Source organism: Typha angustifolia, chromosome 9 (genome assembly GCF_048772165.1).
Source record: "Typha angustifolia cultivar Huaian chromosome 9, ASM4877216v1, whole genome shotgun sequence".
In the NCBI taxonomy this organism is placed as follows: Eukaryota; Viridiplantae; Streptophyta; class Magnoliopsida; order Poales; family Typhaceae; genus Typha; species Typha angustifolia.
Window position 1 is genome coordinate 1,209,258 of NC_133247.1, and position 112,567 is coordinate 1,321,824.

Below are 112,567 nucleotides of genomic sequence, written 5' to 3' on the forward strand. Positions count from 1 at the left end.
GGAGAGACGAAGACCTCGGGTTCCTAATAATCTCTTAACCACGTGGAAAAGATCACACTTTGTTTCGGATAGATGGGAATCCAAGGCATCCTTCCTTCCCTTGTCGTCTGCCTCGCACGTTGGTCGTACTGCTACTAAATTCCCTTAAGATCACAGTGGAAATAATTAAACCACTTTCTTAGAGTTTGACCTCATCGAAATCCGTGCGCTTAGGTCTAATTTTAGTCTTAAATTCGTTTTACTCCCTTATAATTTTATACTCAAATTAAGATAATTATTATTTTTTCTCTCATATTTAATCAAATTATATATAGTTCGAATTTATTATCATTTGAAATTTAATAATATATATATATATATATATATATATATATATGTATTAAAAAGATTTATTAAATTATATATATATCAAAACAATAATCTATATTGTCCAAGTACCTATTTTCTCTTCCAGTGACCCTGATTGGATCCAATGCTATTAGTTAATTGATCATGAAATAACAACCACTTTAAACTTTGGATTTTAGCTAAAACCTAGCATATTTAGTATGAGAAGAGCCAATTCAGGTGGTGTACAGTGTACTCCCCCTATGAGTCATTGGCCTCTTAAACTTAGGAAATTAATATGAATATTTTTCCACATAGAATAACTTGCTGGTGATGTGATGGTTAATTTATGTGAAACGTGGATGTTGGTTTTTTTTTTTTAAAGCCTATGATTAGTGATCAATATTATAATAATTGGAACAGTAGTCCCATGTTTGAACTATTATTCAAATGTAGGCCAATCTGTCCCTTAATTACGTGATTAATATAATAATGAGATGTTTAAGTCTCTCTTGCTGGTAATCTAAACAATTATTTTGGATTCTTGCACGTGCTCTTGTCTGTACCATTTCCTTCTTTCATTATTACACTTAATTTAATTTTCTTTTTCTTATTTGAGAGAACGAAGCTTGACCCATTGATGCAAAGGATGTGCTACTTTTCTATGAATTAAGCCATTTCCTTTTCACAAATTAAAAACACATGAGAAAGGAGTGGTGTTGAGTGTTTTTGAATCCTTTTTGCAGTCACTTTCCGAAAAGAAATTTACTGTTTGCATATATATATTCACTCGTTTGTTTTTTGACCATACTTTTTAATATCTCCTGCGTAAGTTTTCACTTTTATCCCCTATTTTTAGAATACAAAAGGGAAGAAAAGTAATAAAGGAGGTATTTGAGTGATTGGATGAAGGTGTCATACAAAAGAAATAATTTTTGAAAGGTATACACAAAGAAACACACAAACCTAAATTTGCAAAGAAAACTGGAAGTATTTAGTTAATATTTAAGTAATCCTTTTGCATTAATAGGTCGGACATCAACAGTTGATGATACCACTAGATCGTCAACTGCAATTTGGTAGAAGTATTTAGTAACAACCCTGAATGAGATATTTCAACATAGACAACAACGAGAAGCTACAGCTTCTCTTTGGTGGTTAGGATTTATTCGGTGTGGGTGTGTTTGTTTGGTTTTGCTATTGTTCTTTGGCTTCGTTTCAAATCTTTTCTTTAATTTATTTTTATATTCTAACTTTATGTTACACAACTACAATGTTACAGAATATCGACTCTCTTCTATTTGTGTTCTTTCTTCAAGTCTCATCGACGCTCTTCTGTGTGTTTTTTCTTCAAGTCTCTTACTATATGTTTATGTTGTTATCCGCTTAATATTTGCATTAAAAAGAAAAAAAAAGTGCATGTCCATCAAGTAGGAAAGACGAGAGGAAATTGCACATACACCATGCTTTTAGTGTTGGGCAGATAAAATTATTTGCAGGCCAGAAACAGGTCCTTTCTGCATGCAAAATGTTTCAGTCTCTCCAGCAACTGGGAGAACCTGGTCATTACGGCCCGGGTCTGTCCTTGTTCCTCAATTCCAAGCAACTTAGTCGAAAAATGAGCCAATTCCTGGGTTTGTTCTGCAGGCCAGTTCCAGTTCCAGTTCCAGTTCTCTGCTTGGTGGTCCAAAAAGTCCTCTTAAGTTAGGCATCCTTCACAGCTCTTTCGACAATACTGGAGTGGGGGCATGCTGTCCGTCCTATGGGTGGTTTTGCATGTCAGCAACTGCAGGATCACCAATCCTGAAGCATAAGTATCAAGACTTTTTGTGAAACCAAACCTCTCCTCTGGTACTGAGCAGGATCCATGTAGAAGAATATATGTACTAACTGGAGCAGTAAGTGATGCTGAAAGGCCTCCTACATCACCAATCTCGCTCGCCTAAATTGCTGTCCAGCAGAATGCTTGCAGGTTGGAGGTCCTGATGAATGACAGGTTCTGGCTTGGAATCATGTAGGAAAGCAAGCGCAGATGCAACTTCCCAGGCGATTCTGTAGCAGTAGAAACATGGAGGAACTGGAGGTGTACTATCTATTTTTGCACTGTAAACTGTCATCCAGTTAATTCAAAGCCTAATTCGACCTCGGGCCTTAAATAAGCCCAATTCAAGCTTTAAACAAGCCCAATTCAAGCTTTATCTAGATAAGGATAGTGGAAGGATAGTGAATTTATCACGACATTTGAGAAATATAATATGGATTCAAAAGTATAAAAGATCTTTTATATCACTATTTTTTAATATTTTAAACTTAATAATATGTGAATATTGTTCTTGAGCTGATCGAAGAAATAGTACTATTAATGGTAGGTAGCTTAATGCGGACCAACAAATTGAACAACATAGATGCACAAACAATCAAGTAGAGAATAAAGGAAGCAAGGATTAGAACAACATACCTCTTGAATGTTTTGAGACTGCATAACTTACCTGGTCAGCAGCAGAAATAGATTCATCCTGAACAAATTTTTACACATTCCCTCAAGATGCCTCAATTCATTCTTCACTCAGTCATGCTCACTATCCACATCAAACCTGAGTAGAATAACTTCTTTAGAGAAATTAACTACTGCTAGAGATACACATGACAAGGTCTGGAGCAGTGGTTAATACCTCATTCTCAGAAGCACTTGTCAAATAACCTGTTGGAAAGCCTTCCTCTCTGTAGCAATAGTGCTGCTAATGCATTGCATCTCTCTGATCCATTGGAACTGGAACAGAGAACTTCTTGGTCGCTTCTTAAGAGTTACCAGATTAGTATCAAGAGAAGCTAAGCTAACTAGCTGACTTTTATGTTAGTACCCACAAAATTTCTAGCAAGAGTTCTTACAGTGATAGGTATGGAATGACAGTGTATGGTGACTAACTAAAACCACATCAAATAGTTCAGAGGTTTAATTAACAGGCCATCTTATTACATAAAAGATTTAGGATTTGCAACATGATCCCAAACAATTGAAGTATAACATTTGCATGAGACATGCAAATGACTTCAGACCAACAAAGAGACTCAGAGAAACTAAAAACTAAAATCTACCTTATGAATTAGATAATCTTCTCTAAAGGAATAAAAACATGAAAACATAATAGATGATAGTAACTCATCTTTCCAAGCATACAAGTGGAACGCATCAAGGCAGTAAGTTTGCAGCAACTTACTTGGTGTTGGAACAAGAGTAGCATTCAGACGAACATGTAGAAGCTTAAATAAAACTTTCCACTCATTAATTAAAAAAATAAAGTTGCTTACTAATTTCACTCGCATTCACCAGCAATCCAACAACCAAAGATGATGAAGAAGACAGACAACGCACATCAATCCTCTACTACTTTAATCAATATCCCCCAAAAACTCAGATGCTCATGAGTTTTGGTCTTCTATTGCATCAAAAAAGGATAAAGGGAAAAGAATTTGTAAGTAAAGTACTAAAAAATGTTCTTCAAGCAACGGAGAGGTAAGATTCCAATCCAAAAGCACGGAGAATTACAACAATTAAAAGAGAATCCAATCCGAACTCACCAAGATAAAATCCAAAATAAACCAAACCCCTCAACTTTTACTCTCCAAAGAGTCAAGATTCGTAAATAGGACTCTCTTTTCTAAGAATAATAGCTCGGCGGTATGTTTGATTAGGACAAAATTGGATAAAAGTTTGGTGAAACTTAAGTACATTTATATCATGAGAGTGTTGACTCTATGTCCGGCTAAGTGCCGGTGATATCTTTGTATAAAAGAGGATTAATCATTTTATCTCATTCAAATGTAATCTTTGAGATATAAAAATAATAATATAAGAAAAATAATGATAGAATTCGACATGATTCACTGGAATAATGGTGAACCGCAGTTAAGGAAACTGGACACTTCATCAAAACTTTTCTATTAAATGTTCCACAGTGACGTGGAAACAAGGGTTGATGATGTAAAATTTTTGATCATTTATAATGTTTGATGTAACTGTCTAACCTAATTATCATAAGCTTTTGAGTCGATTCCAACGATAAGCATCCAAGCGAGATCAATATCAAGTAACGATAATGTAAAAATATATTATTACTCTATTATTTAATGGACAATCATTTTCTTAATGATTGCTATTACGTGATCCTTCCTGTTAATGACATCAGTTATACCAAAAAACAAGAGATGATATTGTTAACAAATGAAGGACTGGTGCCATTAATTCCGCCTGTCTGTGCTGTTGTACTCAGAGATTAATTAGAGTTAATATTCAAATTGTAACGCTGTAAGTACTGCCGTATGTATATAGATTGAATTAAATGTTGTCCTTTCTTGAGAGAGTTAAGATCAATTAAAAGTGCAATTTTCTGCAGATGATTACAGTCTCAAAGGAAAACAAGAGGAATTTGTACAGTAGTTCAGTACGATGCTGAAACTCTAAAAAATAGATGTGGGCGAACGATATAAATCATAAATCCCAACTTCCCAAGGATAAAATTATACCACCTGTGGCTTGACTGGAATGATGGAATCTGAGAAGAGACAGAGACTAAGTATGATTACTACCATGTTTCCAGAACCAAACGCAGCAGCAAAAGGAGAATAATGGAAATGAACTACAAATTATACAAAAGTTAAAAACAAAAAAGTTTTAAAAGAAGAAGAAGAAGAAGAAGAAGACAGCTAGCTCTTCAAGGACTTTCACATCAGCCATGGTCTGAAGCTGGGATACCTTCAAAGTATGAAAGTCATGGAATTGAGAGTCGCCAAACGGCTCCAAACTGGTGGAGAAGTTATCCGAGGACGCATAAAACTCTCATGGATTTCTTGAAGCTTAGAGACTAGAAGAACAAATCTCCTGCAAGGTGCAAGAACAAGGGTGAGGGGAATAACCCAGATGCCAAACGCCACTATCAGCATTGCTCTTTCTCTCTCTCTCCAAACTATGCCTTCATTCCTCTCAATATCTTGGTATTCTTATTCCTCCTCTCTATTACCTTCCAAGTTTTCATTCGCGCTCATGGGTCCCTTTTTTTTTTATTTAATCTCATCATTTTGTCGCCTAGGATTCTTATCCTGAGTGGGCTCCATTGATTCAGATCAGTGGATTCGTGACGTACATACAGTGCCCTTTCTCTAAAGTTAAAAGTATTAGCCAGTATGCTCTTGGGTTAAAATCCAAATGGCCCTTTAGTGCATTGACACTCAAAGATATTATTTTCCTTGCATTGCACTCGTAAACAGCAAAAAGGAGTTGAAACGACCTTAGCTTGCTTAAGTCCTTGGCATATCTATTCTTCCACGCCTTAGTTGGCTTACATTGGCACGCAACGAAGGATGGCAGATGATGTGACTCCCTTGTTTCCTGTAGCATAACTTTGCTGTTCCAATTGTAACAACTATACGTTATTGCAGCCTAGTTTAAACCAACAACACTTAATCCGAAACGAATGAATCCTGTCAAATTTTTAGTGCCAAAGAAGAGTTTCTACCTTTTGATTTGGATTGGCAAAATAAGATCCCATGCCAGATTGAGAGACAAGCAAGTGGGTTCTGAAGAATCTGTGGATCTCTCTTCATCAAGGGTCGGGACCTTCGAATAACTTACTCCAATGATGAGAATCTATTCATGTGGAGAAATGATAGCGCATGAGCTTGTAGATAATGTTATGGGGTATCTAGGACCACATTTGTCTTTTTGAAACGAGATAGACTGTCTTTTCAATATAATTAATACGGTGGAGCATCAGATATAGCATCAGTTTTAATCTTAGAGATCAAATCTGATCCAACTTTAACTTTTTCTTAAAAATATCCTAACTTCATGATATAAAAGATAATATATTAATTTAAGATAATTTATCAACGCATTTATCATTTAATCCTACATTTTACTCTCAAAGTGCCTAGAAAATACCTTGCTATTAACAACATTTCTTAATGATTAGTTATATCATTCATTTTGTCTATTTTCTTCTTCTAAAAAAAATGATCTTGAGTAAGTTTTTTAAGACTAAATTAAAAAAACAAGAGAGAAATCAGATTTTAATGTCAGATATGAGTTAGTTTAATTTTTTTTATAATAAAATTAATGTAATAGTTCTCTAATTTTTTAGCTATTATTAGATTAAAGTTAAACTCAGGAGTGTGTTTGAGGAAAGTGAAGAGAAAAATATTATATGTGTAGATGATAATAAAGACAAAATGTAAGGTTGTTTTGACAAATTTCCCTTTTAAGTTTATGGGTCCTCTGAAAGCCGCTACTCCTCGGCCCTTGCCCGGTCCGGCGGCCCGCACAAAATGTAAGGTTGGTTTGGTCGACGGTTTCACTCGGGGAAGCCAAGAAGAGCAGGATGTCACCAAATCTAGAACTCCCTCTCGTCGATCTCTCCTCCACGGATCGCGCCGCCGCCGCCAAATTGGTCCGACAGGTGAATCGATTGAACCGTAATCCCTAATTCGAATCCTCTCACTTCGCCGGCTATTTAGCCCTAAGTATATATATACGTCTCTTGCCGCGATTTCTTGTTCGTGGTCACAAACTTTTCGGTCTCTCCAGGCTTGCTTGGATTACGGTTTCTTTTACGCGATCAATCATGGAATCGAGGACTCTCTCCTGCGAAAAGTGTTTCAAGAAAGCAAGGGGTTCTTCGCGTTGCCGTTGGAAGATAAAATGGAGCTCGAGCGCAACGAGGAGCACAGAGGCTATACTCCCCTTTACGCCGAGATCCTTGATCCTTCCTCAAAATCTAGAGGTCTTTCTTGCAATTTGTGAAATACTAGGTTTCCCTTTAATTTGTCGTTTATTTGTTGATAATTATGAGCTGCTAGGTAAAAGTTGATACATATTTCTACCATTTTCTTTTTATACCGATAAGAAAAGACCTATTGAAAGTAATATCTCTCCGAGATCAATCAAGGCGAGCTCTCTGTACTTTTGACGTTTTGCCTATTATTCTTTTGTTTTACTGATCTTTCGTTTGAAATTAGATGTGTTTGATGGATAGTTGGGGTCATTTCTCGGCATGGCTTTCAGATTCTCGCAGAGCAAATATGCATCTCGCCTGACTATATTAGTGATGTAACAGGGGATCTAAAGGAAAGTTTCTACATTGGGCCAAAGGGAAGCAAAGAGAACGACTTTAATCAGTGGCCTTCAGAAGGTGCCATTTAGTTTTTAACAGTTTCCCAAATTACTTGTTACGCCATCACGTGTGCCTATTAAGCTAGTAAGCTAGCGATACATCTCTTCAATGCATCGTGCTCTATATTTATTATTTAATTAATATAATATATTTATTTATATATTATAATACAAACTATTTAATAAGTTTATTATTTTTTAATAAAAATATATGATTAGAAAACACTTATCGATATCTTTATAATAAGAGTAATATTCAATAGTTTTAGAAATAATTTTAAATTACTATTTTTTAAGTTAAACTCATCGAAATTATATTACACAAAATAAAAATAAAAAATAACTTAAATAATTTAATATTAGACTCATTTTAAAGATTTCGATCAGATCTTTCGGATAGTACTATTTTTGTTAAAAATTGATTAGTAAAACTAGTTATATATTCAGTTTAACTAACTAGATTATTTAATAAACGATACATACGGAATTTAAATTTTGGGATTAAATTTTTATAGAGTAAACTTGACTTTTTAAAAGTAAAATAGTATTAGAGCTGGGCTCCAAATTTGGAGCTTCATTTGAAGTTTGGTTGGAGTTTCACTGGGCTCCAAATTTAGTGATGTTTTAGAGCCTGGTTGGATATGCTTTTGGAGATTTTACCATAAAATGTTATTAGAGATGATTCATGTGACATCAATCCACCCTTTCTGATTATGCCCTAAGTTGGATAGTTGTAATTGTTATACTTTCTGAGTGTTAACCCCTGAAAGGCTAATTGTGCATTTTCTGGCTTGGAGTTCTCAGAAAGTCTGCCTTTCTGGAGGGAGACAATGGAAACATATTATGAGAAAGCCTTGTAAGTTGTCCTGACTTTGTTTCTTGTTGCAAGAGTTTAGTTCTTTTACCAAAAGGAAGAATATTAATAGATTGATGGCAATGATTTGTCTGAATGTTAATACATCATAATCTCATTTTCATGACATGGAGAGCTCCTTTTTACTTCCCCACATTGCCACACGAAAATGAGGGACATGGTGATTGAAAAGGGGATCCTGTCAACTATCTTGTTTCCATATATTAGTACCATGAACCAAATGATTGGGAGCACAAAATAGTCATTATTTTGTATATCAAACTTATTATCCGCTTTGAGTTTATTCTTATATTTGCTGACAAGTTAATATTGTTTGTTATCGGTGTTTCTTCCCCTAAGGGCTGTGGGAAGAAGAGTACTCTCTCTGATTGCTTTGGCTTTAGACCTTGATGATCACTTTTTTGAGATTGCGATGCTGCCTTCTCCAATGGCATTTATCCGCTTATTGCATTATCCAGGTATACTGTTGCATATTGACATTCAATATTTTCTGTGTTTCAAGTAAGATGTTGAAGCAAAGCTAGACTGGTAGGATTCCCTTTTTGTCATATGTGATGATTCTTTGTCTTTTAGTCTTGAAAAGATTATTCTACGTCATTCATGCTGGTAAATTAGTATGTTTCCCAAAAAGCTTTCCTGATGAAGTTTGCAAGGTTTTTCTATTTTGTACTCTCTCTTTGTTTTTTTTCCAGATTTCTGATTGACACACAAGATTTGGTTAGAAGTATCCAATAGTTCTTATTATGACACAATTTATAAACTTATCATTCAGGTGAAGTGCCCGAATCTGATATTGGTATATATGGTGCATCGGCCCATTCAGATTATGGATTGGTCACTCTTCTCACAACAGATGGTGTACCTGGTCTTCAGGCATGTCGTAGAGTTACCTTTCTTTTTATAACAGAAAGTTACATTTTTGAACTCTCCAAATTCTCACAGGACTTTCGTTAAACTAATATTGGAATTTCCAGATATGTAGGGAAAAGGATAAAAATCCACAAGTCTGGGAAGATGTTCATCATATTGACGGGTAAGAAGTATACAAGACGTTCATTGTCAATACCTGCAGAGCCAATATAATTGATTTGCTGATTATGAACTTTAATAAATTCAAAGGTTCGCTGTATCTGTAAAAGTTCGTTGTAGAATTCGTACCTCGGAAATACCTTATGTCAAACTTAACTTGGAGATGTCTGCTGACAGGGCTCTCATCGTCAACATTGGGGATATGACGGAAAGGTGGACAAATTGTCTATTCAGGTACTTCTCTTAATTTCTTGTTTTGGATTCTTTAATTTTTGGTACATGTATCTTCTCTAGAACCTCCCTCATCTTTCTCTTTGAACCTACAGATCAACGCTACATCGCGTCCTGGCAATTGGGCAAGAACGTTATTCTGTAATTTCTGACTTGCTGGTTTAATTTTAGACTCTCTATTTGTTATACCGTAGCTGTTCCTAGTGTGATTGAATAATTGATGCATTTTGATCATTTGGCAACTTCACTTATAAAGCAAAGAGCTATATCTAGTGTTTATATCTAGAGAAATATATCCACTTCTGCTGACAAATGTAGAAACACGTCAGGTTGCTTTCTTTCTTGATCCAAACTATGATTGCATGGTAGAATGCTTGGAAAGTTGTTGCAGTGAGACAGCGCCTGCAAGGTCTCTCTCTCTCTCTCTCTCTCTCTCTCTCTCTCTCTCTCTCTCTCTCTCTCCTCCTCTTCCTCCTACTGTGTATGTGGGCATGTGCATTCCATTCCGGCATATATCAGTATTTTTAAAAACTATAAACTGTTTTGCAGGTTCCCTCCTATTAAGAGCGGTGACTACCTAAAGGAGCGATTCAGAGTTACATACTCTTCAAAATGATAGTTTGCAGAAGTAGAATGCCAAACAAGCATAAGTTATTCTTCTTCACTTTTGCCTGTTGCGGAAGCATGTCCGTGTTCTAGTCTGATGTCGCAAACATGCAACCATCTGCATAAGTTGAAGAACTAGGAATTACAATAAAACACATCTTTGTTTGGCCATATATTGTAGCTCATGTATATGCTACTTTTATAAGATCTATTGCCTGACAGTTCCAGATATATCTTGCGTTTATATCCTCGGCAGTTCTATGAGCTGTGTCAATACGTACTGTTATTCTTGATAAACTATTCAAGTATCTCATACTATTTTACGTTGTTGATTTGATTTGATTTCATTCCTGAGGAGAATTTATATTCCGGTATGTCCAGATTTCTCGCAAAATTTTATACTGCCTGTTCTTTTTAAATATAAGAAATCCTAGTCGTCAGTAGGATATCGTCGGGTATATCCAGAGACGCTTAAAATTGGCAATAAATATATTTAGAGAGAGACGTTATCGTTAGGGCATAAGCCCGATAGAATCGGGTCCGACCAAATCCAGGCACGGCGGCTCTTCCTTCCTATAGACCCAAAATTAAAAAAAAAAATGGAAGAGAGATTAAAGACAAGATAATTGATTATTGAGTATTAAAAGTATAAAATCGTATCCTATGTTTTTTGTTATAAAATCCGACATCAGATGAGGATAAATCCCGTCATCCACATACTATTTCAAGTCGTATCCCCCCGCCACGTGGACGGTCCGACTTGTTCTAAAGTACAGCCGTAGGCCTCCTTCCCCCCTTGCTTCTCTCTTCTCCACCAACTTTTATTATCCCCTTCTTCTCCTCCTATCCCCCGTTTCCTCTCCTCCCGTCCCTTTCCAAATCTCCAAACCCTAACCCTAATCCCTCCCCATCTCGGGGCATGGCCACATCGCCCTCGAGATCGGGAGTGATCGGAGCTTGATCGGTGGTGTCGTCATCGGAGGAGGAGGTAGAAATGACGAGGAGGTGCTCTCACTGCAGCCACAACGGCCATAACTCGAGGACTTGCCCTAACCGCGGGGTGAAGCTCTTCGGTGTGCGGCTCACCGATGGCTCCATCAGGAAGAGCGCGAGCATGGGGAATCTCTCCCACCTCGCCGGATCGGGCGGCGGAGCGTCGCCGGCAGACGGACTAGAAGGCGGCTCCGCCGCGGCGGATGGGTATGCCTCTGAGGATTTCGCCCAGGGGTCGTCATCGAGCTGCCGTGATCGGAAGAAGGGTGAGCCCTTTTTGGTATCTTTTATCGTTGCTTTTGTGAGATTTGATGTTGGTAGGATTTTTCTCGTATAAAGTTAGGATCCTTTCTTCTTGTTTGGTCGTTTCCTGTCCATTTGGTTCACTGAAATGGTGGATTTGTGTTTTGCTACGAGATAGATAGCGTATAATTTAAATTTGGATCTTGGTAAGTATTCATAGAAAAAGTAATTGGAGTTTGTCAACATGTATACCCACAATAAGCAATAATTGAGATCTCTTTTGTCTGCTATGGTTTGTCGGTTAGACAGTTAGGTGTGGTCTTGTGAGCGATAAGTTGGGCATTAGTGCATAGCTGGTCCATTCGGTACCAATATTGCTTGTTCAAAGAGACTAAAGATTTACTTATATAACTATATAAAGCGACTAAGAGTACTTTTTTATTTACATCAATCAAGCCTCAAGAGGCAAATAAGCTTTATAAAGGTATTATCTAAAGTATGCTTACCAATAGAGCTGGAAGGTGAATTAGTGCAGTAGAGGAGCTCAAAAGGCCTGTCTACTATGCTAAATTTTGCATGCTCCCTACTGCAGTAGATGCTAGAGTGACCAAACTATATGCCCCATCTATAAGATGGAAATCAACAGGTTATACTGTGTCAACTATGTTGAGCCTTGGCATTTCCGGACATAGATTAATTTCGGAGTTAGTGCAGATGCTTAAAATTTTTTCAGAAAGAATGGTAGTCTCTATTGATAAAATCTATATGGCAATATATTCTGTATGAACGTGATTTTTATATGGAACTTCATTGAGTTTTGATCATCATACTGATGTAGCAGCATGGTTTTGACACTTCATACTAATTATGGCAGTGGAGTTCTGGATCATCTCAAATAATAATAATAATAATAATAATGCTTTTATTATCTCATGTAGTTTATATTAGGCCACAGGAAATATGCACATGCAGGAGAATACTGTACAAAAGAAAGTAATAGTTTTGTTGCCCAAAGTTTAGCTTTCATGGCACTGATATGTTGACTCTATACTGGTCTATATGCTAGGCATGTTATGCAGATAGCCAATAGTAACAACTAACAAGAACACTTTCATTTTTTTGCTTAACTATCAGAACACCTTTTCATAAATTTGCTTCTTACTGCTCTCTTTGTTATAAAGTAACAGATTGTATACATGGATTGCTTGACTAGAACAAAAGATGAATTTCTTAAGCATTTTGTTGATGTTTGATTAGGAAAATGTGGAACAAGACCTGAATGGAACCATTATTTCATTGTCTTTTTTTTTCCTTTTCTGCAGTAGCTCACGTCTGCCTTTCAATAAAAATCATTCTAAAAAGTATAAATACTTACCTGCAGGGTGCCTTATGGGTCCTGAGAACTTCGATGATGAATTAATGTAGGTTTGAACTAGTTGCCCTTTTCATAGCACCAGAATTTTACTCTTGAGTGATCCAAAGTTTTTCTTTTTTGTCACATAAACATCTGATTAAATACAGGTAAGTGGCCTCACAGGTTCATGGCAACAGCATGGTACACGTGGAATTATTTAAAAACCATTATGAGATATTTGATGGTGCTGCATGCTTATATGGTCTTGAGATTAGATATTGGCTCTTGTTATATCGCTATATCCATCACCTAATTCTCATGAAAGTCTAACTCCTTGATCAATCAACTCTTCTTGCATTTTTTGAAATGATGGTACATTTGCTGCAGCATGACATGACATTCTTGGTCTGATGATTGAGTGTAGGTGTGCCCTGGACTGAAGAAGAGCACAAAATGTTTTTACTTGGTCTGCAAAAACTTGGTAAAGGTGACTGGCGAGGGATATCTCGTAATTTTGTGGTATCGCGGACACCTACCCAAGTAGCAAGCCATGCTCAAAAGTATTTCATCCGCCAAACCAATATGACCAGAAGGAAGAGAAGATCTAGCCTCTTTGATATGGTACCTGATGAGGTTACTCTCTATCTTATATTTGTCCCTTTTTCCAAATATGACCCGATTGCTTGTCCATATTATTGTACCTAAACTTCTCATATTTATCTTTGGATATAGAAATTGGGAAGGTCTTGTTGAGAATGTATGTATGCTCTACTTTTGACACAAACATATGAATTATTTCCTTTGCTTCTTTTCAGCCCATTGACCATCAGCCTATTCCTGCAAGTCAAGAACCCGAAACACAAGGAAACAATCAACTGCCAGTACCTGAAACCCTGGATGAGGAATGTGAATCAATGGAATCTAGTAGTTCAATTGCAGCCCAGGCAACAGAACCGAAGCCGCCGGAGACTTCAGACTGCAGTTACTCAGTGATATTTCCAGCTTACTTCTCACCATTTATGCAATACTCACACCCTTTCTGGCCGGGTTATCGAGCAGATGCTGTCGAACAAGAGACACACGAAATTGTTAAGCCAACTGCAGTGCATTCAAAGACTCCAATAAATGTTGATGAGCTGGTGGGCATGTCAAAACTAAGCATAGAAGAATCCAATCGGGAGACAGTGTCTTCATCACTCTCATTAAGTTTGGTTGGAAGTTCAAATAGGAATTCTGCTTTCCATGCTAAGCCACCAACGAGGACTCAAGCATGATCCCCCATATCCCCGGGGAAGATAGGCTTTGCCGCATGTTGTACACATGATATTTAACTGTCTCTGAACAATGCCTCCTAGTTTATATATCTGTGATCTTTTCTGTACCAAATTTGTTGTAACATACTAAACTATTAAAGTGACTAACACCGTTGCCACCTTCACTGACGAGTACGAGTACTTGGTATTATACCTTGTCTGCCTTATACCATATTATAGACTGAGAAGGTGTTGAAGTGTTGTTACTTGCTGCATATATGTGTTCTTGATTATTTTTGACGATAAATTTTTTTTCTATGGCTTGAACAGCATTTTTGGTTGTGATTAACCAACCCAAATTTATGGGCCGACACTAGTTGGGACATTCTGCTATGATTGCCAATATCTGGATACGTATTTTAAGAAAGGCCAATAGATGAGGTTTTGGGAAGAACTAAGTCAGCCACAATAGAGGCATATAACAGACAGATGCTTATTTTAGTCACCTTCATACGATACGATATGCTAACATACCAGGCAACATTATCTCTTCTATAGCCACACTAAGTTGGATCCCCACTCAAAAGTCGATTATAATTATTAGTGCCACAATATTAGTGCCACAACATAGTCAGATTACCTTTTTCCTTTTCAAGATCACTTGGGCTTACGAAGCACAATTGTCACAGGACAACAATAGTAAGCATACTGAGATCATACATACCCTACTCGAAGCATCAACCAACAGGTCAAACCTACAGAGATCCTTATGGCTAGTTATCAGGAATTAATACTACAGAACCAGAAGTTTTTCGCATCTCCAGATCGGCATGAGCACGAGCTGCCTCAGACAACGGGTAGGTATGGTTGATGCGAACACGCAGCACTCCAGATGCAACATTAGCAAATACCTCCCCAGCAGATTCCAGCAGCTCATCACGAGTGGTGGTGTAATGCATGAGACTAGGCCTCGTCAGGAACAAAGATTTTGCAGCAAGATCACTCAGTGGAATCGGGTCCGGTTTACCTGATGCCTGCCCAAAGCTGACCATATGACCTCGGGATGTTAAGCATGCCAAAGATCCCTGAATGACAATAGATGGGAGTGACTTTAGTAAATGCTTCAAAATGGTTTTCTAGTTTAGATTTAAGAAACAGATTTCGGTAAATATTTCAAACAGGACCTCATCAGAGGATTGCATCTATGATAGTTGAACCTCCACGGAAAGAGTACAAATTACAAAACCTTGGTATCCTATTTATCATAGAACTTGTGAAGGGAATAAATTATTCAAGATGATGCAAATGATGCAAATAGAAAAAGTGAGAATTAACTACACGCTATACTTAGAACTTAAGAAAATGACTGTCTGCTATACCTGGAATGTGTCTTTTCCAACGGAATCATAGACAACATTGACACCTTTCCCTGATGTAATCTCACCAACTCTGGTTACAAAGTCCTCCTTTGTGTATATTATCACATGGTGGCATCCATCTTGAGCTGCTTGAACAGCTTTCTCTTCAGTAGAAACAGTCCCGATGACAGTGGCACCAAGGGCATTTGCCCATTGACATAGTAGTGAGCCAACCCCACCAGCAGCAGCATGGACAAGAACAGTGTGGCCTGACTCGACCTGCATTTCTACTAAAAAAATACTTAGCCGCACATAATATAAACAAATGAACGTGCATCAAAATATGCAAACAAATTGCTCAAAATTATTGATAATTGTATCAATTCCTAGTTATTCCAAAATCCTCTATTTTGATTGACAATAAGGTAAATCAAATGAGCTCTAGGTGGACGGATGAGCATCGCAGCAGAAGTACTAAGTTCTGGGCTTTGATGTACACACAATCCAGTAGATCTCAATCTAATTGGATAGATAAAACAACATTTGATACACCTGGATATTGTAAATCTTTTGCAGAGTAAAGAGAAAGCAAAACAAAGAAATTATCATGTTTTGCATGAATGTGTTGCATTACTCGTGAACCATGGATCCACAAAGGGATGCATAAACTTGCTGACATTCTATAGTCCTTAGAATTGTTAATGGATCAAGTGTAAATCCCACTATGAAAGCATTCAAAAGGGTACATAAAGACTAAAAACACAGAGGGAAAGAAAAGTAACCTTAAAGACCCGTCGCAATAGAACTTGAGCAGTCATGCCCTTCAGCATAACAGATGCTGCAATACTAAAATCAACTGACGGTGGAACAGGAACTGCAACCTGTGCCGGAAGAATTTGCTCTTCAGCATAAGATCCCATCGGGTTACCAGCATAAGCAACAACATCCCCTACTTTTCTGCCGGTCAGCCCAGGGCCGACAGCAGTCACCACACCAACTGCTTCCATCCCTGTGTATATAGCAATTAACCAGGGCCAACTTGCACGAATTTATCATCTATTTGAGTAAGCCAAAACAATACCATAATGTTCCAGATACAAATGCTTGCATAATTTGACTAAAAAGGCTACAAGGGGTTTCATTTCCAAAGACCCAACCAAAAGAATACCATAATGTTCCAGATACAAATGCTTGCATAATTTGACTAAAAAGGCTACAAGGGGGTCAATCTCTAAAGACTATGTACTTCCATTTTCTGGCAACTATCTAAAACAATCGGGTAAATAATTTATACTCGAGGAAAAGAACAAGACACGAGTGTAATCCAACAAAATGGAGATGAAATTACCTCGTTATCGTAAAAAAAAAAAAAAAATTCTAATGGTTAATGTGAGACTGCAAATGTAATTCTAATTAGATCAAAATTCTCACCAGGAGTAAAGGGGAGAGCAGAATTATACACTCCTTTGCGGAAATAAACATCGATGAAATTAACACCGATGGCTTTGTTCTTAACCCTAATCTCTCCCTCTTTGGGCTCTCCGATCTCCACATCCTCCCACTTCAACACCTAACTCAAGAAAAACGAAGAGATAATTGAATAAATTGGACAAGCGGAAAAAAAAGGGAGGAAAAAAATAGGGTGACGAGGGTTTTCCTCGGGGCCGCCGAGCTCGTGGATTCTGATCGCCTTCACCATTTCCGATGCCGACAAAGCTCGAATAGCTCTGGAGATGGATCGGCTTAATGGAGGCGATGATCTCAGAGATTTTATTGCATCCGGTGGTAAAGAGTTGCGATTAAGTACCCACCATCGGCTTATAACGGAAAAGACTACGCTGGCCGAACCCGAGCTCATCTTTGAACCCAGACGTGATTACGGTCTGTTGACATTTAGACCCTTTTTATTTTCCTTTTCCTTCAAGGCTTTTTGCAAATTAACACCTGAATTTCTAACCTTCACATACTTACAAATGTTCCATCCCATTGTTGAATGATTTGCAAGATAAATCCACTTAATGATCATGTTAGCAAATAGGAACCAAAACACTAAAGACCAAATGAGATTCAAACATCAATCTAATAAATCTAACACTAAAAAAAACCTAAGTAAATTAACAACAAAAGTCTAGAATATTAAATTTCGCAGCTGCTTCCATCCTTATTGATTCTCGGGACATACTTGCGAGCCCACAATTGCCTTCCATTGATCACAAACTTAACGAGCCTTTCTCCATTAAGCACCAGACCGATAAAAGACTCGCTCGTGAACACGATCCTTCCGTACATCGGCGTAATCCCGGTTGCCGTCCTCTCCATCATCACCCTCTCGATGCAGTTTCCCCATTTCCTACGTATTAAGAAATTGGTTAGATAACTAATAAATCTAAATATTTAAGCTGTTAAGTAACGGATAGTTTTAAGCTGCCTGCGGGCATAAGTTTAGTTAAAAAAGGTGAAGATATATAATTCTACATACTCAGTGAAGTATTCAACTATCTCTTCCCTCCCTACCGGAAACCCCTTGGAGAAGGTGATGAACATCGACCGGCAATCCTCGGACGCCGACACTAGTCTAGGATTGTACGTCTTCGCCAACTCGGGCGGCAACCGGGGAAGATTAGCCCTTGAACCTCGCTTCCTCGCCTCCTCCTCCGCCGCCCTTACCGTAGCCTCATGCGATCTAAACAACTTCTGCAATTTATCGTCGAAGATAAGAGCGCCGACGCCGTCTAAGACCTGGGCGAGGCCTCGAACGACGACATCCTTATGGAAGTCGAAGAAGCAAAGGTCGATGTTCTCGGAAACGAGAGAGGACAGGATAGGGATCTCGACGCGTAATTCTGACGCCGGAATCCCGTCGTGCCGGATACAGTTGAGGATCTTTTCGGCTTCCGCGACGAGCATGACGATGGTGGAATGGTTGCGTAGTCCTCCGACGTAGTTGACGACGTCGATGCCGATGAGGTCGAGCCACATGAACAGTGCCACTACGTTGCGAGCCATTTGAGGGTTTGCTCCATGGGCGAGAAGCTTGTCAAAGACGGCTCGGTCGATCTTGTGAAAGGCTAAGATGTCTCTGACGCATAGAGGAGTCATGATGTGGTAGTTTTGGTTCCGGCGGCGGCAACGGAATCGATGGTCTGCTATTTGAAGTGCATGGTCGGACGCGACCGATGTCCCTTGGGATGGAGGGAATCATAAGGAACAGACGCTTCGAGGTCTCGGATTGCATCAAAAAATTCGCGCTTCCGACTCCTGCCAGTCGTTTGTGAACACGTGGAACGTCGTATGCTTCGTTGTAGAGACTAAGAGACGCCAACGTTTTTGGAGCAACGCATCTGCTCGTAAGATTCACTTCACTTCCACTTCCCAAAAATGAATATCTTGAGATACATGAGACCTCTCTCTCTCTCTCTCTCTCTCTCTCTCTCTCTCTCTCTCTCTCACACACACACACACACAGAGACGCACATTAGGAGTTAGGCATGGATGGACCTCATCTCAGTGCCCTCGATCTCATGCTCTTCCACAAGCTCGAGAGAGACTTCTTCCACAGACTAGTTACCGAACTAGGGCAGAACCAAGAAAGGATGAAGTGGGTCATGGCTCTATGGCTCTGGTTTGAATCCATCGGCCATCATGAGTTCATTCGCCACGTCTCCGCCTACCAAAAAACGGCCATCCTCCGCTTCGTCGCCGAGGCCATCGCCTGCCTCGACTGCCTCTCCGGTCATTTAAAAGCCGCCGTCGACCCCCAAGTCGACGAGCGACTCCCCTTCACCAACTCCCTCATCGCCGAGCCGATGGACCTGCGCTTCTTCGACTACCACCGAAGTAAGGCCGTCGTCGGGATTAGCTATTTTTTCGACAACGTGTGCCGGATAATATTTAACGACGTTGTAGAGCACGGCGAGGGAACGAGCCAGATGAGTGCGGTTGCTACGTTACCGCAACGATCGGGGTTGAATCCGATGGCTGTGCCGTGGTCGCCGGCAAGAAATCATTCGCCGGAGGATCACAGATCTATGTTCATTACCTTCTCAAGGGGGTATCCTATTAGTAGAGAGGATATAATGGAGTACTTTACATCGTAAGTATATACACATGTATGCATATACAAGTAACGGAGGTATAGTATATGAAGTTGATGCATGTATTTGGTATGTATGTGGCAGGAGATATGGGCCGTGCGTAGATGTCGTGATGATCGAGAGAGCGCCGCCAGGGCAGCCGCCGATGTATGGTCGGTTGGTGTTTAAGAGCGCTTCGATGATCGCGGCGGTGCTCAACGGACAGCGGACGGCGAAGTTTGTGATTAAAGGGAAGCACCTCTGGGCCAGGGTGTATGTTCCACGCCATTGCTAGGGTGGTTCAGTGAGGTTGACGTTCTCTGTTTTGGCTTTGGCGCCTGTTGTAAAACTTGGGGTTGACTCTCTTGTCTGTGTATCTTGTAGGAGTGGATTCCCCCACTGCCGGTTTGCAGGAAAGTCTCACTTCTAGGATACACGGCAGATTTGATTAAATTATTCGCAGAAGTTTAAAATCCTGAATAGTTCTGACAATCAACTATGGTGACATAATCCGACAGCTGAAGCTTTTTCAGGTTTGTGTCCGAGAGAGAAGTGGTTAAGATTTGATTACGAGAATACTCATACAACATCAGCTATTCTAACGGTCGAAAACTTCTATAACATTGATGGTAATATTTATGTATCCGTGGAGTTACTTTTTATTTTTTGAAAAAAAAAATACTAATCAGTTCCATGGTTTTATTTTCCATGAAGGAAATACTGCATATTGCAGTATCATATAACCAGTCTACATGAGTTACATGTATTTTGTCAAAGTAATTGTCTTCCTAAGATATGGGAATCAAGAGGAGGAAATTTCTGTTCCAGAACTGAGGACCTCTTTTCCCCATAATAGTTTACAGCATTAGGATTACTTCTTCAAGACTCCAGATGCTTCATATATTAGTTTAAAGCTTTGAAGCTCTGTGATAGTTCTGGTCAGCAACTGGAAATGGAATCCAGGGAGACAATGCACAAACAAGCTTCTCTATATCCTCTGAAGAGTGAGCTGAACTAAGGGTAATTCGCAACCTACAAAGAGAAAATAAGACAAGAGTTGGCACTTGAATGTCCATAGAGAGGTAAGATAGAAGAAACAATTCATGGCTCTACCTGCATGAGTTCGGAGGAACTGTGGGTGGTCTGATTGCGGTCACATGAAAACCAGATTTAAGCATATGTCTGATTCACATTGAAATCAAGATTAGAGATTGCTGAAGGATTACTCTTGCAGAGAAGAAAAGTCAAAAGAGGGAAATGGAAACCTGCTTGCACTTAATGCTGCTTCTTCACTCCCAATGACTAAAGAAATTATAGGACTGGTTACTTGAAGCTGGGTCAAAGAGGCAAATTCCTGTACACGACTCCATACTGCTAGTCTACGCCATTTCTCTTTTCTTGCCACAACGAGAGCAGCTGCAATCTTACAGTACTACTTGTGACTGTCCGTGTAAAAGTATACAAGCAAACAATATCACCAGAAATATGGACAACATAGAAATAGTTTTCAAGGTGACATTGCTAATAAACTGTGAATTTCTTAAGCAGTAAATACCATGTGAAGCAGCAGCAATTGGTACTGGCACAGAAGTTGAAAATATGAATGAGCGACCCCTTGATTGTATCAGCTGCTTCCATTTATTACTGGTTGACAAATATAACTTGTTAAGTAATGGCCATACAGGCAGAACCTCACCCTCTCATACAAGTCCTCTGATCATGTAGCATCATACAAGAGCCTCCAGCTCTTTTATAGATTATACATCTATTCCTAATCTCTATTTTCCTTTTCACTAATTTAAGCATCGTATAGTATATTAAAGACCATGCACCACTTATGGGCACCGTACTTCAAAGTTTAGTAGTAAATCTGGTAATAAAAAATTCAAGAGCATTAAACAGAGGAAGGATGGGTGAATAACTTTGATCTTCTTCCAATATTTCAAATAGAGGCCCTTCCATAATGTGCTTGCAACTAAGCATGAAAACCTAGTAAAATTAATTATGGATGTCACACAGTTTCCAGTTATACCGAATTTTCAAGAGCTGTGAAAATATGAAATCAAATCCCTTGTCTAGTATTAATATTTTGTCAGGATTAATTCAGATCTTGATTACCTGCAGGCTATGAATCCACCCTGGCAAGCAGCAGCCTTGCTTAGAGTACCAATACAAATGTCAATTTCCTTTTCACATTCATAGAGCTCAGGAACCCCACCACCATTCTCACCACAGACAAGTGTTGCATGCGCCTGAAAAAAACTTGCAAGTAAATAAAATCACTTTTGCTTAATTGCAACTACAGAGACCTTGGCAAAAATAAAGGGTATACTTACATCATCGATTGCCAATAAAAATCCATGCTTCTTACGAAGGGAGACAAGTTCGTCCAGTGGAGCAAAATCACCATCCATGCTGAACAGGCTGAACAGTAGCAATGAAAAAGTCTGTCATAAAGTTTCTACAAACATCAGATGCCTTCTAGTTAGGCACTTTAAACCACAGACAATAAAAAGTTGTCATCACATACATATTGGAGAAACATTTCAAGAAACTCAGCTTATCTAGATAAAAAATAATATTACAGCATGACCATTATAGAGTAGTGTAAGCAGAACTTACCTATCGGTGATAACAACCTTCTTTTTCATTGTACAGTGTGATCTGTTTTGTATCATAGTAATCAGATGCGTAGTGATAAGTACTGAAAATTTGATTAATTGTTAAAATACATACAGCAGGGAATCAAGATGGATCATGTCACAGTGCCGATAAACAAATGCTTGTGCTTCTTGTAGACGCTCAGCAAGACGAATGCCATCAATTATTGATGCATGATTCAAAGCATCTGAAAAGATTGCAACTCTCTCATCCTCAGATGGTTTTATACCAGCAGCCAATAGAGAGCTGACATTTCCCAATGCAGTCATAAAAGCCATGTTGGCAGCAAATCCAGTAGGGCAAAGAAGACAATCCTGATGAACAAAGATAAAGTACGAAAGCAAATATCAAAATGAAAAGAAAGTAACATAATAGTACAGCTTTCTGCAAAAACAGAAAAATAAAGAAAAGTTTTTATGTAACTTGGGTTCTTACTTCAGGCCAGCAATTGAAGAGTTCTGCTAGAATCTATTGTAGCTAATAGACTACTTTATTCAGCCAGGCAACAAAAAGGATAGCGAAAAGGGTCTAATTACCATAGTAAGGCATAGATAATGGAACCTTATGCTCAAATTATCAGTTTGGCTTATGAAACTCCTTTCTGGTGTTTGACTCATAAACTCCTTTCTGCAATTTAGCTCTATCAAGGGACAATTTTTGTCTACCTGCTACTATCTTATATCCGATGTATATAATGTCTTGCTGCTAGTCTCTAGTCTCTACTTGCCACTAAAAGAACCAGACATTATTTTCTTCAAAATAGAAAAGATACAGATATTTATTCATCAATCCCTCATCATCAACGAGTTAGCAGCTCTCTGTCAACAAAGAAGAGGAAAGGAATTATTCATCTTTATCCATTGCCAAAAATTGTGTAACACCTCCAATGCTCTTTAAAATCAACATCTAAATCGCTTCAGATGACTTAGAAGTTAGCTATTCTATATATTGCCATTCTCTGCTATCCATGGGTAGCTGACAATCTTATAGCTTATCATTCCAAAGCAGGTGGCTATTCTTCAATTATTCCCTGCTTCAATGCTATAAGTCGGACCTTTGGAAACACAAGCGGAATCCATTATGAGTGGCAATAATATGATATATATATATATAAGGCAAAGGAGAAATACTTTAGGTACTTTCTAGCCCCCACAACATTTGTATGACCAAATCTTCTTCAGATATCCGATTCCAAACTTCATTTGCATGCAAATATCACACTGCAACCTCATTCCATATGAGATTACTGTTTAATCCCAAGTTGATACCGTAATTGTACTCCAAGACGAACATATTTTTCATAATTGCACTTGCCTAAGAATATCATACTATATAAAAATAAATATGACAGAAAGATACCTCTTTCTTCTTCAAATCTGCCAACGACACCTCAAGCACCTCGTGATAACTAGTGTAGCCACAGATCAATGCAGAGCCTCTCGGACCCATACCATGTTCTTGTGCTGCCTACAAATATAATAGATATAATCAAAGTCAAAGTAGATTACACAACACCACTCAATCGTCAAAGCTATCAACCTTTGCAGCAGCCTTACGGACAGCGGGGTGAGAGCTCAAACCCAAATAATCATTCCCCGAGAAAAGCAGCAGCTTCCCACCAACCTTCTCATCCTTATCAATTATCTCACCTCCTAACCAAATGGGTCATACCAAAATCAAATTTTAAACAGAAAATTGCATAGTATAGTGAAAGATGACATCTGGGTGGGAGTGTTTGAAATGAAAACTTCGAGACGAGAAGGCTTACTGCTACTGGGGAGATCGGAGAGCCATTTCCTCAAGGTGGGTTCCTCGATTTCGACCTCCACAGACGACCGATCCCACGGGCCAGGGCCATCGAACGTCTCAAAATCCGCCGTTGGATCGTCAGCAAGCATCGCGGTGGGAAGCGAGATGGGGCGAGTGGATCGAAGCAGCTGCTTGGAAGCCAGCTTCGAGATAGCCGCCTCGACCCAGTAATCCCATTGCGACATTTCCTCAAACAAGTGAGGAACGACCGAACGAGAGAGGAAGTAGTTGATAGTTTATGTGAACCAGAAAAAATAATTGATATCTCTCCTTGGAACTTGGAAGCGAGTGAGATTAGAATCTCAAAGTACCACCGAAGAATCTTTTAGGTTCCCCCAATCTTGGTTGAAAGAGATATCACCTTTGCTGTCAAACAAACGCCGCGACTTTTCTAAGATAATTCCAATTAAGACTAGTAGTAGGAATACTAAACCAGCGAGACTTCCTATTGTCTCGGGACGAGGATTATATTCTTTAATTTAGAGAGTTCACAAAAGACACCCTAAGCTTTTTTTTATTATTAAAACCCTACTACAGATTTATTTACCATTCAATCCTTGCACAAAATGCAGGGTGCAAGGTGAACAATTCCCTTTAAAAAAAAAAGGAAAAAGAAGAGACAAAAAAATACCCTTACGCTTTCATGTATGAAGAGCCAAGAGGGCTCCCCGGCCTTCGTCGACATCCGCCGCCTCCGTCGCTTCAAATTTTCTCCGTGATTTCATCAGGGTTTTGTTTGTCTCGATCTCCTTTGAGGTAAGTTGTCATCGATTTAATGATCTCGTTATCACTTCCAAGATTTTGGACTTATTTCTAATTGATTCTTCCGAATGTATCCTTTTCGTGAATCTTGTCGATCAAACTGATCTGGGAAGAGGAGCTAGGATTTTGATTTAGTTTTTTGCTTCTTGATTTCTTGATCAGGCGATTCTTCTTGTGTTTCAATGAGGTTTTCTCCTCTCTTTTTTCTTCCGCATTCTAGAGCTATTTCTCATCGTGAGTTTGATCTCAGACCACCATCTTATCCATCAAAGACAGATTTGATGGTAAGATTGGTCGGTTTTTGGAAGACAGAATTAGTCATTATGTATGTTGATTGAGTATTTCTTCTTTGCCATTTTGTTGATGTGATCGAGCTCGATTAAGCCCATGATATGGATCAAAACAATGTGATACGCTGTAGCTGTCAACGTCAAGAAAAGTTATGTTCCAAAAGTGCAAAGAGCACGCCCTTTTTTTCGAGTCAAAAGACTCCTTCTTCCTTTGGTTTAAAAATATAATCTTTGTAGATTTTTAAGTTTGGCGTATGTCATAGTTATTGTGTCACTTCTCTTACGTACTCTTTTTTATGTTCAGCAAATGCAACTTCTTATGAGGACGTAATGTAGAGCAGGTATTATCCATGCAAATAAAAGATTATGCATTTGGTAGCATGAGGGCTATATAGTGAAACTTTTTCAATATGGCAAGAAGATTACACCATGATAACAGTACTAACATCAACCACCACCAAGCATTTGGTGCCGCACTATTTGGGGCTAATCTATGTGTGGATCCTTTTCCACTACTCATCTCTATCTAATGGAGAGGTTTGTGTCAAATAAGTACTATCATGTTCTAGAGTCCAGGAAATTTGCTTGCTTCCACTATTCTACATGTTGTCACATTAACATCATCCATAAGCTTTGTGCTGTGCTTGTTAACAACTTATAATGGTCTTTGTAAGATATAAAACTTAACAAGGTGAGACAAGTTACATGTTTAATTCCAGAAAGTTGCAGATTGGACAAAGATGGTAGATGAGGTTGGAGGTGGATACTGAGAACGGAAAGCACCACAGTGAGAAATTGTATCCCAAGGAGAAGTCGAGAGGCTGTGAGTGAATTTGTTGACATTTCTTTGCCTCTGGTTCATTTTAGATATCTTGAGACCTGAGTGCAATTTGACTGCTTAAACCTATATCCCATGTTCTTATTTGTCTTGTTATTTTGCTCTTTGTGGTAAATTTCTTGCCTATTGATTTGTTAGGGTCTTTTGTTGTTTGTTTGCAGAACATCTTATTTTTTTCTTTTCCTGACTCTGATATACTAACATTGCCACACACGACACAGTAACAGGAACATCATAAAGACTAAGGATCATTCACCGTAAGAGGAATTATGATAATCTTTTTGTAGAACATACTCTCACGACTTTCAGTGACTGCAAAACTGACCAGTCTTCTGTGCATCTTCCTGTCTGCTTTGACACATCTTGATGGCAGACAGCTTTTAATGAAGCCATCCTGGGGAGGTCACTTATTCTGGTACGGTTCCTCTTGTCCGAATCCTGAGTACATTCACTATGCTGATTATAGTTTGGATGCAGTATAATAGAACTAACCTTATTTGCCAATTTAAAATAGTTGGCATTCTCCAATTAGGTCAATATAAGGCAATTAATGATGAGACATTCGCCAAGATGAACAATCCTGGACGAGCTGTATATACATCAATGCGGCACCAAGTCCCTGAATCAAGAGTGCTCTCTCTTGTCATTTTGCCCTCTTGGTCAGGGGATAAGATAAAAGCAGAAATAGAGGCACTAGCAGAAGTGTATGCTGATTATGTGGACGAGCTGCTGCTTTGAGAGTACAGTGTGCCAGGGATAAGTACAACATTGCCTTGAGGTATGAGGTCTAGTTAAGCACAAGGTCAACTTATTTCATTCTCACCATAGATGCCTAAGTTTTCGGTGCTCTTCTTGTTTATCATAGGCCTGCTGATTTTATCCAACTTCTGAATTCTTTTAAATGTTATGTTTGAAAAATGAAAATAGTATTTTACATGGCCCTCGTGAGCATCACTATATAAATCTTCTTCTGCTGTAACATTCGAACACGCGTGTTACAGATAGATAGACAGATCCAATGCACAAGATTTCAGAGAGGAAGTGTGAGCACTTCACAATGTATTATTTTTGTGCGTAAAATATGAGTAGCATAGAAATAAACATAGAAAGGAATAAATGCTTTTATAGATTTTGATGAATATGTTTCACTCACTACAAGATGCAGACAAGTTTTGGGCTGGGTACCGAAGTAAAGTCATGACTAAAGATAAATTCATTTTCATCAAGTTTCTTAATACTATCATTTTTATTAGAAAATAAAAAAGTCTTTAGTACTATTATTGATGAAAATTACTCACTACTATCATATTGGGCTGGATATTGAAGTTTTATCTACGATAAAGAAACGAAAGGGAGAAAGCAAGTCTCACATGAAGTATATAGTTATACAGGCATGAAGGTCCCAGGCTGCGGGTTTGGTGAAGCCCTTCTATATACCTTGGTCTTGGCATGAGATGGCCTGTCCATACAAAAATTAATGGGCCAAAAGTAAGCTTGGTTTCTGTAATGCATTGTCATTGCCACAAATGTGTAGAATATGTGGCCAGATGTAGGCCACATTGTAGGCACACTTGCACCAATGATTCTGCTGTGAAATCACTAGGACACATACATCTTCACCAATCTGTAAAGTCTCCTTGTAACAATTATAAATGACTTTTCTTCGTAAGGCACTAGGGGGAGTGGAACCAGGGCATTCCCCATATAGAAGGCAAATCACATCGATCTTGAGAGTGATCACTATGTCAACACATCTTTAACTATAATGCTCTTTTCTGCATTATCTTATCAGTGAGACTGATTTAGAAAGCTCAATCTCAACTTTCGAATTATTTTACATTCTTTTGTCATTGTTAAGAACAACATAGTCATCTCAGAGCTGTCATTGCCAATTGTTACTTGAGGACTGCAACTTTATTTAGACTTGATCAAAAAGTTATTAGCCGAATCTAGCAGTTGGTTTATGTACATTGGATCAGATTTATACTGAGAAATTAAACCTCTCATTGCCTTGTTCAGCGATGAGTGCAATCTCTTTTCAACTTAATCTGACTTGCATATGCATTTAGAAATCAGCAATGAGAACTGCATCTTCATCAATCCCTAAAGTCAGCTCTGGGTGCCAAACCTGCAACTCAAAAACCATATTTTCAGTGTAACAGTTACAAATGACTTTTCTTTGTAAGGCACTAGGGGGAGTTGAACCAGGGCATGCCCTTTGTAGAAGGCAAATCACATCAATCTCAAGAACGACCACTATGTCAACACGTCTTTAACTATATTGCTCTTTTCTGCATTATCTTATAAGCGAGACTGATATAGAAATCTCAACTTTAGAATTAGTTTACACTCTTTTGTCATTATTGAGAACAATTACATGTCATCTCAAGCCTGTCATTGCCAAAAGTTACTTGAGGACTGCAACTTTATTTGGACTTGATTGAAAAGTTATTAGCCGAATGTAGCAGTTGCTTTGTCTACAATATTGGATCAGATTTTGACTGAGAGATTAAAACTATCATTGCCTTGTTCAGTGATGAGCACAACCTCTTTTCAACTCAATCTGATTTGTACATGCATGTAGAAATTAGTCTGCATAACAGTTTAGTTCTGTTGAAGTTTTCTACTTTGATAAGTTTGCAACCCAGGGAAGAGCCCTGGTGGCAATTTATTTGGTGGGCTTGGCATTGACATCATCAGTGGTTGTACATTTGTGTGACTGCCAAATGTGGAATCTGATGCCTCCCCTAATAATTCAGGCTCAGACTACAAATAAGATTACATTGTCAGAAGCAAAGATGATTGTAAGCCATCAAACTGCTGTTTCAGATACCTACCTGTCCAAGTTGTTAATTCTCACGGTATGTTGGACCTTCCAACTAAAACTGATTGCCTATTGGCGAAGAGATGCATCAAGGCTGCCATCTTGGATATTGCAATTTCCATGGATACTTATTTATTATTTTTCCTAGCTTTTGCTGACATGACCATTTCTCCAATTTATTCAGGGAATAATCCATGCAAAGTAGCGTACCTGATGGAAGTGTAGATTGCCCTCCTTTTGCAGATACAGCTAAGCAACTACTTGGTAACTTGGGGAGTACTCCTTTTGTGTCAACTTGTAAGGTTAGCAATGTGCTTTACAAACTCCTCATACTGTATTCCTTTTTCATACATGTGAGGTTTTCAGAGCATCTTTCTCCTCCGGTTATCTGCAAGACAGCGTTGGTGGATACGGAGGTGCACTTAAATATGCCACATTGGATCCAGGACGCGTTTTGTTTTTAAAGAACACTAAATAAGACAGATTCAACAGTCTCCTCCCCTCATTTAAAACTGCCTCGCCTTCCACTGGACTACACTTAGAATCTAACCACCATGGCATCACGTTGGCTGCATTCGTATTAAAGAATTCAACAGCACACAAGTTAGTTGCTCGAGCGATCTTATGGGCCGAGCGAGCTGCGATTTCTTAGACTCGTTGTTCACGAGATTCATTCAATCAATGGTGGGCAGAGTAGACACATGCGAGAGGTACTCAGAGTCTTTGTCTGATCTCAACTTCCCGTTGCTTTTTCCTAATAAAAACACAAGACATGATGCAAATTGAAGAAATGTTGGATATTAAAGATTAGCCAATTGAATTCGCTTGTTTGACTTAGAAATTACTAATTGAGCTCTAGGCAAGCTAGGGTAAGCCAGGGATAACTATTTTTTAAGCTCAGATTTGTGTATCTTATACTAAAATTAATTATTTTTAAGAAAAAAACTAAGTAAATTTATCTCATGTTGGTGGTTTTTTTGGTCTAAAGCAGCACTGGTTTGAATAAAATCACTCTACCTCACGAACTTTTCTCTCCATCCATATTTAAGTTATAATGTTATCAGGTTTGTTTGTGTCACAGATAAAAAGTTTACATGGTAAAATATTTTTTGTCCAAACTATAGTACAGTAAAATGTATTTGACTCAGTAATAAATTACAACACGTAACAGTATAGCATGTACGATTCATATTATTATAAAGGGTTAAATATATTTCCTCAAGCCCAAATATATATATATATATATATATGTTTAATTATTGTTAATATTTTAGCCTAAGCTTGATGACAAAGGACAAGTCTAGTTATAGGAAGAGGCCAGCAGAGGGGAAAAGAAAAGGAAAAGAGAAAAAGAAGAAGAAGCTTATGGTTGTGTCACTGAGAAGCCTTCTAGGACAGCCTTGAGTAATAGCTCCACTGTGCCTTCCCTTTCCGCATGGGCCCATCCCTTTTATACCTTCCTCCTTTTCCTTTCTACTCTCTCATTGGGCATTCATAAAAACCCACCACATCACCATTTCTTCAACCACTTCACATTCTCCTCTCCTCGCAAAATCCACCACCACCCAATGGAAGAAGAACCAACCACCTCTTCCTCCTCCTCCTCCTCCTCCTCCTCCTCCTCTTCTTCTTCCTCCCCCTCCAAGAAGACCTTGACCAAGAGAGAATCCGGATCCGATGACGGGGAGACTAAGAAGCGGAGCAAGGATGGGAAGCACCCGGTCTTCCGTGGCGTCCGGATGCGGAGCTGGGGGAAGTGGGTATCCGAGATCCGCGAGCCCAGGAAGAAATCGCGGATTTGGCTGGGGACGTTCCCTACGGCGGAAATGGCTGCGCGAGCACACGACGTGGCGGCGCTGGCCATCAAGGGACCGAATGCTTATCTCAATTTCCCGGAATTAGCCCCCAGTCTACCCCGCCCCGCCACCGACTCCCCGAAGGACGTCCAAGCTGCCGCCGCCCTCGCCGCTGCGGCGAATTTCGGCGAATGCGCGCCATCTGTTCATAAAAATGCCGAGCCGACCACGTCCAACTCCCCGACGACGCCGTCGAGCAGTGACGACGACGCGCTCTTCGATCTGCCGGATTTGTTACTCGATTTGAGAGATGGGTTCTGTTACTCGTCGCCGCTGTGGGTGCCTGCGGCGGCAGAGGACTGCGTCGAATTGTTCCGGCTGGAGGAGCCGTTCTTATGGGAGTAGTTCATTAGCGCACGAGGTCTTTGGGCCTCCCTGGCATCAAAGTGAGTAATTGGAGTTTGGAATTTCGAGGTGGGAGGTTGCAGTGCAGAAACTTCCAACGCTTTTGTTATGTTTTCTCTATCACGGGGCTCTTTGCAAACAAAGACCTCGTAACCTCCCTCTCCAATACTCCCTTCACACACACATGATGTCTACTGTCATATATGTTGTATTACATATTAGCGTGTGATAGTTTTGGTTGCAAGCTTTGTTTTATATGGAAATTAAATCAAGGGACATTGGTTTTTCTTTTTCCTTTTTACTCCTTAATTACTCCAAAGTAAGATGATTGTCACTTTTATTTGCATACATCATCTTCTGGACTTGATTAGATGAAGAAATTTGTCTTATTCTCATAGAATTTGCATGTATAATAAACTATTCCATGCATTGTATTATAGAGTTACTCTGGTTCCAACTCTATTTTTGGACTTTGTGATAAACAAACAGTGTCTACAAATAGTCTAAACATGCTCATTAAGTCAGTATACTCTGAAGCTGAATGATAGGAAAACAATATTAATTATATTTGTATGATTAACGAAAAAACGAAGTGAAAGATTTTCTTTTTTCCTTCTAAAAGGGCGAGTGGAGCATAACATCAAACACGTTGACCTCTCCCTACACAGACTGGCTCTTGTGATCTTCTTACACTCATAGTGCAAATTGGGACAGAGCTGACCGAAAGAAAACTCCCAGATTGCAATTTTGGTTGAGTGGAGTAATGACGTACGTAGATACGTCGTACAATTTTCGTAGGGGGGGCCACTCCAGAGAATTCAATGCCATTAAAAGATTTATGGGACCACAAATCTGCCCCTCTTGTTAATTTCACAATAGGAAATAGATTTAGCTCATAAATTCTAAGACAGAAACTATCAAATGCTTCACAAGTTGCCACGTAATTATGTTTTTAAATATAGTCTTACTCAACTATAACCCATTTTCCACAAAATTACTGCCAAATAATAATAGGAAATGAAGGTTGGTGAAGCTTAGTTATGACATGTCCCTATCTAGTACTGAACCCAAAATTTGTGTGACAAAATAAGAGAATATATTTTTGGTAATTGATGATGGCCTGTAAAACTGTAATCGTCCTGCACTATTCTATTTTAAATGGAGGAGTGAAGCAGAGGTAGGTGCAAGAAGTATGACATTACTATTGGCATTTGAATATAACCAAAGACTAAGCACAGTCAAGTCTTCCCTAAATATGTGATGCCTTTGCCTAGTAAAAAAAAAAGATATTTCAATGCCTAAGAATCTTAAACATAATATATTTAACTAGCAATAAATACTTAGCATTGCCATCTTGCATAGGAGAGCATTCAATATAGAAAAGGGAGAAGTTACGATGCTTTTAATAAACTAATTAACCTAGTCATTTGGTTTAACAATGAGGCAAACTAATTAACCTAGAGTTCTATTTGTTTATAACAAAAAGGTATTTTGATGCCCATCATCTCCCAACAACCAAAAAGAAAGGTAGAAGTACAGGATATAGAGCTAAGTTTGATGCCCAAATTAAAAGATATGAATGTGAAGCAGTGGGCAGCCACTTGATAAAGTGATATAGTATATATACAAGATTTGTAGAGTAAATTCTGATGATAATAATGATGGGCTCATGATATAGTATATAAAATTTCCTTGAATATTTTGGTATCAAGGAAGAGAAGTTTTGACTACTTTTCTCTTCTTTGTTCCTCTTTCTTTTTCCTTGACATGAGTAAATTTACCAATATGTAGGCCTTAGGAATATATTGTCATATTGAAAGGGACAACTGACAATGAGTTCGATTAAGAGGGCCTTAGTGAAAAAAAAAAGTGATGATGGGATAATAAGAGAAAGATGCAATAATTTTGCTTGACTTAGACCTAATAGCATCAAAAGGGAGTTGGATGAAGGTCATCACAAGCAAAGGATAAAGTTTCACATCCATTCTTATTACCATGACCAGCCTTAACTTTTCTTTTTTGTTGTAAAGAAGCTCATCATATGCCTCTTTTACTCACTCTCATGAGATACCTGTATGCTTTTGATGCATATTTCTCACATTTACTTAGTCTTATTCTTATCTTTCAGGCCCCAAAGAGAAAAAAAAAAAACAAAGGAAAAGTATCATCTTTTACATATGGGTGATTTGCACCAAAAACCCTTTTTATTTTTACCCATCGAACTCTTTTTATATTTTCCTTATTATTAACTTATTTTATTTTTATTTTTCTAAATTAGTATCCGCACTTATGAAAAGAAACGAAATGTACGAATCATTAATAGCCGTATTAAATACAATGTTATTTTATAATAAATATAAAATTATCCTCTTCTTCTACCTCTACCTCCATCAAATGTATCCGGACATGTAACCACTATGCATTAATATTTTAAAATAAAAATCTTCTTCCTCGTGACAAAGAAAAAATTACAGTTATAGTAACTATTTTTTATAGTTTATAATTATTATTCTTATAGTTTTTAGTTATTACTCTTATAATTCATAATAATTATTAGACATAATTTCTAATTATTTTATATATATTTTTTATAAAATGTATTAATATATAACGGACTTCTTCCTTCTTATCTCAACAATTAAAAAATAATCACAATTAAGTGTTGTATTCACCACTCAATAAAGAAACAATTAAAAGAAGAAAACCCCAAAATACAAAGAAAGTATAAAATGAGATTAATCCACAAAATCGAGATTGTGAATATTCTCCTCCATTTTTAAATGTATCTAACTAAAGCCACAGGTTTAAGAGATACGAGTGTTCCAAGATTTTAATACTAATGGCACCAAAGTTAAGTGTGACACCATTTAGTTTTCGATTTATAGCATAAAAGGAATCCCTAATAGTCAATGTCAAATACATAAAATATGTAGATCAACCTAATTATTGCTCAGGGTGGTCCTTTTTACTACCAAGTCACCATCTCATAATTTATAGTACCCTTTCTTTGAGGATCGCAATTAATGCGTCGAACGAGACTCAACAACTTGGGAGTTGGATACTATCACCTTTTTTATATTTTTGGGTTTATAATTCCAAGCATTACAATGCATCCTGCTTACATTATTGCTATAATATATATATATATATATAAACTTATATACGACCATAACAACTTATAATGATATGAATATGAATCACATGTACTCTGATTTCGGCCGCCAAGCTCGGTGAATTATCTTCATTAAAAAATAATAAATATTAGCTCGAGTCAAGGAGACCATTCTTGACAAAGTGATACACGACAAATGAGACTTACCACCCTTAAGTTATGTCAATGGCTATCATGTGGACAAAAGATAATTATAATGCAGGGAGAGAGCTTTTGACTATACTAACCCTCCTTATTTTACATGGCAAGAGAGACTCGATTTAGAAGCAGAAAACAACTTCACCCACCTAGGGGGAGAGGTGATGGGGGAGAACTACATGCTCAGTTAGGCCTCCACGTTATTTATTTATTTTTTTCTTCCTTTAATCTAGTCACAATTGATGGATAGATGCATGATTTATATATAAAAACAAAATGAGAGAATAAAAGGCGGGGGTGGGGAGAGAGAAAGCGACTCCAACGGTGAAAAAATTAACATGGCATTGCTCGTGAGAAAGTTAATTAAATAGTGATACGTATGTGGAGGATTTCCGCTCTCCTTAATAGGTTTGTTAAACTTTTGAGGCCACTAATTATTTAACATAGTATCGAATATATATTTACACGGATGTTGTATAAGTAGGATTTAACTTTAAGCTTAATGTTGATTTAGAAGAGCAGCTCGACAGTGCAACTACTTATTTAATTTAGAATAATAGCTCATTGTCATATATAACTTTAAAATATTGGTTAGAATTTAAAGAAACATAAATATCTAAAGAGAGTTAGTTGTTTATTTAGCTTATATTTAGTTTTGGCTCTTTAGCAATAAAAGAAATAATAACTCATAACTATTTTATGACTGCGGAACCGGAATAGGAATTATTGAGAAAGTGAAAGATATTGCTATTGGTGTCTGGGACTAGCTTCCTTTATGTCAATTATCAATACTCCTTGTCGGTTCCCATGTTAATTAGGCTAATCAAAGGCCTAGTTCCTTTGTTATTAGACTGTACCAATCTCGAAGCTGCACCATAACTTAGCCATGGAAAGCTAAGGTTTTTTTTAAAAAAAATAAATAAATATATATATATATATATTAAAATGTTATGTCACTTGTCCTCGTGATGTACCTTTTTATTCCTGGAGCTCGTCCTAGCTACCAAGAGAATCCCACCACAGTCCAGGGGTGAAGAAGACTCTCTCTGTCTCATTGTGTACTCCAGGGTCCCAGATATAGTAAAGAATCCAGGAGGAAATCCATTAAGAAGAAGGAAGGAAAAAGTTATATCTCTCTCTCTCTCATCCTGAATTATTGGCTTTGTAAGGACTAGTCCTCCAGAAGAAACTTCTTTCCTTTTGGTTGCTCATAGTCCTCACTCTATCTCCCTCTGTAACTTTTAATCTCATTCAGATAAAAGGAAAGTGAATCATTGATTAATTCTCCTCGTGTTTTAAGCAACTATTCCACTGATAGAACTTGCCAATAGTGGCAACAATCATTCTGCTTCTAAAATTTACATGTAAAAAATCTAGTTTATGATTAGCCTATGAACTCATAATCTATTTATTTTTTTTTAAAAAATTACATTTTATTCGGCAATTTTTATGCTGGTAACTCTCGGGTGTAATTAGAAGGTTAATCAGCAAGAGTTAACATCAAAACTTGCAACTAAGTACAGTTTATGAAATTGGATGCGTGGCTTTATTAAGTGCTCCGCAGGTCTCTTGGTCAGTGTAGAGAAATGCAATCAGAATTTGCCTGCAGAGAAGTAGTTGGACTTCATTTAATTCCTTGCAAATTATTATTATTATTATTATTATTATTATTATTTTCTGTGATCGATACTTGCTAGGGAATAAAAGAAAGGAAAAGAAAAGAATGTTTTACCTACCCCTCCCCATCTCAAATCATTGTTAACATACAAGCATGCAGTCATCAACATCAAGGGACAGTAGTGCTGAAGTAGGTTTTATTATCTCTTTTTGCTATGAGCAAGCAAGTGCTACGTACTTAATTATTAATATCCCCACACAGTTTTCTCTGGAGGAAAAAGAGAATGTATCCATGAAAGCTTCCAGTAAAGTAGCTTATCCGAGCAAAACACTTCACCTAACGCTCGATGTGATCGTTTTCCTAGTAATTAGTTTCATGCATGTTGATCATGTGCTGCTAGCCTGCTACCTCCAAGGAGATGCCTCAGCTCGTACAGTCACCTTCATGCTGAAGTGCTAACAGCCAGACATTACAAAGAGGAGCACTCGGTATGTGCATATAATTGTACCTTAAGACATCCAGCTAATTAACATTGGCATTTTGTAGTGCTTGGTGTCAGAATGTGACCTTAACTGTTGTCTAATGTGTATATATAAATCCAAAAGGCAAGCTGATTGGGAATAATATGATAGCGAGTCATCCTCACCTAAGTAAACTTCACTCAAACAGATATATTTTCTATATCCAATTTAAGATCACACCGTCATACTTTAGCTGTAGTTTCTGAATATATAATATCATGTAGGTGCAAGGAAATTTCTATTTGATACAACTCAAAGAAGTACTTAAACATTATTCACATCTCATCTCATTTTGTTTGAATTAGCCAAAGTTCTCATTTAACTCTTCTTGTGTGTGCTCAAGGAACAAGGATTTGTGCCTCAAAATTGTACCTCGAGACTTTAAAAGGATCGAAGCAAACAATGGAAAGATATAGCTGAACATGATTTATCTATTACTTCTTCAGTATAAAATTTTTAATCTCCAAGTTGACTTCGTACAAATTTCTGCTAGCTGTAATTGAAGCGGGAAAGAGACAATAAAGAGCTCTCCAATTAGTGGAGTTTCCCATCTAGCTAGGGGGGAAGAACAAGTCCGAATTTTGTTGGATATGAATTGTTATTTTATCCGTCTTAATATTCAAATTTTTATCAGAGTCTACAGAGATATGAATATTTGTTGAAGAGTAATATCCAAATCAGTATACACATATCATTAGTTTAACATATACTAAATATTTTTTAAAAAAAATTAATGGTTATATCACAAGAAGCTTATATAGATTCAGAAATTAAATATGGATACATTTGATATCTGATATCCAATCTATATTAAAATATAATACATAATATAATTTTACCACTATCTAATTCTTCTCCTATCCAGTTTCACTCTCATACACATGAGCACTTACTTAAACGTGGGGATTTCGTTTAAAAAGTAATAACTACATTCAGAAGTACAAAGTACTATTTGTTTGCTTTAATTTGTCGACAGGATTACTTTACCGCATGGCCCTTGGCTGCCTCAATGAGACAAGTTAGTGTTCAGCAATAGTTTGGCAAGATTTAAGTCATTCTCCGTTGATACATTTACATCTTTTATCTCCAATGCACAGCCAAAAAGAAGAAAAACAAAACGTCTTCTGGAAAGTAAAAGAAAATTAAGCTTCTGTAGCTTAACTTGGTCAAAGTAAATTCTCAGGAAGTACAGCAAGACACAGTTTTGTCATATCTGACTACACTTTGCATCTTCTCATTTAATTCAGAACAAGAATGGATGGACTCAATAGTCACAATGTCAGATGCAGTGAGATCACCCTTTCTTTTTTTCTTGTTCTCTTTTGTTAAATAATTATCTATAAACTTATAGATTAATTATAGACTAGATTAAAAAAAAAAATACCTATACACTATGATACATAGGTTAGAAGACAAATGAGCATGCACATGTAGTAGTAGTTCAGTAGAAAATAGACTAAATATCATTCAAAGGTATAGACCAGAGGAACAGAACTTATAATAACTATCTTAGACTAATAGGACTCAAAACATTAAAATCTTTAAGCTACTGGTGAGAGAGAAGAGAACGATAGTACTGATCTTCTGTAGTGTGACATTTATGAACGGTGGTATCTAAAAGGCAATAATGACTCTAATGACAAGGCTTTCTCTCCCGTACCATTCTCTTTTGTCCCTCAGAAGGATCTCATGGCTATACTTTCGACAACACAGCAAGCATGCAGCAAACAAATGCAGCTGGAAAAGGAAGTGCAGTACACTGCCATAAAGAACTTCCCACAAGAAACAATTGTTACTTAGTGATGAGCTTGTCCCGGATATGGATGGACTTGAAGAAAGCAAGTTCCATTTTTTCTTAGTGGTTTTCTCAATCAAAATAGCCTCCTTCAAAATTTATTTGCCTTTTTGAGTTCATCCATCAAATTTATCATCAAAATGGGGAAAAAGAATTGCTGGCAACTACTTTTCAGCAGCTTTTTCTATATGTAAAGCGCTGAAATTTTTAATATTTTTTTTTACTAAACTAATAATATAGTAATTGATGTAGTCAAAAGAGATCTATTTTGGTGTTTAAGTTTGATGGGAAAACTAAAACTATAAATAAGCTTCTAAGCAGGCCCATTTTTGTCAAAAATTCATGATTCTCTTGTATGTATATTTCCACTGTGGGTTACTTGGGTAAATGGATTTAAATGGATTGCCATTTCTTTGACTGTAGCAATGTGAAGTCCTTTGAGGGGACAGCCCTTTTGGGAAGAGTGGCATGCTCATGAGTCATGAGAGGCTTCAATTGCCTTTTTTTTTGGGTTTCTCTGTTGTTAGCGTTAGTTTGGACAAGCTTTAGGAATACAAAATCTGGGCCCAAATTTATTGTATATTGGAAAGCACTAAACTCCAATTCACGAATGGATATCATTCAGTAAGGCGTGGAGAACTATGAAAATGTTGAGTCGTAACACATAGGAAATTGGAGGATATCAACTAAGTCATAGTAATAGGCTCAAGTACCCTGTGTCTCTTCCTTCTTAATTTTTTTTCCCCTCTTTCTTGTGTGCATTTAATAGTACAAACTACAGAGCCTAGCCTAAAATATAATATGGCACCAGAAAGTACAACTGAAATATGCATGGGTATGAAACAAACATCACAAACACCATTTGCGATTTGATCAAACGTCATTAAATCCGAGAGGTATAAGTATTAACATTTCATTGAAACTTTAAAGTTAGTGCAATTCAGATACTATGAGGATGTTGGGAAACAAATTTAATCCTCTTACATCTTTGTATGAGCTGCTGTACACATGTATAATTTGCCTGTCACAAAACTGAAGATACCGTGATTGTGCTAGGTATTCGATAATTTATACAGAACCGGAGATTGCAAAGGCTCTAGAGAAAACCTTCCAGAATGCGGCAAAGGCGGAATACAACACAAGAGCAACAACAATTTTCTTTGATGCCAGTACCCTTAAATTAACCTTCATCTTGTGTGCCCTCATAAACCTTAGCATTGCATTGCCCAACAAGAGTAACCATGAACGAATGAGGGCCAATGCCATGCAAAAGGCCTCCTTTGGCCCTCCCACAGTGCTCACCTCATCACGACTGACATCAACATAGGTCAGTCCTGCGCCGACAGTGTCATCAACACGGTCAAGTCCAAGAACCTCATTCAGCCAATCTGATAATCTGATCAAGATTCTTGCAAGCCATGCTACTTCAGTATCTGAGATTGGCCTCCGCATCCAGTCACCTTTATATCTTACGTCATGCCATTTTATTCTTCCAACCCCAGGATGCTTGGGTGTGAACACCTCACTGCGTCCATGATGTTGATCATGTGCTTTGTCAGATGAGACTATCGAGTGAGATTTCTTGATGTGGCCCGCAAAAATCCTCTTCATCTGGGATCTGATTAAATCCAATATCCGGAGGTTTTGTGAGACATCCCCAGAAAGAAGTTGAATCTCGTGCTCCGCACGCAGCAAAAGAAGCTTAAGAACAAGCACAATTAACATGCTTCAGAAATGCAGTGTGAACCACCGATAAAGCAATCACAATAAAATTAATATGCAGGTTTGTTAGTAGATAAGCTCTCACATGATATAGTCCAAAAGCAGCATACTATGAAATTTAATGCAATCTGAATGTGGTTGACATAGGATAAATCTTACAGCGATAAAGAACAGCATAACTAGATGTGGAGTATAGTGGACATCCATACAGTGGTTGATCTCTCGACAAGTTTGGTCATAAGTCATAGCCAATACCGCCAAGCATGTAAATGATTTTCATCTATATAACCAATAACTCCCAAAACATGTCTACATAGTTGATCAAATTTCAGTACTTTGATGGTCTACGGTCCCTCTTTCGGAAAAAAAAATTCAGTACTTTGATGTGATTTAAAGTTAGCAGGCTAAATAAGTAGTGCAGTGGAATGAGATTAAACACTGATGGAAACTTCAACTGGAAAAGAATGTACCTGAAGTAAGTTATGGGCCCCATCCTCTCCATCACTGAACAATCTTAGATCACAGTTCCAGTGCTCATGCAAGAAAGATCCATCTGCATCACTTTCACACAAACCATCTTCCCAATCCTGACATATAGGAAACAAGCTTAAGACATCATTCAAGTTGGCCTACATCACAGCCTTATATTTTAAAGGCAAAAAGATTCTGTTATTACTTGCAATTGTTCCCGGATTGAGGGTATATACTTGTGCACATCATCAGATGAATATGAGGAGGGCCCAGGTGGTTTAGAATGATAAGCAGCATCAACTCTGTGAAGATGATCCAGCAGCTCGGAAGATGAAGTCAGAACGTTTAAGACCTAGAATGGGGAACCAAAGAATATCGAAGGATCAGTACCTGGATCACATAATGCAACAGTGCCTTACAAAATGAGCTGCAGCACATGCAACTACACCTCAAAGTAACTATTTTAGATTACAGACTTTAGCACAAAAGACAGCTCTTTCATTGGAAAGAACAGAGCACTCCAATTCAGCCAGTAGGAAACACTCATCCCCAACATAATCAAGTTATTATCAGAGACCTAGATAGACATTAGACATTCAGCATGAGCTTCTGAATCTGACAATCACTTTGTGTGCAAATTTGACATATTTATAAGTGATCACTTTTCAGACATTATTATCTAAAACCAAACTTTGGCAGCATTCAGGGATGCAGCTATTTAGAGAATACAATCTTCGCCAACACTGAAATAAGACCTATCATCTGATAAAACATATGATGTAGGAAGGATGTCAGTAGCCTTAAAAGCATGCAGTATACATCATATTTTGGGCAATTACGAGATAAATAAACTAGCCAATTAGCTCACCGTCAGAGGTAAACAAGCTGCGCTGAATCAAATTAATGCACATTTTGCTTAACAAGTAATACTTGAGACCTCCCCAGTCACCATATTAAATAAACACGAATTGACTTGTGGAGAACAGAACTTTATAAAGGCCTTAGATTCATCTATCTAGATTTTCTTATAGTGGCCATTTTCCTGCAGACCATCTTTATCTCGAGTTAAATTAACATACTAACTTTCCTTACCAGGAATTTCTCTCACATCATTTCTGGTATTTCATTTCCCTTAAAGGTTCCTTCCAATTGAATGAAGCCTTAGCTAGACATTTCCAAATTTATCTCAAATGAACTTATCCTGGACATTAACATGCTACTTCTAGCCCCTGTCACGTGCATTTGCTACTTTAAAATCAATGTCATATAAAAACACAAGAAATATCTCCCAATCAATTTCCAAGATAATAAATGGTTGCCAAGAAAAGGAAAGGAAAGTAGGAAACAGTTAATCCAGACTCAACCAAAGCTAACACCTCATGCTTGAACTTCTAATCTCACGATACATTTAACATCTTAACAACCAATTACGGATAAGTTTAAACTTCCCTGGTCTCTATAGTAGATAATACAAATACATGTTCTTCTCACCATCATAGACATGAACAGGTAGAAGGTTATATTCTGTTCTAGCTAAGGGCTACAAGATGAAGATGAATAATTTGTGCATTGGAGGCGTAGAATGATTTTACACCAGAAGTTGTCATTTTTCTCTTCTGTTTAGATATTTTCAAGAAAGTGTCCCTGTAGAGTTACACCAGAAAGTGTCCTTGTAGAGTTAACTATTTCTTTGGCAATTAAGCAGCAAAGACTACACCTCGTGAATTCTCAATTTCCATGCTTACTTTAAGAAACAGAACAAGAGATTCAACCAATCGACAAGTACATGAAAGGAAAGAAGATATTGTCATCAGAGTTGTAATAAGAGAAAATCTACAAGACTAACCTTTGATACCATCTGAATGACAGATCCCACATTGGTATGTAGGAACTTATGAGCAAACCCAAGAAAATGCACAACCAACGAGCTGTAGAAGAGATAATTAGACAACACATAGCTCTGCCAGGCCAGCGTGTACACTGATTCTATTTGGCAGCCCTCCTTCCCTGTGTCTTTATTCTCTTGATTCTGGACTCCCGATGGTGCATCAAACTCAACAAAATCTTCCTTACTAGTCTTCCATGGAGCCATGTACATTATCCAGACGGAGAAAACTTGCGCAGCATTTTTGAAAGATGCGCCCATTGGACAAAACAAGAAAGTCCTCAATATATACCTATACAACGGCCTCTGGATCACCGAATTCCATGAACCAACAGAATTCTCACAGGAAAACATTGCAGCTCTCGACCTAACAATATCCTTCATCACAGGACTTTTAGCGAACATCTTCTGTTCATTCACTTCATCCGGGGAATTCTTGTTACAGTTCAAGTACATTACCAGCAACTTCACCACATCCCCCAATCCAGGAGTCGGTGGGATCTCCCCGAAAACCGCCTTAAACGGAAATGACACACCAAATGACCGACAAAACGCAACAGGCAATGGCGAGAAGTCGTTATCTACCATCCAGAAATGCACAAAAGTGTGCACCAAGAACTCTGCTTGAAAGAACGCAGCACCATCGCCGCTCCCCGAGTAATGAAGCAGCGAGCTACGGTACGGCTGGCACGACTGCAGCAGCCCGCCGCCCTTCGGCACAAAAGCCTGGAGATATGCATAAAGCAATCGGAGATATAAGCTGCACTGCGGCTTCTGCCCAGGCTGCCGCCCGGTGGTCGACAGCACCGGGAGCGACGACGTCCAATTCTCAAGACGAAATCTTCGTTTCTTGCGGATTACTCCAGATTCTGGGCCCTCGGAATCACCTCGGGATACAGGGTAGTACGTGAACCAGAATATATAGTACTCGAAGACGCCGAGCTGGAGCTGGTAGGAACCCTGGATGTTGTCTTCTTTAACTCTACCGGCGAAAAGAGGAGAGATGTCCACGTGGCCTGCTTGGAGGGCAAAACGCATCCACTCGGGGAGGCGCTCCCGGGGGAAGACGTACTTGACGAGGCCGTGGCGATCGACAGCGGAGATGGAGGAGAGGAGGACGCCGGAGGGGGAGAGGAGGGAGAAGAGGCGGGAGGAGAGGTCGGGGTCGGACACGGCAAGGTCGAGCCAAGAGGAAGAGGAGGGCGAGGAGGAATCGAAGCCGAAGAGACGGCAGAGGAGGGAGGGGAAGGCGAGGGAGAAGAAAGGGCGGCACTGGTCGGAGGCGTGGCGACGGAGGAAGGAGTCGGCAGCGGAAAGGGCGGAGGAGATCTGGGGACGAGAGTCGGCGGCAAGGATGGAGGCGGCGAGGTCTTGGGCGCGGTTTTGGGCGTCCATGTGGAAAAAGCGAGAGGACATCGATAGCTAGGGTTTCTCGTATTTATATTATATAAGAGAAGAGAGAGAGAGAGAAGGAAAGAGGGATTTGAAGTTTCAAATGGGGATGGCAAGATGGATCGAATGGCGCTCTCTCCTCTCGGTGGTGACGGCAACGGGAGGGGGGGAGGTGAAGCGTAACGTCTCCGTGCCTCGACACGTGTACGACGCTAGCCGTCGGATCGCGGAGTCTCGTCTTTCGTGGCGTCTTCGGGATGTCACGCTCGCGCCGCTTCGTGTTTCGGGTTACCGGGTCGGGCTTGGGATAGTTAATGGGCTGGTATGGGCTAATAACTAATATTAGATGGGCCTTTTATTATGGCCCTCTAATTATGTGATACATTGACAAATTTTACTCCTAATTGGCCACGTAGAATTGGATGTAAATGGACTGGGTCGGAGCTGGTTCAATTCCGGGTTATCGGGTACTAGTCTCCATGTACGACTCTAACCCGAAAAAGAAAAGAGAAGGTCGAACAGTAGATGCTCTTCTAAATATTCCTTTATCTTACGCTTTCTTTCTTCCTTCGCCAATCTCCCGATCTCTCGTTGTTTACAGAGAGAAGAGGAAGAAAGGAGTTGAAGCAAAGAAACCGAGAAAAAGGAGACGATGGTACTGTCGCAGAAGATCCACGAAGCATTTAAAGGGACGGTGGAGCGCATCACTGGGCCCCGCACCGTCTCCGCCTTCAAGGAGAAGGGCGTCCTTAGCGTCTCGGAGTTCGTCCTCGCCGGCGATAATCTCGTCTCGAAGTGCCCCACCTGGTCTTGGTTAGATACCTTTAACCCAACTCCGTGATTTACCCGATTTTTTCTCAAGTTGCCTCTAATTTGTCTATGGATTGGTCAACTCGTGGATTTGGGTAGGGAGGCGGGCGAGCCGAGCAAGAGGAAATCTTATCTCCCCGCTGACAAGCAGTATTTGATCACAAGAAACGGTATGGGGCTATCTGATCTCGAATTCCTTTCCTGGACTGTTCTTAGAACTGGAGAAAAATTCCCTCTTGGTTGGCGAGATTGCTTCTTGCGTGATTTTGATGGGTATACGGTTGAAAGGATAGAATTTTGGAATGATTCATGTCTGGTTATTTATTTATTTTTTATTTTTTTCTCCCCTGTTTGTAATTGGATCTTCATCGTTAGTGCCATGTCTAAGGCGGGCTATTTCGGTGGAGGAAGAATACGAGGCTGCAGGCGGGGAGGTTCTTCTTGAAAATGATGATAATGAGGGCTGGCTTGCTACACATGGGAAACCTAAAGGTTTTCTCTGCCTCTTTTGATGGAATTTGATGGATCAGGTTGTGTTTCTTAAGCTTAAATTTGGTGGTTTTGATCTTTAGAAGCAAAAGATGAAGAGGAGGAGAATCTTCCCTCCATGGATTCGCTGGAAATAAGCAAAGGAAAGGGTATTCGATCCATCCCCTCTTACTTTGGTGTCGAGGAGGAGGAAGATATACCTGACATGGAGGATTATAACGATACTGAGAATCTTGTCGAAACAGATCCGGTATCATCATTTCCAGCCCTCAATTTGAGAAGCCTAAGTTTCAGCTGTTAAACTCATTCTTTGTCCATGTTTTCTCTTCTTGCAAGCGTATAGTGGATTGATATTAACATCATGAGCTGTCCCATAAGAAAAAAATTTCTTATACCTACTGCAAATCTCATTTGCATTTTCCATAACCTGAGCTCATAAAAGGAAGAGATAAGAGGGCCCTGTAGAAAAGGTGGTCAAAAATGCAAAATAGAGGCTGACCGGAATGGTTATATACTTATATGAATTACATAGTAAGAAACGTCTCAAGGTCATCCAAACCATCTGTATTTCTTTCTGTCATGATCCCTCAAGCTATGGATGTCATAGCTGTATCTTTGCCAACACTGACATCTTAGCTGTATCCTTTTTATTTGCATCTTTCTAGAAAAGTTTCAAATCTCCTCCTGATATTACGTGTGTCATGATTTTGAGATATTTGAGATATAAGAAATAAATCAACACTATTGGTATCATTGATAACTGAATGTACCTTCTAATGCAGGCTACCCTCCAGCCTACTTATTTTGTTGCGCATGAACCTGAGGATGACAACATCCTTCGCACCCGAACATATGATGTTAGCATCACGTGAGTATTTCTATGAGGATCTTTAGCTTTGTTCAGATAGTTCAAACTTATTGTCTAGCTATTATGATATAGATCATGCATATAGAATAACTGCACTTAATAACAATTGTCTTGGTACTTGCAATGGCAAATCTAACCATTTCTAGCAAGGTAAAGGAAATGTCCGAGACTATGGCAGCTAGTCCTGCGTGTGGTTCCCTATGGGAATGAATAGCTGAAAGTGCTTTGTATTGGTGCTGACTAGTCTGTCTTACCCGAAGGGAGATGCTAGCTGTTTCTTGATTAGGAGCTTACAAACTATCTGATTAGAATGGATTATTTCAAATTTCTCATCTCTACTTTAATCCAGTTTCTAGTTTCAAGACAAAGTCTTGTTCTGATTATTTTGCAGTAAAGTAACTTAGTATTTCTCATTGCAGGTATGACAAATATTACCAAACTCCGCGTGTCTGGCTTACTGGATATGATGAGGTTTTGTCATTAGAAATATTTTTTGTCTTTCTTTAGTACATGCAAAGTGGCAAATAACTTTCACAATTAATTCTTGGGTGGTACACTTTACTCAGCTTTCTCTTTGAATGTGGACGGGTGGCTTTATTAGTCATTATTGACAAACATTTAGAGGTACAATAATAGATGCATGAAGAACTTGCTATGTGTTTTGCATGTTCTTCTGAAAAAATGAATATGTTAGTTACTAATCTATTTTGAGTTATAATTTTTCCCTGAGGTACAAACGAATAACAATGGTATACGTTTTCCTTTCTGATAATGTCATGTTCATAGGCTGATCATGACCTAGACAGGGGCCCTAGCTCTCGTTGATGCATAAGGCACTTAAGCCCACAATATTCCGGATAATAGAAAATTCATAAAACAATGCAAACCTTAACCACGTTGATACTTGAAATATTGTTTACTAAGTTGTCATTCTTTGTAGCTTGAGAATGAAGTTTTAAACTTTGGATTTCCAAATTCAAACAAGAATTATAATTAATATTCCTCCTACATGGTAATTTTTGGAGGTCATTGTGTATCTTAGATTGTTGGAAACTTTGAATCATTTATTAAGTTTCCACTGACAGTGCACCATTTGTTTCTTAATTCTTAGAGATGGATGGTGGCGTTTTTGCTATAAGTGCTGGAGAACAGAACAAGTTGAATTTTGTAGCATTTATGAATTTTTACTGAACCTGTGGTTTTCCTATGTTATTTGCGATAGTTGCTGATTGAATTGGTTTTGTAATTTTGACCCTATATACTGTTGCAGTCAAGGATGCCTCTACACCCTGAACTTGTTCTTGAAGATGTCAGCCAAGACCATGCACACAAAACGGTGATGTCTTGTAACTGATTTGCTTTCTAATGTGTGATGTAGAAAAGTAGTACTTAGCAAGCTAGTATCAGACTGCACAAGTGCGAATATACTCTTATCTAAGTTGAATCGTGTTAACGTTTTAATGTTTTCTATCAGTTATAGTTGGCAGGTAATTTCTTTTAATGAATGTCTCTTCGCTGATCTTTTGTCTTGCAAAAGTATTTTTCTTGTTCTCTTGGTCAAAAATTTGTCACTGGCTTTTTCTGATTTCAGAATTCTGTTTTTGGAGGATTTGGGTTTGTTCAGAGGATAAAGCAACTGTTGCATTTATATTAAGGGCCTTACTAAAAGCATGTGGCTTGGTGTTTAAGAATTGAATTTTTGGCTGTTATCTCAGTGGTTATAAAATTTCTATTGTACTTAGTATTTTGGATCTCATCATTCGTTGGTAATACAGGTGACAATTGAAGACCATCCTCACTTGCCTGGGAAGCATGCTTCTGTACATCCATGTCGACATGGGGCTGTAATGAAAAAGATCATTGATGTTCTAATGTCTCGTGGTGTTGAACCGGAAGTTGACAAGTAATGCTGTCTTTTAATGGCATAATTCTTAAACTGTTTTTTGCCCTTATCAGAGTCCCAAACAATCTTAGCAACCTCTTTAGTTCTCTTGCTTGTTGATCTTTTACAAAATTAACTACCTATGCATGGGGCTCTATTTGTGAGTTTTTATCACATATGATAATATATGCCTTGTATGATTGTGCCCACCTATCATTATTGTTTTGCGGTTATAATGGTCTGGCTACCCACACCCTTTGTTTTAACGGTTAAACAGTTATCTATCGATTATTTTATTTTCTGACAACCTTCTGCTTTATATTTGTAATTTTGTCCCTTAATTATCTATCCTCTTTTGTGCAGGTACCTTTTCTTATTCTTAAAATTTATGGCATCTGTTATCCCAACCATTGAATACGACTATACCATGGACTTCGATCTTGGTAGCACAAGTCACTGAGTCTAGGTATAACACCTCATCTCTCACTGAAACACTAGTTTGCTTACCTACTCTCACAAATTGGCAGTACAGTTTTAACATAGCATTGTTATAAATTTTTAAGATTTGCAAGAATAGTAAATGTCAGCATGTGGATATTTCTCAAATTTAGTAAGGGCTATCATTGTCCATGGAAAGTTTAATATGTTTTGAGGAAAATAGAACACATTCAGGCTTGTGAATGTTGTTGAGAAAATAGTTGTAGCTTCTATGTGAGGGATGTTTACATTCTACAGATTGCTTACACTGCTTGTAATATTATTAATGCAGGTAATGAATTTGGAGGCAAGGCATCGAGTACCTGCAGATCTTGAGTACAGTGTGTGTACATAATGTATATCTCTGCATATGTGATTGACCTGTTATACTGACAACTTGTTCTTGGATGATAAAAATTATCCTTGGTGTACATTTTGTAATTTTATAGATTATAAACTCGTAGGTTAATCATAGACTAAGGAAAAAAAGCTGGATAATTAAGGCTGAAATTATAAGCATGCAACACTTCATTTAAAATTTACTCAGTATCACTCTTTTAACTTTTATGAGGAAAATAAAAGTGATGATTTTCCGCGTAGTACCAACTTGCCCCCCCCAATCCATGTCGTTCCTCGGTCTTAAAGACTTAAACAAATCAAAGTTAGGAGTACACTAAAACTTCTCGGGTCGCGGGATATGGATTAGGAAAACCAGAAAGCTCTCGCTACTAAACTAAGTAGGATCATCGAGATGACTCGCCGATTCTACTCCTTCCTCTTCCTCCCACGCCTCTTTTTTATTTCCCATTGAAATAAAAACTACAATAAATGGTCATTTGGTGATCTGATCGCAGGATAACTCCGAATGCGTGTACACGGTGTACGTCCGAACCGGCTCCATCATCAAAGCCGGCACCATCGTCTCCAACATCGGCCTCTTCCTCACCGACTCCTGGGGTCGCGGGATCTCGGTGCCGGATCTGGTATCCTGGGGCGGGCTTATGGGCCCCAGCCACGGTATATGAGATGGGATCCGTGGGCCGTGCTGGCTGGGCCCTCTCTGCCGTCTCAATCTGACGTCAGACGGGTATGGCCCCACATGCCCTGCGCCGAGGCCCTATTCCACGTCCGCCGATGGCTGGCCACGGACACCTCGCCCTACGAGCTCTATGCCACCGTGGAAGGCTGGCTCGGCGAAGAGGCCCTGGCCCACGTGGCCCAAGAGCACAGATTGGGCCGGAGGCCCAAGATCGTAACTGGAGACGGGTCGGAGTCTTAGCCTGGAAAAGTTTTGGTTAATGGGTATGGATTTCCTTGGGAAGGACCGAAGGAGGGGCTTCTGTGTCCTTTTCTGCTTTTGTCATGGGGGAAAGGTTTTTCCCATTAGGAATAATTGAGTGGTGATGGAGTTGCATTTTAGTTATGTTTAATCTTTGATAAGCTTGTCGGGAGGGGTGGATATATTCTGAGTTTCAGCTGTCTCATAAGTAATCATTTGACTAAAAAAACCTGAGCTGTTAGATAGTAGAAAAGAAACAGGAATATATATGAAAAAACACCCTAAGGATGATAAAATTCCTAAGCGGATTCATAGATTATGTGAGGATAGCAAACATGAAACATGCTAAGGGACCAAGTTCAAGTCGAGCCATATTAATTGCCGACGCGCAGTGCCTGGCCCTTGATTCCATGTGCTGACGTGCAGATCGATCTGAAGATCCACGTGAATGAAGTCAGATCTACTCCGCCTTATCATAATCATTATGCATATAAGTATATAATCCACCACCACTAGAGAGGATCAGATCTACACATAGAACTCAGAGTCAGAGATCGATGTTCCGCCACTCTGCTCTTCTCCTCTTCGCCCTTCTACCCTTCCTCACCGCACGCGCTGTAAGTCTTCATCCCTCTTCAAAATTAATACATTTTATCCGTCTCCTTACCTACGTACTGATGGTGGGGGTGATCTCGATCTTAACATTAATGGATGAAGGATGACAAGAACCAGTGCGTGTACACGGTTTACATCCAAACCGGGTCGGGCATCAAAGCCGGCACGGACGCCAATATCGGGCTCAGCTTAGGAGACCCGTCTGGCCGAGAGATCGCGGCGCCGGATCTCGTCTCCTGGGGCGGGCTCATGGGACCCGGCCACGACTACTTCGAGAGGGGCAATTTGGACCTCTTCAGCGCTCGTGGGCCCTGCGGAGTGGGCCCGCTCTGCCACCTCAATCTGACGTCGGACGGGACGGGGGCCCACCACGGATGGTATTGCGATTACGTGGAGGTGACGGCCACGGGGCCCCACGTGCCCTGCGCCACCACCCGGTTCGACGTGAGGAGGTGGCTCGCCGCCGACGCGTGGCCGTATCAGCTTTTCGCTACAGTCGATGGGTGCGGAGAAGACCAGGCGCGAGGCTCCGGAGATCGGACGGTCACCGTTTGATTTGTTGTTTTGGATCTATCTTGATCAACTTTGCAGCATTTACTGTTTCTTAAATTTGTTTGTGTTGGTTGTAAGTTGTAACGAGATGGGAATTTGAGTAGTTTGACATGAATAAAATAAGTTGTTCTACTTGGATAATAATATATACAGTCTATGTGATTATTATTTTTCCCCTTTCTTTCTGATCGCCAATTCTATCAGTGAAGAAACGAGTAGAACGTTTAGGTGATAAGTTGTAACTAATTGTAGAAGAGGAAGAGGAGAAAGCAAGGAGCTGGTTTAGTACAATTAGAGTTGCCGTTGCTACTGCTTTAGTTTGGAGTGAAGAAAGAAGGAAATGGGAAATTAAGGCATTGATGGTTCTTCGAAGGTGAAATAGATCAGTAGCTTGCTTATATAGATAGTTAGGCTTTGGCTGGACAAGGCGATGGAATTGAAGAAGAATTCAGGAACGTGCCATTTGGGATTGAGGGGATGTCTTTGTCCATGCAATTAAGGAAACACCATTAGGATTGTTAACTAAATACTATATCATTCGCGTTGCTCTGCTCCGGGGTGGCTACGAAACGGAACGGAGTGCATACTTTTCAGGATCCTTGTTAACTTAATCTTCTCTAAGATTGTTATTCATAAAGAATTAGAGGGAAGACGTGTATATATTCCATCTCCCGTTGTCCAGGCATGCACGCCAGGTACGTACTTAATAATTATAGAGTCGTGGCGACTCTGTTATCGACAATTAAATTAATTGTTTTGGTAATCGTATCTCCTCCTCGTTCGGACAACGACACCTCCCCATTCCCCATTCCCCATTCCCCATTCTCAAAGGCACGTACTTAATTGCATTCCGTTCCATCTTGCTTTACACAGCCAAATCCAGAGACTCTATATAAGCTACTGAGCTAGAGGGAATGCCATCCAAATTATAACCATCAAAGCCTTTCTTTTTTCTTTCCCTAAAAGCACCTAAAACTCGAAACCAATGGCAAGTCTAAACCTTCCTACTAAACCTCTTTGCTTGTTGTTCCTCTGCTTCTTCGTTTGCTCTTTAATCCACTATTCCCACGCCGGACGCATCTCCATCTACTGGGGCCAAAATGGCAACGAGGACACTCTCGCCTCCACCTGCGCCACCGGAAATTACGCCTTCGTCAACTTAGCTTTCCTCTCCAGCTTCGGCTCGGGCCGAACTCCGCAGCTCAATCTCGCCGGCCACTGCGACCCTTACTCCGACGGCTGCACCAATCTAACCAGAGACATAAACTCCTGCCAAGCCGCAGGCGTTAAAGTCATCCTCTCCATCGGCGGCGGGGCCGGAGCCTACTCCTTATCCTCCAAGGACGACGCCAGACAAGTAGCCAAGTACATTTGGAATAACTACTTAGGCGGTCACTCCTCGTCCAGACCCTTAGGCGATGCCGTCCTCGACGGCGTTGACTTCGACATAGAGGGAGGAAGCCCAAATTACTATAACGACCTCGCGAGGTATCTGTCCGCTTATAGTGCCAAGGGCAAGAAGGTTTATTTGACGGCAGCGCCGCAGTGCCCGTACCCGGACGCGTGGGTCGGAGGAGCACTTGAGACCGGCCTGTTCGACTACGTTTGGGTGCAGTTTTATAACAACCCTCTGTGCCAGTACTCGGATGGGGCGATCACCAACTTGAAGGACTCGTGGGAGCAGTGGACGGCGGGGATTAAGGCCACGTACATCTTTCTCGGCTTGCCGGCTGCCCCGGTAGCTGCGGGGAGTGGGTTTATCCCAGTGGGGAGCCTGAAGTCGGAGGTGCTTCCGGTGCTGAAGGAGTCGAGCAAGTATGGAGGGGTGATGCTGTGGTCCAAGTATTATGATGACCAGAGTGGGTATAGCTCTGCCATCAAGCATGATGTGTGATACTGATACGTGAAATGGCTATGGTATTTATTCATGATGATATCTGTACGTGTGTTGTGAGTTGACTCGGTATGTATAGTTTGCCGCTTGTGTTTATGTTACCTCTATATGATGAAGGGAATACTGTTCTTCCTGCAGTTAAAAAATAAAAAGGTATCCTGCCAGATAACATTTGAAGAACTGCCACTAACATAAATTGCAAGTAAATGGATTGGATTTGGAGGTAATTATAATCAGCATTACGTAAATATATATGAGGAAGACGATTGTTATAGTCGAATGTTAATATTGTTTATAGCAGCATTCTACTGCACACCAAGGAAGACAAATTGCACACTTTTCGCGTGATCTAAAAGAGTTTAAAAGAAATTGCTTCCTTCTTGAAGTGAAGTGAACCGAGAAGTAACTGTGCTGTGCACTACTAAATACCTGATCCTCTCGACCTACAAGGACTATATTTTAATATTTCAGAAAATATTTACATCGCTTTCACTCTAAGTTAGGGAGAAGAATCAGCATATCATCGCGGCTAGCTATATGGAGGAGTCTATGATACATCGTTGAAGCTTCAAACGGAACTTTCATAGTTATTGCTCCCTAGATGGACGACGGAAATAATACCTAAAAGAGATTAGCAGAATAGAATTAAAAGTTTAAGCTAACTACATCAACCAGCAAAAACAATGTGAGTAGTGAGCAAAGAACAGCAGGTTAATCACATACACGAAAATTGTGATGCCATGGAGTGAAGCATATTTTCTGAGGAGGCGTTCTATGGTATACCACTCTGATCGTTGGGAACCATCTTGGTACCCAATGCGCGGCATATGGATAGATGCTTCAGCAAAAAGAAAAAGGAAGTTAGAAGAGAACAGGTTTAAAAGCAACTGAGATCACTCTTATGGAGTTGATCAACACACAAAGTACAATAGTATAATACTGACATGATAATCAGAGTGCAAGCATAAATAATCTGTCATGCCTTCTGTGCTACGAAGTAAACTTTTTTAGATAATTGATAATTCGGATCTTGCATTTTGAAAAGCTTATGATTAGTTACCAACAAGGTCTAACAACTAATACCCTTAAAATTCAAAATTAAAAAGAAACCGTGCACTTAAATGTTTAAACAGAATAAAAGAGAATTTTATGTTGAAACATACATTTTAACACGGTTAACAGTTTAAATGCAAGAAGAACTTAACTCAGCTACAATTCTAATTGGTCATTTCTGTAAGCTGACAAAAGGATGCTGATAATAAAATGAAATGTCTAAACTAAGTGTAGCAAAGTTTCAAGTAAAAGATAAAGAAACTACGTTAAAGGTCTACCAGTAAAGAATGAATACCTGAATTTTGAGCAGCTGAAAAGGATGCCTTTGACAAACATTGTTCCAGATCAGCAATGGAGATAGCACCCCTTGGAACTTTACGTCTTGGATTATAAGACTGTACAATAGCCAGGGCCACCCACAGAGGAGCATCTATTGAAGTACTTTTGCTGCAGTGGGCCGCTGAAACAGTAGGGCATCTAAGAGATTAGTGAAAGATGGTATCTGAACTTAACTACAGAACTACAGCACAATTTTTGTGCAAGATACGTTACCAGGCCAGGATGATTAAAGCAAGGGAAAAAATAATCAACAATTAATGCACATCTATAATTCCATAGAAAAATACACTTTTTTGGCGTTAAATTCTGCTGATTCATAAGTAACTTTCATACATTTCACAACAGTTGGCAATTTCAATTTAGTTAGACATGGCACCTTAACATAGAGAGTAAGTGCTCAGAAGTTTCTAACTGGCTTCTCCTTTTTATGGATCACCTTTCCCACCATAACCTCCTGAGTAGCTTCAGTTGGCTGACTTCACAGTTCTGTCTGTGCAAGTCATCTAGAAAAAATAACTCAAAATTCTCTACATGAGCTTGCACCAACTGTATTACAGTGGTCAAATTAAAGTTTCAGTGAATAAAGCTTCTAAAGGTTAGCATATGGAAATGCTTGGTTTTCTTAACTGAAAACATTATATTCAGTTCTCCAATATTTGTGTTCACTAATTATTTGCACCAACTTTAATCTGAATCAAGAGATAGTTACTGGTATTTGATTGCTATATGGTGAAAAGGCCTTGATAGAGGACTACCTGTAAAGTATTGCAAATCTAGTATGTTTCCCCTATCCACATTAAATACTTAGTTTAAAGTTCTCATTAGTATTTGGACAGATGCAATCAACAAAGTTTACTCATTTTATATTCATGTTTGATGTGATTTGTGTCTCCATGAGACAGCTACCTTTTTGAATGTTTTCTTATACTTTGTGAAGATGTATAAATAGTACAAGCACACAAGATAATGTGACAATAGTGAACATGCGACTGACCATCCAACTTGATTAAGTGAAGATCTCCCATGTGAAGGTCACCGTAATCAGACGCACGATGATAGGCATCCGGAATGCATGCTGAGAGATTGGCCAGAGTATCAAACATTCCTCCATGTCCCCATATCCCAGAAGTATCAATGCAACTGCAACAACATTTCGTAAATGAGTATTTCTTCAATGATATAGATTAAAATATACGCTTGGAACTGTACAGGAACATCGCAACTCATACAGAAAATAAAGTTCAAGGAATACCAACAGAATTGCAATGGCCACGAAATTCGTTGGCAATGCTCTTAAAAAGATATAGAATATCCAGCAAGAACTAGAATACATTTTTTTTTTCAAAATTCCATTGACATTTGCTGCTTCAAAATTTCAAATAACAGGTCTTCATGTCTTGTACGACCTTAGACACAGTAAGAGCACTGCCAGCCTTATCTTAAGTGATCTTATTGTGTAGGATAGTTCTAAGTTGTTAAATACATACTCCTCTGCCCATTCATATATATTTTCTTAATTCCTTATTCAACTCTTTGCTTTCTACCAAAGAAAACAAAAAATCTCACTTGCTTTACTATTATCTATTCATCTTACTCTTCTTTAAGCTTCAATTGAAATAATGTCCGCTTAGTCCTACCAAGAATTGTCATACCAATGGGGCAGAGTGGTATAAGGTAGGGATTGGGAGAGGGCAGCATTGAGATAATACTCAGTAACGGTGCGAGACTTGCATTGATACGGTAAATATCAAGTGGCACCCCTTGTGCCGCTCGGTAAAAAATCCATTGCCTGGAACAGTTAAAGATGAGTGACTTATGTACATGGAAAAGAAAAGGAATAAGTAGATAGAAGACAAAGTTGCATGTAGATACCTTCTGCATAATTATTGGCTGGAAGTAAAAGTTAATAGCATGTATATGAAGAACATAACATTTGAGATCATTTAATCATGAATAAGTAGAAAGAAGATAAAGTTGCATGTAGATACCTTCCCTAGCCCAACAAAAAGGTAGATGGCTTTCCAAAAAATGTCAAAAAAAAAAGAACATTCTTTGAATTAAGATAGCTAGTTGAATTCTACATCTGCCCAAAGTTCTAAGCAGAAGAGAGAACAAACATATAAGATTTCTTGGAAATACTAAGAAATGCAACAAGTGAGCAGTCAATTGACTTATCTCTTTTCTTCCTTTTGGATGTAAATATTACCTAAATATTATAGCAGGTTCTGATGGGCAAACTTTTGATGGATTGGTACAATCTCCATAAACAAATTGAACAGAGCCCGAATCAGACATAATGTTCTGGTCCAGTGTAATATCAGGCTCTTTGACGGCAAATGACTGGTAACCAAGAGCTTCCCACTTGGCCAACTTCTTTTCCTCCGCTCTTCTCTTATCAACTTCACGTTTTTGTTTCTTCTCTTCCAGTGCAGATCTTCTTGTTTCCAGTTCAACAGTGGCATTTTGAGTAGACTGTGATGCCTCTTTAAACTTCTCAATCCAAGATCGATAGCCAGACTCATCAACTCCAGGATCAAAACTCATGGAATCAGAAGTTCTTTTAATTAGTGCCTCACCGGTATCCATCATATCAGTTGGATTGATCTCATATGTGTGGTCATCCTTGTCCAAGGGTTCATGATTGCGCATGTTGACCACCCTGTCAGTCATTACTTTCAGCTTCATCATACTCTCCTCATTCAAGCTGTCTGTGTCTATATCTGTGGGATCAAATATATGTAAGCCAAAGATGAGTGATCGCATGTCACCAGCTTCAAGTCCCATATCCTTCCTTGTTCCATCTAGTGCACCCGCTTGGCCAATGACATTATGACTGAGCTTAAGTTTTCTCTCTGCTCGTCGCATAATTACCTGATAATTTACCAAAAGACAACAAGCTTTGTCAAAATGCAAGATATTAATTCAGTACATTACGGATTGCATATGTCTTCAGTCTCACCTCTTCTATTGTATGTTCTGACACTAGATTTATAGATAATACATGATTAAATTGCCCAATGCGGTGAGCACGCTGCAAAGCTTGCTTGTCAACTTGGGGATTCCAGTCCTGCTCATAAAATATGACCTAAGAAAGGCTCATTCTGTCAGAACGATGACCAGAAGAAAACCTTGATTTAAAAAAGAGAAAAAAAAGACCAGAAGAAACCTAACAGCAATATGTTGTTATAAACTATAAAATAGCGGGAACTAACAAGAAGAAAAGAGGCTGAAGAACATTTCTACATTCATGATTAAAATTAACCCATCAAGATTTGATGCATCTGTTCCTTCAACAATGGTACAAACAATTGACAAATGCATAACCTAGTAAACAATAGCTGCGATTTTACTCTTTAACATATATAATGACTCATCATAAAATAACAAAATGAACATGCAGACATAAATCATTAAGTAAAATGAAATATGTCAGTCGTAATACCATTTAAATTCTATGTAGACACGAATATTGGAATGTGTACTAAGTCATATTAACGAAACAGAAAAGACCACCAATGCTACAACTCACAGTATCAGCACCAACTAGATTAAGTCCGACTCCTCCAGCTCTAGTTGAGATCATAAAAACAAAAGCACCTCTTTTACTATCATGATGTTCCATTGATCCTTCAACTGGTTGCTTGCTGAAGTTTCTAATTGCAGCAAAACGTTCCTCAGCACGTACAGAACCATCTAGGCGTTCATATGTGTATTTACGTAATTCTAGGAAGTCCTGTAATAGGTGGTTATCACTGTAAGAAAATGTGCTACAGATGCTGGATAGTGGATACAAAAGAGAAAGGTAAAGAATGAGTTTGCTGATTTATGTTGACTCAAGAAATGGCCAACCTGAAGAATGTCAAGTGTATGAGTCATCTGAGCAAACAATAAAACACGATGTCCTGACACATGGAATTTCTGAAGTAGCAGGTCTAACACAATGAGCTTCCCACTAGCCTGATCAAGTCAATATTCAAAAATAATATAAACTTGAGCATGTGTAAGTACACAACAGGAACCTCTAAGTCTATTTGAAATGAAGCATTTGTTGAATACTTAAATATATTCTTCTCTATTCCTTCTATCATCGTATGTATTATGAACTGTACTGCATTTGCATGTGTACAATATTCCCACTTACCTGAACCAGATGCTCCCCTTCCACATAAGGTTCGGGTTCAATGCCATTAAACAGGTAAGGATGACTGCATGCTTTTCGCAGCTGCATTACCTGAGAAATATCAAATATGAAGAAGAAATCTCAAAACAAGTCTAAAAGAGGAAAAACTAAAATTGCATCATACATGTGATATTATTGTATTATACATGTAATTAACAAGACAAACTAATTTGATAGTGAAGCAACTAGACTTTGTAAATGTAGAACTATAGGTTAACAAGATTTGACAGGTTATGCTTATCTATGTTATAATAGATAAAATAAAAGAAGAATGCATTACAATATTTTGCAATGATTGATGACTGGAAATTCCTGTAAATGATAGAAGTGTCTGAAGCTCCCCCCTCAACACTGACATGTAAAGGTTCTTTTGCAAATGTACCAAAGGAACCATCCTGTACGTCACATTTTTCTCAATTAAAAGGAAGTTATAACAAAATCTGTGAGGATAAAGAAAAACATATATATCTCAAGAAGAGAAAACAGACACAGTGATCTCAGTTAGTGGAGGCAGATTCAGAGTTCCACTCTCAACAAGCAATGCTTTTGTTCTCCGAAGCATAAATGCTCTCAGTATATATCTCAGAATTTTGAATTGTCTTTTTGCTTTAGCAGCTTCACCACCTGTCAACAACATTGCATAGTATAAAAAGAATACTTTTTTGCTGCATGTTCTTCCAAAATGACCAATGCTTACGACGAGTGTAGAAGTCATGCTAAAAGAGATATCAAGATATACTCAGAGGAAAGAAATAAGAAAATATCACTCCACAGCATAAGTTCTTATACGAGTAGTGTAGCTTCTACTAAGAAATTTGACACAACCTAAAAAAGCCTATTACCATATAGTATGTTGACAAAAAGGTGGAACTTTACATGTTAAAGAATAATATAAGATGATGAAAGTCATAGATTGTTTACTTGTTAAAGAATTTACAGGTAAAATTATTAATGTGAAATTTTTGGTATATTGGCATAAAGAATAAGATAAGAATGCCGAAAGTTCTAAATAAGACTGCAGTCAAAGAATAAATAATTAAACATACCTAAGAAATCTTTTAACTAGTTTTGGTAAAATAATTGTCCTATCTAACCCTAAGGAATCCACAGATGTCAGTAGTGAATCTACTGTACCTGCAAATGAATTCCCGGCATCCTTGAATGTGAAAACAAACTCTTCCAATGTTCCAAATATACAAGGCATACAGAAGTGCATTAAAGCCCACAGCTCAGAAAGACTGTTTTGAATGGGGGTGCCTGTCAATAATAAGCGTCTAGGCATGACAAAACATTGTTCAAGTACATTATACAAGACCTGCAATTCAAGAAGCAAATATAAATACGACCTCCATGTCCTACTTAAAATGCACAACAAGACTAGCTTGACAAATAGCTGACTTCATAAGATATATAAGTAGAAAATTTTGGTACTTCTCCATCATTTCATCTACAACTACTCAGAAACTAATAGCCATGTGAAACCCCACACTAAGTTAAAGTGAGGATCCTGCCAATACTCAACACAGTCCAGAAATTTTAGGAGAGAAAATAAGAATAGTTGCTTAAATTTCTGGAACATATGCGACAAGAAAATCATATGTTCTGTTCAAGTCACAACTATATCTTTTTCCTTTTTTAGTTGCACCAAAATACTCCGTAAAGCATTCAATAACAGCACGAAGAGTTCTAGTGACTGCTGAACAGGTTCCATGTCCAGTAAATATATTCATGAACCAGAAACTTGTAATCTACTATAACAAATACATAACTGAAAGTTTAGACATACGCTGGATGGGTTTTTAAGCCTTTGCGCCTCATCAATAACGGAATAATGCCAGGGTATTTGACAAAGAAAATCTTGATCCATTAAGGCAATGTCATAGGTTGTCAACAACACATCGAATGATAGCTCCTGTTTTTTCCATATAATATAACAAAAATTTACCAGTGAGAAATGGTAAAGAAAATATGCTGGTCACTGAAAGCTAGAGAAAATGATTGGATTTATATTCAATAGCAAAGAGGCAACGACTATGATATGACAAACATACGTCGTTAAAATCCATTTCAACTACTGGACCAAAGTGTATACAGAATAAAAACAGGAAAAAATTATGACAGTGCTATACATCAGAAACAGACGATGTGGACAAACTCTGAAGATGCTTATACATCACTCTTCGAAGATCAAGTCGATGTCCCTTATCACCAACATAGGAAAGAACTCTTAAGGTTGGACAGAATTTACTAAACTCTGATAGCCAGCCATCTGTGACACTTAGAGGACACAGTATCACTGCAAGGACAAACTTAAGAAAATAAGAAACCATAGATGCCAACAAAGTGAAAACTAAACTCTGTGATAATATAAGAAAATGAGATTAGCAAAATCTATACGCACAAAATGGCCCAGAAGACATGGATTGAATCTTCAAATAGCTCATGAGAGAAATAGCTTGTAGAGTCTTTCCAAGCCCCATCTGGGAGATCAGAATGCAGCTTCATCAAATAAGAAGAATTGAATTTTTAATGCTAATAATCCTCCGAATAGTTCCCTCAGTTTCATATATCAATGACATAAGAAGCAAATGTCGGAATGGCACGGTTGAAAAAGAGAAAAAGTTCAGAAAGCGCAAAATACTATCGCAGAAGATGAAGGAGAGGAGAGTCTCAACGTTGTCCCTTACATGTATAAATGCATAGTCTAAACGCAATGCCTCAGCTAGTCGACAGACCTTCAATAGATAAACAAACGTGGAATTCGTAATAAATATTAGACCGACCCCTATTTTAAGCCTCAACATAATCCTCAATTAAGCTGGAAAAGCAAATTCTCGCACTAAAGAATCTCCCTGCTGAGACGTAATTAACAATTGCCGTCAAAACATAAAACCCTAACCATCTTTTCCCACCAAATTCCTCTTCCAAGAAATATTAAGCGCATCGACTCAAGAAAAAGAGCCATTAGCTTTGTTTAGGCTGTTGAAATTCCAAGGAAGTAATCTGACCTCATCCCCTGCAACCAATCCAAGAAAACATAAGTAAGTAACCAAAGAGATCGAGAACGAAGGAAGTCGTAAGTGTTTCTTACCGAGGACGACGTTGACGCCGAGATCGTACCTCCGAAGAAGCCACGAGATCCCTTCGATCTGGTGGGGTTTCAAGGTCGCCGTGATGCCGAGTTGTGAAGAGTCGAGAGGAGTGCGACCCTCGCCGCGGCGATCGCTTGAGAGGACAATCTCGGCAGCCGCGAGAAGTCGGCGCTCGTAGTCCATACCTCCCGGGTTCCTGAGAGGGTTTTGCCACCTTGAGGGATGAGAAGGTTCGGAGGAGGGAGAGGGAGAGTGGGCGGGGGGAGGTTTTTAAATAAAGATTAAAATGACAATATCGGATCCACGTGGTCGCTTGCGGAGCTGATCGGTAGGCACCTTTAAAACTTGGCGAAAATAAATGGTTAAATAAGCAAATCTGATTCCTAATTTAGGAAATAGCTTTTTGTGTCTTGTACAAGCAGGCTTGGCTCAACTCGTCGAGCTCGAGCTAAACCTAATCGAGCCTGAGCTGAGTCCGAGCTTGATTAGAGGATGAGGTGACGACGACGTGGGCAATGTCAGCATGGAGACAAATGGAGGAGGAGGAAAATGGTGAATGAAAGAGGAGGAAGCCGACGGAAAGTGAGGGTGAAGGTAGGGTGGGTTGACGTGGGTGAGGATGGGACACGTGGCAATATTTCACGTGTCTTATAAGGAGTCAAGCTATCGAGTCTCGCTCGAGCAAGCCGAGGTTCGGTTAATATTAATTTTGAGCCCGTTACGACGGCTCGAGCTCGACTCAGCTCTAACTGAACCAAGTCGGACTCAAGCTTCACTTGAGCCGAGCCAAACTCGAACCGCTCGTCAAACCCGACAGCCCTAGGCTAAAGTTGATATAATAGTAACCCTGTCGAAAAAATTTCTTGTGCATGAGTTTTTGACACTTAAAATATATGTCGGAGGTGCCAAAGTTTGAGAGGACGCAGGCAGCACTGGCCTCAGTGCATCCTCCTCGACTTTTCCTCAAGGGATCCGTGGGTACTCAGAAATCAGAAACATCGGAATGTACTACATTTCATATTACACTAGAAAAATATCAAAAGCATGCGACCATGCGATCCAGGATAACCGAGAGCTTGGGCCAACGACGACGGTACAGAGCCTATACACTTAGAGGAGATGTACCTTATTCATTGCCAAGAGACATTAAAATCAGCCTAAGAATAATTAGTACTTCTGCCTACGCACAAGCTCCTGCCTATGGCATTTCAATACTCAATCTGAAGTGAAGTATCACTGGATGTACAGGAACATGGATGAACTTTTTCAAAACAAACATTTTAGGATCACAAAGCGAAGCAATCCCAATAGAGCAATACAATAGCGAGTGCGAGAAATCTGACTAACAATTCCATTACAGAGAAAGATCGCCAAAGTTCATGAAATATTCAGAGGCAAAGCAAACATTTTTTGGAGTTCAACAGCTGCTTGAAACAATGGTAACAAAATCGATGCTGAATAACTATCAGAGTCTGAATTAAGCAAAATCTAGAGAAACAATCCTCCAAGCAAAGAAGCTTAGCGGTATCGGCGAAGGGATAGTGTCTGGTTCCTCTTCCAAGTTGCCCTTCGGGACGGCCTTGCCTTGTGGTTCCGGTGGCCTTTGCCTCGCAGACCTCGGTACTTCTTACCAGCTGAAGTGAGTCCACGAAGCTCACGGTGTTTGTGAACACCCTTGCAGATCCAGTTGATGCGAGGATCGTTGCGGATAGCATTGTGAGCAGCATCAACAAGAATAACCTCATAGTACTTGTAAGTTGAATCCTGCCATGGAGATAAAGAAAAACAAACAATTGATTGAATGCCTGGCAGTAAACAAACTAAATAACAAAATAAACAGAAGAATCCAAAGCAATTAGTACATAAGAGCTACAATTGAAGGAAATTAGGTGTTTTCTAAGAATCTTCTCCTTTCAAAAAAATTACTTTCTCAGAAGTAATTGGTAATGCAAATCTACTAACCTCATTGAGCCAGTATGAGTTGAGGACCTTCAGACCACCCAACCTCCTACCAGCTCTTTCCTCGGCAACTGACCTCTTGTTTCTTTGGAACTTTAGCTGTGTGATACCCTGATTCTTGGGCTTCCCATAAACAATACCCTTCGGGACAGGCCTCTTCCTGCCTCCACGCCTAACTCGAACACGATAGATCACATATCCCTGCATGCATAAACAAAACATCTCTTAAAGCTCTAGTCTTGAAGCATCAAAAGCAAGGTATAACATACATCCACACACACAAAAAATTAACCTCAAAAACGGGAAAATTACAAGAAAGTCATAATTTGTGAACTAAAAAGATATGGAAATGATAGATCTTCCTTGGCATCAAAGCTCACCATGCAAAGTACGTGGACATTACACATAAATATTCATTCATGGAATATTTACATAAACTTACTGACAGGCCCTTTAACAAAATGGCTGACAGACTTCTCAAAGCAAATTGAAGAAAACAATAAACTGCTGGATTTTCTCGCTTGAACTAGAGTTCACAGAAGAAAATTGAGGTGATCAGACTATGAGTTAGACGGGATAGAATAACAAAGGCTTCCAACATAAAGAATCAATCGAACAAAGATGCAGCACAGGTTCTACAGATGCAAGGATAACGTTAACAGTCCAGTTGCAAAATTACTGTCATCATCCTAATATACATATGCTAACGACGACTACGCTGGAAAGCATTCGACAGTAGAAGCTCAATAAAGGTAGCACAAATTGTTTCTTGAATTATTTCCAGATAATCTAGCTTCGAGATGCATAAAAGTCCTCGAGTTGTAGTAGAGAGTTAATGCAGTTCGAAAATCTAAACCTCAAGAAGCTTCTTTCATTAACTAGAGAATGGATCTCAGCATCAATTCCATAGGCATCACATTTTCAAGGTAACATATATCAAAAAATTACAAATCTCAATCCAAACAGAGGAGGAACACTAAAACCAATCTATGCATCAAATATACTACGAGTGGTACGAGATTAACCAATATATATATGTATATACCAAGATCCATGCGCATAAGATAACATTAGTACCTGCTTCGCCTTGTATCCCAATCGCCGCGCCTTATCGGGGCGAGTCGGCCTCGTGACTCGCACGATCGAGGGGTGCTGCCGGTACTCCCAGCACCTCACGCGCTGCAGAAACCTCATCACGTCCGATTGCTTCTTCCTCCATAGCTCCGACACGTACTTGTACGCCCCTTCAAAAGCAACCAAACGATCGATAGATCGACCAAGAATCGTGCGAGAGATGGATCGAACAGCGAAATGGCATCGTAAGAGGAAAAGGGATTGAAAACCTACCCATTGATCCGAAGAACCTCTCCGCCGAGTTCCTCTTTAGGGTCTGGGTGCGCGGCTCTTGTGCGGTGGGAAGAGGAGGTTATAAGAGCGCGAGGTCTTAGATGCGATATATCAGGACCGTTCGATTAGATCGGACCGATCCTGGCCGTTGGTTTTACTGCGTCGCGTGCGCCTAGGGTTTTTAGCAACCACAGTCGGAGGTTTTGGTGCTCTTTAGATCTCGTGCAAAAGATCATACTTCATTAGATGAACGGTGATGACGTCGGATCCACCAAATCAAAAGGTTCCCGCAACATTTGGCTTAATCTTAATGATTAAGCCATGTTATAAGTTATTAATTTGACATAATTAACTATGTAAAAATATATTAATAAAGAATATAAAGTATTTTCGTATTAGAAATTATAATCCCATCACATATGGCATTCTAGTTAAGCATTTCTTTTAGCTGTTACGACAGCAAAATTGTATTCAGATTAAGCCATAATTTTAAGGTGAGTTGAAGGTTTTACCTTGATGCATTGGATTATTTTGAATCATAAATTATAAAGAACGGCTAAAATACAATACCAACCTCTTGAAACTGATTTATTAGTGACCAAATGAGAATAAGTGAATCCAATTCGATGGGGATTAGATACAGGAATTATCTCATAGTAAATTAGAATAAGTGAAAACGTAAATAAAAGTTAAGGCCTCAGCTAATAACTCAAACCTCTATATTTTGCATTTTAAGCCAATAATTAGTTAATATATGTACAATCATATCGGAAGGTGAGCGATATCAATTAGGTCATAATTATATTTTAAACCCTTCGGTAAAACAACGCCACGTACTTCGGTTATACAAAATTCATGCAACCTGCTCTTTTAAGAACCTATGCCAATTACAATGCGAAAGTTCTTTTTTTTTAGAAGGGTAAGAAAAGAAAATAATCACTTAAAAGTAAAGTATTTGGATGAAAAAAAAATGGAGTGTAAATTTAGTTATCTACTTCCCTAAACTTATTTAACTTTTCTCACTTTTTACTTCCTATCTAAAAAGAGACAATGCTATGCCTCGTATTTTATATATTGCATCATTAATCAAAATCATTACTCATTTTTATCAAATGCTAATATATTATAAGTATTTATTAGAAGTGATTTTATTATATTTTTTTCTCACTTCTCATCGACCAACACACAATTATAAACACCTAACTCGCAACAAGTTCACACTCCTGGAACTCTCTTACTCTATCAATTATTCTAAAACCACCTCATTTAGTACTAGGGAGGCAGGTAAGAACAACTAACAGCCAACTAATTAACTATCATATACTTATTACGTTGACGTTAGAGTCTCCATAGTTTAATTACTAACGCCTACCAGTAATTGCACCATCCAAGATTAAGCTTATTTGAGTCATAACGAGGAGACTCAGGCGTAGGTGTAGGCTCACTTGTCTCTGGAATCTTAACAAAACGCCCTCTTATCCTTGGTCTCACCTCGGCGTAAGCTTTTCTCGCAGCGTATCGAATTTGCTTCTCGTACTTTCTCCTCTTCCTCTTTTCTTTATACCTCATCACCTTGGCCTCGCGCTCAGTAGTTGGGTCCGCTTGGGTTGTAGCCATGGTATCACTCCCACTCGGAGCATCAATGTTGGACAATGGTATCTACAATGACATTTAGGAAAGACAAAGTAATGTTAACTTAAAAGCTTAATAACAATATATATATATATAATATTTTTTTTAAAAATAGTCTAAAAATTGGATATAATCCAAATGAATCTAGTTTTATATTTTTCAAACAAAAATAAGTATAAGAAGATTTGAACTCATGAGTTTTAATTTAATTTTGTATTAATTTACTAACTATCCTAAAAGTTTAAGCAGGTGATATTTATAATTTGACAAAGAACGAGGAATAAGGTGACATTTGTATGTTTGAAGCACAAGGAAAAGCCTGGAAAATCTCGGTAAAAAAATCCAAGTAAAATCCCTATAAAATAGCATATGGATATATGAGAGAGAAATGACTAAACAAAACTTCTTGCTACTAGTTCACTAACCGAGGACTGTGGCAGTAGAATTAGCACAAATTGTATATGTCGCAATCCAATTTCTCATTCTATCTATCAGCTATTTCTCTCCCATTCACACTCCACTCACAAAAGTTTTACGGCTTAAGTAGACAAATCGATCTCTCTCATTCCCATCCAAATTCTGTCAAGACTAAAATCAAATCACTCGTCAATTTCCTCACCCAAAAAATTAGAGCATCTATCAGAAACTCCTCAAATAGATTTATGAAAGAAAAACTACAAATGCGTACAAAAGTACGTATCGCCAAACAGATCAAGACCGAACCACTCACGCTGGTGGCACTTGGCGCAGCCAGTGCGATGCCAAAACTCTCAGCTGACGCCGGGAAGGTCGGCGGCGGCGCAAAACTTCTTTTACTCGAAGAAGCATCGTCGTTCGTCGTTCCATGATTCAGATGAGCAGATTCACCCAAGCTGCTCATATACAGCTTTGACACAGGCAGAGGAGGAGGCTGCTGCGGGTCCACTGCCCAGGGTTCGTCGAGGAACCAAGTGGCCATGTCATGGCCGTAGAATTGCAAGTTTTGAGGCATACGGTGGTTTAAATCGGATGATGACATGGCGGCAGTCAATGTGGTTCGGGAGGGGAGGGAAGGGGAGATAGGCAGGAGTCGAAATGGATTGTGTGGCTTGATACTTATTAGGGAAGGGAGGGAGTGGGAGGCCAATGAGAGGCAAGGAAGAGATATGAGCGATTCTTAGCTTTTCTTACGTGGAGGATTTCTTGCCACCTTTTTATTTGGGGGCTGGCCATTGGAGGTTGGGGTGGTGAGGGAAAACACCATAAGCTTGGAAAGTTGGGGTATGTGGACTAGGAGTTCCTGCGTTCTAAGATGGGAAAGCAACTGCAGGCTATTGGAGGTCACAGATATGGAAATTAAAGTTGCGCCTGAAAGATATTATATTTAGAGCGCAAAAAGGAGAAGGAAAAAAAAAAAAGTTTTGACAGAGTATATTTTTTTTAATAGGAAAACAAAGTAAAGTGTGACAGAGTTGTAGTCATGTAGGTGTATTTTACTCTTGTTTCATATACGTTTCTTTGTCAATACCTCTTTTTTTCTTCTTTCTATTATGTAAGTATAAATTTTGTTTCAGAAACTTTCCTACAACTGTGACGAGTAAGCAACAATTACATACCAGCCTTTAGTTTTCGCCCATCAGCTCCTGACAGTTGAGACGCAGGGTGGCCACCATAAATGCGGAAAGTTTGCAAGACTTGCGGGGGTAATGAATAAAGTGGGACCCAAAGAAACTATTGCGTGGCAAAAGAGGCATCCGGAATAAGGATAGCGGTGGACACGTCGAACAATAGGGCCCAGGGCCAGGGCCCAGAGCCCAGAGGGTGGTCACCTAAAGAGGAAATGAATTGATTCCAAGATAGCTGTGCCGATTAGAGAAGATGCGGGATCAAGATGGCACGGTTATGGTAATTGATAGGTTGACGGCAGCCTACTTTCTTCTTCTACAACCGTAGATAAATCACTGACATACGACCTCTACACTATTTTGCCTAGAGATTATGTAACTTGAAAATTCATTAAGTTTTCACTTTCACTTCCACCTCTTCTTTTTAAAAATAAAAATAAAAATAAAAATTTCGAGAGTGCACAAGCACAATAGATAAGATTGATGACGTGACAGCTAGCTAAGGGTGGAGAAAATTAAAAGATCATCTGCACCTCATAATAAAGGAGGTTAAAGGAAGGTTGCCTCAATGTTATTTTCCACTTGGGGCCTCTTTTAAAGTATGAAAGGAGGGGTGGCATGGCCGTGTTTAACGGATCGACACCTATTAGAGTTTTGAGCAGTAATTTTGGATCACTTCATCCCGTGCGTTCGAACGGACTCGGAGTCGAGCACACCGCGAGTTTCTTCCCTCCCTTCGGGTCAGGCCTATAAATAATTTATATTGGGTTCTCGGACATAAAGGGAAGATTTTGAAAGAGAGGAAAAAGTGGAGAAGGTGGTGGTGGTAGGAGGAAGAGGAGAAAGTGGTGGGAGAAAGAGGAAGCGGAGAAGGTGGTGGCTATGGTGGTGACGGGAGGAAGAGGAGGTGGTGGTAGGTGGAGGAGAAGAATGGTGGTAGAAAAGGGAGAGAGGGACCGGGAAAGGAGTGAATGATAAAAAATTGAGGTGGGAGTGGAATTTATTCTTTAAAAGAAATAAAATATTATTTTTTTAAATTTTGATCCAAAACACTCGTCTAGGTAAAATGTTCTATGATTATAAAATTAGCTCTTATTCCTTATCTTTCATATCTATCTTTCTTCGAGTAAAAGAAAATCGAACAATTGATATAATAGAAACACTAAAGACTTAAATACTATATCCAATTCAACATGTGATTAATTATTTTTAAATTATGATTTCAGTTTTAAAAAATGACTGCCGCAACAGTTCCTATAGCATGATTTAGTTTTTCTTTACATGTATATTCTTCCAAAAATATCTTATCTGTATATATAACACTCTAAAATTAATATTTGTATATATATACTTCTAAAATATCTTATTTAACGCTGAAAAGATTCTTTATGTGTACTTTTTAAATTTCATATCTGTATATATCTTTCATGTTATTTTTGAAAAATTATCTTAGTATTTAATCAACAAAAGATATATATACCCTTAACAAATAGTAATATATACACACACACTAGCATAAGAGTATTTATATCTTTTCATTATTATCTTGATAAAAGTTTAATTAAATTATATCACCAAAAAATATTTTTAATTACTTCTATATATTATTAGTTACGATTAATTTAAACTAAAATTAAAAAATGGATAAAGGTAGATAATCAATTTAAATTAAATTCTATCTCATATAGAGATAAAGAATCAAATTTAAACTTAATATATCGTATAATCAAAGCCTAGTTATATTATATCTATCCTGTTTAAAGTCTAAAAAAAAGATAAGAACGTGCAATCAGATAGTTAGGAGCACATAATCTTAAACCGGGTATGAAAACTCTTATAGCAGTTTGTGCTATGATTGTAACTTTTAGAATATAACTTTTAGAAAGATATTTAACTTAATTATTTGCCAATAAATTTTCCCGAGAAAATTCAAATTCCTATAGATTCATCTAGGCTATCAAAACCGTGCGTTACTGTAGATATCCCAAATCTCCAATCGATCTAAGAAAAAAACCAAGTAACTACTTGGAAAGAAAAACACAAAACTTATGATACGTGCCGAATGATTCAATAGAAACCAACTATCTACAATTACCTTTTGAGGTGCGGGTTCGGTCACCGGTGATTTTGGATTACCACTAATTTTGGGGAATTTGGGTAGAGGGTGAAAATAGGGAAGCATATAAGAGGTACAAGTTAGTGAAAGGAATAGCAAATGAGCAATGCCAATTCTTAAAAGTCATAAAGTGTAAATAGTGGATGCTTTCACTTATCATACAATAAATAGTTACACTAGAAAATGAAAATTATTTATCTCTCAATTTAATTCAAATTATCCTGAAAGATTTTAAATTATTCTTTTTTTTAAAGAAGAATTTTAATTTAGATGATCATCTCGATAGTTATATCATGAAATCTACGATTACTAATTTTAGGCAATCTTACGATCGATTTCACATTTGGAAAACATGACTTCATCACTCCATGGAAACCGTCTAACCCTTTATAATAATAATAAGTATATCGTATGATTAATTCTATATAGCAAAGGACCTAAATCAACTTCAACCTGACCTAATATATATATATATATATATATATATATATATGCCGGATTGGTTTGCCATACCTAATCTACTTATTACCCATTGGCTTAAATAAACTACATGGATTCACTTATCGATTACAAACTTCTAGATTAGGGGCTAAATAAAGAGACTAGTCGTTCTCATATTTAGTTTAAACAATTGGCCAATTCTTGAAAAACGAAACATAATAAGTTCAAACATGCATATATTAAGTGATATGATAAAAGATTTACCAAACATCAATTTCAATTTCCATCAAAGGAATCAAGCTTACCTATTTCATAGATTGATAAAACCCAAAAACTAAACTACAGTGACAGCTTAACATTACACTCTAGTGCTTTCAAACTAGCTTGTTATCGGTTCAAACTCTAAACAAGTTGAGCCGAGCCAGACTTAGCTCACTTAAACTCGACTTGAATTAGCTTGAAGTATATTGTTAATATAATATAATATAATATATATTTACATGTAGTAAAGTTAGTTGTGTTTTACCCTCACATAGAATGATCTAAATCTAAATCATAGGATTTACAATGTATATTTTTTTATAAAAAAATAGTTGGATCACATTTAGTGGCACATAAATATTGTAGTAATGGAGTATATATAATGTAACTAGTAATTTTTAATACTAGTATAAAAGATCTTATTCAAGTATAAGCTATTTTATATTTCTTTGTAAACCAATATAGTGGGTAATAATTATACTTAAAGTTACATAAAATTTAAATAAATAATTAAAATATTATTTATAATGGACAGATGATATAAAAAAGAAAAAGGAAAGAGATAGACATTAAAATAATAATTGATTGAAGTGTTATTTTTTCAATAATATTAGTTAAAAGAAGAGAGAAGAAAAAAATATGTATTACTTTACTACTATTGACAAAATATTTCACAACGGAACGAAAGCTTAGATAAAGCAATTTGTTCGATGTATATTGAAGAAAAGAGTAAGTTGGAGAACGAGGTTCACAGTAAAAAGGCCCAAAAGCCGAAATAATTACCTTTCGAGGTGATGACTCTTTTCCCAGCCTCTCAAATAAATGTTCTATTCTTTGTGACACCACACCCTTTTTAGCTTTTTAAGACTGTCATCCCTTTCTAGCCACATGGTCTACCCTTTTTCTTTTTCTTTTTGTTGTTTGTTATTTTTATTTTTTTATTTAGGGAAGGCCCGTAGGCATTCTAGCCACATGATCAAGATGAGAAAAAGCAACCCACTTTTTGTGCGTGAAACAGAGTGGATCACAACCATATATTCTGGATAAATGGCATCAAAAGGGTCGTATCTAAACCATTTTATACTGTTCTCTTGGACCTAGACGTAGTATAGAGACATTGGCAATTTCTGGTCGTTGAGATGGGTGGCCTACTTGTTAGACAATTTTGGACTAAAGCAACATGGGCCCCCTCCACGGACACTTTTATGACCTGGCAGCATCTCAGCCCTTGGGGATAATCTTTTTATTCTCATCTATCACCAACGAATGAGATACTGCCGCACCACCTATCATTAAAAGAAAAGCTCAAAAATGCCTCATGTTATCCAGGCTGAAGAAAAGCCTTGATCTCTTCCAATATTAGCTAACCAATCCTCAGGTTAGTTAGCTTTCTTGAAATAATAAAAATAAAGAAGATGAAAGATCCCCGAAGATGTGTTTTAGCTGCCACGTAACAATGGCGCATAATTTTGATAAGAATTTCATGAGCAGCTTCAATAGCAACCTGCTCATGGTGTTTGGCGTTAATAAGGGCCAGCTTGAGGGCTTCAATGTCAGCTTGTAACAGTTCATTTACACTAATGCATGTGGTTCCCAAGAAAATGGGGCGACCATCTTAGTTTCTAGCTAAGTAACTAACACTAACTTATTAGCATCTTTATTGCAAAAAGAGCCATCAAGGTTTAACGAAATGATGCAACTGCAGAAAGGAACCGAGAGATCCACGCAACAGTGATTGTCACCACTGGACTTGGGGCCTAAGTTTAAGAATCATTAGCATGGAACATAGATAAGGGGCACGACGCAGACAAGCCCCTCACACAATACGACCAAAACAAACCTTAATTTTGTAATAATCCCAGGCCTAATTGATGATAAATCAAAACACTTTCCTATGACAAAGAACATGAATAGCTTTAACAAAAATAGGCATATGAGATATAGGAAAAATCCAAGGATCATTTATCATACTAGTAGATTGTCTATCTCAACATGTGGATGCTTGATCTAGTAACAAAGTTTGCAATAGATAGACACACGAGATCATATAGCGCCTAGGCGCTAGGCAGGTGTCTAGACAGGCACCCATAATTCAAGATGGTTAAACAATAATCAAACAAAAAAAATAATAGTTAGAGAAGAAGTTTATATTAATACTTACAATCTAAATAATATACTAATGTATTTTTGTTAAGATATATAGCAAGCTAATTGAATCCTAGTAATTCATCATGTATAATAATTTTGAATTTCAAAGTCAATGTAAATATAAAAATATGACATGAGATGCAAACCCTAACCTCTTAATTATATTCTATCTAAAGCGAAAGCCTACCATTAAGAGGCGAATGTTTTTTAAAACAATGTCCGATAATAGCTACAAAGTCAAATAGGTGTTTAAAATCTCACAGAAAGCGACCGATCATACTTTGGCCGAATAACATATTATGAGAGAGAGCTTTTATATTTTATCTGCTAGGCACTTTGAACTTTTCTAATAGAAATATTTTAGTATATATTTTTTTAATTTTTGCGTAAATAAAAGCTTGTAAAACTATGTTAAAGAGTAATAAATGATTATTATTTTGAGACCTCTATATTTTCTCATGTTGGTAGATTCTCATACCTCTTAGTGAATTCCGTGGGTTTGGTTACTGAAGAACAGGATTCTCTAGTTTAGTTACTATTGTTCATCGTCCAAGACATTTTACATCAAATTGGTATCAAAGTTAATTTTATCTCCACAATAAGTATTAAATTGTTATTTCTAAAAAAGAATTAATAATATTTAAAGATTAGGCAAATTCTTCAATATCCTCTAAAATTTATAATCTTAATGTCACCAATTTTCATATCTAATACCGTTTTCAAAACCACGTTATATAAAAAAAAATCAATAAAATTTAATTAAATAGGCCTAACTTTATGAATTACAAGTTTCTTCTGTTAAGATTTCTTTTTTAGATATGATTATGATTGATATAATTATATCTTAATTATAAGAGATATCATTTAATACTAAATAAATTAAGTTTGATTTTTTGGAGATAAGAGTTTAATTTAAATATAATTCTCTATATCTTTGTTATTAAATTTAATTTAAATCAATCTTAAACTAATAAGAGATATATATAAATAATAAAAAATAATTAAAGAGATAAAATTTAATTAAACTTTCACGAAATTAATTATTAAAAGACATCAATACTCCTATTCAGATATATATATATATATATATATTAGTTTCGGTAAAGAATATATATGTCTTATACTTGATAAATTATTAAAATAATATAATTATCATAGATAATATATTTAAATAATAATAATAATTAACTATTGAATCAATAATAAAATTTAAAATTTTAGCATTTCTGTTATATCCTTGAGGATCTAAATTACTAGGTTTTCGTCAAACTTATTAACAAGAATCGCTCCAAAAATTATATTGTACTCCTTTTTATTTCCATTTCGTTCGTTATAATTTTTCTTAATAAATTACTCCCTTTCCTTTTGAGTTCCCGCATCCATTTGGCGAAGATTCTGCCACTGAATCATCCTATTTTGTAGTGAAAATGTTAAATATGAGATAAGGCATATCAAAGGATTAAACGATGTAAACATCAGTCCAAAAGCATAAAAAATTATCATCCCCTCTAAGTAATGTGAACGAAGTGACATTTAACAATGATATTGCTACTGATCTTGAGTCCTGGTATCAAGTCCTTATGTTATGTGATTATCAACGAAGATTTGATATCGTCTATTACCTATTTCAAGTAACATAAATCAAGTCGAAAACTTGAATGCATTAAGTTACAGAAATTTTCTCTCCTGAAATGGCCTATAGAAATGATAGATGAAAGAGGGATAAACATATGAATAATAATATGAAATAGCATTCGCTGCCATGTTGAACAAAGATTGCACAATGTCTTAAGGTGCAGAAAAATGGAGCTTCAGTATATTAAGCGATAAAAGAAAACTTAAGTCAAGCTATGCAAGAACCAATAAAAATCAAACATTGATGAAATCTCTATAGGTGTCCTCCCCTTCACACTATCATCCAGGCCACCATTGTGGCTTCCACTAGGTCTGATATACCCAAGGTTTTTTCAACGGAGATTCCGTCTCCGGAGTATGATGAATGGGCCCTGCATGACATGGAGGTTTATACTTACCTCATCTTGTAAGTTGATCAATCGTTTCAACCTCAGTTTTAGGTCTTATTTTTTGCTCAAACCATATGGGCCCATCTCAATCGCCGATTTGTTCGGTTGAGTCTGATGCGTCACTTTCAGCTTCATCGCGAAGCTCAGAAGGTCAGACATGGTCAATTCTCTATTGAAGACTTTTACGCCCGCATGGCTAACATATGGCGTCGCTTTCAACTCCACCGGCCTGTTTGGAGAAAGTTTCTCCTATAACTATTAGCTTTTTATTTAGAGAATGTGGATAATGAAGCGAGCTTTGAATATCACACTAGCAATAGCTTTGGGTATATAAGGTGTATGATATGAGAAGAAATTCAATAACCAAAAGAAAATGAACTCATGATCAATTTACATTATCAATTTCGAGGTATAATTAAACTGGGAAAATATGTGAAATAAAAACTCAGCAAGCTAAAGAGAAAAAATAAGCAAGAAAATATCAACAACCTAGTGAAACAAATAAGTCTAGCATCTAAATCACTATTATATAATATAGCAGGAAATTGGTTCACATAGGAAAAAACAATAGAGTAAAAATTGAAAAAAAAAAACATAGATGAACTACTGAAATAATGGAAAAAAAGAACATATCAAAAATTGAATAAGAGAAAAATCAGGATATATATAACGTATCAAAAATGAATAAAAGAAATTTTTATATACATATATAATATATCAAAAGTTCAATAACATAAAATTAAAAAATATATATGGAAACACGAATAAGAGAATGTTAATATATATAGCATATCAAAAATTGAACAAGAGTAAATTAAAACATAGAATATATCAAAAAATGGATTAGTAAAAAAGAAAAATACATCTAAGGTATCAAAAATTGAATAAAAGAATGTCAATATATATATATACATACATATAAGATATCAAAAATTGAATAAGATTAAATTAAAACATAGAATATATCAAAAAATGGATTACGAAAAATAAAAATACATCTAAGATATCAAAACTTGAATAAAAGAATGTCAATATATATGTACATACATATAAGATATCAAAAATTGAATAAGAGAATTAAAACATAGAATATATCAAAAAAATGGATTAGGAAAAATAAAAATACATTTAAGATATCAAAAATTGAATAAAAGAATGTCATATATATATATATATATATATATATATAAGAATAGGACTGGTCTATAAATAAGGAAACTCAGATTAAAATAAAACATAAAGTGAAAAAGAAAATAAAAGACGGGTAAATGTCAAAAATAAAGATAATAATATACTAAGGAGTAACGAGAAGACTTAAAATCAATGAAAAAATAAAATAAAAATAAAATAAATAATAAATAAAAATTAATATATAAAAAAGAATGAACTGGCAAACAAGTAAGATTCAATTTTAAATTATTACACAACTTTATTAAATAAAAGAATCGTATAATACTAATTTGACTGAAGAAAAAACATATGGAACTCCATAAGAAAAAATATCTATTCATGGAAAAAAAAAGGTAAAAGAGATTAAAAAAACACTAAAAAGAAAAAAATATAAGATATGAAGAGATAATGGAACATCATAAAAACATTATAAATATAAGGAAAAATAAAATTAAAAGTCTAGAAAGAGAAAAGTAAAGAATATGTATTACAACAGATATAGAAAAAAAAATATGCATATGTAATAGGGGTACTTGCCATTTTCTACTAGCATATAAGTTATAGAAATCTCAATAAATACGGTGGCGTTTGAATTGAGTTCAAGAATATTTTAAAAGTAGTTCAGTGCAGTTTAAACTAGTGTAGTAACAAAATATTAGATAAAGGTGAAAGATAGGTTTAGTGCCAACCTATTCAAACACATTTTTCAATCTTCTCTCCCTTTCATTTCTCTCTTCTCTCATCTCTTTATCCATTAATTATAATTCATAAGTGATATTTGATAATTTGGATCATTTGATATTAAAATATCTTTCAAACTTATTACTTTATTATATTGCATCAAAAGTAATAATAACAACACTATTTTCAAGTCTACAACTAAATAACCAAAATTTCCAAACCCATTAAGATACCCTATGTAGTTTAACAAATGAGAATAACTTTAGTTCTGGAGCTAGACTCAATCCAAATGAACCTAGAATACTTAGATATCCTATCATAACCAAAACAAGCAAATCCAAACACAAAGTTCTAATAAACATGCACCAATTGTGCACAACTAAGCAACTAGAAAGTAAAACAACTTTCCACTGCAGTCCTGTCACTAAACTTCAGTAGCTACAATTTTAAGCAATATGAGATTGAGGAAATATTATCACAATACCTAGTTGATATTAACTACACGAGAAAGAATCACTAATATGAAAATATAACCGACTTAGCAATTTCAACCAGATTAGGCACAAACTAAGTCGCACAGGCCCCAAGTCATCCTTTTCTCATTTGAAAGTCCAATAAAAATACCTCAACAGAAAGAGAGAAGTTTTTTGTCATCTCTGAGTTTCATAAGAAGTTGTAAAACAGAGATGCGTGAATGTCCGTTCTTCACTTGGAAAATATTTGAATATAGAAACGAACGAAATTAGACAGATAGATTATGACGCCAGGAAAAGCAATTCTCCATCCTTCTCTCAGTAACTATTTAGAGATCCTAAAAGGAATTGCCGTAATTTCAACTCATGGGAATAGCAAAAGTAGCAACAATTTCAATTTCACTAACTCATGCGAGTTCTTGCATTTTTCTGACTATAGGAGTAAAGACGATATTGCTAACGAGTGCTATGTTGTAAAGTGAAGCAGAGAAAATAATACTTACTTCTTTCGCTTCGTTTCGGATGAAGCTATTCAACCGACAAACCTATACAACAAGAAGAGACAATAATTTTTCCACGTATTATGAGTTATTGGAAGATCCAAGATCAAAATCGTCAGTTCAGCATATAAATCTCCTGGAAAGGGAAACTAAACAGCTGATGCACATTAAGAACCCTGTCCGATCCAAAATAGAGATTGACCTATGTTCTGTGCTCATATACTCAACTATGAGATAGAGCGACAGAGATGTATAACAGTCTCACAGATGGATCGGAAGGCAAAGAAACTCGATTTCACTTTCTTCGTTACTCAATCCCAAACCTCAACAACAAGAAAGGGACGATCATCATATACGACAATTTATCGAAAGATCAAAGATCAAAAGAATCAGTTCAATGTACAACCCTCCACGAGAAGATATCTAAATAAGCCGCTGCGAAACACAATATCTAAGTTCGACCGAAATTGACAAGAAATCGTGGTTTCTGCGCTCATATACTCGAATTTGAGATAGATCAAGTAAAATATTGCTACCAGACGAGATTGAAAGATCGGAAGGTAAATAACAGAAATCCGATTTCCTTCGTTTTGTCTCAAATCAAGTTACTCAATCTGAAAACATAAACAACAGGAAAGGGATCAAGATTTCGTCACGAACAACGCATTATAAAAGGATCGAAAATCGAGACAAATATAAACCTCCGTAGAAGAAAGAGATATAAGCTAATAAGAGACGAAAAGCATCGAAGAAACCCTATATCGTACCAAAACTGACGAAAAATCTCAATCCTGCTGCTCGGATTTGAGATGGAACGCGTGAAAGATCGCTGTTGTATGAGAAACAAAGATCGCGAAGTGAGTAAGAAGAACGTAGAGATGAAACATTTTTCTCCGACCTCGATCGATCGGATGGCGAAGCTTATCGACCTCACCTCCGCTGTCGTCTGCCCCAACTCGGAGGGGAGAAGGCTCGCTTGCGACTGCAAAACATACAAAACGTCTGCCTACCGCCTACGTGAGTGGGTACTTAACTACTTATATAGAGCGTCGGCGTGTGGACCTTTCATGTGACAGCGTGCCGCGCTGATGTCGGTGGCCCTTGGTGCCGTGTTAAAGTAACCCGCACGTGCCAGTGGAGGAGCTAGCGCCAGCTGTACGTCATAGATATAGCAATCGTGGCATTGATTAATTCGGAGGAAAAATTGATGTTTGGCTGTTGGCTTTACTTTTATTAAGGAATATTTTCAGTTTATTGCTTTCCATTTTACCAATTTTTCTTTGACTAAAATGTTAAGAGACAGGATTCAAATATTCAATTATAGAATATGTATTTTTTTTATTTTTAGTCCCATTTTTTTTAAAAATAACTTTTTTTTTAATTTTAGATTCTAATTTTTATTTTAAAATAATAACTAAACATCGTAATAAAATAATTCCACAATATAAATACTATTTATTAAAATTACATATCTACCATACACTAATCAAATTATTAATTTACATTTAATATCTACTATCAATCTCCCTTATATCAAATCAAAGAGTATTTATAATTATATAGTAAAAAAATATTTTCATATTTATTTTTTTTCACTTTATATCATAACAAATATAATTATTATATAATTATTTCAGAATTCAGAATACAAGTAAATATACGAATATTTTATTTTTGAAATAAAATATTATTATACGCGAGAAATAAAATATTTTCTTCACTTTGATTGTTTTAGAGAAGGTGTTTAATGCTGCGATAGTTCACTTAGTAAAGATTTGATTATCAAAGTTGCATGGCCGAGTGTATAAACCGGTGTTATTTAAATATTTTTCAGAGGAATAGACATCTAAATTGACAAGACCATATTTCTCTTTCTAAAAAAATAAAAAGATATATTTTACATAATTATCAATATAAATTTTAAATAGTACTATTACCATCAAAATTTTTATAACTTTTTCTACCATTTGTTAGAAGGAGTTGTTTTAATATATAAATTATTTAAAATAGTTTTAAAAGTTATCCAATATTTTGTATAAATGCTATAATATAAGAAAAAAATTATTTTATATAGAATAAAGATCTTTATTTAACACTCTAAACTTTAAGTAAATGTTCTAATTATTTAGATGTATTTGTTAATTTTAATATTTTTTAAAGTACTTTTTGAAAACTAATATAGTGACAATTCTAAAAGAGTCAGTATATTTTGGTGATAATTATAATATTTTTTGGGTAATGGGTAATTATGATATTTTTAAAGTTTCAGTGGCCATTATGTTAAACAAATAAATGATATAGAAAATTGTCAATGGCAATTATGTAAAGAAACAAAAATTGACAAGTTTAACAAATGGTGATTACATAGTTAGTCACGTCCATTTTACGGGCCGGAACGGATTAATTATCTAGCGAACTCCTTTAAAGCCGAAAACAGTCGCGTTCGGTGTTTCTCTGCCTCAGGAAACAAAATCCGTCGATCTCGGCAGGCCACTCCTGTCCAAAACCCACACCTTTCTCTCCCCTCTTCTCCGCTTCTTCAAGAAGCCGCCATTTGCCAGAGAAGGAGGCTTAATGAGGTTTAGGGTTTCTCCTAGATGGCCTCTATTCCCGCCCCACCACTTCCGGCACCATCGCTTCCCTTACCCCGCCCTTCTCCGCCCTACCACTCTTTCGAGAAGCCTCCACGCGACTCCTTCCTCATTCAACGCCGGAAATTCCGGAGGCGGTGCAGGCGGAAGACAAAGTTCGATCCTGTGACTTCTTAGTACACTCTATGATATTCCTTTTGTTGCTTGTTCACCCTATGATATTCTTGTAGGCAACTTTCTCCTTGTACCGGGTGCAACAATGGCTACGATTCTTATGCTTGGAATCCTCCATGCTCGGCGCCTGTATGATGACAAGAAGGCCTGTATTCTTTCTTTTTCATGTGCAGACATGTGCTTATCATATACTGGTACGATGTAGTCTATATGCTTGTTGCAGCGATTGGTGGTTTTACGACATTTGATTTAGGTATTTATTACTTTTTATTGATCTAATTTATGCAAGGGAAGTGTTAATGAGATCTTTGACAAGCACGCAAATAGTGTGTAGAGGCATGTTTGCATAAACTTTGAATTTATTGATATCATAGTTGTGGCTAATGATTCCAGAATAGGGTCAATGTGTTTGATTAAGAAAAATAATCTCAAGAATAGAAAACTAGCAGAATTTAGTGGAACCAAGGTTGAATGTGGATGTGTCCAATTAGTGAGTTTAGGCTGAATGAAGACAAGCTGACAATGGTGGAGAAGTGTTTTCAAAGAATTATTACTTCTCATACCTTGGATTGACTATCAAGGAGATTGAAGAGGTTTGTGCAGAGTATGAGATGAAGCATTAGTCATTATATTGTTACACTAAACCCTAATGTTTTGGATCAGTTGTGTCCTGTTGGAATGTCATTTTAAAAAGGAACATATTCAAAAGTCATCAAGAAGAACCCAACTAATTGGAAGTTGTTGGAGAAAGGTTGATACGGTGGGATTGCCTGTTGCTATAGGTAATGGGATAAGGGCAATGATGGCGAAGAAAGCCCAGAGTGTGAGTACTATTATTAGTTAATTTGAACTGGTAAGTCGAACGAAGTTGTGTTAGGGTTTCAGAAGTAAATTTGTTTCTTATGTAATCATTTAATGCATAAAGGGGTAAATGGGCAGAACTTGTGCAGTTGTCCACGGGCCTCGGTTTTGGCAAGCTATATTCAGACCAAGCCTGGTAGAACAAACTGAAGTATGGACGTAGGACTAACCTGCAACTAGAGCTATTGAAGTCCTTGCAATCTAATTATTAATAAACTCTTGATAACCTACTTCCAGGACATTGTTAGCTACCCCCTTTGATGTAATTGCATATTTGTACAAAATTGTTGTTTTAAATTGTTATTCTAATCATGGATCCAAATAGAGGATGAGAAGAGCATGTAGAAATTAAAAGAAGTTTAGAAAAATAAAAAATAAATATCTAAATTTGAAAATGAATGAGGACAATGAAAGGTGGAAGAGCTTATGCATGCAAGTGCAAGATAATGCCTTCTCCATCTGAAGAGTGGATTTGCATGCATCTTTGCTCAAAAAGTGTTTAGTCGGTTTATCTTGTATGACAAAAACATAACCTGACAACTATTCCTTTTTCTAACATTTATACCTTATGCATACTGATTGAACGTTATAGCTAGAGGATATGAAGGAGAAAGGCATCGATCCTGAACTTTTACCAGACACGAAGGTAATATCTGTAGCAGAACCATTTTACTATCTTTGCAAATATTCTCTATTTTTAAACTTCGATTGCTTACTCACGGATCAAGTTCATGTCAATTACAGGCTGCATTCCTGAGGATTCTTCCCTTGCGATCTATTTCAAGATTTTGGGGATTCTTGATGACAATGGTTTGTGTATTCTGTTTAGAAATTGTTTTCAGCTTTTAACATCCAGACATTGCAGCTGCGCGCATTAGTTTCTTTCTCATAATATTTTTCTTTGTTGTCTCTCATTCGTTTGGCTGTACATGTTAGGTAGCACGATAAGAATAAATTGTATTATGTTTCATGATGTTTTATTGGTTGGTTTTCATTCAATCGTCTTATGATAACCTGCTGACACATTGAGAGCAATCATTGTCATTCAGTATATAGCAAGGGTTGTGGCAAGCTTCAGAAATATATCTTACCTGCAACTGTAGTTCGTAGAACCTTTTCTCTAAGACTTGTGCTTTCTTAATCGGAATTATTATTTTTTTGTTGTTATATTTGGAAAGGATCCAGCTTGTCTATTTTTATCACTTAAATTTTAAATGTTTTATAGGAAGTTCCAGTGTTGTTGCGCCCTTTCATCTACAAATCATGGGCTCGAGCATTTCATTCAGGTAGATTTCTTTTGCCTCTTCACATAACATTATACTTACATGTAATTATTATCATAATATCATCTATTCATCATCTAGTGTTGCATGTCATAAACTGTTTCTATTTGCATTGATGGGATGTTTTTGGATGTCATCAAATTAGTACACGCCAATAGGAGGTCATGGGGTGAAGGCAGTCAAGGGATTTTGTAGTGTAGACGGAAGTGTGAGTGTGCAGGTTTATTTGCAAGTATATATGTCATATATTTAGAAGAAATTAGAAAAGATTCATCTTAAAAAATGGAATATGACTAAAGGTTGATTATGTGAATCTCAGTGTAGCTAACGTATAACGCACTTTGACAAAAAGAAAGAAAAGAAAAAGACCAATTGCTTAGATAACTGATGCAGAAATATGAACATTTTGATTTCTTGGTCGGTGAACATTTTGATTTTTTGGTCGGTATGAGTGAAGTTCTCCTTGTAACTTGAGATTTTTGATCTGTTTTTCCTTGGGCATTGTGTTTTAGGTTTTTGTGATAAGCTTTCTAAAACTTAAGTTCATATCTTTTAATTTCATTATAGATTTGGAAGAAGCTGCTCTGCCACTGGAAGATTATGCTTCTTTACAGGAATTCTTTGTTCGTTCCCTCAAGGAAGGATCCAGACCTATCAATGCAGATCTGAACTGTCTGGTACCTAGCTGTTAGATTAGGTAGTACTTTGTTATCTTATAGTAATGATGTTTAAAGTTGCATTTAATTATATATTATCCAATTAATTTATAGGTCAGCCCTGTGGATGGTAAAATTTTGCGTCTTGGGGAGGTTAAAGGTCCAGGGGCTATGATTGAGCAGGTCAAAGGTTTTTCATATTCTGCTTCTTCACTTCTTGGTGCAAATTCATCCCTTCATGAGGCAGTCAATGATGAGGACAGTTTGAATCAGCATTCTGAGGAGACAATGCTGGAAGATTCAAATACAAAATCATGGTGGCGAGTTTCATTGGCTTCGCCAAGACTACGAGACCCTATACCGATGCAGTATTTCTCTTCTTCTTGAGATGGATTTTCATATCTTTGCCAGTGTTGTTCTTTAAACATTTAAGTTGCCTCATGCTTTGACTTGCCAACTTGATTTTTATTTTTATTTTTTTATCGCACCTTCATTTGGAAGTTTGATAAATTGTTTTTCACCTGTGGAAGAAGACTGAAAACCAAGATGCAGTTTGAATATATGTTACCGAGAAAAGATTTTATCTGTCTGTTCGTCTGATAGATACAGAAATCTACATTTGTTTCTCCAGTTTTGGTGCAACTAATTTGGAAAACACAGTGGTCAAGCAATAGTGTATAACTTAGATATAGTTTTGTATATGAGACTACGCAAGGAAGTCAGTCCAACAATATCTCATATTTGGGAATAGTATTAAGTATTAACATAGTAACTAGGATTCTATTTTATTTCAATTTTATACTGCATAATTAGAGACCTATATTAGGACCCAGATGCTCTCAGCCTCGTCTTACAGAGTCTTATCCACAAAACTATAAAGAGGTACAGGATCCAAGAAACTTCCACACCACATCTTTTTAGATGTTTACCTAAATGGGTTGACATCTACCAATGTTAAAATGTGACTGTTTTGAACTATCAATGAAAGAGATGCCTTCTTGTTTTTACTGCATTCAAAAGGATAATCTTTCTTATAATCTTGTACATGGTCATACTCACATTGCTTGCCTTTTGCAGTCCATACTTCAGAATATCAACTGTTATTAACGTTGCTTTGCATGATTGCTGAGTTAAGAAAACTTGCTTTGACATTTGAAAAATTATTCCGCCAAATTCCTTTTTGCAGAGTGAAGAAAGGTATTTTTTATTGTGTCATATATTTAAAGCCAGGTGATTATCATCGAGTGCATTCCCCTGTGGATTGGCATGTCTTAAGACGACGTCATTTTCCAGGTAATCAATTCTAATGTGTTTGCCTCATGTTCTTACATTATGTCCTCAAGGTTTTCTATCAATTGTCAAGTATAAACAATGTGTTTATAAGAATAGGTTTGCAAAAAGGCAAGTAGGCTTGCCCTTCTCCTGCTTTTCAATTTTATTAAGTTTTGTTCTACCTGTGATATGTAAAAGTTCGTACCAGGTTGAGAAGTTTGTACCGGGTTAGTTCTGCCTGTGATATGTATGTAAAAGTTACTGATGTATTGATTCAGTCATCCTGTAATCAAGTAGAAGGTGGTCAAAGGGGAGTAAGATTAAAAAAACGAAATTGAGTTTTTTTGCAGATATGCCCTTCAAAAATTCCTTATTTGCTTGTATGCTCCATGTTCTTTTGTGTACCTTCCATGTGTACCATCATTTTTCCATATTAATTATAGTAATGCCTTTGCAGGCCATCTCTTTCCTCAGAATGAACGTGCTGTACGCACTATCAGAAATCTGTATGTTGAAAATGAAAGGGTAATTCTGACTCTCCATTCTGGTTCATGTAAGGAAGATTAAACATGACTATCATCTTGAGTTGCTAGTTTGTTAGAAAACTTGTATGCCTGTCTTTTGTACATGATGTTTTATGCATCAAACTACTTTCCTAACAGAAGTTATATGGTGCTAATCTTGCCAAGATTTATAGTACGTCTTTCAGTTACCATTCAATCAAATCCGGTCTAGTTTCCATGGTAATAACGATTATGCATGATATTCTTCTCAAAGGGAGGCGAAGATTATAACTGTCAGGGAGAAACTGAGAAAGCTCTGGGAAAAAGACATAATTGAATATTAGCTTTTTGGAGAGCCTGACAAAAGAAAATCTTTTCAGAGGAAAATGATCCGCACAGCCTAGCCAAGTAGTTGGGTACTTGGATTGAAGACTCAGTAGTAGTTGTTGATGTCAAGCCAATAATTGAAGTAAGAAGTAGAAAACAAGAAAATGAAAATAAGTGGATCTTCTAAGAATCTAAAGTACTTCTGTGTTTTCAAGATATGTTATTTTTGTGCTTTTTGCTTCCTCTTTTTTGGATGGCATTGTTATCTTTTATTTATTTAAAAATATATTTAAAAAGTAATCATTAATCTATCTATTTATATCAACTACGCTAGATAAGCACCAGCAAAGGGATCCTATAGTATAGCTGCCAAGTGTTTTTCCTTTTCTTTTTAAATATCTGGCATAATGTTCTCTGGAAGCTGGTATTACATATTGTTCCCAGAAGTTGCCATCATTCTCTTATTGTAGTTTTCATTTAAATTATACTTAATTCCTTTTGTTATGAAAATCAAATCTCTCACCTGCTTGTTTTGTTCACTTTTCACAGCTAAAATTTAAAAGTTCGACTTCATTACTTATCTATGGTTGTTTTGACAAATTATATATATATCTCTAAAGACATTTTTAGTTTACTTGTCACTGTATTCTCTCATTAGGTGGTTCTTGAAGGGCAATGGAAAGAAGGCTTTATTGCACTTGCAGCAATTGGTGCTACCAATGTTGGATCTATCAAAGTTCGTTATTGATTCCCCTTTCACTGCTAATTTATGTGCTGGCATTCCTTGTGTTTATGCTTGTCTGAGAATAGTTGATTATTGTGGTCAGCAACTTTTTGTTATATAGACCATTTTGTGTGAGCAAACAATAAGGAAGGTTTCTCTTTTCGCCTTTTAGCATCAACAATCATGCCCATGTCATACAAATATGGGTTTGACCTATGATTACTTGCTGAATGTTATATCTTCCTGTCAAAAACATCATACAACAAACTTTGCCTCATCACTAGGATCATATTTGGACTACAAAATCTTCTGCAGAACCTTATTTTGGTCTCTGCTCTTATCTTATTTTGGCTTCTGGCAGACATTATTTTACTGCTACCATGTAGCCAGCTTCAGTTTAAATTTTAAAAGGACTTTCTTGTTGACCTCTTTCTATAAAACCTATATCAAAAGTTCTAGAATCTATAAAGAATACAACTAATCTGATAGTTTATATTGTATAACCAAAGCTTCCTGGTTTCTTCCTATCGTTGTTCTTTAGGGATTTGCTTATCATATGATAGGATTCTCTGATCTCTACCTCGATGGCTCAGAATGTAAACATTTTATAACCCTACACGCTTCTGAAGAATCTGTGCTTCTGTTATGATGCTGAATATTCAAAATTTTATTACCTCCTCCCAGAGTCCTATTATCCTATATCTGCTAAGTGTTTTTATTCAGTATAAAGTTTGTGTTTCTTGAGTTGCTTACTCTGGTACTCCTGTTTGCAGCTATTTATTGAACCAGAGTTGCAGACAAATAGGCCAAACTGGCGGTTACAGTCGGAGCCCCCAGATGAGCGCATGTATGAACCCAAAGGCATTGGTGTGGTGGTCAAGAAGGGAGAAGAGGTAATTACTCTCTCAGTTTGTATGCTTCCATGCTGTGAGAATTTTTCTATGCAGTTTTGCAGTAGTGTAAGTTTGCTCCACCCTATTCAGGTGGCAGCATTTAACATGGGATCCACTGTAGTTCTCGTCTTTCAAGCACCAATTTCAGAATCACCAGGGAAAGACAGCCTATCTTCGAACTTCAAATTTTGTGTCCAAGCTGGTGATAAAATCAGGGTCGGGGAAGCCATTGGAAGATGGGGTAAATAATGGCATTGCTGAAACACCCTGAAGTTAGAGACGATACGATAATAGGTCTTTTTATTGGCATTCGAATCCTTGTTTTGCCAAATCAGGTGCCAAGCTTTCCTGTTGGTGTGAGTGTGTTTTGCTATATTATTTGAGTCATTGGCTTTTTAGCTAGCCATGTAAGATAATTTGCTCCTGATCCATAACGAAATTTAATTGAGTTACAGTATGGACCCTTCTATACAGGCAAAAATAGCACTATCTCGTGTACAATTTATTCATTGCTATTGACATCTTGAATTATTTTCGAAATTATAGCTCTTCGTCAGTCTCATTTTCATAAATCGCCTTACCTCGAAGAACATCCACCAATGAGGCTTCATCATGAGTTTTTGACTACTTTAATTTTGCCTGTTTTTTTTATACACATTTTATTCACTTTTAAATTAGTCGTTCTAAAATTACTATTCTAATTAGATATTTATAAATATAAATTACTAAGTGGGTCAATAATTTATAGAAAATTTTAAATCTACTTAGAAAATTATCAAGATGAAAAAATATTTCATACAAAAATTACGGCCAAACAATTTTTATATAAATTGTTAATTGGGAGGGAAAGCAATTTATATAGAACAAACCTCCAGGGCGTGAATTCTTTGCTCTGGAAAACATATTCTAATATACCCACCAGATCGAACAATGATCAGAGAGGAATATCCTACACAATGCTCCACCCAACTATTCTAATGATTTAATTCCACGCGTCAGGTAATCCGGAGCTTAGTACCAAAATATTAACATGATGGCGAGTAATAAATCCTGCTCGCTAATCTCTGTTGCTTAAAATCAAAGCCACCTCACCAGTCGGACGCTCGCACTACATAACGTACTTATCCAACGGCTCGTAGCGCACTTTCTGACTCATTTCTATCGAATAAACGGCAATCGGATCGATATGTAAAACGAGAGTTTTTGACTATATTATATCCGGCTTTAACTTTTTTACACGTCTAATTTATTTCTATATATACGAGATTTTATATTTAATTTAAAATATACTAACACCTAAAAAGAATATTTATAAGGGCTAGTTTGGCCAAAAAAGCTCTGTAAAATAGTACATAAAGGATGTTACTCATCACATAAGCTTGCCTAACAAAAAAGAGAAAAGAAAAGGCGAGAAGAAGAAAACAAACTAAACAACCCACAAAGTAAATAGACGAGAGAAGAGAGACGGAGGGGCGGTAGATTTTGGCAAGCGACGGCGGAGATCGCTTCAGCTCGACGTCTCGACGGCCGAGATCCGTTTCTCTCTTTCTTTATAGATCCAAGATCTGGGATCCCGAGGTCAGCACCCCCCTCCTCCTTCTCATTCTCACCTTCTTTCTCAGATCAGGGTTCAGATCCGAGCCCTAACCCTAATCCTAGATTCGATTCTAAGTTGGGGAGTGTATCGTCCATCGATTTCCATTTCCATTTCTTAAGGTTCTTCTTGTAGGTAGTTTGAGATGCTGACCAAGTTTGAAACAAAGAGTAATCGGGTCAAGGGCTTAAGCTTCCACAGCAAGCGGCCATGGATCCTCGCCAGTCTCCACAGCGGTGTCATCCAGCTATGGGATTACCGTATGGGAACCCTCATCGACCGCTTCGATGAGCACGATGGCCCCGTCCGTGGCGTCCACTTCCACAAATCGCAGCCCCTCTTCGTTTCCGGAGGTGATTAGCTACACTTCTTCCTTTTCTCGTGAAGCGGAGAAAATCTTGGATCCGTTTTAGTTGTTACTCTTCTTGTTTTTTTTTTTAAAATAAAAATTTGCTGGATTATGTATTTGGATCTGGGCGGCTGTAAGTGGTTAATGATAGTTTTGGATTTATTTAGAATGTGTAGATCTAGGCAATTGTCTGAATTTCCTATCTGTTCGATGTGAATGGTTCTTTTTTGGTCTTTTCTTACAGGTATCCTTCGGATCTCATATATTTTACCCAGTTGTAGTCTTAAAATTTCATTTGGGTGTGATGTGTCATAATATCTTTACATCTTCGTTTTTCTCATTGTTATGATGGATATGCTATTAAGACATTTTATACTTTTAGCATGAGAGGTCCTTGGCATTTTCTTTATTGTGTGGTTTAAAGAACATGCCGCGTGCAACACTAATTACGTTGTAATATTTGCAGGAGATGATTATAAGATCAAGGTCTGGAATTATAAGACACACCGTTGCCTATTTACTCTTCTTGGGCACCTTGATTATATCCGTACAGTCCAATTTCATGACGAGTACCCGTGGATCGTCAGTTCTAGTGATGACCAGACTATTAGGATCTGGAACTGGCAGTCACGCAACTGTATTGCTGTGCTAACTGGGCACAACCATTATGTCATGTGCGCGTCTTTCCATCCGAAGGAGGACCTGGTTGTATCAGCTTCTTTGGATCAGACAGTTCGAGTCTGGGATATTGGGGTGCTGAGGAAGAAGACTGTCTCACCTGCTGATGATATTTTGCGTCTGAGCCAGATGAATACGGATCTGTTTGGGGGAGTTGATGCTGTTGTCAAGTATGTATTGGAAGGTCATGATCGTGGAGTCAACTGGGCATCCTTTCATCCCACATTGCCTCTTATTGTGTCCGGGGCAGATGATCGTCAAGTAAAGATATGGCGAATGAATGGTAATATTTAAGAAGTCTTTTCTTAGCTTCATCTTGTCCTTAAAAGCTCTTTAGTCTTAATGATGCGCTGAAGTACTGTTACAATTCATTACAGTAATTATCATGGAAGAACCTTTAAAACATAGAAAGAAATTGAAGAAGCATGCAAACCTACTTTAGTATTGTCTTTCTCCATCTAGGAAAAATGTTGAATTGCCTATAAATATGATGAATTTCTTTTATTATCTATGAACTATGAGAGCAAAATAAAATTGTATCCTTGTTTGATCATTGAATAGAAACAGTGGCACTAACTTTCCCTTATTGAACAGATACAAAGGCTTGGGAAGTTGATACCTTGAGGGGTCATATGAATAACGTGTCTTGTGTATTGTTCCACGCAAAGCAGGATATTATTGTATCCAACTCAGAGGATAAAAGCATTCGCATATGGGATGCTACAAAACGCACGGGCATCCAGACATTTCGGAGGGAACATGATCGTTTCTGGATTCTTGCAGCACATCCGGAATTGAATCTTCTTGCAGCTGGTCATGATAGTGGCACAATCGTCTTTAAATTGGAGAGAGAACGCCCTGCTTTCTGTGTGAGTGGTGATACAGTGTACTATGTGAAAGAGCGGTTTTTACGGTTCTATGAATTTACATCCCAAAAGGATAACCAAGTGGTTCCAATAAGAAGGCCTGGATCTGTCACCTTGAATCAAGGACCCAGATCATTGTCCTATAGCCCCACTGAGAATGCCGTCTTGATCTGCTCTGATGTTGATGGGGGATCTTATGAACTCTATATTGTTCCTAAGGAATCTGTCGGAAGAGCTGATTACATGCAGGAAGCGAAGAAGGGAGCGGGGGGTTCAGCTGTTTTTGTAGCTCGCAATAGGTTTGCGGTTCTGGATAAGAGCACCAATCAAGCATTAGTGAAGAATCTCAAGAATGAAATTGTGAAGAAAACTGATCTTCCTATTCCTACTGATGCAATATTTTATGCTGGAACAGGGAACTTGTTGTGCAGGGCTGAGGACAAAGTGGTTATATTTGATCTTCAGCAAAGAATCATTCTTGGTGAGATTCAAGCCCCTTCTGTTAAGTATGTAGTTTGGTCAAGTGACATGGAGTCTGTTGCCCTTCTGAGTAAACATGCTATAGTTGTTGCTAATAAGAAACTTGTGCATCGTTGCACACTGCACGAGACTATTCGTGTAAAAAGTGGTGCTTGGGATGAGAATGGTGTCTTCATTTACACAACTTTGAACCATATCAAGTATTGCCTTCCTAATGGGGACAGTGGGATTATAAGAACTCTTGATGTTCTTATTTACATAACCAAGGTTTCTGGAAACAATATCTATTGCTTGGATCGTGATGGAAAGAACAGGGTGATATCAATTGATGCTTCAGAGTATATTTTCAAGCTTGCCCTTCTCCGGAAAAGATATGACCATGTGATGAGTATGATCAAGAACTCGCAGCTATGTGGACAAGCTGTGATAGCTTATTTGCAACAAAAAGGATTTCCTGAAGTCGCTCTCCATTTTGTCAAAGATGAGAGAACCCGATTTAACCTGGCACTCGAGAGTGGGAACATCCAGATTGCCGTTGCGTCTGCCAAGGAGATAGATGAGAAAGACCACTGGTATAGGTTGGGCATTGAAGCTCTCCGGCAGGGAAACACCAGTATCGTAGAATATGCATACCAGAGGACGAAGAACTTTGATAGGCTGTCTTTTCTCTATCTTGTAACAGGAAACATGGAAAAACTATCCAAGATGCTGAGGATAGCTGAGATTAAGAATGATGTGATGGGCCAGTTCCATAATGCCATGTATCTAGGTGACATTCGAGAACGAGTCAATATTTTGGAGAATGCTGGTCATCTGCCTCTTGCATATGTCACAGCTGCTACCCATGGACTGACAGAAGTTGCTGATAGGCTTGCTGTTGAATTGGGAGATAATGTTCCCTCCCTACCAAAAGGGAAAGCACGTTCTCTTCTGCTGCCCCCTGCACCACTCATCTGCAATGGGGATTGGCCATTATTAAGGGTGATGCAGGGTATTTTCGAAGGCGGACTGGACAGTCTAGGGAGGGCAGGACATGATGAGGAAGAAGAGGTTACTGGTGCTGAATGGGGTGACGAGGAACTGGATATTAATGATATAGGGGGTGTAATGCAGAACGGTGATTTAGTTGGAGAAGCTGAATATGGCGATGCAAATGAAGAGAATGAGGAGGAAGGAGGATGGGAACTTGAAGATTTAGAGTTACCCCCAGAGTTAGACACACCAAAGGCTGCAGGTAATGCCCGTTCTACTTCATTTGTTGTCCCTACAGCAGGCATGCCTGTAAGCCAAATCTGGATCCAGAAGTCCTCCCTTGCCGGGGAGCATATTGCGGCTGGTAATTTTGACACTGCTATGCGCCTTCTTGGCCGACAGTTGGGTATTAGGAACTTTGCCCCCTTCAAGCCCTTGTTTATGGATCTTTACATGGGCTGTCAGACATATCTGTCTGCTTTTGCAACAGCTCCCGTGATATCTATTGCTGTTGAGAAGGGATGGAATGAGTCAGCCAGTCCTAATGTGAGGAGGCCGCCTGCACTTGTCTTCAAGTTCTCACAGATGGATGATCAGCTCAGAGCAGCTTATCGAGCCACGACTGAGGGAAAATTTCCAGAGGCTTTGCGGCAGTTTCTTAATATCTTGCACACTATCCCACTTATTGTGGTGGACTCTAGAAGTGAAGTTGATGAAGTGAAGGAACTGATTGAGATAGCAAGGGAGTATGTGCTTGGTTTAAAGATTGAAGTTAAAAGAAAGGAACTAAAAGACGATGTAGTGCGTCAGCAGGAGTTGGCAGCTTACTTTACCAATTGTAAACTTCAGAAGATACATACAAGACTCGTGCTCACAAGTGCTATGACTATCTGCTTCAAGGGTGGTAACTATGCCACAGCAGCCAATTTTGCCAGGATGCTTCTGGAAAACAGCCCAAATGAGATCCAAGCAAAGAAGGCTAGACAGGTGCTGCAGGCTTGTGGTGATAAGAAAGATGCTAACCAGCTGAATTATGATTACAGGAATCCATTCATTGTTTGTGGGGCAACCTTTGTTCCAATCTACCGAGGCCAGAAGGACGTGGCCTGCCCATACTGTGCCTCTCGATTCGTTCCTGCCTTTGAAGGGCAGCTATGTACTGTATGTGAACTTGCAGAGGTTGGGGCTGATGCATCAGGTCTTCTTTGTTCTCCATCACAGATAAGATAATTGACAAAAGGTACTTATTTTGATATATGTTATCTCCTCTTTCTTTCCTTTCTTTTTTCTTTTTCGTTCTAGTTATTTAGTTTAAGACTGTTAAATCTCGCCTGGAAGTTTACTGATTGTGTGAAAGATAAAGCAATAAGAATAGGAAATGTTTCTTTTGAGTTTTTTTCGCTCAGTTTAAATGGTCATATGGCCAATTGTTGAAGCTAGGATCTTGATTAGCTCATGCAGATCTTGCTAAGAGACACGTCGCAAGTTCATTTGCTTCAGAATTGCGGTTGAAGCTCTCATGTTCTTGGTTCTTTAAATGACGTGCAGAATTCTTTCTGAGCGGCTCTATTGATTTGAAAAGCTTGTCATTTTTTTGCGGCATGCTTCTGAGTCTGCTGTGCCTTAGAGATCTCTGGTCTCATACTGTCATTATGGGTTATTGCTGCAGTCTTTCATTGTGGCACTCTACTGTCATGTTATCGTTTTTGTTTTTCCTATTATTTGTTTATAGATGATGCCCATCTAATATTTACTTGATAAAGGAAAGATTTCCCTTTTTAGAACTTCCATGTTTACTATTAAAAAACCACTGGACAGTTTTCTCGGTCTTTTTATCCCAGGGAATGTACCGACAATTCTATCATTTTTTTTTTGTTCAAGTTTCATGTAGCTATACAGTATTTGCTCAATTCTCTCATCAAACTGCATCAAGTAGAGTCCTGGCTACATTTGGCACAATGCGTGATATTTTGCATCGATCACATCAGAAGATAAATATGACGAGAATGTTTGCTCCCTATAATCTTTTTCGGATTGAATCCAGGTATTTGGTATGGCTTCATGTTTTTCGGATTTAAAGCTAGTTATTTGGTTGGATTCAAGATCTCGAACTGGGAATTTGGGATTTTAGTTGGATCCAAAATCCAGGTATTTGCTTCTTGTTACCCAGATTGCGGAAAAGGAAATTCTCTAAAAGAAATATTCAGAAGAGGAAAATAAAGTTAAAAAAAAACAAAGATTGAACTACTAACCACAGTCCAACATAAACCTGATTGGAGACCAACCCTTACCATATCTAAAAATAGTGAAAACAAAGTAACGTAAGCTGACCAAATTGAGTACCGTTACTCCCGTATCATCTGTATACAATTTTGCGGGGCATTCAGTAGTTTATATTCCGCAGTTAGGTGAAAAGCCCGTCAATGATTCACCGGTGGAATAAGTTTTTTTTCTCTTTTATAATGAGAAAATGAAGGTAAAAAAATTCAGTAAGGCTATGAAGTCAGAAATGGCCAAGAGGGGCCTCATTGCGAGCATGTGCTACATGTTCTTTATCTCGAAATAGATATTGGCACCAAACCGTGGTCCGTGTGGTATGACCGTGCCAACTACCGAATCGAAGGTTAAAAGGATTAGTGTGTCGACAATATAAAACTGTGAAACACTGCTCTACTCTGTAAACCAGCAGAAAACATGCGGTTACTCGGCAGCAATATGCCAACAGAAAAAGAAGCAAGAAAGGTCTGCAGTGTTTGCAGACATGATACTTCATTCTATCGTTACCATGATCTTTCATAAAGAGACGAACTTCAGAAGTAAGATCACCAAAGTTGCAGAAGAAGCGTTGTAACAGGTAACAAAGAAGTGGATGCTTTAGAGCTCTAGCCATGAGTTCATCCAAATTTCATTGTACAAGAATGGCTGTGGAAATTCCAGCTTTGTAGGATTTCAACTTTTCGACAGAAAGCAAATTGTAACCACCGAGTACAAGTTAGAAGAGTTGTCCATGCAGTTGTGCTCAACAAACGATTTTTCAGGAAAAAAACAAAGGCAATTTTAGTTCTCTTAATCTTTGGCTTTCCTTTTTGATGATCTTGATCTCATAATGCAAAAATATTTATGCTTCAACCAGCTGGGAAATCTATAGTTTTAATGTGACAATCTGACAAATAGAACAGATAAATGAAAAAAAAAAAAACTGATACAACCACAAAGGTTGTATTACATCAAACTACTACATTTAACTGCCATCAATATGCTGCATATTCAGGTGACGACTTTAAACTATATTTGCAATAACCACTATGGGAGAAGAAAAGCTGTAACATCGCCTAACCTAATTCCTAAACCACCCATTATCATCTATAAATTTGAACTGGTTGCTAATAAATAGAATGTTGATGTAGAAAAACTGATATATAAAAAAACCTGAGTAGTCACAACAATGGAAGTTAACTAAGAAGAACATCAATTGTTGATCAATTATATGCTCAATCTATGAGAGAAATTTTCCAAATCTATCAATAATTTTCTTTACAACAACTTAAAGACTGAAGACATGTTGAACCACAATATTCTTTTAATTGTAAAGTATCAATTTACTACATCCAATACTACAGTTCCATTATTATATTAGAGGTAAACTACACAGTAACAATACCATGAAGATGCTCCCCATCATTAGCATCATTGTAATTCCAGATGTCCTTACTTTTCAGGCATACTGTAGTATAATAAGAATCTCTTAGATTTCTGGCATAACACATCTAACTATAATGCTTTAATTACTTCGATAAAGGCACATTGCCATCTGACCAGGCAACTTGTGGTTTAGTTAGTCTTCTCTTATAAGTCAATCACAAATACATATTCACCTTCTCTTCATCCTTGCAGTTTTGTCCTATAATAGTTGCCTTATGTTCTTTCATCCTTACTGTCCTAACAACAGTAAACTCATCTTTTCATGATTATTTCCATTGGAAGATTCATTTTGATCAACAATTTCAGTAATAATTTAATCAGAATGACCAGCTTTAAAACTAGTTGTAAGTTTTTCTAATAAGCGAAGCACTTGGTTACTGCTCCACAAGTGCTAAATGATTCAAACTTCAAAGAAGTAGAACCCTAAAGAATGAACAAGATGCACAAAAGAGATTTATAATTTTCAATGCACTGCAAACATCCATTTGTATTCTTACTACCTTACAATGCTTAAAGCAAACTGCTCAAACACTTCCTACCAGATCATATTCTATTAACTATTATAAGGAGAGTTGTTTCAGTAAATTAGAATGTCCCAAGAACACCAGGGTCCAGAACTAAAAAGGAGAATTTTTTTTGGAATAGATATGAGGACATCCCCCACCCCAACTGATAACAAATATAGAAATTGTAAAAAAAAAAAAAACAAGGAACTTCATTATATGAGATATCTTGGATGAAAGAAATTGGGGAAGAAAAGATCAAAATTATAAAGCAGTCATAAGAGTTGAGAGTTGCTAGAAAACAACATTAATCATATATTGGATCAACTTTTCATATCAAATACATCACCCGGAAAATTGGAACTTCTATCTCGACCAGCTTATTTGAGTTACCTCTCGGCCGCCCACTGCCTTCCTAAATCAATGCTTTATTCCTGCCAAACAGATGTCATCCAAAAGTCAACTACCATTGCAAATTTACGAATCTAGGAACTACGATCTCACAAATCAAAGAGCAAAAAAGACGAATTCAGATCAATGACTCTGAGATCACTGATCACAAAACTCGAATTGTGAAGCACACCTACGTCTGCTTGGAGAATGAGGAGGAGGAAGGAGACGAGGAGGAGGGGACGCGCTTGCTGCGAAACATCATGTAGCCGAGAGGGAGAACAACTCCGACCATCATGATCGCTGCTCCGATCAAGTATCGCACTGGACTCGGGGACACCACCTCCATTAGCCTCCTCTTTAAGCTGTATTTCCGGCAAAGAAAACAGCCAAACACTATCAGATCTGGAACGATAGTTCTCGTGTGAGAAACCCTAACCCCAGTTCGGAGAGAGAGAGAGAGAGAGAGAGAGAGAGATTAGAGCAAAGGTATGATTACCGGCAATGATCTGACTCCGACGGCGCGCCGGAAAGGCGATTGGGGCTACGAGTTGAGATCGCGGCACCGCTTAGTAATATGGCGAGAATTTAGTGGTTTAGATAAGCTGTTTTAGGCTCGCTTCGTTTTGCAATTACATACTAGCATAGTTGAAATAGCATAATAGCCCCCAACATTTTTTAAAAATTATCATATAATAATTAGGGATGAATATGATATTTTGAAACTTTTTAAGTGCTCCTTTAAAAAAAACTATTTGATTACACTTGGCAACTATCACCTTTTCTTTTTAGATACATATTCTAAACTTTTTGAACCACATATAATTTTTTTTTATTATATATACTCCTCAATTAAAATTTATGTGAATATTTTTTTTTTACTTTTAGGAGCCAAAGTGTAATTAACTCTAAAAAAACCCTCCTATTTGTTTATTTTTATCTTGGACCGAGGTGCGGTCGACTACCTAACCCGTGATGACACCACATCAGAACCAAAGCACAAGCACAAGCAACGGGATAGTAATGGTTCTCGGAAGAGGCTCCTCCACTACCGCGAGCCTGCGCCGGATCGCCGCGAGGGCATTCCATTCGTCACCCGCGCTCATCCAAGGAATTCACGTCTTCCAGTGCCCGGTGAGTTCTTTTGCTTCTTTTCTGGGTTTTTGTTCTTGATTTGGGATAAGATCAGGTGAGAAACCGGATACTACTCGTGGTTATAACTTCGTTCAGTTTATACTGGATCTGTTTACTATCGCAGGATGTCGTTGGGATCGTTGCTAAGCTTGCTGAGTGCATCTCCTCGCGAGGAGGTAACATAAATTCCGTCGATGTCTTTGTCCCCGAGAACAAGCAGGTGTTCTATTCGAGGAGGTGAGTCCTGAAATGAATGATTTTGATATGTTCTTTTTTCCCCACTGAGTGAAATCTTTGGAACGGCATTTCTAGTAAGAAAAGGCTGTGATTCAAGTTGTTAATTAGAAAAGGAAGGGTGTTTGTGTTGAATTAATTGTCTGTGTTACAAGTGGAGAACAATCTCAATAGGAATGTGCCTTTTGGCCTGGCAGAGTACAAGGGCCTTTTCTTTATTAAATGCCAGAGTATAATCTCAGGAGAAAGGAATCTCTGTTCCAAATTAGGAAAGAGAAATCTTTGTATGGCTGCCCTTACCCTGATTCCCTAGTCAATTTCTTTACTACTACAAAACTGTATAGTCTCCGGAAGCAATAAGTTTTTTGGGTCAGAAATCATTGAAAGAAATTGCATCCTATTTGGGGAAGAATCACCATTAATAGCATCGAGAGGGTTGTTTAATTGGTTTTCATATATAATTCAAAAGCTTTGGTTATTTAAGAACATGGAAATGAGTTTTAGATTTTTAGCTTTAGAAGCATCGAAAATACTAATGATCTTTTGACAAAACATCGAAGCCTTTATCTAAGATATAATGCTTTCGCAGTCACTTTATGTTTCAGCAACAATGAAAGATGAAATCTGAGGGAAAGAATAACTAAGTACAATATATTTCGTTTTTATTTAGCCTTTATCATTGTTTAGATGCCTGAGCGGCCCATCTCAAGAAATATTTTGTTGTTGCTAGTGTTTCATTTGTGTGCTTATGATTTATACTTCTATAGCTGATTTAGTTGTTTAATGCAAATATGTAACAGTGGTCAGTGTGCAGGAAATATTTGTTCTGCATTAACCGAATGATCCTTTCATAGTGTTCAGTCAGTCCTTTCTTCTATATTCTGCACTATTTAAATGATTTTAAGGCTAAATAGTTCTTGACAGCGAATTTGTATTTGATCCTGCACGTTGGCAACGAGATGTGATGGACAATGACTTCCTGAATTTATCAAAATTATTCAATGCAGAAACATCTACTGTGCGGGTCCCTGATCTAGACCCCAAATATAAGATCGCAGTTCTTGCTTCAAAGCAGGTGGGATCTGCTGTATGCTATACTATAGTAGCTTTTCATTCTACTAGTTAAACATGCATCTTTGGTAGTGACACTAACAAAGCACAAAAGTGCCAAAGACTGAACAACAAAATTCCCTTATTTTATCCTGTGCTTTATCAACTCCCAGTCAAACCTCTAGACAATTTTATGGGGTACAATTGTCATTTGATTCAAAATGCTCTGAGAACTTGCATGAACTATGAACATAAATCATTATGGAAGTTGATTGATATTCCCTCTGCACACTAATTTTGCTGAAGTTTTTTCCTCCTATAGAATCATTGTTTGGTGGACTTGTTACATAGATGGCAGGAGGGAAGGCTGCCTGTGCATATTAATTGTGTAATAAGGTGGTATATTATATTGTAACTATTTTCCCTTTTTGGTTTAGGATAAGTCCCTCTTGCAACTGAAGTTTCATAATAATAAATTGTGGCAGCAATCATAGTAGGGCTCCAAACACTCATGTTGCACGTTTTCTTGAAAGGCATGGCATTCCATATTATTACTTACCAACAACTTCTGGAAATAAAAGAGAGGAAGAAATCTTGGAACTGGTTGAAGATACTGATTTTCTTGTGCTCGCAAGATATATGCAGGTAAATATTTCATAATTGCAATATTAACTTCACATATGATGCCGGCTCTGTACAATCAAGATGATATATCAATTCAAAGCTGCTTAATCTCTTTAAAGGAAATATGTTTCCTATATAGGCATCATATGTGTGATAGTTCATTGATATGTGATATCTTACATAACACTTAATTCAAGAAAGGCATGTTTTTCTGTTAGAGTTGTCGAGAGTTGATAATTAATGAATGCAGAATTATTTTTTCCCACTAAGAGTTCATACTTGCTGCTGTTTATTGCACTGCATTGTATCTGCCCGAAGAGGTTGTTGACAGGTTGACTTTGTTGAAGCAAAAGTAAAAGATGATATTAGATTTTGCTTTCTCATTCATCTTGCTGCCTTTTCTCCACATGTAATCATTTCACTTTTGCAGATTCTATCTGGCAGTTTTTTGAAGACCTACGGTAAAGATGTCATTAATATCCATCATGGCCTCCTCCCATCATTTAAGGGAGGGAATCCTTCCAAACAGGTCCTCAGTTCACTAGTTTTATCAGACTGGTCTTCTGAAATGAACAGTAAATCTCAAGTAAGCTTTATGATTTCAGGCTTTTGATGCCGGGGTGAAATTAATTGGTGCCACAAGCCATTTTGTAACTGAAGAACTCGATGAGGGTCCAATTATTGAACAGATGGTGATTATTTCACTATAATTTTCAGTTACTCAAGTTCGTATTTTGGTTATGAAATAAATTTCAATGAACTTCATAGGACATTTTATTCTTCAATTTTTTAGTGATCGTGTCTTCCTTACCCATGCTCGTGCCTCCAAAATTACCAGGAGGACCAACCTCTCTAGCCTACTGCTAGATTGTAGAATTTTGAATAACCTCTTCTATTCTGAGATTTTTTTTTATACAAAGAGAGCTCCTGAGTGTGACATCAACTACCTGCATTCTTGACAAATCTCCATTTTGTTGTCCTTATGCTTATGATTGATCTGAAGGCCTCCTTGAATGAATATGCGAAATCTTTATTCTCTTTACTTTTATATGCCTTTAACTTCAAGATGTATCACACTACATGTGATAGTTTGGGCTCTTATTTATGTGGCACAGGTTGAGAGAGTCTCGCACAGAGATACCTTACAGAGCTTCGTTCTGAAATCAGAGAACCTCGAGAAGCAATGTCTGGCTCAAGCAATCAAGTCATATTGCGAGCTTCGAGTGTTACCTTATGAATCAAAGAAGACAGTTGTATTCTGAGATGTGTTAAAAGATATTTCAATATTCCATTTTCCTTTACAATGTTCAGCAATATGTGGGTTCTTTCTGCTACATCCTTCTGGTTTCATATCATTTTCATTTAGTAGGTGGCAGATGCTTCACGATCCTTTTGGTTATTGTGAGCATGTTCTTATTTATGAAAATTTCTGCAGTGAGAATAATCTTGTCTGATTCCCTCGGTTCTATTTTTTCAAATGAAATTAACCTCACTTGTCTACCTAACAGTCATGTTCATCAATAAGGAAGTTAAAAGGAGTTTCTTCTCACAAGACTCAAAAGAAACACAAGAAGTAAACTTGGAGGACTCGAAAGCACATTCCAATTCATTCAATCACACGGCTTCAAAGACATCTTACAGGACCAACCATTCTTGCATGTACACTTATTACAAGGTAGCAAAAGCATGCAGACGAGATAGAAATAGAAAAGAACACAGAGACGCCGTTCAACAACTCATGCATGCATGTGTTTCCTCTATGGGTATTCAGATGCAACTGGCTGATAGCTTCCAATGAAGACGTCCCCATAGATGAGCCCTGCCAAGCCACCACCAATCAACGGCCCAACCCAGTAGACCCAATGCCCCGAGAAGTTCCCGGCCGCCACCGCCGGCCCAAAGGACCTAGCCGGGTTCATCGAGCCACCACTGAACGGCCCGGCAGCGAGAATGTTAGCCCCCACGATGAAGCCAATGGCGATCGGAGCGATCGTGCCGAGGGATCCCTTCTTTGGGTCCGCCGCCGTGGCGTACACCGTGTATACGAGTGCGAAGGTGATCACTATCTCCATGACCGCACCCTCGATCTCGCTCAAGCCGGCCGCCACCCCGTGGGTCGGCACTGCCTGCAATAGTGGACCCGCAAGTAAGTCAAGCAAATTACAAATAGCGTTGCTGTTGTTGTTGTAGTACTTCATTAAATTTCGTTCCATTTAACTAAAATACCTTTACTTGTATATATATATATATATATATATTCTCAGTAATCTATTAAATTATTTAGATTTTAACGTAGAATTGTCAAGAAAAAAAGAAAAAGAAAAGTAGACATACAAAAAGAATAAATGTTTGAAGTATATAAATTTACAAACATACATATAAGAAACTTTTGAGGGGTATGTATGGAAAAAACCCTTGGCAAAATGGTCTTGGATTTTTTGCAAATATGAGAGAAATATATGATTTTTCTAAACGCAGGTGGTTTAATTGCAGAAAACCTTTTTTTTGCCCTAAGAGATAAAACTATAAGACGACGGTATAGATATAAAACTTTGATTACCAATCCGCCTGTGACGAACTTGAGGAGGAGGCAAGCAACGGAGGAGCCGAGAAGCTGCGCGACCCAGTAGAAGATTCCGGTGAGGATGGTGATGTTGCCGCCGACGGCGAGGCCGAAGGTGACGGCGGGGTTGAGATGCCCGCCGGAGATGTTCGCCGCCATTGAGACGCCGACGAAGAGGGCGAAAGCATGGGCGATGGCCACCGCCACTAGGCCGGCCGGATCCAAAGGAGCATCTGCCGTTAACTTTCCTGAAAAGTAGAGAATTATTTGTAAATACTTAGCATCCACAGTTGACCTTAAGAGATTTAAATAATTGTTAAATCACCTAAGCTTTATTACAATATTAACTTACTAACTACTCTACAAACTTAAACCGGTATAACAAAAATATTAATTTTTATATTGTAATAATAACTGAATATTTTACCGTCTGTTTAATACCTCAAAAGAATAAAAAAGAAAGTGACCTTTCGTAGACCTGGACCACTATAATGTAAAATAATGATGCTAACAAAAAGGATAGATCAAATGATTCCACAACGTGTAGACCAATGGAAAGGCGAATATTATTTAAGGTTTCCTAATCGTTGTCTTAATTACTTTTGTCTTCATGAGATGAAAGTACTCACTCTCCAATCAATCCCCTTAATGAAAGCTAGAACGGACTCTAATATCATAATATATGATGATAGAGTGACTCTCTAACTTGGCCGGGTGAAAATTCTCAGGAGAATTAATTCTTTCGGATTATAAACGTATTTCCGGATACTTGCTACATAAATCTTAGTTATAATCCCTCACCGTAGGATATAGCAGAGCCAACACCGGCAAAAACGAAGAGCAGTGTTGCAATGAACTCGGCAACGTATGCCTTGATCGATCCAGCACTGAAGGAATCGCCGACGCTTCCAAATGCAAGCTTCACCATCTTTGACGACACTACTACTCGTACTCCTCTCTTTCTCTTTTCTACTCTGTTCTAGACTTAGCACGGAGAAGCCAATGGAGATGCGTTTATTTATAGAGGTTTAAGGCAGCCTCCGTCGAGCTATCAACGAGGCCCAGTGATGGAAGGGTGTGATTAGAATAACACGGACGGTGGAAGATGATTATTAGTCAATTAGTTATTACTTGTATTTTTATGACTTAATAGCCGACCAACCGCCCCTACTTAAGCTAATTGGAAATAATAGGCGACGGATCCTATGCATCAGTGGTTGTACCAGCAGTTCACTTGTCATCTCCCCATTGGCTTCTTAGTCGCGGAGTTAGAAATTTCCTGCAGTAGGGGGTTCGAAGAGAACCTGCTTACTGGATTAATGGATGTGAGGACACGCTATTAATTAGCAAAAGAGCATCCAATGTGGACATGCCACGAGACAAAGAGAAGCTTAAAAGGGTGTTTATAGAATTTTAAGGGTATGTTTGTTCTGCTATTACTATATGCCCTAAAAAGTGATAATGGATGAGGTGGCAGTGTGATCCATAAAAGAGATAAGAGGTATTCTGCAAGGACCCGTACGTTTGGGGGCATGTGAAATGAATTATTGAGGGGCATATGGAAACACTCATGTGATCTGTCCCTTGTTCTGAAGTGCGACTACATGATTGGAGTGGCCTGGAGTCAAAAATCCTGGAATGTGAGAATAAAATTGAGTTTATTTACCAAACTAACCTCCCCAATTTTTCTTTTTTTTTTTTCGCTTTTAAGTGGTAAATATAAAATTAGTTGAGTTAAAAATCAGTGAATCAAACATCTACTATTTATATAAAGATTTACAAGTCTCTGAAAAATAATTAAGTCTTATTAGGATATTTTTTTTATATAAGTGGTTGAATCAGATGAATAAAAATTGCCGAACTAAACAAATAGTGACTTTTTAGAAGTCGCAATCCAATTTGGTGATTTATGTAAAAAAAAATCCCCCAATTCAAATTTTTATACAAGTCGTTGTTTGGTTAGTTTGAAGTAAATTAGATATTAGTAAAAAAAAAATCTATCCATTGAAATAGACGTAAAATTCTATATTAGTAGTTCGAGAGTCGCAAGTAATAGCAAGCATTATGGACCCCAAAATTTATAGATTCTTGTCTTAAAAATTATGTAAACAAATTAAGCTGCAAGAGCCTCCTACTGTAAGACATTTTCTTCTTTAATAAAATTTTTGATGCATATTAGTCATTAGGCAAGCTAATGGTTCTTCAGTTTATCCAATAGAATGCCTCAAAAATCAAAATACTCGGTAGTACATATAGAATTCTTTTGAAAGGAATATCCTATGTTAGTCCTCGTGTAGTATCTTTGGATGACTGGCACTAGTTATTGGTAGTAGGTGGGGGTGTTTTGTCCTTCTCCATCATGGCAGAGATTAGGTATTATCTCTTTTGCTATTTAATTCATTACCCTACGTGATTATCCTGTACCTCAGCTTCAATGTAGACATAGTCGTCCTGTAACTCACACAGCAAAACTATTCGATAATCTCTATTGGAATAGGTAAGTAGGTTTATCTCTACTGAATCAACTGCTGACTCATGATGAACTGAATACATGAAATATTAATGTTTTAGAGAGACTTAAAAAGAGCTATTAATGAAGGTTTTAGTAGGAATAGATAGGACCACTGAAACCACTGCATTGAGAATGATGTTGAAACACCAAAGTCAAACAATTGGTGATCAGCATTCTGCTACAAGCCTATAATGCAAAACACAGTTGCAAATGCAAGGAAATGCACCCAATAGATAGTCCTCTTTTCCCCCGGTAAGTACTAATTCTGAACAATAATACTCTATGCACTGCTTGAAAGAAATATGCTTGTGTGGGTTCTTTGATATCTTCTCCTTCTTGTGTGTGTATTGTTGGCTGTTATCATCATCCAGGAAATCATCCACTCCAAAGAAGCCTCTTGGAGAGCTTAGGGTCTGAAAATATTTACAAAGAAAATTCAACAATTATTCCATTTGGACTGTATTCCGAGTAATAGGCAAACTATCGAACAATTTACAATCTATTTCTCTTCAGATACAGGGAACCATTACTTTGATGGCAGGTGTAACCATTTCTCAACAACATCAAACTTCATACCAAAAGAAACATAAAAGACTAGCTGATCATAGAACCATTTCATCAACATTGAGTTGAAATCATCTGGTCATACAGAGCTTTCAGAGTCGCAGAAGTAAAATTAGTCTGATGAAGGAATCTAATTATCTCCGTTCATATAATTCTAAAGCATCATTCATTGTTCTTATGCTGAGCAGGAATTCAAAGGAAAGCTGCTGTTAAGAGGACGAAAAGATTGACTCAAGGAATGGTGATCTTGGATGACTCAAGGAGGGTTGGATATACTGCTTGTGTTTGGAGTCTATTTGTTCTTTATATCTTTGATATGATGAGACTTGTATAACTGATAACTATTTACTCTTCTATGTAGCAAGCCAACAAAGTATGTTAAATCTGTTGGTAAATGCAAACAAGTTCAAGTTAAAAGCACAAATACTCTCGGAGATTTCACAATCATTGCTGTACAAGTTCTCCGGAAAGGATAATAGGAATTAGGAAGAGAACTGGGAAATCTTATCCTCGCCACTGAACCAACTACCAAGTAACCACTATAACATATTTTGAGAGAAGAGTTGACAATAACATTACTATTGAATATTTGTGGTTTCAAGTTTCAACAAATAATGAAGAAGGTCCAAATTATTGAAAATTTCTTTAAAAGAGGAGGAAGGAGGGAGAGAGTGAGATAGGTATGATTATAGAGTCAGAAAAAGGAGGAGCAAAGAGGAAAAGAGTCGGATGAGATTGAAATAAAGGGTAGCTTTAATTGAACGAGGACGAGGAGAGGTGAGAAGACTATGATGTGCAAAAAAAATATAAAAATAAAGGTTAAATTATGTCGTCACCTTCTGAAAAATAGCATAAAAATACACTAATCTTTTAAACTAAAAAGAAAAGTCAACACTAAGGCCCTCTACACTATTAAAAATTAAAATTATAAAAACGGTATAAACTAACCGGTCAAAATAACATTTTATCCATAATTTTGTGACGTTGACTATTGATCAACAATTATTATATTCATGTATTACTTTTTACTTGGCATTTGACTAAATATGTGCTTGTCTGATGGGCATTTCAATCAATAGTTTTTCATTAAAATAAGGATTGAGTACAGCAGTGCAAAAATGCCTCACAGACATTCTAACAAAAGTATTTTAAAAAACAATTCAATAGTCTATTAGAAGTTAGTGTTCAGATTTTTTTAGTTCAGAAACAGTGTGTTATTGCGCTATTATTCAGAGGATGTAACTATAATTTAACTATAAGTAAATAAGTAAATAAATAGAAAACCTTTATTATAAGTAGTTTGAAAAGTGCTAAAAGATTTAATTTATATTAAAAAGAGTCTCCGATCCAGCATTCAAAGAAAGCCAGGTGCCTTAAATACCGTGCTGTTCCGACACCTGCTCTGATAGAAGAAAGAAGCTGAAGTCGTCTGACATTGAACGTTAAATCGTGGACGCTTTTTAAACGGAGCCTCTGCCTGCCATTAAATTTTCATTGCTTTTGTTGCCATGGCTGTATCCATTCCAAACACTTGCACGTAATTCTGCAAGCTAACCATATCTCCAGAGATCCCCATGCTTCTCCTCTTCTCTGATAGAAACCGAAACATTAAAGACAAATTTAGACATTTCTTTGATCCTTCTTGCAAGCTGTTTGATATCATTGATGCCATTCCAAAATTTATTCCAAGAATAAAGCATTACAACTAGGCTCTAATCCACCCTAAAGCTTATTATTTGTTTGTTGTGTACTCTTCTCAGGTCTCAGTTTCATATTTACATACGTATTAAATACCCTTCAAAGCCTTATACTACGATAACTATATGTTAAAAGATGAACTATTTAATATATATATGAAAAGACAAAGATGTTATTAACTGGGAGTAATGTCTGTTAAAGAACATAAAGACAAGAGGTTTAAGGGGTATTTATGTGAATATCAACTGTTTTCAGGGGGTATACTAATAAATATCAACTTTAGATGAGTATGCATGTAAATAAATAATGGATTTTAGATGGGTATACATGGAAAAATGAAGCTTTAAATAACTTTTGGTCGACTTCGTATTCAAAACCTCCTTCCTCGACCTCGTGATCCCCCCCTCCTCTGAGCTCTGTTCTCTGTTCTCAGCTCAGCCAGAGACGTATAGAAGAGATATAGATAAATAGAGAGAGACGAAGAGATCAAGCGAGCGAGAGAGAGAGAGAGAGAGAGAGAGAGAGAGAGAGAGAGAGAGAGAGAGAGAGAGAGGTGAACGATGGCATCAGTTGCATTGAATGCCTTCATTCAAATCCCCAACGACCCTCGCCCCCACATCCTTCAATTCTCTCGTACACCTCAACTGTATCTTCTCCAATTACTTATTTACCTTTTCTACACTCAATTCCATCGAATTCCGACATCGCCCCGGAGTTTTAAGGGCGATCATTTAATGCCGAATCTCCATTCCCGTTCTGGTCACTGCTCACAAATCTCTCCTCACTGCCACTCCATATCAAATCAGTTATGAAGAATTAGAGCATCGGATACCTTCTGCCTACCTCTTCGCTCTCACTCTCTTGAACGGTCCCCTTATATAGGAATTAATACTTGGTTTTGATGTGGGTTGGAGATCTGGAGGTAAAAGAGGGAGAGTGGGAGAGGAATAGGGGAAGAATGGATAGAGAAGGAAAGGAAGATGTGAGGAACGAGGAATGCGCCTCTTCTGTTTGTAGAATGTCATCGGGTCGTTCGTTGCATCACAGGCGCTCGAAAAGGTGCGCCTTTGAAAGAAATTTTGTTTTTTCGTTTCTATGGCTAAGCTGCCGAGATGAAGAGATGGGCATTGGGCAATGTGATTTTCTTACATTCGAATTTTAAGTAGTAATTGGTTGCTTATTATTTTAATTTCAGTGCTTTTTTTTTACTCCCATAGTCCCACTTACATTAGACTAGCATTTCAGTGCTTCTGATAGGAACTTGGATCTGTCTAAAGATGGAACTTTGAAATGTGCCGGAAAGAACTCTATTCTATCTCGGGTGAGATGTCTGATCAAGAGAGCTACTGTCTTTTCTTTTATTTATTATGTTTTACATATTGTTTTCCTTGATATGCATACCCTGAATTTTGCATGAATATGGAAACCAAACAAAAAGAACTATTTGTCTTATATGTTCTGGATTCACAGCATATGCTACATATAATGAACCCCCATGGAAGTCAAGGTCCTCTTCATCAAGATGCAAGTGGCTATCTGATAAATAGTTCACCAAATCATCGTGCTTCCTTGGAGAGTGATGTAAGGGTCGCATACTGGTATTCTTACTTCTAGTTTATGCAAATTTACTTATATTCCTTCTGAGACATGGGCAACTCCAATTCCCTGTACTCAACTGGTATCAATTTTCTCTGTTAGTTTTTTTTTAATGAATACTAGTTTTCCTGTAATACAATATAATTATCTAATTTTATTCCTTAAGACATGGTTATTGAACATTTAGTTCATCTCTAATGTACTTAAGAATTACCATCTCACATGTCAATCACTGTGATTCGAAGATACCTTTTAGGAAAACAGAAATAAATGCGGTCCTGATAGTGAGAATGAAGAGCAAATATTCGTAAATAGTTAAGTACATGTTTATATGTGATACTCAACTTGCGCTATCTCTCTAAAGCTAATGTCTAACTTTAAACAGATCCGACAACTTCAGATGCACTTGTATCAAGAACGGTCTATCCGGTCAATGCTTGAGAGGGCAATTGGTCGAACTTCTAGCACTTTATCCCCCGGACATGGACATTTCTCTGCTCAGGTATGACGGAGTATTTTTTGGTCTACACTCAGGTCATGGACTTTATCTCCAGGATACCTGTACTACTTCTAGTTCTGGTCTATGCTTGAGAGTGCAACAGCGCAATCAGTGAGTGTAGATTCTGGAACCTAGAGTGCCCTTTTAGGAGTTAGGACTAGACAATGTAGTTTCTGGAGCTGTCCAAGCACTTTTTGTTCTTGATGTCTGTTGATTTTTGGTGGAGATTAATCAAACCTCTTTTGTCTTCCTAGACAACAGAACTAATAGCGGAAATTGAGTTACTTGAGGAAGAGATAGCAAATCGCGAGCTACACGTCCTTTCTCTCTACAGAAGTATCTTTGACCAGTGTAATACTGCACCATCATCAGCGCAGAGTTCAGGCAAGGCTTCTCCTGCACATGCAAAGAACATAGCAAGAAAACATCCAAGCATAATATCAAGTGCATTTTGCTCATCAAAGAATTTCCCACTGCAACCTTTCCACATTCTAGCTTCAATCAAAGAGTCCGGAAAGAGTAAGGTGTTGCTTAAGTCCAAGAACAGGCATGAATCCTTCTCAGGTCAAAGCATGGATATTCATGCTGGAAGCATCCCTTCAGATATAAGGAAGGTATAATAATGGATATTATGATATCTTGACTATATTCTCAGGACTGATATAATGTATTTATTTGCATCTTGAAATTCTGGATAACCTAGGGGAAAAGAATTAACCTCTTCTTTCAGACTTAACAGTATCTAGTAAGTTTCCTCTACCCTGCTCTGACCTGTCATATATCATGCTTGCATTTTTGGGCCTCTTCTGCTTGCCGAGTCATTTTTTGTTATGTTAATTCGACGGGAGTATTAGAAGTGATTGTGCTCCTTACTGGATAATTCTTTTTGCATAGATTGTCCATATTTCATATCAGAATATAGCTTTCTCTGGAAAGCTTCTCTTGATAAAATGCTGCTTATTACCTCACATTAGGACAGACCATAACCACATTTTGTTTGACAAGACTTGATTCACTTTTTTCCTTATACTTACGAGTACACTTGCAAATTTGTTGTTGTTGAGCAATTCACACGAACTAAATTTGGAAAATTCCTCTTCTTTCCCTATGAAAAGTTGCCTACTGCTGGAAGAAGTTGCTTGGCTCGTACTTTGAAAGACCATCTCTACCAATGCCCAAGTAAAATATCTGAAGAAATGGTCAGATGCATGGCTTCCATATATTGTTGGGTCCGTAGTGACTCAGCAAACAAGCCTGAAAAGGTCCGTTCCCCTTTCTTATCCAGGTCATCAACCAGTGTCGTCCTCCCTCGAAGAGGTAATGGAGATGAACATGTATGGTCCAGCAGTTGTACAGGCGAAATATCTTTGATTTCAGTGGACAAGAAACAACTGTCAAATGCATCCTACGCATTGAGCAGCTACAGGTTGGAGAAAAAGAGAGCAGATACATGCTTCTATAGCAGTAGAACAGTTTATATTGCTAGGATTGCCAATGATGACTAACATTGCCTGATTTCAAATTTAGGTTGCTGGTTGAACAGCTTGAGAGAGTTGATCTGAGCATTTCGGAGAGCAGCGCGAAATTGGCATTTTGGGTCAATATCTACAATTCTCTCATTATGCATGTAATTGTAAACACTCTGGAGTAAATTTTTTCTTTCCTTTATGTCCTTTTATGTACTGATATTCTCTCTGCAGGCATATCTAACATATGGTGTTCCTAACAGTTCTCTGAGAAGGATGGCGTTGTTTCATAAGGTAGTGAGAAAAATTTATGTGCTTTCATGGTCCAAAGTTGGTGCACCTCTTTTATGCACTATATGACTACAATTGAGAAAACCCAGAAAAGCTTCTCGTAAATCAAGAACCTTTTTTATTAAGTGCTGGACACCCATAAGGAACTGAACCATGGCCCAAAGTTGATGGTTTAATTTAGTATCAAGGTAGATATTTTTGCATCAAGATTTATGTACTAGAAATTGACGCTTTCAATTTGTCATGACTTCAAGAGTTGGTTCTCCAGTTTGATATCAAAACCAACTTAATGGCCAGAGTCATGCATAAATCTGCATTAAACAAGTAAGCGATTATGTTATAACTCTTGATAGAATATTGGAGACATTATAGCATCTTTTCGCAAGGAAAAATAACATGCACCTATTACCCAATCACCCAAACTGTAACATAATTGCATATAAGACATTGTTTATTGCTCTATCTGAAGGTTTTCTACTGCTTTTACTTCGTTGGCAAGAAGTTTTATGCAAGAGAACTCTGAAAACAAAGTTATATTGATCACTCCATTGACCCTCTACATATTGCAGGCTGCATACAATGTTGGAGGACACATTGTGACTGCCAATACCATTGAGCACTTTTTATTATGCTGTCACACTCCACGAATTGGTCGCGTATGATCTGAACTTATTTTATCATAATTCAGTTACTTGTTTTGCCTCCGTAGGAGAAAGACTGTCACTTTGACTTACTGTGATATGCCTGCAGTGGTATGAAAATATTCTTTCAACTGCAATGAGGAAGAAAAGTGGAGAGGAAAAGCACCTCCTTGGATCAAATTTTGGTCTCCTTGACTGCCAACCACTCGTCTTCTTTGCCTTGTGTACTGGAGCTTCTTCTGATCCTGCGGTATCATTCATCACTTCCACAACTTTATTACCTTCAGCTTAATTTTGTCAAATTCTTATATCTTCTTGTGATGATGCAGCTGCAGGTATACACCGCAAAGAATGTTGTAGCCGAGCTAGAGAAGGCAAAGAGGGAATTTCTTCAAGCTCATGTGGTTGTCAAGAAACCAAAGAAGGTTTTCCTACCCAAGATCGTTGACAGATATGCTAAGGAGGCTTCTCTTTGCTGCGATAAAATATTAGCATGGGTATCTGAGAACGTGGACAATAAACTGCATGACATGATCCATAAATGCATAGATTCAAACAGCAAAAAGAAGGCCTCACAGGTCATCGAATGGTTACCATATAACACAAAGTTCCGCTACATCCTTGCTAAGAACTTGATTGAAAAACAATGGTGGGATGGATCCAGAAATTGCTAACACTGTTGCTGTGGGATAAACAACAATCCTTGTAAGTAGATGTCAGACTCTTCATTAGCAGTGTACATAACTTACTATCCATTGAATCAGGAAAAGACTTTGGATGACTGTTATACCTTGTTTTCTTGAAAACCCATTTCATTTAGTCTTGCATACCAACAGAAGCAAAATAAATAGCACCAAGACTGGAATTCGTATGGAATCAATCTAACAATATCCTTTTCTGTATCAGAAATTATCGCGGCTACGTGATGCATGTCGAATTAGAAATAGAAAGACAAATTATGAAGCAACTTTAATGGAATATTTGCTTCTGATAGTGTAAAACGCAAAAAAGTAGAATGAACTTGAAACTTCTTTTCTTTTTCTTTTTCTTTTTCTTTTTCATTTTGGCATAAGTGGTGTCAAATGACGAACATGGCCTCAGGTGGAATTAAGTCTAAAGATTTTCCTTACTGTGCTTATGCTCTGGCAGATCAACTTTATACCCCTGGGTCCATTAGTGGTACTTTCGCGGCACTTTCGCTCATGTTGAGAAGATGCTCAAATTGCTTCTTTTCAAATGAAATCAGTGAAGGAAGATGAATAGGTAGTAGAGTGTCTTAACTCTCGTATGCATTTTAAGTGAGCTGCTACTTGTGTCACTCATCCAAGATATATCTTCGCTCAAATAAGAATAAGTTTATTCTAGAATAAATATTTTTATTCTTGT

The 112,567-nt window shown here is 37.6% G+C and overlaps 19 protein-coding genes and 3 long non-coding RNA genes across 50 annotated transcripts; 11 read left to right on the forward strand and 11 right to left on the reverse strand.

Moving 5' to 3' along the window:
* Positions 1 to 1,568: 1,568 nt before the first annotated feature.
* LOC140766978 (uncharacterized) lies at positions 1,569 to 6,465 on the reverse strand. 2 transcript variants are annotated; one of them, XR_012105526.1, is made up of 4 exons: positions 5,841 to 6,465; positions 3,000 to 5,729; positions 2,169 to 2,921; positions 1,570 to 2,087 (listed from the first exon to the last, which is right to left on the reverse strand). It is a non-coding gene; the product is annotated as an uncharacterized lncRNA (long non-coding RNA). The 2 variants fall into 2 exon arrangements; XR_012105525.1 differs by having other exon boundaries at positions 1,569 to 2,921.
* Positions 6,466 to 6,607: 142 nt separating this feature from the next.
* Positions 6,608 to 10,463, forward strand: LOC140766977 (kihadalactone A synthase LFS-like). The gene is made up of 11 exons (XM_073106706.1): positions 6,608 to 6,779; positions 6,908 to 7,103; positions 7,437 to 7,511; positions 8,297 to 8,348; positions 8,706 to 8,824; positions 9,139 to 9,239; positions 9,341 to 9,399; positions 9,573 to 9,629; positions 9,722 to 9,767; positions 9,956 to 10,035; positions 10,176 to 10,463. The coding sequence occupies exons 1-11, from the start codon at positions 6,702 to 6,704 to the stop codon at positions 10,240 to 10,242; spliced, it is 930 nt and encodes a 309-aa protein (XP_072962807.1). The 5' UTR covers positions 6,608 to 6,701; the 3' UTR covers positions 10,243 to 10,463.
* A 574-nt stretch (positions 10,464 to 11,037) lies between these two features.
* On the forward strand, positions 11,038 to 14,264 carry LOC140766695 (transcription factor MYBS3). The gene is made up of 3 exons (XM_073106246.1): positions 11,038 to 11,491; positions 13,247 to 13,455; positions 13,638 to 14,264. The coding sequence occupies exons 1-3, from the start codon at positions 11,227 to 11,229 to the stop codon at positions 14,094 to 14,096; spliced, it is 933 nt and encodes a 310-aa protein (XP_072962347.1). The 5' UTR covers positions 11,038 to 11,226; the 3' UTR covers positions 14,097 to 14,264.
* Positions 14,265 to 14,643: 379 nt separating this feature from the next.
* On the reverse strand, positions 14,644 to 17,293 carry LOC140766694 (uncharacterized). Its single transcript, XM_073106245.1, has 5 exons — positions 17,090 to 17,293; positions 16,865 to 17,002; positions 16,216 to 16,442; positions 15,455 to 15,712; positions 14,644 to 15,160 (listed from the first exon to the last, which is right to left on the reverse strand). The coding sequence occupies exons 1-5, from the start codon at positions 17,289 to 17,291 to the stop codon at positions 14,849 to 14,851; spliced, it is 1,137 nt and encodes a 378-aa protein (XP_072962346.1). The 5' UTR covers positions 17,292 to 17,293; the 3' UTR covers positions 14,644 to 14,848.
* Positions 17,294 to 17,569: 276 nt separating this feature from the next.
* Positions 17,570 to 18,532, reverse strand: LOC140766793 (uncharacterized). Its single transcript, XM_073106443.1, has 2 exons — positions 17,913 to 18,532; positions 17,570 to 17,783 (listed from the first exon to the last, which is right to left on the reverse strand). Exons 1-2 carry the CDS (start codon positions 18,530 to 18,532, stop codon positions 17,570 to 17,572), a joined length of 834 nt encoding a protein of 277 aa, XP_072962544.1.
* Positions 18,533 to 18,921: 389 nt separating this feature from the next.
* On the forward strand, positions 18,922 to 19,936 carry LOC140766794 (uncharacterized). The gene is made up of 3 exons (XM_073106444.1): positions 18,922 to 19,526; positions 19,612 to 19,779; positions 19,891 to 19,936. Exons 1-3 carry the CDS (start codon positions 18,922 to 18,924, stop codon positions 19,934 to 19,936), a joined length of 819 nt encoding a protein of 272 aa, XP_072962545.1.
* Positions 19,937 to 20,141: 205 nt separating this feature from the next.
* Positions 20,142 to 24,734, reverse strand: LOC140766679 (8-amino-7-oxononanoate synthase). 3 transcript variants are annotated; one of them, XM_073106204.1, is made up of 12 exons: positions 24,608 to 24,734; positions 23,936 to 24,342; positions 23,707 to 23,819; positions 23,527 to 23,634; positions 22,243 to 22,481; positions 22,129 to 22,170; positions 21,843 to 21,930; positions 21,625 to 21,758; positions 21,062 to 21,150; positions 20,772 to 20,922; positions 20,620 to 20,688; positions 20,142 to 20,538 (listed from the first exon to the last, which is right to left on the reverse strand). In XM_073106204.1, the coding sequence occupies exons 2-12, from the start codon at positions 24,159 to 24,161 to the stop codon at positions 20,415 to 20,417; spliced, it is 1,383 nt and encodes a 460-aa protein (XP_072962305.1). In that variant the 5' UTR covers positions 24,162 to 24,342; positions 24,608 to 24,734; the 3' UTR covers positions 20,142 to 20,414. The 3 variants fall into 3 exon arrangements, 2 of the variants coding, with proteins under 2 accessions (XP_072962305.1, XP_072962306.1); XM_073106205.1 differs by having other exon boundaries at positions 24,614 to 24,698; XR_012105485.1 differs by lacking the exons at positions 20,142 to 20,538; positions 24,608 to 24,734 and having other exon boundaries at positions 20,772 to 20,948; positions 23,936 to 24,402.
* LOC140766680 (ethylene-responsive transcription factor ERF039-like) lies at positions 24,597 to 31,185 on the forward strand. Of its 15 annotated transcripts, none has more exons than XM_073106213.1 (7): positions 24,597 to 24,732; positions 25,748 to 25,851; positions 26,088 to 26,281; positions 26,381 to 26,644; positions 28,626 to 28,727; positions 28,875 to 28,992; positions 29,057 to 31,185. In XM_073106213.1, exon 7 carries the CDS (start codon positions 30,259 to 30,261, stop codon positions 30,889 to 30,891), a length of 633 nt encoding a protein of 210 aa, XP_072962314.1. In that variant the 5' UTR covers positions 24,597 to 24,732; positions 25,748 to 25,851; positions 26,088 to 26,281; positions 26,381 to 26,644; positions 28,626 to 28,727; positions 28,875 to 28,992; positions 29,057 to 30,258; the 3' UTR covers positions 30,892 to 31,185. The 15 variants fall into 15 exon arrangements, with proteins under 15 accessions (XP_072962314.1, XP_072962316.1, XP_072962312.1 ...); XM_073106215.1 differs by having other exon boundaries at positions 29,090 to 31,185; XM_073106211.1 differs by having other exon boundaries at positions 28,875 to 28,954.
* A 7,818-nt stretch (positions 31,186 to 39,003) lies between these two features.
* LOC140767430 (uncharacterized) lies at positions 39,004 to 43,741 on the reverse strand. Its single transcript, XM_073107331.1, has 4 exons — positions 42,175 to 43,741; positions 40,534 to 40,680; positions 40,328 to 40,444; positions 39,004 to 39,836 (listed from the first exon to the last, which is right to left on the reverse strand). Exons 1-4 carry the CDS (start codon positions 43,627 to 43,629, stop codon positions 39,204 to 39,206), a joined length of 2,352 nt encoding a protein of 783 aa, XP_072963432.1. The 5' UTR covers positions 43,630 to 43,741; the 3' UTR covers positions 39,004 to 39,203.
* A 412-nt stretch (positions 43,742 to 44,153) lies between these two features.
* LOC140767760 (autophagy-related protein 3) lies at positions 44,154 to 48,564 on the forward strand. Its single transcript, XM_073107795.1, has 10 exons — positions 44,154 to 44,418; positions 44,515 to 44,585; positions 44,791 to 44,907; positions 44,988 to 45,154; positions 45,687 to 45,772; positions 46,192 to 46,243; positions 47,043 to 47,108; positions 47,548 to 47,675; positions 48,018 to 48,120; positions 48,424 to 48,564. The coding sequence occupies exons 1-9, from the start codon at positions 44,258 to 44,260 to the stop codon at positions 48,112 to 48,114; spliced, it is 945 nt and encodes a 314-aa protein (XP_072963896.1). The 5' UTR covers positions 44,154 to 44,257; the 3' UTR covers positions 48,115 to 48,120; positions 48,424 to 48,564.
* Positions 48,565 to 49,176: 612 nt separating this feature from the next.
* Positions 49,177 to 50,758, forward strand: LOC140767403 (uncharacterized). Its single transcript, XR_012105564.1, has 2 exons — positions 49,177 to 50,027; positions 50,128 to 50,758. It is a non-coding gene; the product is annotated as an uncharacterized lncRNA (long non-coding RNA).
* A 762-nt stretch (positions 50,759 to 51,520) lies between these two features.
* Positions 51,521 to 52,578, forward strand: LOC140767522 (acidic endochitinase-like). The gene has a single exon (XM_073107460.1). The coding sequence runs from the start codon at positions 51,563 to 51,565 to the stop codon at positions 52,469 to 52,471; it is 909 nt and encodes a 302-aa protein (XP_072963561.1). The 5' UTR covers positions 51,521 to 51,562; the 3' UTR covers positions 52,472 to 52,578.
* A 127-nt stretch (positions 52,579 to 52,705) lies between these two features.
* Positions 52,706 to 61,464, reverse strand: LOC140767182 (probable helicase CHR10). 2 transcript variants are annotated; one of them, XM_073107004.1, is made up of 17 exons: positions 61,135 to 61,464; positions 61,052 to 61,059; positions 60,445 to 60,523; positions 60,173 to 60,339; positions 59,830 to 59,955; positions 59,178 to 59,358; positions 58,532 to 58,667; positions 58,324 to 58,438; positions 58,005 to 58,094; positions 57,713 to 57,820; positions 57,393 to 57,596; positions 56,823 to 56,948; positions 56,070 to 56,734; positions 54,858 to 55,003; positions 53,820 to 53,984; positions 53,195 to 53,309; positions 52,706 to 53,092 (listed from the first exon to the last, which is right to left on the reverse strand). In XM_073107004.1, exons 1-17 carry the CDS (start codon positions 61,316 to 61,318, stop codon positions 53,059 to 53,061), a joined length of 2,649 nt encoding a protein of 882 aa, XP_072963105.1. In that variant the 5' UTR covers positions 61,319 to 61,464; the 3' UTR covers positions 52,706 to 53,058. The 2 variants fall into 2 exon arrangements, with proteins under 2 accessions (XP_072963105.1, XP_072963104.1); XM_073107003.1 differs by having other exon boundaries at positions 60,731 to 61,059; positions 61,164 to 61,297.
* Positions 61,465 to 62,463: 999 nt separating this feature from the next.
* LOC140766761 (large ribosomal subunit protein eL15z-like) lies at positions 62,464 to 64,584 on the reverse strand. Its single transcript, XM_073106388.1, has 4 exons — positions 64,442 to 64,584; positions 64,172 to 64,338; positions 63,098 to 63,295; positions 62,464 to 62,899 (listed from the first exon to the last, which is right to left on the reverse strand). The coding sequence occupies exons 1-4, from the start codon at positions 64,443 to 64,445 to the stop codon at positions 62,654 to 62,656; spliced, it is 615 nt and encodes a 204-aa protein (XP_072962489.1). The 5' UTR covers positions 64,446 to 64,584; the 3' UTR covers positions 62,464 to 62,653.
* Positions 64,585 to 64,736: 152 nt separating this feature from the next.
* LOC140766762 (uncharacterized) lies at positions 64,737 to 67,658 on the reverse strand. Its single transcript, XM_073106389.1, has 2 exons — positions 66,804 to 67,658; positions 64,737 to 66,100 (listed from the first exon to the last, which is right to left on the reverse strand). The coding sequence occupies exons 1-2, from the start codon at positions 67,089 to 67,091 to the stop codon at positions 65,810 to 65,812; spliced, it is 579 nt and encodes a 192-aa protein (XP_072962490.1). The 5' UTR covers positions 67,092 to 67,658; the 3' UTR covers positions 64,737 to 65,809.
* A 6,596-nt stretch (positions 67,659 to 74,254) lies between these two features.
* Positions 74,255 to 78,488, reverse strand: LOC140766764 (uncharacterized). Its single transcript, XR_012105498.1, has 2 exons — positions 77,495 to 78,488; positions 74,255 to 74,896 (listed from the first exon to the last, which is right to left on the reverse strand). It is a non-coding gene; the product is annotated as an uncharacterized lncRNA (long non-coding RNA).
* A 1,420-nt stretch (positions 78,489 to 79,908) lies between these two features.
* On the forward strand, positions 79,909 to 87,271 carry LOC140767358 (phosphatidylserine decarboxylase proenzyme 1, mitochondrial). Its single transcript, XM_073107226.1, has 12 exons — positions 79,909 to 80,237; positions 80,313 to 80,401; positions 81,710 to 81,763; positions 81,862 to 81,927; positions 82,343 to 82,403; positions 82,968 to 83,077; positions 83,171 to 83,424; positions 84,243 to 84,349; positions 84,786 to 84,853; positions 85,817 to 85,894; positions 86,656 to 86,775; positions 86,866 to 87,271. Exons 1-12 carry the CDS (start codon positions 80,066 to 80,068, stop codon positions 87,022 to 87,024), a joined length of 1,338 nt encoding a protein of 445 aa, XP_072963327.1. The 5' UTR covers positions 79,909 to 80,065; the 3' UTR covers positions 87,025 to 87,271.
* A 912-nt stretch (positions 87,272 to 88,183) lies between these two features.
* On the forward strand, positions 88,184 to 93,498 carry LOC140766532 (coatomer subunit alpha-1-like). Of its 4 annotated transcripts, none has more exons than XM_073105923.1 (4): positions 88,184 to 88,353; positions 88,505 to 88,722; positions 89,185 to 89,679; positions 89,991 to 93,105. In XM_073105923.1, the coding sequence occupies exons 2-4, from the start codon at positions 88,515 to 88,517 to the stop codon at positions 92,942 to 92,944; spliced, it is 3,657 nt and encodes a 1,218-aa protein (XP_072962024.1). In that variant the 5' UTR covers positions 88,184 to 88,353; positions 88,505 to 88,514; the 3' UTR covers positions 92,945 to 93,105. The 4 variants fall into 4 exon arrangements, with proteins under 4 accessions (XP_072962024.1, XP_072962025.1, XP_072962026.1 ...); XM_073105924.1 differs by lacking the exon at positions 88,184 to 88,353 and adding an exon at positions 93,167 to 93,498 and having other exon boundaries at positions 88,361 to 88,722; positions 89,991 to 92,954; XM_073105925.1 differs by lacking the exon at positions 88,184 to 88,353 and adding an exon at positions 93,176 to 93,498 and having other exon boundaries at positions 88,361 to 88,722; positions 89,991 to 92,954.
* Positions 93,499 to 96,109: 2,611 nt separating this feature from the next.
* On the reverse strand, positions 96,110 to 96,948 carry LOC140766641 (uncharacterized). Of its 3 annotated transcripts, none has more exons than XM_073106138.1 (3): positions 96,809 to 96,948; positions 96,507 to 96,674; positions 96,110 to 96,353 (listed from the first exon to the last, which is right to left on the reverse strand). In XM_073106138.1, the coding sequence occupies exons 2-3, from the start codon at positions 96,656 to 96,658 to the stop codon at positions 96,335 to 96,337; spliced, it is 171 nt and encodes a 56-aa protein (XP_072962239.1). In that variant the 5' UTR covers positions 96,659 to 96,674; positions 96,809 to 96,948; the 3' UTR covers positions 96,110 to 96,334. The 3 variants fall into 3 exon arrangements, with proteins under 3 accessions (XP_072962239.1, XP_072962241.1, XP_072962240.1); XM_073106140.1 differs by having other exon boundaries at positions 96,503 to 96,674; XM_073106139.1 differs by having other exon boundaries at positions 96,507 to 96,714; positions 96,809 to 96,926.
* Positions 96,949 to 97,268: 320 nt separating this feature from the next.
* On the forward strand, positions 97,269 to 100,740 carry LOC140766639 (formyltetrahydrofolate deformylase 2, mitochondrial). 2 transcript variants are annotated; one of them, XM_073106134.1, is made up of 8 exons: positions 97,269 to 97,443; positions 97,568 to 97,680; positions 98,602 to 98,752; positions 99,050 to 99,123; positions 99,213 to 99,372; positions 99,782 to 99,880; positions 99,957 to 100,043; positions 100,467 to 100,740. In XM_073106134.1, exons 1-8 carry the CDS (start codon positions 97,285 to 97,287, stop codon positions 100,611 to 100,613), a joined length of 990 nt encoding a protein of 329 aa, XP_072962235.1. In that variant the 5' UTR covers positions 97,269 to 97,284; the 3' UTR covers positions 100,614 to 100,740. The 2 variants fall into 2 exon arrangements, with proteins under 2 accessions (XP_072962235.1, XP_072962236.1); XM_073106135.1 differs by lacking the exons at positions 98,602 to 98,752; positions 99,050 to 99,123 and having other exon boundaries at positions 99,261 to 99,372.
* Positions 100,741 to 100,930: 190 nt separating this feature from the next.
* Positions 100,931 to 102,903, reverse strand: LOC140766640 (probable aquaporin TIP2-1). The gene is made up of 3 exons (XM_073106137.1): positions 102,716 to 102,903; positions 101,912 to 102,162; positions 100,931 to 101,477 (listed from the first exon to the last, which is right to left on the reverse strand). The coding sequence occupies exons 1-3, from the start codon at positions 102,840 to 102,842 to the stop codon at positions 101,109 to 101,111; spliced, it is 747 nt and encodes a 248-aa protein (XP_072962238.1). The 5' UTR covers positions 102,843 to 102,903; the 3' UTR covers positions 100,931 to 101,108.
* A 4,190-nt stretch (positions 102,904 to 107,093) lies between these two features.
* Positions 107,094 to 112,095, forward strand: LOC140766546 (uncharacterized). Of its 5 annotated transcripts, none has more exons than XM_073105945.1 (11): positions 107,094 to 107,747; positions 107,934 to 108,009; positions 108,159 to 108,269; positions 108,670 to 108,786; positions 109,038 to 109,397; positions 109,899 to 110,209; positions 110,311 to 110,430; positions 110,513 to 110,543; positions 111,110 to 111,196; positions 111,291 to 111,431; positions 111,511 to 112,095. In XM_073105945.1, exons 1-11 carry the CDS (start codon positions 107,590 to 107,592, stop codon positions 111,853 to 111,855), a joined length of 1,857 nt encoding a protein of 618 aa, XP_072962046.1. In that variant the 5' UTR covers positions 107,094 to 107,589; the 3' UTR covers positions 111,856 to 112,095. The 5 variants fall into 5 exon arrangements, with proteins under 5 accessions (XP_072962046.1, XP_072962047.1, XP_072962045.1 ...); XM_073105946.1 differs by having other exon boundaries at positions 107,095 to 107,747; positions 110,311 to 110,380; positions 110,484 to 110,543; positions 111,511 to 112,094; XM_073105944.1 differs by having other exon boundaries at positions 107,096 to 107,747; positions 110,311 to 110,410; positions 110,484 to 110,543; positions 111,511 to 112,090.
* Positions 112,096 to 112,567: the final 472 nt, after the last annotated feature.

What these genes read in the sequence shown, in the direction of transcription:
- LOC140766695 (XM_073106246.1), top strand. Translation starts at nt 11,227, where the DNA reads ATGACGAGGAGGTGCTCTCACTGCAGCCACAACGGCCATAACTCGAGG. An exon ending in CTGCCGTGATCGGAAGAAGG is followed by an intron (nt 11,492 to 13,246) that starts GTGAGCCCTTTT and finishes GATTGAGTGTAG; the next exon opens with GTGTGCCCTGGACTGAAGAA. An exon ending in TTGATATGGTACCTGATGAG is followed by an intron (nt 13,456 to 13,637) that starts GTTACTCTCTAT and finishes GCTTCTTTTCAG; the next exon opens with CCCATTGACCATCAGCCTAT.
- LOC140767760 (XM_073107795.1), top strand. Translation starts at nt 44,258, where the DNA reads ATGGTACTGTCGCAGAAGATCCACGAAGCATTTAAAGGGACGGTGGAG. An exon ending in ACATATGATGTTAGCATCAC is followed by an intron (nt 45,773 to 46,191) that starts GTGAGTATTTCT and finishes TTCTCATTGCAG; the next exon opens with GTATGACAAATATTACCAAA. An exon ending in GGCTTACTGGATATGATGAG is followed by an intron (nt 46,244 to 47,042) that starts GTTTTGTCATTA and finishes ATACTGTTGCAG; the next exon opens with TCAAGGATGCCTCTACACCC.
- LOC140766794 (XM_073106444.1), top strand. Translation starts at nt 18,922, where the DNA reads ATGGATGGACCTCATCTCAGTGCCCTCGATCTCATGCTCTTCCACAAG. An exon ending in ATAATGGAGTACTTTACATC is followed by an intron (nt 19,527 to 19,611) that starts GTAAGTATATAC and finishes TGTATGTGGCAG; the next exon opens with GAGATATGGGCCGTGCGTAG. An exon ending in AAGCACCTCTGGGCCAGGGT is followed by an intron (nt 19,780 to 19,890) that starts GTATGTTCCACG and finishes TGTATCTTGTAG; the next exon opens with GAGTGGATTCCCCCACTGCC.
- LOC140766793 (XM_073106443.1), bottom strand. Translation starts at nt 18,532, where the DNA reads ATGACTCCTCTATGCGTCAGAGACATCTTAGCCTTTCACAAGATCGAC. An exon ending in ATAGTTGAATACTTCACTGA is followed by an intron (nt 17,784 to 17,912) that starts GTATGTAGAATT and finishes CTTAATACGTAG; the next exon opens with GAAATGGGGAAACTGCATCG.
- LOC140766761 (XM_073106388.1), bottom strand. An exon ending in TGGGATACAAGGCGAAGCAG is followed by an intron (nt 63,296 to 64,171) that starts GTACTAATGTTA and finishes TTATGCATGCAG; the next exon opens with GGATATGTGATCTATCGTGT. An exon ending in ACTCATACTGGCTCAATGAG is followed by an intron (nt 62,900 to 63,097) that starts GTTAGTAGATTT and finishes TCTCCATGGCAG; the next exon opens with GATTCAACTTACAAGTACTA.
- LOC140767522 (XM_073107460.1), top strand. Translation starts at nt 51,563, where the DNA reads ATGGCAAGTCTAAACCTTCCTACTAAACCTCTTTGCTTGTTGTTCCTC.
- LOC140767182 (XM_073107004.1), bottom strand. Translation starts at nt 61,318, where the DNA reads ATGGACTACGAGCGCCGACTTCTCGCGGCTGCCGAGATTGTCCTCTCA. An exon ending in CAGAACATACAATAGAAGAG is followed by an intron (nt 56,735 to 56,822) that starts GTGAGACTGAAG and finishes GTAAATTATCAG; the next exon opens with GTAATTATGCGACGAGCAGA. An exon ending in TTCAGCTGCTCAAAATTCAG is followed by an intron (nt 53,310 to 53,819) that starts GTATTCATTCTT and finishes TTTTTGCTGAAG; the next exon opens with CATCTATCCATATGCCGCGC.
- LOC140766680 (XM_073106209.1), top strand. Translation starts at nt 30,259, where the DNA reads ATGGAAGAAGAACCAACCACCTCTTCCTCCTCCTCCTCCTCCTCCTCC.
- LOC140766641 (XM_073106138.1), bottom strand. Translation starts at nt 96,658, where the DNA reads ATGGAGGTGGTGTCCCCGAGTCCAGTGCGATACTTGATCGGAGCAGCG.
- LOC140766639 (XM_073106134.1), top strand. Translation starts at nt 97,285, where the DNA reads ATGACACCACATCAGAACCAAAGCACAAGCACAAGCAACGGGATAGTA. An exon ending in TTCACGTCTTCCAGTGCCCG is followed by an intron (nt 97,444 to 97,567) that starts GTGAGTTCTTTT and finishes TTACTATCGCAG; the next exon opens with GATGTCGTTGGGATCGTTGC. An exon ending in TGCTCGCAAGATATATGCAG is followed by an intron (nt 99,373 to 99,781) that starts GTAAATATTTCA and finishes TCACTTTTGCAG; the next exon opens with ATTCTATCTGGCAGTTTTTT.
- LOC140766679 (XM_073106204.1), bottom strand. Translation starts at nt 24,161, where the DNA reads ATGTCGCAATGGGATTACTGGGTCGAGGCGGCTATCTCGAAGCTGGCT. An exon ending in AAGGTTGTTATCACCGATAG is followed by an intron (nt 21,931 to 22,128) that starts GTAAGTTCTGCT and finishes GCTACTGTTCAG; the next exon opens with CCTGTTCAGCATGGATGGTG. An exon ending in GCAGCATTAAGTGCAAGCAG is followed by an intron (nt 20,689 to 20,771) that starts GTTTCCATTTCC and finishes AATGTGAATCAG; the next exon opens with ACATATGCTTAAATCTGGTT.
- LOC140766977 (XM_073106706.1), top strand. Translation starts at nt 6,702, where the DNA reads ATGTCACCAAATCTAGAACTCCCTCTCGTCGATCTCTCCTCCACGGAT. An exon ending in TAATCAGTGGCCTTCAGAAG is followed by an intron (nt 7,512 to 8,296) that starts GTGCCATTTAGT and finishes TGGAGTTCTCAG; the next exon opens with AAAGTCTGCCTTTCTGGAGG. An exon ending in GATGTTCATCATATTGACGG is followed by an intron (nt 9,400 to 9,572) that starts GTAAGAAGTATA and finishes GTCTGCTGACAG; the next exon opens with GGCTCTCATCGTCAACATTG.
- LOC140766762 (XM_073106389.1), bottom strand. Translation starts at nt 67,091, where the DNA reads ATGTCATCATCCGATTTAAACCACCGTATGCCTCAAAACTTGCAATTC. An exon ending in CTGCGCCAAGTGCCACCAGC is followed by an intron (nt 66,101 to 66,803) that starts GTGAGTGGTTCG and finishes ATGTCATTGTAG; the next exon opens with ATACCATTGTCCAACATTGA.
- LOC140766532 (XM_073105923.1), top strand. Translation starts at nt 88,515, where the DNA reads ATGCTGACCAAGTTTGAAACAAAGAGTAATCGGGTCAAGGGCTTAAGC. An exon ending in GCCCCTCTTCGTTTCCGGAG is followed by an intron (nt 88,723 to 89,184) that starts GTGATTAGCTAC and finishes TAATATTTGCAG; the next exon opens with GAGATGATTATAAGATCAAG. An exon ending in AAAGATATGGCGAATGAATG is followed by an intron (nt 89,680 to 89,990) that starts GTAATATTTAAG and finishes CTTATTGAACAG; the next exon opens with ATACAAAGGCTTGGGAAGTT.
- LOC140767430 (XM_073107331.1), bottom strand. Translation starts at nt 43,629, where the DNA reads ATGTCCTCTCGCTTTTTCCACATGGACGCCCAAAACCGCGCCCAAGAC. An exon ending in CAATCCGGGAACAATTGCAA is followed by an intron (nt 40,445 to 40,533) that starts GTAATAACAGAA and finishes CCTATATGTCAG; the next exon opens with GATTGGGAAGATGGTTTGTG. An exon ending in GGGCCCATAACTTACTTCAG is followed by an intron (nt 39,837 to 40,327) that starts GTACATTCTTTT and finishes CTTGTTCTTAAG; the next exon opens with CTTCTTTTGCTGCGTGCGGA.
- LOC140766546 (XM_073105944.1), top strand. Translation starts at nt 107,590, where the DNA reads ATGTGGGTTGGAGATCTGGAGGTAAAAGAGGGAGAGTGGGAGAGGAAT. An exon ending in AGAACTCTATTCTATCTCGG is followed by an intron (nt 108,010 to 108,158) that starts GTGAGATGTCTG and finishes CTGGATTCACAG; the next exon opens with CATATGCTACATATAATGAA. An exon ending in GGATGGCGTTGTTTCATAAG is followed by an intron (nt 110,544 to 111,109) that starts GTAGTGAGAAAA and finishes TACATATTGCAG; the next exon opens with GCTGCATACAATGTTGGAGG.
- LOC140767358 (XM_073107226.1), top strand. Translation starts at nt 80,066, where the DNA reads ATGAGGTTTAGGGTTTCTCCTAGATGGCCTCTATTCCCGCCCCACCAC. An exon ending in AACTTTTACCAGACACGAAG is followed by an intron (nt 81,764 to 81,861) that starts GTAATATCTGTA and finishes TGTCAATTACAG; the next exon opens with GCTGCATTCCTGAGGATTCT. An exon ending in CGAGACCCTATACCGATGCA is followed by an intron (nt 83,425 to 84,242) that starts GTATTTCTCTTC and finishes TCCTTTTTGCAG; the next exon opens with AGTGAAGAAAGGTATTTTTT.
- LOC140766640 (XM_073106137.1), bottom strand. Translation starts at nt 102,842, where the DNA reads ATGGTGAAGCTTGCATTTGGAAGCGTCGGCGATTCCTTCAGTGCTGGA. An exon ending in TGGCTCTGCTATATCCTACG is followed by an intron (nt 102,163 to 102,715) that starts GTGAGGGATTAT and finishes TCTACTTTTCAG; the next exon opens with GAAAGTTAACGGCAGATGCT. An exon ending in AGTTCGTCACAGGCGGATTG is followed by an intron (nt 101,478 to 101,911) that starts GTAATCAAAGTT and finishes CCACTATTGCAG; the next exon opens with GCAGTGCCGACCCACGGGGT.
- LOC140766694 (XM_073106245.1), bottom strand. Translation starts at nt 17,291, where the DNA reads ATGAGCTCGGGTTCGGCCAGCGTAGTCTTTTCCGTTATAAGCCGATGG. An exon ending in TGCTCTCCCCTTTACTCCTG is followed by an intron (nt 16,443 to 16,864) that starts GTGAGAATTTTG and finishes CTATATACACAG; the next exon opens with GGATGGAAGCAGTTGGTGTG. An exon ending in TATTGCGACGGGTCTTTAAG is followed by an intron (nt 15,713 to 16,215) that starts GTTACTTTTCTT and finishes GTAGAAATGCAG; the next exon opens with GTCGAGTCAGGCCACACTGT.